At 35.6% G+C, this 144,179-nt stretch overlaps 2 protein-coding genes and 1 long non-coding RNA gene across 8 annotated transcripts in view; 1 reads left to right on the top strand and 2 right to left on the bottom strand.

The window, feature by feature from the left end:
• The window catches only part of Fbxo30 (F-box protein 30), a 17,183-nt gene extending 16,982 nt beyond the window's left edge, over window positions 1–201 (bottom strand). The window contains exon 1 of the mRNA XM_047559177.1: window positions 12–201. The gene's annotated coding sequence lies outside the window, so the exon portion shown is untranslated. The remainder of the gene's footprint in view (window positions 1–11) is intronic.
• A 53,972-nt stretch (window positions 202–54,173) lies between these two features.
• On the bottom strand, window positions 54,174–138,701 carry Shprh (SNF2 histone linker PHD RING helicase). 4 transcript variants are annotated; one of them, XM_047557719.1, is made up of 30 exons: window positions 138,524–138,701; window positions 128,245–128,915; window positions 126,948–127,077; window positions 124,718–124,936; window positions 122,236–122,314; window positions 121,281–121,431; window positions 120,514–120,622; window positions 119,677–119,933; window positions 117,736–118,395; window positions 116,048–116,299; window positions 115,206–115,284; window positions 110,400–110,563; window positions 110,030–110,286; window positions 108,536–108,657; window positions 101,775–101,863; window positions 99,946–100,038; window positions 96,704–96,811; window positions 95,606–95,748; window positions 92,436–92,609; window positions 92,068–92,130; window positions 90,862–91,087; window positions 89,081–89,224; window positions 87,487–87,588; window positions 82,751–82,822; window positions 79,769–79,957; window positions 63,955–64,047; window positions 63,168–63,254; window positions 62,226–62,404; window positions 57,149–57,229; window positions 54,174–56,057 (listed from the first exon to the last, which is right to left on the bottom strand). In XM_047557719.1, exons 2-30 carry the CDS (start codon window positions 128,881–128,883, stop codon window positions 55,961–55,963), a joined length of 5,058 nt encoding a protein of 1,685 aa, XP_047413675.1. In that variant the 5' UTR covers window positions 128,884–128,915; window positions 138,524–138,701; the 3' UTR covers window positions 54,174–55,960. The 4 variants fall into 4 exon arrangements, 3 of the variants coding, with proteins under 3 accessions (XP_047413675.1, XP_047413676.1, XP_047413677.1); XM_047557720.1 differs by lacking the exon at window positions 138,524–138,701 and adding an exon at window positions 138,174–138,454; XR_007109410.1 differs by lacking the exons at window positions 54,174–56,057; window positions 57,149–57,229 and having other exon boundaries at window positions 62,349–62,404; window positions 63,955–64,042.
• Window positions 138,702–138,918: 217 nt separating this feature from the next.
• On the top strand, window positions 138,919–143,907 carry LOC124988830 (uncharacterized). 3 transcript variants are annotated; one of them, XR_007109504.1, is made up of 3 exons: window positions 138,919–139,050; window positions 139,199–139,383; window positions 143,679–143,907. It is a non-coding gene; the product is annotated as an uncharacterized LOC124988830 (long non-coding RNA). The 3 variants fall into 3 exon arrangements; XR_007109503.1 differs by lacking the exon at window positions 143,679–143,907 and adding an exon at window positions 143,005–143,475; XR_007109502.1 differs by lacking the exon at window positions 143,679–143,907 and adding an exon at window positions 140,986–141,605.
• The last annotated feature ends 272 nt before the right edge of the window (window positions 143,908–144,179 follow it).

Raw genomic sequence — 144,179 nt, 5'->3', positions numbered from 1 at the left:
GCCACACTCACCGGCGCTCGCGGCCGAACCGCGGCCCAGGCCCAGGCTGCCGTGGCCGCCGTGCCCGGCTGCTCCGCGCTGTCCCGGAGCCGCCCGGCGCCCCACACCCCCGTCCGGTCCGCCTCCTCTGCGCGTCGCCCGGCTGCCGGGCCGCCGCCTTTTCTCTCCCCTCGGCCAGCTCCAGCGGCAGCCGCCCTCCTCGCGCGCCCCGCCCCGCCCCGCCTTGCCCCGCCCCCCGGCCCGGCCGACCGGCTCAGCTCGGCGGAGACGCGCACGCAGGGCCCAACGGGAGCGCGCACGCCGCCCTCTGACTCCACCGCGGCGACGTGGCGCCGAGTGGGAGAGTCTGCTGGAGGAGCGCGGGCCTGGAGCGTCTGGCCACAGGGTTCCCGGCGCGCCTGTGCAGGGCGGCGTAGTACTACCAAGTCCTGTTCAATTTTAGAATCTTACGTTCTTGAAGGAATCGAGGCCCCTAGTTTTACAGTTGAGAAAATAGGCCCAAGTACAATGACTCGTTCTACCTGATGAATGGAGGAGCTGCGGCTCACATCCCTTGGAGCCCCGCGCACTGCTCTTTCCGTCGGCTCAAATTTGCAGGAAATGGGTCGGCACTCGCTGAATCTTTGATTGCCGCCAGGGTCCTTCTCGCTGGCTTACTCATGCCCAAGCCTTATGATTTAGTGTCAGTACTGTGCTCTGACCCCTTTTCCCCTGTAGGGTTCTTGCTTCCAACTTCTAACGGGGAGCGCAGCCCTACATTCAGGCGGCAGAGTCATTCTGGAGCCCTGGCGGGGAATACACCAACGTCTGCTTCTGTGAGGGAGTGAGACATTCTCCTGCCAACTAATCTAACTGGGGAGGGCTTGAAAATGAGATAGGAATAAGGAATAAAAGTAGAGATACTGAGTCTCAAAGGAAGTATTTGAAAATAAGATAGGAATAGGGAATAAAGGTAGAGATACTGAATCTCAAAGGAAGTGCCCACGAACCACTGATATGCAGGAAACACCCACGAACCACTGAAATGTAGAAAGTTGCAACTCCGGAGGGACCTGCCCTACTCTGCAAAAGTAACTCAAGGGCAATGCACAAGCCCAGGGAAAACCGGAGTTGCAATTGGGTAGCTCCACCCTGGCTCCACCTCTAGACCACCCTCTAGCAACCTAAATATTAACACTCCGCACCAACCAGTAGCTGTCTCTCCCTCTGTAGCTAGCCCCCATTCTCCTTTGAGTGCGTTTTGCTTGCTCTACCCTAAAGCGTTTTGCTTTCTCCTGAGATTACCCCCATTCTCCTTGACTGTGTATCTACTTTACTAAATAAACCTCTGTCTATGCCTTTGGCTTGTGCTGAAAAATTTTCCACCAAGTATGCCAAGAACCCTGCTGATCCTGAGTCAAATCCGGTAGTGGTTCCCTCCCCCGCCACCACCACCATGGCCCCTCTCTCTGGGAACTCATAGAAGCCTTCTTTGGAGGCATCTCTTCTCCTGTGACAATACCACTTGTGAAAGATACTTTACAAGTGACTGAAGATTAATGAAATACCACGTCTGTATCAAAGAATGAATGTCCAAACCTCAATCTAAGACCAAGGGCCAGAGGAGACCGTGGTTCAGAGTGCGGGGAGTCCCTCAGCCAGCATCATCCTGTAGACTCCTGCCCACTCCTATCTCAAGAGAACCATAATGAAGAAATCATGGCTGTAATTTGGCAGTAGGAGTGGAGGCAGGAAGGTAAAACACCGCTTTGTCATCTTTTTTGTGGCTGCATTTTTTTTTTTTACCCCCAACTGATGTACCTTGGAAAAGACAGTGCACACCGGATGTAATTTGCCATCCTGCAGAGAAATGCCTCCCAGACTTTTGGATTTAAAAGGCCTGTAAATTTAAAACCAGTAACAACAAAAAGGACACCATCAGGGATCTCCGTGAAACATAGACCCCCTTAGAACTAAGGGATGAATACCTTTAAGGAAAGTAACACGACCAAGCCGACTCTCAGTCACATGGAATTAACAGTCATACTAGAAAATCCCGAGTTAAAAAGTGAACTAGTCTTCAAGGCTGTGGGAATAAGATAACCTCCAGGTGATGGAGGCTGGGGAAATCAGTTCAGTCTTCTGAGATTATGTGGTCACAGCCACACCACCTCTGCAAGTCATGTTAGAGAATTTTCCAGATGGTAAGGGCAACTCCAGGTGGTGAGGGCTCTTATAGTCACTGAAGTAATCCACAGTTACATTTGCCTTGTTAGCATAGTAAAACACACACCTGTAGGTGGAAGCTTAAGATGGAAACGAGACAAGAAGCATGATAAGGAAGAGGAAGGTATGACTGAAGTCCCACCTCTACATGTGAAGACACCAAGAGACCACATTCCTGCCTATCCCATAGATGCCATGAAATCTATTCCGTTCTGTTCTGTGTTTGAGTCTATCTGGGATCTCTGTCCCCATGTGCTCTCTGCCTTCTACCTCGGGCATAAATCCCCCACCCTTTTCTTTGCTAGAGCTATCCTGGGGTCTCTTTCCCCCAGGTGCTGTCTCCCCTTCTGACTCAAGCAGAAGTCTTTACTAAAGTCTTGCCTGTGTTTAAATTCTTTCTGAGTTCATTGTTCATTTCTATAACTCTGGATCCAAGAACCCAAAGTCAGTAACAAGTCGAGTTAGGAACTTAGACTAATCACAAACTCAGTTCTTTGAATTAATTTAGATTTTTAAAAATTCAATCTTGGGGGAGTGTTTTATTTTATTGTTTATTTATTTAGAGTCTGATATGTCTGCAGACAGGCCCCGGTCCTTAGTCCACTGTTTGAGAGCATTGTCCAGAGAGCTCGGTTGGAAGACTGATGAAGCAGGCAAGGGACTGGTGGGAGAAGACTGAGTCCTGCTATTTTTTGCTCAACTCTCTACCAATTGAACAACCCATCCTTCTTTCCCTTCACTTAACCTCCAATAAAATAAAGGGGCTAGAGTTAGTGTGTCTAAGTTCCTTTCCATTTCACTTAAAATCCCATAATTCTATGATCCTGTAATTGAAATTTGGAACTTTCCCCTTCACTAAGTCATCTGTCTGACATTACATCACCCTCTCCCACCTCAGGCTGAGTCATGCAGGCTGGAAACACCACAGTCTTCTTTGCCCTTCCGTTTCAATACTTTTCTATGTCCAGGAAATTTTTTTTAATCCCTCCTTTCTTCTTGCCTTTCACATTCATCCCTGGTTGCTATCCTAGGTAAAGTTGAATTTCTGTGTTGCCTATCCAGGCTTCCTCCTCTAGTGTTTCCTACCTCAAACCTGCTGTCAACGTAGTTCTTAAGACACCCATTTCATCTTGGTCTTTCTCCATTTAGATCTTTGTAGTCGCTATCTAGTGCCCATTGTTTAAAATTTCAAATCCTGTCCTCAACTGTTCAAAGTGAATCTTTCAGGCTGTCCTGATTAATGTCCTTTTTTCCTCCATCAAACACAATGCATAGGCCACCTGAACTCAAAATGAAAGACCTGAAGTTCCTCCCTCTTAACTAGTCAGCTCTCATCCCATGTCCTCCATGAAAGGCTTCTGTAGCATATGCTATTTTCAGCACTTCACAGGCGACAAAGGGTACTATTACCTCTTTCGAAAATCAGTGTCAGGGGCTGGGGAGATAGCTCAGTCGGTAGAGTTCTTGCCTTGCAAGCATGAGGCCCTGGGTTTGATCCCAGCACCGCAAAAAAAAAAAAAAAAAAAAAAAAAATAATCAGTGTCAGTACATACATGATCTCCTAACCCATGGAAGCAGATCTCCTTGCTACAGAACCCACGTCCATCTGCTCACCACTCAAAGCCAATATTCAGGAGACAAGAGTTAGTGGAGGGGCTGGGGCTGGGCCTCAGTGGTGGAGTGCTTGCCTAGCATGTGTGAGGCCCTGGGTTTGATTCTCAGCACCACTTATAAATAAATGAGTAAAATAAAGGTCTATCAACATCTAAAAAATTATGTAAACAAATTTTTTAAAAAAAGAGTTTGTGGAAAGAAAATCAGACTTATCTAAGAGTGGCACACTGAGAAGATGGCTGGAGCTACCGTCTCCCCAAGAACAGACCAACTTGGGGAACTCAGGTACACAAAAGGGCTTCGATGGGGACGCAAAGGAGGTGGAGTGGCACAACAGGCAGAAGGACTGTGTGCTGAGTGGGGTCTTCATCATACAGGCTGTGTATCCCTCCCCCACCCCTCTTTGAAACATCGCATTCAACCTTGACCTCCTAGCTCTAGTTCCTAAACTTCTTTAGACAAAAATATTACTTCCATGCAAGTTAAACCTCACAGTAATTTACATGCTCTGTGTTCACTGATGGACAGGCCTAGAATAAGGAGGGTGCTATACAGCTGATGTTATCTGAGCGTTGCCAGATGTCCTGAGTTTTGTACATCTAAAGAAAGATTATCAGTTATTATCTTAATCAGTTAGGTATGACTTCGTTTTAGAATTTAGAATGCTGGTGAAAGGACAACTTGCAAAGGGGCCACCACTCTTACATTGTGCTGCTTTTATATGTCACTTGAGTATCTAGTATACTACCATTACATCCTAGTTACTTAGTGTCTGTTTGTCATTAGAAATAAAAATGTTTACCTTCATCCTGTCCTGATTATTATGTTCTATGCTATGTCCCAACTCCTTAGAGAACCTTTTATTGGTGACTTTTCAATACAACTTATTTAAAAATTAAGTGGTGCCCAGAGAGACCTCCAGGAATCACAAGTTTATTCAAACATGCCTCCTATTAAATGCATGGATTTGGTCATGAGAAAAGCTATCACCTGTGTGGCTTAACCACCTAGAGAAGTGACAGGGGCTTCGGCAAGGTAAACAGGAAGGGAAAAAAAAAATAGGAAAGGTCAGTACTAGGTTTGACCTACTGACTCCCTTGAGGAGGGGGCTTTTCAGGCTTCTCAAACCACACCCTGCAGGTGGGCTCACAGGCTTCAGCAGGGAGTATCCTAGTGGCTTTTTCTAGAGTTCATTCTCAAGTTGGGGAAGGTATTAGAACCATAAAAAATATATATATATATAATAACACCACAAGTGGAAAGCCCAGACAGAAGACTAGACTGCAGAGCAATAGAGAAAATAAATTCACTTGATAAAGAAAGTGAATACAACCACCAGGTAAATTGCTCTTCCCTTTGTTCAATGTCAGGGCTAATTGCATCTATGTTCAAGTAGGTTTTCTTTCCAGATTAGACCAGGCTGTACTTAGGTACTCCAGAGGCCAAAGCAACAGATATGCCAGGCCTGACGTTTAAGTCATATGCTAATTAAGGAAAGCATCATTGGCCAGGGACAAGTGTGAGTGGCTGGGGACTGGTGTGCAGCTGTGAAATCATGGGACAATTGGAATGACCAGCTGGGGCTGTGGTAGGAAATACCAGTCCTCTTTTATGTCATGCTCCTACAGAATTACAAGAGAGAAAGAGTCAGTCTGAATCACCTAATGACCAGAATCTGGAATCCAATCGCTACAATTATATTTGCTACATAAGTTCATTGGAAGTATGAAGAATATGACAAATAACATATAATTACATAGTAATTGAGAAGCAGCTTCCCAATGATACCTTCAACCCCGAATCTATATTGCATTTTTATATACATAACAAAGGAATTTGAACCAAGGCAGCCAGGAATGTTGGAAAAGTAGAAGACCCAGGTTTTGTCCCTGTACACCACAGACTTGCTAAAGGATATTGTTGAAATTATCTATCATGTGCATTTTAGTGTTTCATGTGCCTTTGAGTTATTACAATTAGACTTATTAATAAAGTGCCCAGCATACAGAATAGATGTTCATTCAACAAAGGAACAACTGAATAATTATTTTCCCCCAAAGGCTGTGCCATTGGGGTGTGGCATTTACATTTCTGGTAGCTAGCACTAGTTGGTACTAGTTTGTGGATGAGCAGATAGGCAGGTAGACTTCTTTCAGGTGGGGATAATAAAACCTTCCTCTTAATCAGCTATCTACAACTATATACATAATTTTTTAAGCTAATAGAAATTTGGGGGTAGAGGAATGTTTAATTTCTCTGTGTAAATTCTCATTATGCAAAGAAATTTGACATATATTAAATATCTAGGTGGGACCACTTTTTATTTGACCCATGAATGGGTTCACTATTCAGTTCTCAGCCCTACTGGACTCTAATTTGTGGTGGCAGCAAAGTCAAATGCCTCCAGTGAATGCCATTCTGGTAACAAGAAGTGGGCTTCAAGAGAGCTGCCAGCCTCAGACAAGCACCTTGTTACTAAGCTGTTACTTCATTCTAGACACCAGCTGTTGCCACATGAAAAGAGAGGGAATAGTAGCACCGTATTTTTGATTATTTTTTCTTAAAGATCCTGGAAATCCAGATAATTACATGAAAGCCATATGTTGTTTTTAAAAATTCTAAAAACCCTGTGTGGGAAAAGAAATCAACCAACACACACACACACACACACACACACACACACACACACACACACACGCACCCTGAATCTTTGGCATCCCTCGTTTTAGTGACTCATCCAAAAGATGGTAAAATAGAAGTTCATACTTCTTTCTAGGGAGAGCTTGGTTTTCAAATCGTTTGAGTCTCACTTTCCTCTGGAGGTCAAGTTCCTGTGCTGAAATGCTGGCTCCGTGGTTGATTAGCTCACGATCCCTGGATATATAACCCTCTCTGTGTGGGGCAGAAGGTCTCTAAGATGGTCCCAATGACCCAAATCTCCTGGGATGAATGGACTCTCCTTGAATGTGGGAAAGAGCTGTAATTTGCTTCTAACCAATAGAAAATGTCCAAGGTGTTAACTCTCGCTCCCATGATATCAAAAGAGTGTGACTTCTGTCTTGCTAGCAATTCTCCCCCTTGCTAGCTGTTATGAACAAGCTGCCGGGTTGGGGAGACTTGTGTGGCATGGAACCAAGAGCATTTCCGAGGCATCAGCCAGTTGGGAATTGAAACCCTCAGTTCAGTGTCCCCAAGGAACCAAATGCTGCCAATAATCCTTTGTATAAACCTGGAAGCCCATTCCTTCCCAGATGAGCCTTCAGATAAGACCAGAGCCCTGGCTAACACCTTGAATGACAGCGTCAAAAAGAGATCTTAAAGCAGAGGTGTCCACTAAACTGTGCCCTGTTCCGCAGCAAACGTAACATGTAAGTGCTCACGTTTTAAGCCATACAATTTGTGGTCATTTATTGCATAGCAATAGATAACTGATACACCATGTCTTACCTTTCTCATCTCTAAATAGAAAAGAATAGCACTCTCCCTCAACCCTCCAGCTTGTGCTCTTTCGAGGTTAAACCAAGTTAATACCTGTAAGGTGCCTAGAACAGTACCTGGTACATTCAAGCACTCCATAGTGTGAGCACTCCATCCTGTCATTGTTTCTCAGTCAGATCTGTGAGGTGCAGTCAGACATCTTAGCAAGGAAGGATGGTAGACAGGCGCCAAGAAGGATATTCTGGTGCGGCGTCAAGACCAAGTGACAAACTGTGACGTCATTTTGGGGCAACTTTTGCTGCAGAAACTGATGGAGCTGCAGGGCACCTTCAGTAGCTGGGGAGCCCTGTCCTCAGCAGGAGTAACGCCTGGCCTCTTTGATGGACTGAAAGACGAGGAAGAAACCAGAGCACAAGATCATCAGTAGGCTTATTTTTGAACACATTCAACATAGTTTCTGGGGAAACCCAAAAACAAATGAGTCAGCTTGTACAGTGAACCTCTGAAGGGCAGTGAGTCCTCCTGTTCTGATTGGTAGTTGAAGCCCAGGTCGATCCCTGTGGTACAAGCCTGGTACCCTAACAGACTGAGAGACAGTGTCTGTTGTCTATCTACTTTGTTCCTGGATCCCAAGAACCTAGTATGACACAGTTGCTTTTAAGGAAATGTTGGCTAAATGATACCTGTGTTGTGCCAATAACTGTAAATTGTTTTTACTTCACACTTTGGGATGGCAATACCCTTTTGAAGATCTTTCTCTTCCCTAACTTTATACTTTCACAATAAGGAAAGAGGATCCATAGTGACATTGATCTAGAAACTCATCTGCCTACAGCTACTATGACACATTTCTGGGATCAGGGGCAAGCTTGTTCTCAGGATCAGTGGATTATTTTCCACACCACTGAAATATCAAAGGTGACAAGCTAATTTGCCTTTCTAAACCAGAATATTTCCTGAATAAATAAATTAACGAGCATTACAACCATTGCTTTTTAGTTATACAAATGATTCAGAATGTACTCAGAGTAGAGGTGATGGGCTGGACAAATGAAATGTGTGCAAGCAAAGCAATAATTGTGGGTTATATTAATGATCACTCATGATTGGCCAAGTCATTGCAGTAAAAAAGATAATCACAGAAGATTTAAAAATAAAAATGTAGACTTGGGGGAGTTTCCCATTAAAAAAATAAAATCGATGTCTTCCAGAGTGTGGAGGAATGATTGGTAAGACCTAGAAAGGAAGTGAGAGCCTTTGTAGTTTGCTCCTTCAGTATGCAAAAGGGAGAAGGTGAGAAAGGTTCCATTCTGATCAACTATAAGCTGAAGCTAACTTCTGGCGAATGGCGCCCTCATTCTTCTCTGGATTGACTTTCCCCTGAAAGTCAAAATAAAGAGAAAAACAAAGCCCTGGGACAGAGAGTCATCTCCTTATCCTCTTCCTGGAGGTTGGGAGGTCTGGAGTCTGCCCACTGGTATGAAAGTCAAGTCTTCTTGGTGGGGCACAAACTTATCAATTTGTTCCTTTGGTAGTTATGAGGACTTCTGAAATCACCCACTAAAAGACAGATGACCCTGGAAAGGGCAGTGTTGTAGAAGGATTTGGACAGTTGGTGGCAGAAAAGGATCTAAGGCAAGGAAATGGGAAGTTCCGGGGCCTCAGGATGGTGAAACTCAAAAAGGAAGATGGAGGTCCCCAAAATCTAGCTCTAAATGTTTAATTCCTCTTTTTGGTAAATACGGACTTTGCTGAGAATCTGTTCCCCACCCAACAATCCTAATCTGTTTTTTTTTTTAACCTGTACATTAAGATGTGATATAATCAAACCTACATCACCATCCTCAACTTACCTTTGAAGCCCAAATTAAAGACAGGCAGAGCTAGTGTAGATAGATGATTGGGTCGGATGGAGAAAATGGAGGCCAGTCTGGATCCAGGAAGTCAGAGCCTGCCCCTGGAAGACTGGAATGTCAGTGTCTCCAGAGCCCATGATCACCAAGATTACCTGCCTATACCTCTCCCAGATGTTTGCAGACAAGGAGTTGTTGATAAATGCCCCCTGGGCAGCTACCTGCCTGGCCCTTCCCCCTGCCCATCTGCTTCCCACCTTCTGGTCATCCCACCAGCATCTCCTGAGTCTAGTCACATGAAGGAGAGAGATAAGGGGGAGAGAGCAGGAGAACAAAGAAGGTCTGGAATATATAAAAGGGGCAGGGCGCTCTCAGTTCCTAGGATATCAGAATACCAGATATGGCCCCCTTCTCCCTCCTGGAAGAAGTCCGTGTACTACTTTTAAATAAAACCTGCTTTATGTGCTTGCCTTGGCGTGCTTCTGTAATGTTCAAACTTCAGCCTCTGAGGAAGCAGAACTCATCACTGATAACCAGCGGGATCACCTTCACCCCCTGGAGCAACTTCTTCTCTGTGTAGAAGTTTCATTGCGTTTCTGGGCACGAAAGGAGAACTGAAGCATTTGCCTTTAGTCTCCTTTCCTACAAGACTGGCTTCAGCTTCACTGGCATTTTGTGCTCCCCAAGGCATTATGGCTTTTCATATTACCTCATTTTGCAACTAGGAAAGGCAATAAAATTCATTTCTGAGGCAGGACCAGCGTTTAGAACCTCTTACTCCCCCATAATGTGATTTACTAACAAGATATTGAAAACAAACACACTTAGACCAAAACTAGATTAGCCCTAAACTGGGTTGCAGTTCTCTTATCAGACGTTTAATTTCATTTCCAACCAGAAATGGAAAGAGTTAAAGCAAGCCCACATGAGTCATTCATTAAAGCTTATTCACAACAAACGAAATGCCCTGTCATCTTCTCTGGGTGCTTAATCTGTCCCTGAGCTGCTCTTAGACATTCAGAGTTGAGCAAGGTGGACACACCCTAATTCTGCCCACCCACTTCTCAGTATATCTTATGAAGAGGAATATAAACAACATATGCTTCTAGTTCTTCCCTTCCTTAGTAAGGTCGCAATTATGCTCCTTGGAAAACAGAATGAACTGATGTCTCCATAGTAGGATAAATTCAGCTTCTTCCCACGGTTGGTTAAAAGCTTGTCATGTTTGTAAAAGAACATAAGCATTGGTGAAACAGGGCAGAGAAGACTTCCAAAAGAAACAAAAGACACATAAAACTTAGCAAGGCTGGCCGGAGTGCAAAGTACATTCAATTATTTCAAATTGTTTTTAGCATCAATTACTGTTTCTGATCTAATTGCTGTGGAAGCTTGTGGTTCAGAGAACCCTGATTTGGCATAAGCTGAGATGATCAAAGATGTCTGAAAAGGTATGAGTCTTTGGATCAGGGATGAGGTGGGCAATAAAGGAACCAGCTGGGGGGGATCTCCTCCAGAAAGTCCTCTTTATTGAAGTCTTGAGACCCTGAACCTTAAGCAAGGCTGGGAGTATCCACAACTTCCTGTCTCTGCTGCACATTTGTTGTTATTTTGTATTTAGTGGGAGCAGGTACCCTGAGACAGAAGGGCTGTAACTGGACCACATAGCAGATCAGGAACAATTTTCCTTCTTTCCACTTTCTGCTCTTGCTTCTGCCCTTGAGGTCCTGGCCTAGACATCATCTTTTGCTTGATTTGCCATTTTCTTGAATAGAGGCAAGTTTTTCCTCACCGCTCCTCCCAATGGCCACCACCAAAGTCATGTGAATACATCTTAATAAGTACAGACAAAGCAAGTTAATTTAAGGGCCCCTTCATTGGTATAATACATTTAAAATTATTTCATATTTTTTATAACCAATTACTGAAACTTCACTCTCATTCTCATGAGTTACTTCCTACTTAGTGTTTGGGGAAACAGAAACAAAGTGAGATACTCAAGGTCTCAGACAGAACTGCAAGTAGAACTAGAATCTCCTGATTCTACATTTGCCCTCTTTCGGGAAGACCTGAGTTCTAACAAAATAAGTGGGACCTTAGCGATTATTAACTCCATCATTCTATAAACACAGACCCCATGCCTCTCTGAGGCCATGGTGTTAATCACTGGCAGCAGCAGGACAGTTGGGACTGAGCAGACTGGTTGGCATCCTTTCCACTTTGATGCAGCAGGACCAGACATTAAAAAGGGCAAGGTGTGGTATGGCCGAGGCCCTCTTCTTCCAGGTTTCAACTGTTTTCCTTCTGGAGTTGTAAAGCTCATCATCCACAAACACATATGGCCTACTTCTGCGTTGTTATTACACTTAATGAGGAAGCTGTTAAATGACCAAGCTTCCCTGCATGTTAGGAAAATCAAGCCTTCTCAGGGTGGCAGTAAAGTCATTGACAACTGTCTCTGTGTGTGGCGAGGAGAGGAAAGTGCATAGACCATCAAAGAGGACTTTGGTGATGAAAAGATTAGGAAGCAGGTCCTGAACCCATCCTGTGGGCATCTGGGATGTGTGGACCAAGGACACGGAGTTCTGTGGAATGAGAGAGGCACCTGTCACGAGAGTGGGTACAAGGAGATCCGAGAAGAGGAAACAAACAAACAAGACCCTTTCTTCACATGTTTACCACAGTGCTCAGGGTGGTGGATTAGAAAGACAGGTTCTAATCGTGCGTTGAAAGTCATCTCCAAAGTCAGCTCTGTGCTGATAGTGCTTGGCTGTCTTCATGACTTAGGGAGCAAAGGCTTTTTTAATTTCATTTTATACACAAATTCTCTTAAATAACGAACCATGCTATACTAGGATTCTACTCAAAACCATGAGAAACATTACTTACTATTTCCTAACACAGGAAGAAAAGTTTTTGAGATTGTATTTGGAAAAAAGTCATTTAAGTTTTTAATTTTTTTTTTTTTTAACCTCTCCTACAGAAGTCAGTCTGTCCAAGTTGCTTACTGACATTGTTTTGGCAGTTTTCTCAGATCGATACTCGTTAATACTTGATTAATGTTAATGATCAACATTAGACTACAGAGTGTGATGCCAAAGAGACAAAAACTAAGGAATTTATGGTGATTCGGAAATGCTGGGGGATTTAAAACAAACGAGCAAACAAATAAACAACAACAACAAAAAACCACACAAGAAACAGTGCAGCTGGCTTCAGCCCCTGAAATACAACCACTTTAAGAATGTACCATCACAGGCGTCACAGGTGACAGCAGGCCAAGACTTCCTGTCCTGTGGACTCAAGAGGCCATGCTCTGCTTTGACCTCCCCCAGCCTGTTGCCCCTGGCTGTGTGACCCGTGCTCCTGTCCAGCTCTTTTTGGCTTGGCGCCTGCTCTGGCCTGAGCCAGCCTGGCCCTGGTCCACCGTGTCAGGCCTGACCCTCTGCCTCCCAGCACTGGCTCTGTGGCTCAGCTGCTCATCCTTCCTGTCTTGGGAACACAGCACAGAGACACACTAAAAGACTGGAGGTCAGATTCACTCAGAGAACGATTTTTTTTTTTTTTAATTCTTAAAAGTGACTATTATAAGAGAAAGTTGCAGTGTACAATTATTAAGTACTCTGTCATAAGATCTTACATTTGGACCTATTATCTTCCTCTCTGAATGTTTGTATTTTCAAGAATCTGAAGCAAGACTACATGAACTAAAACTCATGCAATTGCCATTGTCATACTCAACACAAAAGGGGAATATCTAAAACCCGAAGGCGGTGAACATTAATAACAGACAGCAGGAAATGGTAGAAATTTACAGAGAAGTACTCTTTGCACCAAATGTCAATGTTTCAGGCTAGCATAAGACTTTTTGGTGAAGATGTGTTGATAAGGGCTCAGGAATCCAGGACCCGATGCCATAATTCCAACCTGGGACCAGCATAGTAATGAGTAAGGGTCTGGGGTTATGAACTGATATCAGCCTGGTGAATTTCCAGCCAAGATGTCAGAGGTTGGGCCCTGAACCCTCCTGGAGCTAAAAAACAGCTTTTTTTTTTTATAGCTTTTTGCTATATGAAAAACATATAGCAAATATTTTAGTTTCCATATTTGCCTTGGTTTCTCTGACATAGATTATTAGTTTCTGTATACTTAGTTTTTCCTTTTTCGTAGTATTAAGGAGTTCCATGGTTATGAAATCGTTGCGCATTTTTTAAAAATGCTTCATTAAAGAAAATTTCAAATTGCACTTAAGAGTAGAGAGACTAGTGTGCTAACCCTTCCTGTACTCACCACACTGGTCTAGTTATTACAACCTTACAGGAAACCTCGTCTCATCGGTGATTAGCCACCTACATTATGTAGACCCCAGTTCCAGGCATGAGGTTATTTTCTTATGTACCGCTACATGTAAATAGACCCATAATATTATTATCACAATTCCTTAAAAATAATAACTCGCTATCACAAAACATCAGGCAGGTATCCATATACTCCCAATTGTCTTATAAATTTTTTTGAAATTTTTTTCTTAAAAACCAGAAACAAAATTAAATTGCAACATTATAATTGGTCCATGTGTCCCAGATTTCTGTTTTTGAAATGGAGCAATAATTGACAAAGAGCATGATCCATTCTTTTTTTTAATTTTTTTATTTTTGTTGCTGATGGACCTTTATTCTATTCATTTATTTATATGTGGTGCTGAGAATCAAACCCCATGCCTCACACATGCTAGGCAAGTGCTCTCCCACTGAGCCACAACCCCATTCTCTTGAGTTCTAGGTTTCAACCAGCCCAACACAGTCTTACAATCACCATCAGTCAAGATACAGAATATGTCTATGGTAAGCACCCAGTACTCTGCCATGGTGGACCCCTCTCCCCACCCTCAGGCTCTGGCAAACACTAAACTAGTTTTTGGGTCTTGTCCCTATAGATTTGTCTTTTTCCAAATGTCATGTGAGTGAAATCTACCCTATAGCCAGTTGAGTCTGGTTTCTTTCATTTAGCAAAATGCATGTGAGATTAATCCATGTTGATCTGTATATCAGCAACTTGTCCCTCCTCCTCTTCCTCCTCATCTTCCTCCTCCTCCTCCTCTTCTTCCTCCTTCTTCTCTTCTCTCTTTCTCTCTCTCTCTGTTACTGGCATTGAACCTGGGGTGCTTTACCACTGAGCTACATCTCCCCATTTTTACTTTTATTTTAAGATAGGATCTCACTAAACTGCCCAGGCTAAGCTTGATCTTGCAATTCTCTCACCTCAACCTCCCAAACTGCAGGGATTACAGGCATATGCCATGACACTCAGTAATTTCGCCATTTTTTTATTGCTGAGTAGTATTCCATTGTGTGGATATACCACAGTTTTTGCTTATCATCCAATTTTTGAAAGGCTTTTTGGATGGTTTTATATTTGTGTCAACCACGTTATAATTGCTTTTCTAAAACTTTATGTAAAGATTTTTGTATGCACATATGAATATGTGTTTTTTTTCTGGGGGGTGTACAGGAGATTGAACTCAGGGGCACTCAACCACTGAGCCACATCCCCAGTGTTTTATTTAGAGACACTAAGTTGCTTAGAATCTTGCTTTTGCTGAGGCTGGCTTTGAACTCACAATCCTCTTGCCTCAGCCTCCCAAGCCACTGGGATTATAGGTGTGCACCACTGTGCCCAGCACATATGTGTTTTTAATTAGGGACATGCTTGAGAATTTGATTTCTGGGTCATATAGGAGTGCATGTTTAGGTTCATAAGAAATAGCAACAGTGCCATTTTACAAAGTACCATATTATATTCTCACCAGCAATATACAAGAGTCGCACTGTTCTGCATCACCAGTATTTGATATTGTCAGGTTTCTTTCCCTTTAACTTTAATCATTCTAATGGATATGTAATAGATCTCACTGTGATTTAAATTCAAATTTCTCCACAGAGTATTCATGCCAACCATCCTTTCATGGGCTCATTTGCTGTTCCTGTCTCTTTGGTGAAGTATTTGCTCCATTTGCTTGTCCAGTTTTAAAAAGATCAGTTTGTTTTCTTAATATGGAGTTTCAAGAGGTTTTTGTGTATTCTTGATAAAAGTCCTTTATTAAATGTGCTTTGAAAATATTGATTTCCAGTCTGTGGCTGGTCTTTTCATTTTTCTTAAAAATGACTTTGGAGGAGTACAAGTTTTTACTTTTGGCAAAGGCTAGGTTCTCGCTTCCTTTTTATGATTCCTAAAAATGTGTTTGTTGAAGGAACCATGTTGGATGCCACACATTCCAGCTGGTTGATGTGGCTCCGAAGTCTCCATAAACCTCAGGTTCCTCCTCCTCCAACTCTCCATTTTTTTATTTCCTTTGAAGTCTGTTCATTAAAGAACCCAGGTCATTGGTCTAACATGCTTTCCCTTGAGTTCACTCATTCCCATCACACCCACGTTTCCTGCAACTTGGGAGTTAGAGCTAGAGGTTTGGTAAAAGTTCAGTTAAGTTCAGGCAGAGCTGAGCCAGGAGGTAACTAATGCCTCGTGATCTGGCATTGGGAGATCTTAGCAGTCATCGAGGTCCTGGCTATTCATTCTTCAAATCAAGCAGCAGAAGCTGTAGTCCAATAGTGTTCATTCTTGAGAATTTTATCTTTCATTTATTACAATTTAGAAAATTTGATATTTTCATAACACCTCAGAGTTGAGCGAACACTCTCAATATAGTATTTGAAAAACCTTTCCAATAACTTTCTTGATAGATTATTCTTATCTCATTCATCACATGAGGTCACTGGAGTTCTGAAACAGTAAGTGACTTGTCTCAAATCACATGCAGGCAGGAAGCGAGGGGGTTTTATGAGTCTGGATCCCTGGTCCTTCACATTAGGAAATAGTGCTTCCTTATCAATTATATGCATTCGTTGTATCATTTAAAAAATTTCATTGAGCACCTATTGTGTGTCAAACTGTTAAGACACTAAAAATTAGTAAAATTCATATTGTTCCTGTCTATACAGAGTTTTTAGGATAGTGGGAGAAATGAATATGAAGTAAATAATGACTTAAATACATAATCATCCCCTCTTACAATAAATGCTTTTATAGATTGTTTTATTACACTTTATGAAATATTCTTGAATCATTATTTAGTCTAATTCTCCATCTTACCACCACAATTTCAAGGGACTCAGACTATCACAAAAATGAATATATTCCTCATCCTTTGAAATAGGAGGGAAGTATTTTCCCCAACAAATATATAATCTCTACTCAACACAGAAAAAAGCAGAACTCATGAAATATTTATTTATTGTTTAATTAATTATTTAACTAGATACATTCATAATCTTGGCAGAATTTCAGAAATGGCCTAATCAGGAACACAACAAATATCTCAGAAACCAAGAAGATATTCAAAGAACAGTTAAAATATGGAATACTCAGAAACAAAACACGCATTCTTTTTTCATAGACGCTACCATCCAACCATTTAAAACCTAAGTTCTTTTGTTTTATGCATGGTACTTTTGAATGTTGCTTAATCTTAATCTACCATACTTGAGCCTACAAATCAAAATATGATAATAGGATTGGAATAAGCACATATAACAAAAGCAGGAAGAAATAATTGCCTGAGTGTCTAGAGGAAAAGGTAGGAAAATTTAAATAGAAAAACTAAAACAAACAAGTCAAAGCCCCACATCTATCTTGTGACTACACATTTCTTTCAGTACTGAGAGGAGTGATGTAAATAGATGTTTATAATAACATTCTTCAGGATGTGAAACAGTGTCATAATTAGTAAATTCTGTTTAAGAAAATATGAAGCACGTGCATTTATTAAAATTTTTATCTAAAATGGTTAAAATAAAACAAGAAATACAGTGAAACCAAATTCAAGCTAAAAAGAATAATCTTTATTTGCCTACATTACTAGATGTTTTAGAACATTTAATTTCCAGGTGTTTCTGAATAGTCAGGTTTTCACTAGAAATTTGTATTTGAATCATCCCTAACTGAACAAACAACACTTTGCAGAACTCTGAGTAATTGATTTTGGTTTCACATCCCTGGGGACTTTGAATGTGAAGTTAAAGTGACCTTTATGAGGTGGTGCACATCTGTACTCCCAGCGGCTTGGGAGGCTGAGGCAGGAGGATCATGAGTTCAAAGCCAACCTCAGCAACTTAGCAAGGCCCTAAGCAACTTAGCAAGATCTGTTTCAAACACACACACAAACACATATACACACACACACGGACTGGGGATGTTGTTCAGTGGTTAAGCACCCCTGAGCTCAATCCCTGGTACCAAAAAAAAAAAAAAAAAAATCACCTTTATGAACTCACTTTTTCTTCAGCAAGGACTCTAGTATGGTCTGTTTGTTCTGAAGAAAGCAACTCATTTTTCTGGAAACTTCTCCTCCATTCTTTACAACCCTGCCTTCCAGACAGCGGGGCGTGCTCTGGGGATGGGTGACCAATCCATGTTGCCCTGATCGGAGGTTTTCCTTGAGTAGTTTGTTGATTGGAGAAGGGTGTAGTGTATGTGAGGCAGTCTTGTCCTAGGATGGAATTGAGATGTGAAACTTGGGAACTGTCAGCGATCATATTTCTGCCCCACAGAGAAAGCCTGGCTCAGTGTGAGAAAAAGCTGGCACCAAGCAAAAAGCAAGCAGGGTGGGGGGGTGGGGGGGCGGGGGCAGCAAGTGAGAGAGAAAGACAGATTTGGCATCATCCGGGTTCTTGGTTCTATGGTCTCTTGAGACCCAACTGAATGTTTGCCTTTCACGTGGATTGTATGTTCGCCTGCTTAGATTTTAAAAGATAACAAATTCTTTTCCTTTTAGGTTCATTGAGTTTCTGTCACCTTCAAGCAAGAGTTCTAACTGAGGCATGTTGCTTTTAAGCCTTTCTGTGTAGAATCAGGAGCCTCATCTGCTTCCTTAGGAAGGTTTTGGACCCAGTCCTCATGGCCCCATCGTCTATCTCTGTGCAAAGGTAGGACTTACTTTTCATCTTTTAAAGTCTACATCTGACTCTAGTTTTTATTTAAAAGAAAATCAGCTTTGCCTTTTGTAGATCTGGCATATAAAACATTGGAATTTTCTTTTGTAAAATACCAGTATTGCATGCATTTGTTAGGAACCTCAAACTCAAATTGTTTGCTCTCCTATTTTGTGTCAAAAGTTGGGCTTGGACAACGGTAAGTGGCAATGTGGGACACGGGAACTGGCATTTCCCAGATTGCTCTACTCTGTCTCTCTATCAATCAAATCAACAGAAAGCCTCCTGTCAGGGTGGCTAGAGGTTGAAGAATGTGATTTCAGGCCAGACATCCCAGATTCCCCAGATTCACCTCGTTACCTTGACCAAGTTCTTCACTCTTTCATGGCTCCTCATAGGTAGCTTGAAGATGAACGATAATATATATCTACCTCGTAACGTTGTTGAAGAAGATATCTGTTAAGCTCCAAGACGATGTCAGCATATACAGATTTTATGTCTCACATCCCCAAATCCAAAATCTGAACTGCTCCCAGATCTGAAACTTTCTGAGAGCAGACACAATGCCACAAATAGAAAATTCTACATCTGACCTCACGTGATGGTCTGCAGCCAAAACGTAGGCATACTAAAAATAATGGCTATGTGCATAAGGTGTACACAAAACACAGTGGAAATTCATGGTTAAATTGGGCCCCATCTTATATGTGCAAATATTCCAAAATCTGGAAAAGATAATCATAAATCCAAACACTTGTGGACCCAAGCATTTCAGATGAGGGAGCTAATATCACTAAATGGCTCCACACAGAAAGATCTTTTCAAAGCTGTAACAATTTGCCTTCAACATTTATTTAGAATCTGTACCCCAAACACAACCCACCCCCCACAAGCTATATGTATGTATCTGTTTCCTTTGTACAACTATTCATTACTTAATCACCTTTGAAGAAATATTGTTACAATATATCCCTCTTTGGGCTTTGTCCTAGAGGAAGAATAAAGACACTTCTGAATTGCTGGTTTTCTTTTATATCTAACGATAAATTTATATGAACTTATCCTGATCACATCCTCCTTTATCTTCCCTCCCTCTCTCTCTCTTTCCTTTCCTTGTTCTTTGACTATCAATAGGAATAGAACTCAATTTAATGCTCAGGCTGGGGATGTAGCTCACTGGTAGGGTGCTCGCACTGGGTTCACTTCCCGGCACCACAAAAAACAAACAAATAAACAAAACCCACTAGGTTGAATGCTCAGTTGAATAAAACTAGGTTCAACTGTCTACTCACTACCTACTTATTATTTTATTCTTTCAAAGGTTAAAGGGTTATTTTATATGTATGACTTTTATTCATGTAAGCATTTCCAAATTTTTCCCGGAAGCGAGCAGTGTGTACGAATAATAAATGCAATAAAGGCATTTATTACTTTTTTCTCAGCTGCTGGAGAATAGTTGAGCCAGAAGCATGAGGACGGCACCTCCTGTGATTGACAGCTGTTGGACAATGTGCACCACTGCCTGAAGATCACCCTTTGGTGAGTCCATGTTGGTCACCTCCTGTTCTCACTTCTGATCAGACTTGTGAGAGGCTGCCTTCTTCCTCAGACCCCACAGTCATCGCAGTCCAAGAGGAATCATGAAGTCTAATTTTCTTCAACTTAATTCAGGGTATTTAGTGCTGAGGGCCAGATTTAGGGGAGGAACTATTCATTGATGGACACATAGGAGGATCTTTTCTATTGACTGCAACTGTCGTTAACCTCCTCTCTCTGAAGGAGTCTTGACCCTCTTTTGTGTCTTTGTCCCTTTATTTCCTTATCATCCACACTTCTGGTTTACCCACCAGTTTTAGTCCATTTGTGACGCTGGAGCAAAACCGCACACAGAGTGATTGATTCAAAACAGAAATTTGTCTTCTCAGTTCTGAAGGCCAGGAAGTTCAAGGTCAAAGCTCCGACAGCACTGGTGTGTGGCACGGGCTGCTTTTGCCTCCAAGATGGGGTCTTGCTGCTGCATCCTCTGGGTGGGATGAAGGTTGTATCTCTTCTCTGTGGAAGGGATGGAGGGGACAAATGTGAGTGAACTCCCTCCGTAAGACCTTTCAGAAGGGCAACTAATCTCATCGATGAAGACTCCGTCACCTCCTGAAGACCACGCCTCTGTAAAATGTGCACTGAAGATTAAATTTCAACACAAATTTCAGAGGGGAAACCATTGAGGGTATAGCCCTACATTTTTCCCCACGAGAACAAGCAGCCCTTGACGTTAGAAGCTGTGTCTTACCCCATGCAGAATCTCCAGCAGATCCAACAAACTAGTTTTAAAAATATGTTGAAGGAATAAAAGAATGACAGTAATCTTTATTGAGAACATTTTTTAAATTACAGTCTACTTCATAGTTCGCATCCATCCAAAAAAAAAAGAGGTAAAAAATATGGAAATAATTATTTGCCTCCAGAATAAAATATAAATAGAAATTATTCATCACAATGGTATTTTGTTTCTCATTTCCAGAAACCAGATTTATTTCTTTGGTAAAAAAACATGTTATCTCAGGGTGAAATTTTGCATGTAAAAGGGAGATCATGTGTACAGGAATCAGCTTTGTAAATTGTCCTGGTAAACCTGGAAGTACTGCTGGTAGAAATAAAGAAGCTGGGAAGTTTTTCCAGAACAGCAGGTTTCAAGTTGCTACTTAAAATATTCTGTGTCCTTGTCAGACTATATGCCAGACCAGGAGTTTCTATTTGGGGTTCAGCTATTCCAGCCCCTAGAGAACCCCTTCAGACAGTTGCTGTCTGGTTACCATCCCACTCCCAGACTGCCCTTCAGGTTGCATACAGTAATGCCATTGAGCATTGGTGAACTGTCCTTGTATAAAAATAGAAAGCACATTCTAGAGGTGAGACATATTTTCACATCTTTTCAAGTAAGGTTAAAAAAAAGTTTTACATGTCCAAATTCCAGAACTTTCCTGACAATTTTCCAAATAAATAAACCACAGACTCTCTTATTTAGGACAAAAACTGCAAGTTTGAATAAGTCAATAGAATCTTCACCTGTGTTTTTTTTTTTTTTTTTTATCTCATCATGATATATCTCAGTTGCAGGAAAAGAGGGCATGATTATTTCTGCTGAAGTGGTATCCTCCGAAACCTATGTCAAGGAACGGAAGGAAGTTAATTTCCTTAATTTTTCCCTACTATTTAATGAGAGAACTCTGCTCTGTTTTACTAATTTCAAATTTACATTCCTTCGGTGTGTTGTTTTGATTTATATTATAGAGTATATTCTCTTAATTTCAAATATTTCCTGGCTTATGATTATTGTTAACCGGGATTTGAAAGTGTAAACAAAACCAGAGGTCCAAACAAGACATTATACAAGGGAAGGTGACTGTGATGTTAATATTATGTCATTTTGGCTAAGTCATGCTATCCATGTATTTGGCCAAATGCTATTCTAGATGTCTCTGAGAAGGTTTTTTTTTTTTTTTCCAAATGAGATAAAGATTTAAATCAATAGACTTTGAGTAAAGCAGACTACCCTCCATAATTGGGTGGGCCTCATCCAGTCAGCTGAAGACCTTGAAGAAAAAAATGACTGACCTTCATAAAGAAGAGGGAATTCTGACAGTGGATGGGATTTAAGACTCAAACTGCAATGTCAACTCTTACTGGGTCTCTAGCTGTCAGTCTATTCTACAGATTGTATATTTATCAAGCCTCCATATCATCTAACCTAATTTCTTACAATAATTCTGTCTCTGTGTCTGTCATTACACACACACACACACACACACACACACACACACACACACACACGTAAGTCCCAAGGTGAAATTTTGGAGGAACACATACATTAAACCATAACTTCCAGGAATAATTTTCAGTTTCTTTATCCCAAAGATAAAGGTATCCTGGTTATGGAGCAGGCCATTGCCTATATGCCGGTCGGTGTACTTTTTAAAGTTTAACACGTGTTGATTAGTTTTGTGGATTTCTCCTCCCTGACTCTGGTTTGTGAAGTTTGTATGGTTCGGGTTGTGGCTATTAGCACCCCACTGCAATTTAGACGACAGAAGAGATCCGCCCGTGTAGCTGTTGTTCTAGCAGGAACCTTTTTCCTAAGAATCTCACCTACGTACTTGCATCTACTCCTGGAAGTGGAGAAATGGAGGGACAGCTGGTCTTGGATAATTGGTCTGATGATGGGCAGCTTCTACTCTCAGTTTGACAGACACAACCTGAGTGTTTTAAGTCTCCCCACCCCCACAACAGGAGGCAGCAAAACTGGCAGGACCAGAGTCAGGCAGCTATTGATTTTCTTCCTTACTTACTCTATGCTCAACATTTCTTAAATAATGTTCTAAAGCACGTCCTTTTCTTGCCAGGATCTGAGGTTCTCCCAGTTGGAATGACTGGTGCAAACCTTTCCTCTGGTTCCCAGCCTGGCCTGTCTTCCTCATGCACTGTATGCCCATTGTCATTGTAACAGATCTAGGGAAACAGTCTTGCAAGGAAAGTCAAATCAATTGAATAAGACCATGATCAGCAATCATTTAACACAGAAGTTCAGGCTTTTGGTTACTGCAATTCTACTCATCATTTCTTCTCAATGAGATTTTGTATATGTCATTACACAGCCATGTCCACATTCTTCAATGGTATCTGACCCAATATTTCATGGCCCATACCAGGACTCTTTGGAGAGAAAAAAGTTGCACTATCACTAGTTACTTCAAGTAAACTCGCATGTATGAACAACTAGTATTAGGCACTTACTTCTCCTTTCTCTAGTCCGTTACATTTCTTCTATGGGTAGTGGCTCTGTGGGTAGGAGGGTATTGTGGTCCTTGTACATTCAAGTACCCTATTCTCTTTCAGTAAAATCAAAGACAAAAATGTAATTATCAAAGCCTGTGACACATAACACCCTCCAGAGGAAGCAGTGGTGTGTACAGGCTGAGATTCTGATCAGAAACCAGACCTCAGACAGCTCAGGTGGAGGAAAATAACACTTCAAGGCAATTAGGACTGCGGAACTGGGGTGGGCGCTGGCAACTGTACAACATCCAGCCCAGCAACTCACTTTCTGTGAGGAGAGACCCACAGCGCAGCCCACTTAAGCCAAAAGGAGCACCAGTTGAGTAAGACACAGATGCTACGTTGCACTTCTAGAAGGGATGCCTGCGGGGGAGGGGCAGGAGGATGCCAGGAAGTCAGCTCTGGATGAGAGACATGCACACTCCAGCTTACTGCGAGATCCTGTCCTACCCAGAAGAGAAAGAAGAGATTGCTTCCTTTTTTAGTCTTTGCTCTCTTTCACAACCCTGACGACTAAGGGATTGTTTAACTTGTGAAATGCCTATTATACAATCTGCTCAGGAAGGCATTTTGTTTATGGTCTGATACTGCGCCAGCTTTCATGAATTCCTTTTCTTTGTTTTTTTTTTTTTTTTTTTTTTTTTTTTTTTTTTTTTTTTTTTTTTTTTTTTTTTAAGGCCTAACATGAAATACCGGCTGTTCCCTGTCTCCACAGCATCTCCCTCTCCACCACCCCTGCTCTCTCCCGACTTCTGCTCATAAAGTAGACCTCAAGAACAACAGAGTAGAGTAAGTGTCTACTTATTTAGTGGTCCTGTAATAAAGGTCTTTATCCCCGAAGTTGGGTATAAAGAAAAGTTCGTTGACCTTTTGTTAAAAGTATCTGATGTGCAGCAAGTTTTGAATCATACTTGGAATTTTCTGCAATAAACTTAAGAGTTTTGGGTCATGTAGCCTAAGTTTTGGAAACAAGGATTCGCCTTTTAATTAAGTTAGTTCCCTAAATGTCATTCTTTTCTTATTTGATTTATTGTCTTTGCCAGCTGTGCCAGCCAACTAACTTCCATTAAGGTACATCCTGAGAGGGCTGGGGCCGTAGTTCAATGGGAAAGCACTTGCCTAGCAGGTGTGAGGCATGGAGTTCAATCTTCAGCACCACATAAAAATAAATACATAAAAAAAGTATTGTGTCCATTTATAACTAAAATAAAAAAAATTTAAAAAGATACATTCTGAGAAAAATTTTATTGTTTCTACAGATAATAGTTTGACTCATAGTCATTTGAATTTAGAATGACTAAGTCCATTAAAATGTATTTTAATTCTTATGGTTATTGGAAAAGCATTTTGTGATTTTAAAACCATCTTTGTTGGTAAAGGGACAGCCCTTTCCCTTCTAATAGCTTTATGACATAGTCTTCAAGCGTGTTTAGTGAAAAATGGCTTTCGAAAGATGTTTATGTATTTTGGCCATCGACAGAGTGTTTGACTCCTAATTTGGTTTGCCTGTGGAGGAGACTGCTTCAACTGGTTCTTTCTTTCTTTCTTTATTTTTACTCATTTTGCAACTTTTCTTTCTGGAGAGCCACTCCATTTCCTGTTCCCAGGGTAACCAAGTTCGGGGCTGTGAGTGTGTACGTAGGGCAGGATAAAAATCTTAATTACATGACCATTAAATAAGTAGGCACTTACTCTAATCTGTTCTTCTTGAGGCCTACTTTACTCCCCTGTACAGAGTAATCAAGGATGAGCAGTAGCTGAAACCAGGATGTTGCGTATCATTCTAATGTCCAGGAAGAGTTCAATCTGCAGCCATAAGGAAAATGGAGCCTACAGTGCCCAGGCATTATCATTGCCAGGACTTAGCCTCAGAATAAAGAGTAAAAAAGGCAAGCAGATCCAGAGATGGTAACAGGAACCATGACCTTGCATGGTCTCCTCATTTATTCGCCTTGGCTCATGATGGGCCCTCCAGTTACTTGAGTTCCCCTGTTAATGCATTTTTCGTTAAAATGATTTAATATGAATTTCTAGCCTAACTTTGAGAAAGTTCTAATGTGCCCATTGTCTCAGATTAAGATGCACTGTCACAGTCGTATTTATTATAAGACAGAATATGACTCCACCTGTTTCTGCATCCCCAATTACAAACTTTTTCTGGATGGGAAGCTTACCAGTTTTCCAAGAGCAGAACTATCATATGGATCCATGCTATGGAGGGCAGATGATTACAGGAAATTTCAAAGTAGCTAAATACATAGTTTTTTCCTAGATTTTTTAAGCTTGTCATTTCCAATAGTGTTTATACTTTCCAACTCAAAGTCACCTAGAAAGAATTGAGAAGACCCAAAACCATTGATTTTATCTGATGAAAAATCAGGAATACTGCTATCATCACATGACTTTCAATTTCTTGGGTATTATTTCATCCAGCCGAAACAAAGAGCCTTGAACAAATGAGCAATAAATTCAAAGACCCAATCAGAGTCCAAGGGTTAATTCAATATTAATTAAAAGGCTCTTGTATACAAATCTAGCTTAGCATATGTTACACCCAGTCTCCAGTCACTCGTATGCAGAGGACAGCCAGGTCACCATCTTACACAACTGTTGTTCAGACTTTGCTCCTAACGGTGCCAAGTTTTTGTACAATTTATACCTCAGGGAAATTTTGGTTTGTCATTATTACTCAGTTAACTTACCCATGAAGTCTGTCAATAATAACTTGAATTCTCTGGATCTACTAACATTAAAAATAGAAGCAAGAATCCCAGGATCCTAATTCTGTCAAATGAGTCACTTTTTATTTCTGCCAATGACCCCCAAGCGAACCAGTGTAAAGCTTAAATCCTATAAGAGCCACAGATGAATTTCCTAATGGATGATGCAGAAGGGTGTGGAGACCTGTGACTTAGGAGCAGCTTGGGAGTTGCAGGACAAGAGGCAAGAGAACATCTGCCATTGGCTTTCGTTCCCCACCACCTAACACTACTTTAGTCCCACGGAGACAGCGTGAACAGAATAGAGAACACAATTATTATTAACAACTGCTAGCAAATCCCTTTACTCTAAGCCTTTGTTACCTTTTTACAAAAGTGACAACATGATCTCTAAGCGTGTTGGTTACGATAAAAATGAAGATCCAGTATACATGTAAAAGCATTTGGAAAATAAATCTCAGTGCATGTCTTTCCCTCATTATCTGGTCTCACTTGCCTCTCTAATCTTACCTTTCTCCATTGTCTTCTCCCATTCTCTCAAACTCTATACTTAACCCTAAATATTATCTGATCCCTCTTGTCTCTGGAACCTCTGCAAAGACAGTTCCTTCTAAACTTGTGTTCTCCTCTTGCTTCCAACTTCCACCAAAATCTGATTAATTTCCTCTTATTATACAGATTCCAGATCACATTCTGCTGTCTTATCGCCTTAAACGGAATGCAGGTATTACTTCTATTACAGACCTTCATTCATATATATATATCCCCCTCCCCCAATGGGGATATATTCATATATATATATATCCCCCATCCCCCACTTTTTGAAATTTTGAGATAGGATCTTGTGACGTCGTCCAGGCTAGCCTCAAATTTGTGATCCTCCTGCTGCAGCCTCCCGAATTGCTGGAATTATACATGTGCCACCTTGCCTGGCTGTATATTATGTTTTAACTGTCACTTTTCTTATTCTTTCTCTTTACTAGTATGGCTTTACACATGTTGTCAAACCTGGCATTACACAAATACTGCAGTATTTTTCAGGTTGGGTTATTCTAAGCCTAAAATTTGACTGAAATGGGCTGTTTTTCCTCAAATATAACATTCTATATCTTCAATAGTCCACACCTTCAACCCTTTCTTGTACGATGATCTGAACACAGATTTTACTTGAAAATGAGAACCAGAAATAGGAAGATGCCGTGTTGTCTACAATAATGAAGTTTCTTTCATGCCAAAGAGAGAACACTATTTTAACTGGCCTTAGAAATTGAAAAATTTTACCTTAGTTTTAAAAATCATGGTTCAGAAGATAAAAGTTCTGTTTAAGCTCAGTGCACTAAATTTATTTGACAAGCATGTGCATTGATACCCTTCTGGTGGAAGCCTGCAGCTGGTATGTTAAAAGGCAGATTGAAGATTGAGATGGGTCCTCAAGTCCCATTTTTTGTTCCCTCTCTTGCTTCTGCGAACTGAAGCATCTACCTATACTTGCTGGTTTTGCGTGTAGTAAAACCCCTTTTTCTTTGCAGTTGACTGTTAGTTTTCTCTACATCGACCTTCTGTGAGAAGATGGAGGGAAAAACTGGTTGGGTTTCTCTTTGTGTTCCAACTTTACACCCTGGAAATATTTACTGTTACCCCTGGCTTTTCCTGCACAAGGAAAGTAGCTTTGCTAATTCAGGAAAGAACTTTAGATGTCCTCCGGGCTTGTCCTGTCACTACAGAGGTGGAAAAACAGAGGCCCAGAGAGGTGAAGAACTCCTTCCAGATGCAGAGGCAGACTTAGCACCCAGGTGTCCTGGGAGCTTCCTCCAGACCCTTACTTTGGCTCTTGGTCTTTCACCACTTGATCTGGTCAGCTAGTGAAACGTTATGTCCTCTGTGTTTGTCTTTGAGTTACTTGAATCTAATTTGTCGTTAACAAGGCTTATAACCAGAGTATTTATTTATAGCCATTCAGGGGTAGTAAAGATAAGTGTGATCGATATGTGTTATCGAAAGGAATTTTACTTTAAAAAATACACAATTTGGAGTTAATTCATGTGCAGTATGAGTAAATCTCTTCACGTTTTTCCACTAAATACTAAGAAATAGGTTTAAAGTAGTGAGGTAGTTATTTTCAGTGGCTTAAAAACAATCTCTAAATGTCCTTTGAAAAGAGGAGTTCCAACAAGTTTAGACCAATTTCTTACTTATTTTAAAATATGAAGAGAATCCCACTAAGCTTTATAGATTTTGTAATATGTTCAAGGGATTATGGTTTAACACCAAATACAATCTAATCCAGGTTGGTTAGATTGAGTTGAGGTATAGTCATCCTACAGTCAGACATTGAATTTCAGAGTGTTCTAGTTGTGCCTACAATAAGTAAAAGAACTCAAAGAATACTGCATTAGAAGGTATATTTAGGAGTCTTCTTATAGTGGTCTAAATATAAACAATTCATATATCCTTCCACCACACGGCCTATTCCAGAATATATCCCCACATCTGAATCTGTGTTTGATGAAGTAGAGGCCCTAAGTAAATAAGTGAGACCCTGTCTCAAAATAAAAAAGGGTAGGGGAAGTAGATCAGTAGTAAAGCACCCCAGGGTTCAATCCCTAGCACTGGAAAAAGAACAAGAAAAACATTACGAGACACAGAACCAAAGAAACTGTTGAGGTGATGGAAAGATCATACACATTTATATGGACATCTATTTGTGGGCCTGCCTATTGGAGAAAACAATCTTCTCATTAGCATAGAACTAGGTAACCCTGCTTTTCCAGTTATAGTAACAAACCATAACCTGCCACTTCTTTTACTTTACAGATCTAGTGGGGAAAAAAGTTCTTGACGGTAACCGAATCGACCTGTTTTAGGAAAACAGTTCCATAGAAGACCAACTTTCCTAGCAAAAATTAGATGAAACATAGTAGACAAGACATATGCATGTTTCTTTTGCTATTTCAACCTAGTGGTATATGGAGAAGCCATGGAGATAAGTCCTGAGCTTACATGGCCTGATTCCTGTTTCTAAATTTGGGTATAATTCTCAATTCAGTTTCCCCAAGAAGAAGGCACCAAAATGGAGTTAGAAGGGCAAGAAATTTATCAGGAGTAATGTCAGTGAAAGGTAAAGGGGAATGGAAGAGCAGGAACAGAGAGGGAAGACTCACACTGTAATGCAGGTCTGACTCCTGTGGAAGGAAGGAGGACTCGGAAGGAGCAACCTCAGAGTTCTAAGTGACGCTGAGAAGATTTTGGCCAATGCAAAAGGGAGATTAGGCACAAATTGATAAAAGAGGGTCTTGATATAGGGAAAGATGGCCAGGCCCCATTAGGCCATGCCTGGGCATTAGCTGGGCGCTGTCCAGGCTCCTACAAGCACTAGGGCTGGAGGCAAGTCCTTTGTAGGTGAGTGGCTCACACTGGCTGTCCTATTAGAGGAGATAGCTCAAGTTTTATGTTTAAATTACTTCAGAAGTGTCCTTTGAGATTTCTTTTGTAGTCTGCATTATCTTTACAAACTACGGGAACACCCCAGGCATGCTGAATAGCATCAGAGTAAAGACTGCTGGACTCTTTGACTCAATTAAGACATGGAAGTCATATTGGAGCATCCTGTGTGTCATGGTTTTCTACTGAAGAGCTAAAAAACAGAAGTTTTATGCTTTACACAAGATGATAAAGTGCATTTATACTTTTTTTCTTTTTTTTGATACTGAAGATTGAACCCAGGGGTGCTTTACCATTGAGCCACACTCCCAGTCCTTTTTATTTTGGGTCTTGCTAAATTTCCCAGACAGGCCTCGAACTTGTGATACTCCTGCCTCATTTTCCTGAATAGTTGAGACTTCAGGAATGTGCCACTATGCCAGGCAAAAGAACATTTATTCTTCAGTCTGTCTGTCTGTCTGTCTCTCTCTTTTGGTGGTGGTACTGTGGATGGAACCCGGGGTCTCATGTGTGCTAGGCAAGAACTTTATCACCAAACGATACCCCCAGCCCACATTTATTCTTATTACTCAACTCAAGGAAGTATGTCAAAAACGATTATACGTACTAATCATCTTATGGATACCTAGGGAAAAACTGAGATTGCTATAAAAAAATGGTCCACGTACAATGAGGGACAGTCTTCCTCTTCGGCAGTTCTGCAAAATTGTTTTGGATTCTGGCCTTCTAGCCCCAGTTTCTTCTTCTGCTACTCCATCGGTCCACTCTCGGTGCACTACTTGATAAATAAACATCCAGAACACGAACACATACACACTCTCTCTTAAACACACATAAATAATTGTTTCAATAGAATGTGGTTATGGGGGCTGAGAAGTCCCGTGGTCTTTAAGCTAGAGATCCTGAAAAGTCAGTGGTCTCATTCTAGCTCCACTCCAGAGATCTGGAAGCTACTGAAGTCAGGGGCATAAATCTCAAGCCATGTGCAAGAGAAAACTAAGGTCCCAGCTCAAGAAAGTGGGCAGGAAGCAAAGGGACACATTCCTCCTTCCTCTGTTTTTTGGTTTTGTTAAAGGATTGGATGATGCTGACCTGTACTTGGGAGGGCCATCTAGTTTAATCCGGGCTGCCATGGCACAGTAGAGGGGAAGAAGGAAAAGGAAGATGACATTTTGAAAAGCAAGAACACCTTTGCAGGGAAAGATGGGAGGGACCTCTCATCAGCAAGCCCTGGGAAACATGGAGGTCCAAGGCTTATTAATGAAATAACCTCTGTCTAATGGGTAATTGTACATAGGAGCGTGTGTACACACGTGCACACGTGTCTTGTCTGTAGCATGAGAGGAAAGAAAGCAATCGGAATGGAAGCACAGAGAGTAGCTAGAAAAGCTTTACTGTGATTCGAATCAGTTCATTATATTTTTCAAAAGTTGATTCTTGCTGTCTCTTGTTATGACAAGTGGACGCTTCCTGATAGATGTGCTCTGCTCAACACTGCAGTCTTTAGCTATGGTAGCTATTTTATTTAGACTTAAGTGAACTAAAATTAAAGTAGCTCAAAATTTTTATTCCTCAGTCACTCTACCTGCATTTCAAAAGTTCAGTATCCACAGCACAGATACAAAACTTCTAGGTTGTCACAGATGATTCTGTTGGACAACACCGAATGGAACTCTGCAGTTTAGATTACTGCAGTACCACTTCTGCCCTAACAGAGCTAAAGAACCTTGGTAAAGGAACTTAATGAGAAAATATAGGACTATACCTGGACTGTATGAACACTGTTGTAAAAATAATTCAGAGATTTGCTTTGCATCTTCTGAATAAAATCGAACTCCTACATATAGTCCCTAGCTTTCATTCTGAAAACAAATTTAAAGATTAATTGAGACATGATTATAATAAGAAGGTGCTGGAATCACACTGCTGGACCCAAACTTGCTCCTGTCATTTACTAGGTAGGGAGACTTGAACCTCCTGATGCCTTAGTTATTCCACTGGTAAAATGAATGTAGTAATAGTAAAGCTCGTATATTGTAATATATGTAATAGGAAATAATGTCTACGAGATACAACAATACCTTTTAGTGAACATCATTACTCGTCAGTTCTTTTTGTCAACTAGGCACTACACAACTCTGACCTGAAAGGACAGACTAGACTGGACTGGCTTGATCCATCTAAACATACTCTCTTACATAATAAGCACTCAATGTCCATTGAATGACCATTATCATCTTTCAAATGGCAGTGACACTAGAAGGCAATTAGCAGTATTCTCACAGGCTGGGATGAGATGCATTTTCTTTCTTTCCTTTCTTTTTTATATAGGGACTGATAATATACTGGTGATTCTAACCCACCATTGCCTTATTTCTAATCCACCATTGCTTATTTCACAGTGCTGAACTGTATGGTATTCTTTGACTTTTTTTTTTTTCTGTTCTCATATGTTTTTGCACACAGATTTGAGAAGAAAGATCAACTGCATACCAGTAGACATCTTAAGGACAAGTTTGGACAGGCAGAGGTCATAAGTAGCTCTTCTCTGGTGTCTCCGGAAAGTGGATTGAATCTGCCTGATATCATACACCTTTTTGGTCACAGTCGAACACATGTTATGTACAAGAGTGTGTCTCAGTCTGTTTAGGCTGCTATAGCAAAACATTAACTGAGTGGCTCACACACATCATACATTCTCACAGTGTAGAGGCTGAGAAGTCCAGAAGCAGGCTGCCAACAGATTCGGTTTCTAGTAAGGGCCCACTCTATGTTTCATAGACCACTTTCTCACTGCGTCCTTACATGGCGGAATGGACAAATGAGCTCTCTAGTGTCTCAATTTTATAAAGGCACAAATTCTTTGTTTTAAATCATTTTAAACTTGTTCTACAATATAGTAGAATGTAGAATGTACTTTGACATATTATACATACATAGAGTATAATTCCCCATTCCTGTGGTTGTACATGATGTGGAGTTACACTGGTTGTGTGTTCATATGTGAACATAGGAAAGTTGATGTCCAATTCATTCTGTCTTTCCTATTCCCATCCTTCCTCCCCTCCCTTCATTCCTTTTTGTCTAATCCAGTGAATTTCTATCCCTCCCTCCACTTACTGTGAGTTATCATCTGCATCCACATATCAGAGAGAACATTTGGCCTTTGGTTTTTTGGGATTGGCTTATTTCATGTAGCATGTTAGTCACCAGTTCCATCCATTTACCAGCAAATGCCATGATTTCATTTTTCTTTATGATTGAGTGATATTCCAGTGTGTACATGTACCACATTTCTTTGTTCATTCATCTGTTGAAGAATACCTAGGTTGGTTCCTTAGCTTAGCTATTGTCAACTGAGCTGCTATGAACATTGATGTGACCACGTCACTATAATATACTGATTTTAAGTCCTTTGGGTACATGCCGAGGAGTGTGATAACTGGGTCAAATGGTGGTCAAGGGCACACATTCTTATCATGAGGGTTGGAGGTATAGCTCAATGGTAGGTTGCTTGACTAGCATGTGCGAGGCCCTGGACTTGATCCCCAAAACCTCTATAAATAAATAAATATGTGAATGTGTGTGTATATACATATATATATATATATTCTTTCCAATTTTTTGTATATATTCAACACATATCCAGTCAAAAGTCTTGGCAAACTTTTCTTCTTGTTGACATTGACATGTTGATTCTAAAATTCATATGGAAATTCAAAGGGTCTAGAATAGCCAAAACAACTTTAAAACAGAAGAACAAAAGTGGAGGACAAACACTTCCAGAAATGACAACTTACTCTAAATCTGCAGTCCTCAACATGGTGTGATGTTGGTAAAAAAGACTGATAAGTACATCAATGGAATACTCCAGAAATATGCATGCATACCCACCTGATTTATTGTTTTACAAAGATGGAAAAACAATGGCAAAAGACAGTCTTTTAACAAGTGCAGTTGGAAAACTAGATATTCATATGCAAAACGAAACATCGATCCATATCTGAACACCCATGAGGAGCAGATAGCCTCTTCAATAAAGGATGCTTGAAAAACTGAGTATCCATGTGCAAAAGAAAGAAGCTGGACTCTCAATCGTATGCAAAGTTCATCTCCAGATGCATTGAAGACTTAAGTAATGACCCTGACTGTAAATGTATAAGAAGAAAAGAAAGAGAAAAGCCTTCATGACATTGATCTAGAAAACAATGTCTTGGCTGTGACACCAAAAGCACAGGCCAAGACAAAAGGAATAAAGACAAAAGGGCAACAACAAAAACAACGGAGAGGCGGGATTATACACCATTTAAAACCTTCTTCATAGCAAAGGAAGCGATTAGAATGAAAAAGGAAACTATGAAAAGGGAAAAATATTTTAGATCATATGCCTGATAAGGAGCTAAATCCAAAATAAACAGGGAACACTTACAACTACACACACACACACACACACACACACACACACATCTAGTTAAAAAATGGGCAAAAAAACCTGAATAAACGTTTCTCCAAAGAAGATATAAAAATGGTGCTGAGACATATGAAAAGGTGCACACCATTCCTAGTCATTGGGGAAATACAAGTCAAAGTTACAGTGACGTATTGTCTCGTGTCTATTAGGGTGAATATTATAAAAATGCAGAGGACAACAAGTGCTGATGAGGATGTGGGGAAAGGGGAATCCTGTGCACTGTTGGTGGGAATATAAGTTGGCACAGCCACTATGTAAAACCCATGAAGTTTCCTAAGAAACAACAAAACAAAACAAAAAAAGAAAACCTAAAAAACAGAAACAGAATTACCATTTGGTCCAGCAATCTCACTTGTGGTCGCTACCCAAAGGCAATGAAATCAGTATCTTGAGATACCTGCATCCCCATGTTCACGGCAATATTATTCTCAACAACCAAGATGTGAATACGATCTATCAGTGGACGAATGGACAAAGTAAATGTGGTTTTTATGTGTATGTATGCAGTGTATGTATCCAATGGAATATTATTTAGCCATAAAAATGAAGGAAGCTGGAGGCCATTATGCTAAGTGAAACAAGCCAGATAGAAAGAAAACCCTACGTGATCTCACTGACGTTTAACATCTCTGACGGTCAGACTCAGAGAAGCAGAGAGTAGAATGGTGATGGCTACAGGCTGGAGGAAGGGAAACGGGGTGAGTTTGGCTAAAGACACAAAGTTTCAGTCAGGATGAAGAAGTTCTGGAGATCTATAAGCATAGGGCCTGTGATTAATAATACTGTATTGTATACTTGAAATTTTGCTAAGAGGGTAGAGATTAAGTGCTCTTACCATGAAAACAAAAACAAATAAAAGAAATAGGACAGGAAGAAACTTTTGGAGGTGATGGATAAGTTTATGACACTGCGATGACCATTTCATGGATGTATACTTTTCCTGGAGTACATCAAGTTTTTAAAAAATGTGTACTTAATGGCAGATATTGTGTCTTGTCTCTGTATTCACAGCATCTAGCACAGAGCTTGCCTGTCAAATTGTGGATCTTCTGCTATCCCACTCCTCGGTTTATACCCAAAGGACTTAAAATCAGCATACTACAGTGACACAGACACATCAATATTTATAGCAGCTCAATTCACAATAGCTAGATTGTGGAACCAACCTTGATGCCCTTCAATTGATGAATGGATAAAGAAACCGTGGTATATATACACAATGGAATATTACTCAGTCATAAAGAAGAATAAAAGTATGGCATTTGCAGGTAAATGGATGGAGTTGGAGAATATCAAGCTAAGTGAAATAAGCCAATCCCAAAAAACTAAAGGCGGAATGATTGATAAGTGGATGCTGATACATAACGGTGGAGGGGAAGGGTAGGGGAAGAATGGAGGAACATTGGATTGTGCAGAGGAGAATGGGGGGGGCAGGAGGAAGGAAAGATAGTGGAATGAGACAAACATCATTACCCTATATACATGTATGATTACATGAATGGTGTGAATCGTGTACAACCAGGGAAATGAAAAGTTGTACTCCATTTGTGTACAATGAATCCAAATTCATTCTACTGTCATGTATAGCTAAATAGGACAAACAGTAGGAAAAAAAGAAAACTAAAAAAAAAAAATTGTGGGTCTTGACATTTGCTAGTAAATAGATGGATCTGGAAACTACTATGCTAAGCAAAATAAGTCAATCCCCCAAAAAACAAAGGTCAAACATTCTCTCTGATATGTGGATGCTAACACACAAGGAGTACAGGAAGGATAGAGGATCAGTGGATTAAAAAGAGGAATGAAGGGAAGGGAGGGGGACAGGAATAGAAAAGACAGAATGAATCTGACTTAAGTCTCTTTTTTAAAAAATATTTTTTTATATACATTTAGTTGTTGATGGATCTTTATTTTATTCATTTATTTTTATGTGGTGCTGAGAATTAAACCCAGTGACTCACACATGCTAGGCAAGTTCTCTACCAGTGAGCCACAATCCCAAGCCTGACTTGTTTCTTATGTTCACATATGAATAAATCTTCACATCATAATCAACCATAAGATTGGGATCCTAATTCGAATAAAATGTATTCCATGTTTATATAAATATGTCAAAATATACTCTACTGTCATGTATAACTAAAAAGAACAAAAAATATTTGTGGGTCTTGAACCATTGCTTTTGTTTTCAATCATCAGATTCTACGTTCTGAAGGTATGATGTGCTTCATTCCTCTTTGAATGAGTATATTCGTGTGAAGTGACGTTGTCTATAGAAGACTAAGGAGAAGTATAAAATAATTTTACCTTTATTTTCCTAATCAAATCATTCCATGTGTGTCTTAGAAGACCCTCTGTCACCTACAATGAAGATATAAGTTTATCCAATTTCCCTAGATTTTAGCAGTAGGAAAGCATCATGTATTATTGGTCTCTGTATTCCAGATGTTGGGTTCATAGTAGGTGCTCAGATAATTTCAGTCAAATAAGTACAAACTCTGTGTAGTGTTTAGTTTCATTAAACTGAAGTTTGAATTTAAGGATATCAGATACTGAGCAAGTTTTGCATGAGACCCTTAGTGCAAGGACACAAAGAGGAATATAGGAATCTCCTTCCAGCCAGGAAGCAGATATGCAAACAGATTATTATAATATCACATTATAAGTGCTGTAACCAAAGAATGAACAAAGATCCATGGAAACACAGGTAAAGAAGACAAAGTGATACTTGTGTTGAAACTTAAAAATAAGAGCAATGGATTCTGACAGTTTGATGAAAGATTTCCTGCTTTATATGCACTTATTTATGAAGCACTTTATTCTTACATTTTGTTGGCAAATGAGATCTCCTCTTCTCTCCTAGTTGTGTGACTCTAATTTAAGACAAATCTTTTAAAGGGCTCTCATCTATAATCAAATCCCATTTCTTTCCTCTCTTCATTTGATTTAGACCTTCCTTTGGAGGTCTTTGTATTTATTCCTTGCAGATGTTTGTTGTTGAATACATTCTATTATCTTTATTTGTATGAAAATCTTTAAACTGAAAAGAATTCTGAAAAAGAGGCTGGGGAGATAGCTCAGTCGGTAGAGTGCTAACCTTGCAAGCACAAGGCCCTGGGTTCGATCCCCAGCACCGCAAAAAAAAAAAAAAAAAAAAAAAAAAAAAAAAGACAAAGCAAAGAATTCTGAAAAAGAAAAGGAGGATTTTCAAAAACAACAGCAAAAACAAACCTTTGTAAAGAGGCTGTATTTAGTCATGTGATACAAAGATGCAAGTGTTTTTTTTTTTTTTTAAAGTCACTAAGCTTATGAACAAAATATAGCTCATGAGCAAGATTTGAAAAGGTTTTAGAGAATAAAAGCAAGTTAAGGAAAAAAAAAAAAAAAAGAGTACATTCTTTCCAAGTGAAAAGCCCGAGGGGACCAAGGCTTGATGATGTCCTAGATTTCTCGGAAGTCTACACTGAAACAATTATTTGTTTCTTTTCAGTTGCCACATTTTTTAGGTCATTAATGGTAGGCAAACTTGTCAAGGCAGCTTTTTATTATTCATGTCCATTATTCATCCTAGTAAAATAAAATTTAAAACACACACATACATACAAGATGAGAGCACGGTGCCTTTCTAGTTCTAGTATGGAATATTCAGAACCAAAAGTTGTCACATTTTTGTAAACTGCTATAATCTTCTTCGGCCCTGTTTTCCTCTCCATAGTTGTGACCATCTCAGGTCCTTGGCTTAAACCTCCGTTGAAGTTCATATACTGGTACTGCTGTGGACTGAAGTGTGCACCTTCAAAACCCACACACGGAAGTATTTGGAGATGGGGTCTTTGGGGAGATGATTAGATTTAGATGAGCACAAGGATGGTGTTTTCCTAACCTTGATGGGATTAGTATCCTTATAAGAAGAGACCCCAGAGGATACAGCGAGGAGGAAAAAAGGTGGTGGTCTACACACCAGGGAAAGAGCTGTGACCAGGTCTGACCACGCAGGCACCCTGATCTTAGATTTCCAGCTTCCAGAACCGTGAGAAAATAAATTCTTGTGGCTGGAGCCCCTCAGTCTACAGTATGCTGTCGTGGCAGCCAGAGGTAGGACGGGTGCCTTTGACCTCATTTATGGGACTCCTGAAGGGACTTAGAAGTAGACGGTCACTTTTCAACGCAATTCACACTGCTACTGCAACTGCAGCGGGAAGCCGGATGTGTCTGAGCAAGATCTGAGGCCCGGCTCCCTTTCGGGAGCCGGGCCTCAGCACGTAGAGGCCTGGGCCTTGGTTCCAGAGTTGGGCTCAGCTGCGTCCTAGCTTACTGGTTGCCTCGGTGAGCATTTCAAGATGAGGCAGGACTTATTGTGAACAGCAGTTGGCTTTTTACGCCTTCGTTTTGTTTTTGGTAACTCTATGTGACTTAAGATGACAAAACACTGTTCCCAGAAATTGGGACATTGAATATGGTGTAGTGGGACAAACTCTGCATTTGATATCAGCCCCTATTTGGAAATCTGCGCATGGTCTATATACCCTCCTTCTGGTTACCTGATTCTCTGAGTGCTGTTGTACAGCTCCCCCTTGTACCTACCTGACTGCACGGGACACGTTTTGTCCCGTCTGGTGTAAGCTCTGTGGACTTCTCTCCTCCTTGTCCCTTCCCCCACATGGTGGTGTTTTGACTCCGTTTGTCATTAATTTCAACATTCCTTTACCTAGTCTAACTTGGTGCTTCTTGACCTCTTCTTTGAAGCAGTTATAACATCTGCCTGGGCCCCTCGTTGAATGAGTCAAACAATCTTCATCACGTTTTTTTTTTTTTTTTTTTTTTTTAAATCTGTATGAAAGTTACACTTTTACCTTTTTCTGAAAATTATCTTTTAACACAACTTCCTCATTTGAAATTGGGAATAATAACTCTCTTACATTTTTCCCTCTCTAAATTTTTGGGATTAAATGAGTTCTAATTAACTGGTTTAATCCTTAAGGGCTAAAAACATGTCTTATCTACTTTTACATTCCTAATATAGTGGAAGGAGAATCTGCATATCAAGGTGGTTTTCATTATATTAGATTAATAGGAGCTAATGTTATTACTATTAAACATTGCAGAACGGGAACCAGCAATCTCTGACCTCATTTTGAAAATGGCCAGAGGGTTCATGTTAGGTAGCATTTCAGGAGCCAAAAGGTGCAGAAGTCACTCACTAGGCAAATGGGGACACGGACACTTGACAGTGGTTTTCAATTCCATGGAGGAGGCCTTTTGTAGAAGAGAAAGGTTAAAGGAGACTCCGAAAGTTACCTCCTCCTTTCTTTTCCTTTAGCCACCAGGGATTCTGAGGTCAAAAGTGCTTTCTGCAAACAAACATTAACTCACAGTGACTCACACTTGTCCCGGCCTTTGTCTATGCTGACTAAGGTGGGAGGACTTTTGTCCAATGCTCTTTCTTATTAGGAAGCTTTGATAATGTCACAGTCAGGCTAAGATAAGGTTATTAGTATTAAGATAGTACTCATGAAGATAGTCAATGGAAATAAGAAGCCCTCCAGTATACAGGATGAAATTAAAGTAGAATACGTGTGTGAATTTCTGATATTTGTACTTCAGAATATAAAAAACCCCAAAGAATTGAAGGGAAATAGCCTAGCCCTCTCAGAAGCGTCTCACTCTGAAGTTTCTTGTTCAGTAAATTCAAGCTGATGCTGAAGAAGGAGGTCCTGCCTTGGCAGTCAAATGTGGCAACGCAGAAAAAGAAAAAAAAAACTAAAAGCGAACTTGCTCTAAAACAATCTTTTTTTTTTCTTTCTTTTCTTTTTTTTTTTTTTTTTTTTCGGTGGCGATAGTGTGTATACATGCTAGGCAAATGTTCTGCCCCTCAGACGGAACACCAGTCCAAAACAATGACTCTCACAGCTAACTTCTTGACATATCATTTTTGTGGGGACAAACATAAACAATAAGTTATTAGTTATTTTCAGAGGAAATTTAAAAATCTTGAATCATGATATTGTTTTATAATAATGAGTCTCATTTATTTCATGAGAGACTATCCTTTTTATTAATAAAAGACCTAAACAATTGCAGAAGTGAGCTTTATCATTTTTGTTATTATATATTAATAAACAAGAACCTGCATTACCCCTCAAAAAAAATTGGTCATGTTCTAAAATGTTTCTTTTTAAAAATTGTTTTTTTAGTTGTAGATGGACACAATACCTTTATTTTATTTTTTTATTTTTATGTGGTGCTGGGGATCAAACCCAGTGCCTCACATGTTCCAGGCAAGTGTTCTACCACTGAGCTACAGCCCCAGCCCCAAATGTTGCTTTTTTTAAAAAAAGTTTTTTTTAGTTGTTGATGGATCTTTATTTATTTATATGTGATGTTGAGAATCGAACCCAGTGCCTCACACATGCCATGTAAGTGTTCTACCACTGAGCCACAACCCCAGCCCTAAAATGTTGCTTATTAATAACAATTTCCAAATATAACATCATTCACTCAACACATATTTGTTAAAGACCTACTATCTGCCAAGTACTAGTCTAAATGTAGGGAGTAGAATACAAAACAAAACAAACAAAAAAACCCCCCACAACCAAAGACTACACAGAAAAATATTGTTTTAGTCAGTTTTTTCAATGATGTGACCAAAAGACGCAACAAGAACAAATTTAGAGGAGGAAAAGTTTATCTTGGGGCTCATGTTTTCAGGGATCTTAGTCCACAGATGGCTACTCCATTCCTTAGGGCTGAGGTGAGGCAGAACATTGGGGTGGAAGGATGTGCAGGAGGGAAGCAGCTGGGAACACATTCTGCTCATCAAAAATAAACCCCAAAGGCACGCCCCCAAACACCCCCCTCCTCCAGTCACACTCTACCTGTGTGCAGTCACCACCAGGTTGATCTCCACCAGGGGATCAATGCACTGATTCGACTAAGGCTTTCATAACCCAATCATTTCATCTCTAAACCTTCTTGCATTGTCTCACACATGAATTTTGGGATCACCTCATATCTAAACCATAACAAATACCTTATATGAAGACTACATTTTAGGGAGGTAAGACAAACAGTAAACAATTACGTGTCCAAAATTAAGTAGAGTTCAAACCAGTTTAGTTTTGTAGTTCCTGCACCTAGTTAGCAAAAGACCACAGCCTCATGAGAGTCACTACCAAGTTTTAGACCCACAAAAATCATGAGAGTTATAAATTAATGATTATTGCTTTTCAAAGTCACTAATATTTGGGGGTAATTTATTATTTGGCCTTAGGTAACTAATCTGTTGCTTATAACTCAATTCAAATATATTCTTTGTACCTCTTGCATAATAGACTTGTGCTTTCAATTGATGGCATGATTATTTTATGTTAAACATTGTGATGCAATTAGAACATAGAGATTGTCCTTAGGGAGTACTTTGAAAGTGATCATTGGTATAGAGAGTCATTCTTAGGAGTCAGATTCTGTATCTGAAGAGATACAGAGATTATGAAATGACCAGACTCTTTCAAAGGAATGTAACCTCCTATTCAGAGTTTTCTATGATACTTATTTGAAAAGTCTTCCTGGTAATAGTAACACCTAAAAGATTCTTATCATAACAGACACTAAAAAAGAGGATAATTCTCTTTGCCTTGCTTTCTTTATTTTCTATAGATTAACTTTTTTTTTTTTTTTGAAGACAGGATCTCACTAAATTGCTTGAGGCTGGCTTTGAATATAAATTATTAACTTTTAACCAATCAGACTAATGATCAATAGATTTATACAGCGACCATAAATGTGTCTGTTATCTGCTTCCAAAGCCATTAACTGATTTCAAGGTTTATTAAAAAAAACTGTAGTGTATATAATTGGCCGAACATGAACAGTTTTGAACCTTTCTGAGATTGCCATGGTGTCACCTGCCATCTCAGGGGAGAATGGGACATACTGCCCTTCTAGTGCAGAATGTCTACAAGGAAAAAATAAAAACCCCCTTCACTTATATCTTATAAATTATTGGCTTCCACTCACATCAGAAACTCTAGGGGCTAGGCCCAGCAATCTATTTTAACAAGGCCCTTGGGTGATGCTGTTGCAGGATGTGGGGCTATTGTTTGAAAACCAGAGACAGGGGACATTCCTATCCAGGGGTAAGACTCATCAGATGATTCCTTGCTAGGACTGATGCAAACATGGGTGGTGGTGGTGGGGAAGTAAGATGTTATTGGCATTTGTATTTTCTTTCTTCTTAGTTACTTTCTTTCTCTTTAGAGGTAGGATCTATGAAAAAAATTTATAGATTTTTCTATAAAAAACCATCATATGTTCTTCTTTTCCTATTCATATCCCTTTAATTTCTTTGGTTTGTCTAATTGCTCTGGCTAGAGTTTCAAGGACGATGTTGAATAGAAGTGGTGAAAGAAGGCATCCCTGCCTTGTTCCAGTTTTTAGGGGGAATGCTTTCAGTTTTTCACCATTTAGAATGATATTGGCCATGGGCTTAGCATAGATGGCCTTTACAATGTTAAGGAATGTTCCCACTATCCCAATTTTTTCTAGTGTTTTGAGCATGAAGGGATGCTGTATTTTATCGAATGCTTTTTCTGCATCTATCGAAATAATCATGTGATTCTTAACTTTAAGTCTGTTGATATGGTGAATTACATTTATTGATTTCCGGATGTTGAACCAACCTTGCATCCCTGGGATGAAACCCACTTGATCATGGTACACTATCTTTTTTCTTTCCTTGATGTGTCTCTGTCTGGTTTAGGTATCAGGGTGATATTGGCTTCATAGAATGAGTTTGGGAGGGTTCCTTCCTCTTCTATTTCATGGAATACTTTGAGGAGTATTGGAATGAGCTCTTCTTTAAAGGTTTTGTAGAACTCAGCTGAGAACCCATCTGGTCCCGGACTTTCCTTTGTTGGTAGGTTTTTGATGACCTCTTCTATTTCATTGCTTGAAATTGATTTATTTAAGTTGTGTATGTCCTCCTCGTTCAGTTTAGGTAATTTATATGTCTCTAGAAACTTGTTGATGTCTTCGAGGTTTTCTGTTTAGTTGGAATATAGATTTTCAAAATAGCTTCTAATTATGTTTTGTGTTTCACTTGTGTCTGTTGTGATATTTCCTTATTCATTCAGAATTTTAGTAATTTGAGTTTTCTCCCTCTTTCTCTTTGTTAGTGTGGCTAAGGGTTTATCAATTTTGTTTATTTTTTCAAAGAACCAACTATTTATTTTGTTAATTTTTTCAATTGTTTCTTTTGTTTCAATTTCGTTGACTATCCCTGTTTGCTGATGACATGATTATATATTTAGAGGAACCTGGAAATTCCACCAGGAAACTTTTAGAACTCATAAGTGAATTCAGTAAAGTAGCAGGTTACAAGATCAATGCTCATAAATCCAATGCATTTTTATACATAAGTGATGAATCTTCAGAAAGAGAAATTAGGAAAACTGCCCCATTCACAATAGCATCGAAAAAAATAAAATACTTGGGAATCAATCTCACAAAAGAGGTGAAAGACCTCTACAATGAGAACTACAGAACACTAAAGAAAGAAATTAAAGAAAACCTTAGAAGATGGAAAGATCTCCCATGTTCTTGGATAGGAAGAATTTATATTGTCAAAATGGCCATACTACCAAAAGTGCTATACAGATTCAATGCAATTCCGATTAAAATCCCAATGACGTACCTTACAGAAATAGAGCAAGCAATTATGAAATTCATCTGGAAGAATAAGAAACCCAGAATAGCTAAAGCAATCCTCAGTAGAAAGAGCGAAGCAGGGGGTATCACAATACCAGATCTTCAACTCTACTACAAAGCAATAGTAACAAAAACGGCATGGTATTGGTACCAAAATAGACAGGTAGATCAATGGTACAGAATAGAGGACACGGACACAAACCCAAATAAATACAATTTTCTCATACTAGACAAAGGTGCCAAAAATATGCAATGGAGAAAAGATAGCCTCTTCAACAAATGGTGCTGGGAAAACTGGAAAACCATATGCAACAGAATGAAATTAAACCCCTATCTCTCACCCTGCACAAAACTCAACTCAAAATGGATCAAGGACCTCGGAATCAGACCAGAGACCTTGCATCTTATAGAAGAAAAAGTAGGTCCAAATCTTCAACTTGTTGGCTTAGGATCAGACTTCCTTAACAGGACTCCCATAGCACAAGAAATAAAAGCAAGAATCAACAACTGGGATAGATTCAAACTAAAAAGCTTTCTCTCAGCAAAGGAAACTATCAGTAATGTGAAGAGAGAGCCTACAGAGTGGGGGAATATCTTTGCCACTCACACTTCAGATAGAGCGCTAATTTCCAGAATATATAAAGAACTCAAAAAACTCTGCACCAAGAATACAAATAACCCAATCAACAAATGGGCTAAGGGAATGAACAGACACTTCACAGAAGATGTACAAGCAATCAAAAGATATATGAAAAAATGTTCAACATCTCCAGTAATAAGAGAAATGCAAATCAAAACTACCCTAAGATTCCATCTCACCCCAATTAGAATGGCGATTATCAAGAATACAAGCAACAATAGGTGTTGGCAAGGATGTGGGGAAAAAGGTACACTCATACATTGCTGGTGGGGATGCAAATTAGTGCAACCACTCTGGAAAGCAGTATGGAGATTCCTCAGAAAGCTTGGAATGGACCCACCATTTGACCCAGCTATCCCACTCCTTGGCCTATACCCAAAGAACTTAAAATTAGCATACTACAGAGATACAGCCACATCAATGTTCATAACTGCTCAATTCACCATAGCCAGATTGTGGAACCAACCTAGATGTCCTTCAATTGATGAATGGATAAAGAAACTGTGGCATATATATACAATGGAATATTACTCAGCCATAAAGAATGATAAAATTATGGCATTTGCAGGCAAATGGATGAAATTGGAGAATATCATGCTAAGTTAGATAAGCCAATCTCAAAAAACTAAAGGACGAATGATCTCACTGATAAGCGGATGAGGACATATATGGGGGGTGGGAGGGGTTAGCATTAGGGTTAGGTTTAGGGTTAGGGATAAGGAGGGTGGTAAGAATGGAGGAAAGAAGGACTGTATAGAGGGAAAAGAGGGGTGGGGGGAAAGAAAAAAATAACAGAATGAATCAAACAACATTACCCTATGTAAATTTATGATTACACAAATGGTATGCCTTGACTCCATGTACAAACAGAAAAACAACATGTATCCCATTTGTTTACAATAAAAAAAAATAAAATGTCAAAACTGAGAAAAAAAAAAACTAGATTAGATAAGGTGATAGAAGTGTCTTAGAAAGGTGTATTAGGCCAGGCTGAATAATAAGAAAAATATCTTTTATAGAGGTCTGAATGAAGGCAGAGGGTACTATCAATACCAATACCAACACTCTCAATTCTTTGAGAGAATTTCATATGGACAGAACAATACAAATGTGCTGATAAAAAACATTCCTTATCTGCGTGTTGTGGCACATGTGTGCAATACCAGTAGTTGGGAGGCTGAGTCAGGAGCATTATAATTTAAAGACTCTAAGCAAATTGGAGAGACCTTGTCTCAAAATTTTATAAAGGTGGGATGGTTGGAATGTGTCTAAGTGTTTATGGATATGCTTCCTTGGATTTATTCCTGTTACCAGAAAAAATGAATATATAAATACAAACCACAGACACTCCTTAGTGTAGGACAGGGGAGAATCTCAGGGTAACTAGAAGCAAAGAGTAGTAACAGCAGTCAGAATATGTCTATGTCTTTCCTTTATCTCTTCGTCAGGATTTTGAAATATATATTATAATGTGACAGAAAGCAATGGAGTGATTCCGGGATGGGGTGCATGGCATAATATGATTTATTATTAAAGAGAGCACTGATTGCAGCATAGCAAATAGAACAGGGTGGGCATAGGCAGTAATGGAAGCAGGGAAAACAACTTCCAGGCAGGAGGTGGTGGTGACCTGGGTATGTATGGTAGCAATGGGAGAGAAAGTTTGGATTTCCTGAGAATGATGAAATAAAAAAAAAAAAAAAAGAAACCATCATATGTGCTTTTCAGATGAATGTAAATGACATGCTATTAGGTAACATAACCAGACTCCCAGTGATTCACAAATTGGAGTTTAATTACTAAGGATATAAGTATAGACATAAGACTCAAAATTCACAAACAGCCCTATATAAAATGTCAAAAGTAAAAAATCAAAGTACATGGAAAATACACTGGGGTAGCTATTAATTTTACCTGGGGTTGGGGGGAAGGAGTGGCTAATGGAGGGCTAGAAAGAATGAGAAGGCATTTGAACTTGGCTTTGAAGTATATGCAAATACATATATTTATAAATACCTTGTTTTAGAGCAGTTTTAAGCACACAGAACTGAATGGAAAGCTTAGTTCCTGTGCACCCCCTGCTTCTGCCCTGTAGACATCCCATGCCAGCATGCCACATTTGTGGCAACCGACAAACTTGCACTGACATGTCATTATCACCTGAAGTTCATAGTTCATGTTAAGATTCACCCTTGGTATTATATTTTATATGGGTTTGGATAAATTTTTTTTTTGTAGATGGACATACTACTTTATTTTTATGTGGTGCTGCTGAGAACCCAACCCAGTGCTTTACATGTGCTTGGCCAGTGCTCTGCCACCGAGCTAAGCCCAGCTCCCTGCATTTGGATAAATTTATAACAACATATATCCATAATTACAGTATCAGAAAGTCGCTTCACTGCCCTAAAAATCTGTGATTTGTGTATTCACGCCACCTGCCACAATCCCTAGAAATCGCTGAGTGCTCAATTCCGTTCTGTTGTTTTATTTTTTCACAGAATCTTGATTATTATTTCACAGACTGCCTTGATTATTCTAGTTTTATAGTAAGTTTGAAGACATTCAGTATTAGTTTTTCAACATTTTTCTTTTCCTCAATATTGTGTTGGCCATTTTGTCTTTTGCCTCTGCATAATATGAACTTGAGAGTTGGTTTGTTGAAGTTTACAACTTCATTTGCTGGGATTGCACTGAGTCCGTAGATCAAGCTGGGAAGAACTGATACCGTGATGATAGCAAGGCTTCCAACCGTGAACATGGGCTATCTCTCCCTTCAAATTGGTTCTTCCTTGATTTCTTTCACCAAGTTTGGAAGCTTTTCTCATAAAGATCTTATACATTTTTTATTTTTATGCCTAAATATTCCATTTTTGTCTGAATGTAAATGGTATTGCATTTATTTCAAATTGTTTGTTCATTGTTGGCATACAGGAAATAAATTGAATTTGATATATTAAGTCTTGCATTCTACAACCTTGCTATACTTAACTTTTTAGTTCAGGAGTTTTTTGTTGTTATTTTGGATTTTTCTGGAGTTTTTACATACATGATGTTCACATGCAAATAATGACACAAATAATGACTTTATTTTGTTCTTCTTGCCTTATTCTATTTTCTGTTGCTTTAACAAAATACCTGAGACCAGGTAATTCATGCCAGGAAGAACAGAAATTTGGTTCCTGAGGGCAAGCAGGATGAAGAATTTGAAGATTTTGGAGCACAGAAATCATGGAATTTTAGTCAGAATGGTTAGAGATAATCTAATCTACTGGGGTGAGCTCACCTCTCCCCACTTGTGACAAATGTTTGCACTCACATGTAGCTTTGGACTGTCCAGAGTATGGAAAATAAAGGCTTTGGTTGGGCCATCCCACACATTCTCCCAAGTAAAATATGGTGAGTTTGTTGAGGGCTGCTGATCTAACCAATTCTTTATTTCACATGTGAGAAGGCTGAAGGAATATGTCACCTATTCAAGGAGACCCAGCTCATTAATGAGAAGAGCAGATCCAAGTAAGAGCTCAGATGAACTTACTTCAAACTTAGGTGCTGGTGGACATATTCAAAAGAGTGTTAGAAAGAGGGCCCAACTTTGGGACCAGAAAGATTAAGGAGCAGAAATGAAAATTAAAAGGTCATTTATAAAAGTTACAGCTGAAGCTAATATCATGAGTATACATCAAAGCATTAATTAGAAGCAACTAGCTCCAATAACTAAATTTCACAGGTATCTAAAAAGTATCCCACAATCTACTTTACAGGAAAATATAAGCTTTCAATGTTAAGGATTTTTGAGCAACAACAATTTCTACAGGAAATTAGAACAGTACCAATTTTCAGTCCATTTATAATAGAGTCCTTTCAATATGTATCTAGTGAGCTCCTCCTTTGTACCAGGTGCTGGGTTAGAGCAGTAAAATAAAATTCTAGCTCTCAAGGAATTTTTTTCTTATTGGGGATGATTGGGAAAATTCATAAATTGAATAAGTCTGATGGTATTAGGAGCTTGGAGAAAAATAAATCAGTAAGGAAGATAGAATGACAGTGAGAGGAGCAAAGGGCTCAATCTTGTGTAGGGTGTCTTGAGGGCCTTACTGATAAGTTAATGTTGGAGCAGAGGCCCAAAGGAAACTAGGCGGCAGATTGAGCATAAATCTGGGGGAAGAAAGTTACAGGGAGAGGGAAGTCATTTCAAAGGTCCTGAGGGGTGCGCTGGACATGTTCTAGGCAACAGGCACCTTATGGGGGATGTGGGAGAACATGATTACAGCAGGTTACGGAGGTCTGGATCGCATAGGGCCTTCTAGCCTTGAGGTTTCTCTCTAGTGAGGTGAATGATCATGGGAGGATTGTGCACAGAGTTGGAGCATGATCTGCCATCTAAAAGCAATCACTCTGTGGCTGTACTGGAAGACTACTGGCTGTCACAATAACCAGTTAACAGTGATGATGTCAGGGACACGTGGTAGGCGTGAAGATGAGGAAAACTGATTACAGATGTATTTTGATAAGTGAACTTGACTTGCTGATGGACAGATGGGTGGATAAGAGAAGGTGGTAGTGGGATCATTCCAGAGTTTTGGCTCGAGCAAGGGAAGGATGTCATGACATTGACTGAGCTATAGAAAATAATCAGTAGATTTATTCTCTTATACAATTAACAAAACTCAAACTAATAAGTTTATTTTATTTTTCAAAAAATTCTGAGAGAAGATAGCTTTACTGCTTATGATTTACGTTCTTTTAATGGGTCTCTGGCAGCCAATATCACAGACTTGAACTCTGGGGAGGCTTCCTGGTAAAAGCTCCCATTCCTGCTACGAGGAAAGACTAGCATGTCCACACTTTCCTGTAGCAGTTACAGGTGGGTAGGGATGTCAGTTTTAGAGTCTCAATAATAATTGATAAAGAAGGGAGGAAGGTAGGAAAGAACAGAAGAAAGGAGGGAAGGAGGAGAAAGAAAAGTTAGAAACAATTCAACCCCAGCTTCTAGAAGGCAGAGCATGAGGACTACTTACGGTATTCTTGATAGGTGAAGACTTCACATGTCACAAAATTAATATAATAAAGTGGTATTGTATTAATGTTATAACAGATCAAAATGTGGGCAGATGTCATCTATGCCACAGTTTCATACTACAATAAATTCACAATTAAAACTTTTGATGCGCAGTGTACCAAAACTTTACTCCATCCTTTATGCTGAGGTGATTTAGTTGATCGATTGGAAGGACAATGTGAGTTCTATCGTGTTGACTGATGTCCTTAATGTAAAGGCATTGAGTGTATTTAAAAACTATTAGCCAGGGATGGTGGCACCTGTAATCTAAGCTACATGGGAGGCTGAGGTGCATTTTCACTTAAAAATGCAATGAACTGCTTGAGCTCAGGAATTCATAAATTGCCTGGGCAGAACAGTGAGACCCCATCTCAAAACAAACAAACAAACAAACAACAACAACAACAAAACAAAACAAAAAAACAAAGCCAACAAGCAAAGAAAAAGCAAGCAAGCTGTCAATAAATAGCAATCTTTTCCCTCCCAAACTTTATTGAGGTACAACTGATAGTATTTATTTTACTCAGCCATAAAGAAGAATGACTTTATGGCATTTGCCAGTGAATGGATGGATCTGGGGACTATGATGCTAAGTGAAATAAACCAGTCCCCAAAAGTCAAAAGTCAAATATTTTTGCTGATATGTGGAAGCTAACCCACAATAGCAGGAGAGAGGGGATGAACAGAAATTCAATCGGTTAGAAAAGGGAATGAAGAGAAGGGAGTGGGGACAGGAACAGGAAAGACAGTGGAATGAATCTCAACTTTCCTATGTACTTATATGAATATACCACAGTGAATTCCACTATTGTGTACATTATAACAATGGGGTCCTAATTAGAGTAAGATATATTGCAAGCTCGTACAATTATTTCAAAATGAATTCTACTGCCATGTATAACTAAAAAGAACCAATAAAACAGTATATATTTAAGATGTATAATGTTGTTTTGATGTATGTATATATCCTAAAATAATCACAATCAAGCTCACTAACATCAGTTTACAATTACAATTTCAGCAAATCTTTCACTAGGTGGCAAAACTTATCATAAAATTACATTTTTATTCCTTTATTTCACTTAAAAATGCAATGAACTGTTCAAGGGCAGTATATATATATAAAACAACTGACTCCTGTGGCTCCAAGTTGGAATTTCAACATTGTGTTCAAACTTTAGAGCAAATTACGAAAATCTTCCAAATAAACTTGTCAAAGAATATGGTCACCTAAACTTATTATATGATAAATTGTTTTTTTACATGACATTCTGAATACCTCAAGTGAACAGAATTGGTGTAAGTGAAGCAGTCATATGGATTTTTCCTTGTTGTATATGGTCTATTACCATGAAAAAATTGTTCATTTTCCTTAAATTGGTGATTCTCAAATTGCCCCCAAGGAGATAATTTGAGAATACTCTTCTTTGTCATAACTTGGATGTGACATGCTACTGGCATCTAATGGGAAGAGGCCATGGATACTGCTCAACATTTCATAATAAACAAGTTTCTACAAGAAAAAAATTATCTGGCCCAAACTGTTAACATGCTGTGGTTTAGAATTCTTGACTGTCATAGCCTATAGCTCATTTCACAGCTCAAACCACAACTGCATTCTTTTAATGGAAATTTTATGTGCAACTAACGCAATAAGGAAGACAGGCCCTATAGGGTTATATTTCTGGGATGGGGAGAATATTCTACTTTGAGGTTACATGTTTTAAAGTCAACCATTACTTGAGTTGGAAGGTCTTTTGATTCTTTTACTACAAACTGACAAATGTGCCAGATGAGGGCTTTGTCTAAGAATATAAGAGGGTTAATGAGAGAGTTTAAGCCTAAAAGCTTTGTTTCATGTCTAAGAACTTCACCTATGCACTGGTCCTTTCAGTTGTACAGCAAGCTCTTAAGTTGAGTGTCAATTACAGCTGGCAATTACAGATGCTACATTTTAACCCTGGTTGCCAGAAATCAATAAGATTCACAGACCCTGAGGACAATATAGTCTGCAACCCGTGCCTCATATTTTGAAGACCATCTGTCTTAGTTTTGTCTATGACAGGTTCTGCCAAAGCATTTGCATGCCAAATGACTTTTTAAATGAAAGTTGCTATATTAAAAAAATTTGAAAACTATCTTTATTGATATAATCTACACAACATAAAATGCAGCCACTTAGAGTGTACATGTCAATTGTTTTTAGTATACTCACAGGGTTGTGTAACTATCACTACAATTTAAAGTTGGAAAAACTTTCATCATCCCATAAGAAGCCCCATATCCATTAGTAGTCACCCCAGTTCCTCTCTTAGATTATAATCAACCACCAACATACTTTCTATTGCCAAAGATTTTCTTATCCCAGTCATTTCATAAAAATGGAAACATAAGAGTATTTTGTGACTGATGTCTTTTGCTAGTATGTTTTCAAGGTTCATCTGTGTTGTAACATGTATCCAGGCTTCATTTCATGTTCAAATAAATTGCACTGGAAGTATGTATCACATTTAGTCATCTCTTTATCATCTGATGAATATTTGGGTGTTTTCACTTACATACTATTAACATTGCTACTATGAATATTTATGTACAAGTTCTTATGTGGCTAGATGTTTTCATTTCTCTCAATTATCATTATGGGCTGAACTGTGCCCCCAGGCCCCCGATTCATGTACTGAAATTCCAATCCCTATTATCTCAGATATACTTATGTTTAGAAAGAAGTCTCCTTAAAAAAGTGATTAAGTTAAATGAAGTTGCTAGCCTGGGGCCATAATCCAGTATGACTGGTGTCCTTATAAAGGAGACTACTGGGGTACGTATGCACTGCAAGATCACGTGAGAACACAGGGAAGACATCATCTACCTAACTGCTATTAGGTAATTAGTTACTGATATCAAAATAAAAGAATGAGAATCAAATAGCTCTTCTTACACCTACTTCGTCTGACATATAGTAGGAATAAAATAAGCAGAAAAATAATGGAAAGCATGAGACTGAATATAGACATTTGTTGAAAATATTAATTTTATCAATGTTTCTGAAAACAATACTTATTGTTGATTTTTTCCTCATGTTTCTAGATTTCTTGAAACATATCAGAAATTCCATGAGAATAAACCATGTATTAGTAAGCATAAAATCAATGCTCCAAGTATTTTTTGACTGAAAAGAATTAGAATAAATGTATTATGTACATGTATATGTACATATGTATTATGTAAATGTACTATGTACATGGAATAAATTTATTATTTAATATAATTTACATCTACATCTTTCTTTTTTAACTTTTGACCCATGACTGCAAATTATAAAATTAATTAAAAATAAAAAACATTTCAGGAAGTATAATACTATATAGAGCAAAGCCTGGTCAGTGATATAATCAAAATAGAAAGTATCATTTTATGGTTAAAAAACAAAACAAAATGTTAACAAATTTCTCTGAATGATTTCTAAACTGGTCTTAAAATTTCAAGAGTCCAAACAAACAGGTTTGCAGAGGAAGACTATTAAGAAAAGGTGATAGGGATGCATCATTTGATAGGGGGAGAGAGTTACTGATTTTATTAACAGTGGTTTCCTGTATGAAGGATACGATACAGGTAATGGAGATTACTTAAATTCCACTTATATTTTGCAAGAAAAGAAACATAAATTGCAATAAGAAGGATTTTGTTTCAGTATGACAAAGTACATTTCAACATACAAAATCAGTTGAGTCAAGGGCAGTAAACAATGAAATCAGACGCAAGTTATGTTGTGGGATCACTGCCTTCAGAGTTACATGTGCTCCCGAAAGGCTGACTGGAAGGCAGAGTGAGACTGGAGATGGCAACTTTGGTTCCTGCTAAGTTCTTGTGCTGTGTTCTGTATGTGATACTATTTGTTCTGTAACTCAGAGGCAACACCACATTCCTATTGTGAGACCTGAATTCCCTTTAGGGTTATCAATTACTCACATTGCCTTCCTCTAATGGAAAGCTTGCAAGTGGTCACATTCAACCCTTACGTGTGATAAGCATTTACATGGCCTTCACAATTTAACAGAGATCCAGACAAATTCTTATAAACAGAACATTTTATAAAAGTTACCTGATCTCACTTTGAAAAAAACATTCTTGATTGGATTTCCTTTATCAGAGTAGGCAAGCTCAAAATTCCTTTACCTGTACTGTACTGTTGTAATGACATTTCATTTTTATATTGTTATGCCAGTTGAAAATTATGAAATGGCATGTTATTGTGAGATTTTGTTTAGCTAAATTCTAGAAAAATGAAAGATGCCTTTTACTCATTTTAAATAAGACTGGTCATTTAGCACAAGTGAATTCTGCATTTATGGAAGATTATCCTGTAGTTTAATACAGAGAACTCAAGCACACTAAATTATGAGAGGGTTAGTGAACGTGTAAAAGACATAATTTCTTCTTTTGCCCTCTTGAAAAGGTAGCTTGAGTTAATGCTTAATCCTGTGTGGCTAAATTCAATTCCTAAATATTTTGACAACAGTTGATTTTATAACCTATTACTATTATTTGTAAAATATTAGTAGCTACATGTTCAATTATTATATGGATATTTAGTTTGTTGTATTAATGAGATGAAAGGGACCATTATCTAAAACTCAATGCATGACTTGTTATACTAAGGGTTATATACAAAGAGAAAAGTTGAAGCTGCTATAAACATAGTAAAGTTATCTGCATTTGAAGAAAAAGGCTATGGAACTAGGTCTACATAGTTTATACTGTGTATCAATAGATCTTTTCAGTCCTAGTAAACTCATCTGGAGTCATTTAATGAAGATCATACAAACACATTTAAGGATTGGGGCTATTCTAAGGTTTGGGGTATGAAATTTTTTTTTTCCGTGGTTCCTTAGTACAGCAGTGATATTTCAGAGAATATAAAATGATGGAGGAAGGCAACTTAAAAATTCTTTCCACAGCCAAGATGAGGGAATGTGTATTCGTTTTGAATAACTGGAAGAACTGTCACAACCGTTTTGGAAAATAAAAGAAATACATATAAAACACAGGATTCTGCAGTATTAGTAATTTTAACATCTTTTGTTGAGAGACAAAAACAAAGATAATCCATATGTTCTATGATTTAGAAATTAAATAATTCTAGTTTCCATTTCCACTAAAATATTTATTTAATTAAAGGTATTTTACAGAAATAAATAAGAGTAGTATTCTCTAATACAGGTAAGTGTATATATATGTGTATTTTTCTTTTTTTTTTTTTTTTACAAAATTGAAGCATATCAAATTGTTTTCCCTAAAACAGCACATAAAGGAATACTAGGAAATGAACAAAAAGAAATACTGAAATAGTCTCATTAAATTATAGCCATGGGTCTTCTGAACCTCAGTACAACAAATGATTTTGTGGAAGAACATTAGATTTGGAGTCAGGGTGCCTGGCCTCCACTATTAATATGCTATGTGTCATAGGCAAGTTTCTCAATTTCTGAATCTTAGTTCTTTATCTTTAAAACAGGAATGATATTAATTACATTCATTTCACAGGACTACTAGGAAAACTGAACACACAAATGTACAGGAAAGCTCTTTATTAGGTATAAAGAGCTACAAAGTAATAATTGTTTAATTTCATACAAAAGAACCAATGAATATCTCTCCTCAACTGAAGAATAAGCACCAAAAATGTGTGTTTTCTTCAGCTGCATTATGTCACCCTATAAACCTGGAGTAAGAAAAATGCACCTTAGCTAAGCACCAAAGCCTCCTGGATGAATAAGATCCTGGGGTTATTTCTATTACAGTTTTCTGGGCAGGTAAGTAGGAGCTAATGAGTCCTGAGGGTCATTTAAAACTTGGAAGGCTTGAAGAAAACAAAACAAGAATATTTATATTATGTCTAATGGCTACGACATGCTACTCCTTAATTTAGTGATTTCAAAGTCCATTAATTCTTCTTAAAAGAAGAAACACTAAGTTTTTATCACTTGCAATTATTTGTTAATATGAAAACAGATTCTCTTATTCAAAAGATCAAATATTAGTCCTTAAGGAAGAATGACTGAAATGAAATAGCAAAATCACAAATTTAGACATTAGTGGCTAAAGTGTCTAGTTACATGAGAACATGGGAAAGGAAAACAAATTTATGACATCAGTGTAACAATGATTAAAAATCAAACCCTGCCATATTTCTATGTAAAGAACAAAAATCATAAAAAAGTGCAATATTTACAGATATATCAATCTTAAGACATATAAAAACTTAATAAAAATTAAGAGTAGAGAAAACAGATAATTAGAAAGTAAATGTTAGTACACTTAAAAATGTTAAAGTTAGCCACTTAACACTGATATCACTTAACACAGAATAGAAAAATGAAAAGTTTACAGAGTTTTGATTTTAGTAGCAAGATGCAGCAAAAACAAATAATTGCCTAAGATTACCTTATTGTTAGGGGTTGGATTACTGTAAAGTTACTGCTCATGGTGTTATAGTTTAAACTTATTCACATAACTACGTGTTCTTACAGTTAAGCATTTACTTAAAATATTACTGACAAGATATTGGTGAATCATGTGGTTAAGCTACTAAAGGACTTTCCAAAAATGAGACCTATCTTGGTTGAATATATCAGGTCATATAAAACTAGACTAGTTTACTTTCTTTCTTATTCCAACTCTTTTTACAATTGATCGTATCAAAAAGCACCCATTATCTCTCAATTCCCATGCCTCATCAGATATATTTTCTTTGGAACAAAAATAAATGTTTTATCAGGAGTGTAAAATTAGGAATATTTATAGATCACTTGAAAACAGTATATTGAAAAGGGCTCAATAAGTACTCAGCCAGTGTAAAACCAAAAAAGGAAACAAATTCATTCAAATAGGAACAGTGTTTACTGACATCTACTGGACTGTTTAAACTTATAACTTTGCTGTACAGCTATGAAAGTTTATTAATACATTAGTCTGGGAATGAATCAGATGTAGTTCATTCGAGTTCTTCAGTTTCTTTGGTAAACAGGTCTGCCAGATCAGCCACAGTCAAGACGGAGGCCTCGGAATGCTTCCCTGATGAGTTCGTGTGACTGGTTTTCCAAGTGGACACAACCAGAAAGAAACCCCGAGGAATCAGAGATTACATTTATAATAATACAAGACCAAACATATATTTGTTCTTAAGTTGTTACAATTTGGTCATAAGAAACTTCCAGCAAGCAAGTAGGAGATGAGATTTATTATTATAACATTTCAAAAATAAATAAAGACTTCTATATATTATTTTCAGGCTTTGTCATGAAATATTTTTTTCCCTGAACAATTAATAAGAGAGAAAGACTCCTGTGAGCAGCTGTTGAAGTTCTAACCTTACAAATTACATTCTTACTATGTAAAGCTAATTTGTTTAAAGAAAATTTCAATAGCTCTTCTAACTACTATTCTATTTAGGCAGCTTAAATAAAAATCACTGACTTCTATTATACATGGAAAGTACAAAAAGCCTTTGTGTTTTAGATGTAAAGCTCTCAGGGTAGCTAGTCCTCCCTTTTCATACACCACTGGTGGAAGAAATTTTCTGTTTCAAGCAGTTTCTTTGCTATACAAAGTAACTCTGGGGAAACAATCCCTTCTAAAAGGCAACACCTTTTCCTTGGGTGTCTTTCAATCCTACCTACTTCACAGGAGCTAAGAAGGTATTGGTTTGTTTCAAAATGACTTAAGAGAAAAATTATAGCATAAATATTAGGAAGTTTCATGCTTTGAAAACATTACCACTAGCCAAGTTTTTTAATTCAGATATTCCTATCTGTATGTGAACAAGCATGAGGCAGTATTTTACAAGTATCTGTGTAAAACAAGTATCTGTGTAAAACTGAATTTGTTTTTACACAGATTTAGTTTTACACAGATCAGATTAAGTCTTGCTTAGATAGGGCATAAAGATTATTTCATTTAAAAAGTAATCAAATGTGGCCAACAAAAGTCACATGGTTTAATATTTTTAAGTCAAATACAAAATGTCCAAAGAATTGGGGAATACTGAATGCAAAATGTCCTTTCTTGCTCTATAAAATAATCTGTTTATATCTTTTATTGTCATTTAAGTGAAGACATTCTAAACACATACTCAACAAACAGGAGAACTTCCCCCATCTACTTATAGTAAATTGTTACCTACCTCCTCTCAGCAGTTTTCAGCATTGCCTGCATTCTTTCTTCTATTGTTGCTTTAATTAAGAATCTGTGTACAATAGTAGGTCTAGAAGGTACATAACAATTATTAAGTTTAAAAACATCTTAAAAATACTCAGTAGAAACTGACTTCACATATTATATGCTATATTCACTGGTCAGTCAGTTGGTGTCCGCTTGTGTGTGTCAATGTGCTAGGTGTGTGTGTGGGGAGCAGTTCAGCAATGAATACAACAACAATCTGATCTCCACGACCTAATATTCTAATGAAGGAAGAGAGACAAACACTTGAAGAAATCAGACAGCTCCATGTACAGATAATGCCAAGAAAAAAATATGAGAGATGGGAACAAGGTCAGTAAACAAAGAAGGAGAAGGAAGAGAATCCAAATAGAAGAAATGACATAAACCAGCATAGACCTAGGGAAGAGAATATGTTTGGAAGAATCTTAAAATGTTCAAGGGGACAACAGAAGCCTAGCATGGCAGAAATACATTATAAATGAGTGGCAGAGGTGAAAATGAGGATGAAGAGGCAGGTAGAGGCCAGAGCATGCTGGGTCTTACCAGACATGAACAGGAACTAGATTTCATTGTGGTTATGATGGGAAGTGCTCAGGAGTTTTAATGTATGTTTTAATTTACATTAGACTGTGCTTTACAAATCCTTTTGGCTGCTATGGAGGCAGAGAAGTCAGCTAAGAAGTTCTTCAGTCATCCAAGTAAGATGCATGGTAAGGGGGTGGTTGGACTATGGTTTTCAATCAGTGGAGTTAGTAAGTAGTCAACAGACCTGGAATATCCTTTGAAGGCAGAGTTGATAAGACTTAAATAATAATTTGGATGTGAGATCTAGATTTTTTTGTCTAAATAACTATGGATTATAGTACTGCATTAGAAGAAGAGGAAGGCTAGTGGATGGGAGTGCAGTAAGAATGCAATTTGTTTTGCCCATGTTAATCTTGAAACCCCCATTAGACAGGGATCCCAGGGGAGATGCAGAGTACATAGAATACTGAGATAGAATTGGATAAATAAAGTTGAACCAGGAGTTAAAGGGGCATTTCTGGGTTAAAGGATATAAGTTTAAGAGTCATTCACCTATAAATAAATGCTACTTAAAGCCCTAGGGGCTGGAAGAATTTATCTAGGGAGTATAGGCAGAGCAAGAAGTAGATTGTCAATAATGTTATGAGGCTCATTGCAGTGATATTAGGGACAAAAAATTAAATAGGGCAAAAGAAAAAGATTAAGGAGGTGGTGGTAGAGGTGGAATGTAAAGGAGAGTCAGTTTTTTATTTTTAAAGATGAATAATATTAAGACGTATTTAGGTGGTGATACATTATAAGAAAAAAAGCCTTAAGAATATGGCAAGGGATGGGATCCAGAACAAGTGCCTGACTTTTGAAAGAAAAGGGAAACTTCTTCCCCTATAATTAAATAACAGGTATACCCTGCACCTTCCTGCCTATTGTTAGAGATGACCTATCCATGCTTCTATATAAAACCCTTGCCCACCCTTCAGTGTTTGCTCCTGTTATCCTCTTGGCTACTTATAGACATTGTTCCAACATTCTCTCCTATCTCTTGCTTCCCTAGTTTTTCTGTCCCTAATAAAATAATACCCGAGTATTTCTCTCATTTAAAAGGAAAGAAAAACATCCTCCCTTGTTTTATTCTCTTCCTTTTCTCTGCTCTTCCCAGTAGCAAAACTCTTCAAAATCATAGTCCCACAAGTTACACAGAAGCAGCAATTAGCTGTGGTTAAAGCATGATCTGTGCAGGCAGAAGTGCTGTGACTACATCTGCCACCATTTTTCCCAAGCTATATGACCAAGGGCAAGTTTTATAAGTACTTGTCCAATTAAAATGAGACACAAAAATCCTATTCTTCCTTATAGGCAGTCACCTCTACTACTCCACTGAAACTTTTGATCTCTATGTTGCTAAAACTAATGATTAAATCCCAATGACATTCTTATCTTACTTGACATTTTGGCAACCCAGGAGAACTGATCCTGTTCCCTTTCTTGGTTTGATCTTTATCTGTTGCCTTTGCTGGTCCCTTTCTTTCTCCCAGAGCCTTTTAACTTTGGTTTTCCTGGAGTTTAGTTTGGTCTTCTTATATATACTCTCTCCCTAGGTATTCCTAATCAGTCTCATGACTTAAAAATACGACTGTTGATTTCCAAATGTATCTCTCTAGTCCAAACTTTTCTTCCAAATTCTGGACTTGTATATCCGGGAACAGAACAGAAATCTTCACTTGGATGTTTAATAAACATCTCAAACTTAAATCTAAAGTAAACTTCTATTCGTCCCCCACCCAACAAACCTGCTTTACTGGATAGTCTTCCCCAAGTTAGCAAAAGGCATTTCATCCTTCTGGTTGTCTAGGCCAAAGACCATGGTGTTATACTTGACTTTTCACACCCCATCTACAGCATGTCCACGAATACCATCAGTTCTAATTTCAAAATATAACCAGAACCTGACCACTTTTGCCACGTATATTACTGCCACCATAGTCAGGTCACGTTTGACTATCACCAGGATTACTGCAATGATCTCCACTGCTTGCCCCGCTTCTCCCCAGTTCAAAACACAGCACTCAGAATGATTCTTTCAAATCTTAAGTTTGTTCATGTCATTCTTCTGTTCAAAGCCATTCAATGGCTCTCTATCTTGCAAAGGGTAAAAATGAGGCCCTTGTAGTGGCCTCCTGGGCCCAATAATTCTCCTCCCCACAAGCCCTGTGACTTCATCTCCTACTTCTCTCAGCCTGGGTCACTCTACTTTAGAACTCCAGCTCTTTGCTATTTCCCAAGCATACCAGGCACACTCCTGATATCTTCATGTTGAGTGTGCTTTCTGCCTAAACATTCTTCCTAAAAGAATCTGCATGATGAACTTTCCCATCTCTTTCAAGTCTTTACTCAGATGTCACCTTCTAATGAGGCATCTTCCTTACTCTGCCCTACTGTTTTGCACCTAATACAGTATATCTAATAATTATTATGCTTAATGCTTACCAGCAACCCCTTTACAACTAGAATATAAGTTTCATTAGGGCATCTCAAGTGTTAGAACAGTGCTTGGCAAACAGAAAGTGCTCAATAAAAATTTACTGAATGGTTGGGTGGTGGTGGTACATGCCTGTAATCCCAGAGACTTGGGAGGCTGTACCTAAATAGCACAGTGCCCTGGATTCAATTCCCACTACCAAAAAAAAAAAAGTCTACGGGATGAAGTATGTGGGGACTGATGCAGAGAGGCCATTTGAGTTGATGATGGAAAGACGAGGAACTTCTAATCTGACTCAATCTGTTTCTTCCACATGAGGTAAGATCATCATCAGCATGGAGGAGGAAGTTTTAGAAGACTGAAGACAGACTCCTTAAGAAGTGGGAAATCTGTTTACTATAGTAGCATGGTAAGATTGTTGGGCAGTGTAAATGAACTTAACAGACTTGTGTTTTCAAATCTGAAATCAGTCCAGTCTATGATTTAGAAAAACACGGGTAACACATGTAGTCAATGTTTCAAAACATAGCACAAAATCAATAAAATACAAATAAAGACATAACTGCATTTTAAATGACAGCTGGTGGTACTGTAGAATAAGGTACATTACTTTGTCATACTTGTTAAGAGTTTGTTTGATGAGCCTCTTTTCCACTTAAAATTCTATTTGTTCACCCAACTTCTGTGTACTAAGCATTCCATATTTCCAAGTTTGACAAGGACAACTAGTCTCCTGCCACTCCTCTTCTCATACTTCATACTTCAGCAATTCCAAACTCCTTACAGTTCCTAGAAATATGCTATTTATCACCTCTGTTTTTGCATATGCGACTCTTTGGCTAGGTGAATATTCTTTTCTAGTTCAATTTTGAAGCAATAATTCCTTTCAGATTCAACCTAATCAATCTTCCTTTACTTTCCAGGGCACAAAGGATCATGGCCTTCTTTTTGTTCATCTGATTTTAAACCGTCTGTTTCCTATACTACAGAGTGACCTTCTGTATGTTCCCATATGGGGAACAGATTGTCTTATTCAATTTGGATCCTCAGCATCTAGCACAATGACTGATTATACATAAGTTGTTCAGTAGATACTTACTTAAATGAGTGCTTAGTAAGGATGTATATTTTTTTAAACATTCAAGATATGTAATATCCAGAAGTTTATATAAGAGGCCTTATCAAACATAACAATTCATTCTGATATTTGAAAAAAGGAATACATACTAACCTCATGACATTTCCTATTAGATTTGTTTTGGGTCTGAAATTAAATCTAATTATCTCTTAGAGCAGAACCAGAGTGATGTCTTTTCTTACGGTAAGAATTTAAAAAGAAGCCATCTGTTTTTAGTCATGCCTGAGTTGTGTCTTAAACACAAGCTTATTTAGACACTCAAAGATCAATTTTTCTCAAAGTCAAAATGGATGCCTTCAACACTGCAGTTGCCTTATGTATTCCTAACAAGGTTTTTAGAAGAAATGACCAGGTTTTTGTCAGAGGGAAGAGAGAAATCTAGGAGAATTTAGGGGTTTCTGCTTGAAGGAGGGATGGTTGAAAATTTCATATTCTTTGGTCATATAGTAATGCTTAATAATTTAATAAGGAAATACAGGTCAAGCATTCCAAACCTGAAAATCCAAAACTTTACACAGACATGATGCTTCAAGTGGAAATTTCCATACCTGAACTCAGTGATGGGTTGTAGTTAAAACCCAGGCATACTAAATGTTGCATATAAAATTACCTTTATGCTACATGTATAAGGTGAAATATAAATGAATTTCATGCTTAGACTTAGGTTCCAACCCCTAGAAATCTCATTATGTACACACAAATATGACTGAATCTTTAAAAAAAAAAAAAGAAAAAAAATCTGAAATCTGAAATACCTGTGGTTCCAAACAATTCAGATAATGGATACTCAACCTGTGATTAAAAATGATTAGGCTATGATGAACATAAATAAAAAATTTAAATGCTGCTTTGGTATCTGAAACCTGAGGCAAAGTGACTGATACTAATTTTAGTCCTTACTTTGTCTGTCCAATTCGGTGCACCCTCCCTATGGCCTGAAGTTCATGGGCAGGGTTCAATATGGGCTCCACCAAAAGAACATGAGTTGCTTCAATGATAGTTAATCCATTAGAACCTGTGTGCAGGGGCAGCAGCAAAATATTGATTTGGGGATCATGTTTAAATGCTGAAAGGTTCTCCTAAAAAAAAAAAGGTACATTTTAATTTTAGCTGGATCAGGTAAAATAAGAGCAGTTATGTTATAGCTGAAGTTAAAGATGCTAATGATATACACATTAGGTCACTGTGACATTTAACAACTAAGAAATTTAAATGTAAAATCACCAATTTTAGAAAATGGAAACTTACTGCTTATCTGTAATTTTAAGGAATAGTATCATGTAACCTTTCTTGTTCTTTACAAAATACAGTGGAATCACAAGATAAACCATGCAATGTATAGAAACTGTATGACTTTGGAGGAAAAAGAGAAGGAAAGAAAAAAATGTGATAGAGCGAATGTGAAAGAGGTGTGAATCCGATAAATTTTCATTTGATTTTTTTGTGTGTGTGTTTGTCTTGGGTTATGTCACTGTGCTAAGTGTGACAATTTGAACCATATGTATGTACTTTTCCTGACATAAAATCTACAAAACTTAATCCCAGGGCATAAGGCCCCATTCAAAATGTTTATCATAAGCAATCTTTTTCCATATTAAAGAAAAGGATCTCAAATTAGAAGACCTGTACAAAGATCTTTTGAGGAGTATAACTGAATAGACAGTGAATAGACAGAAAATACCTCTAGTTTCTCTGCTTTAAAATTCTAATTTCGTAACTAATCAAAACCTCAAACCTGCTTATGGGACTTATATGACAAAAGACAATAAATGTTAGTAGTTTCATAGCAGTTTCAGTTTGCAATTAAATGTACTAAAAAGCAGGAGTAACATTTCGACATACCTGAAATGTCTTAACGCGACTGATTTGTGCAAATTCCATGTTGTTGTCAGTGAGAGCTTTTGAAATAATATCTAATACATCTTGCCACTGGAACACATAAAACATAGGAAATTGATATTTACACAGAACTTTCACCTAAAGAGTATTTGAGAGGGGATTAAAGCACAGTGAGTTTTATACCTCAAAGTAATCAAAAACAGAATCTTCAAGTGTACTACCATTAACATTATTTAGTTCTATCGTGAAATTATATTATTTATCTATATATACATATACACACACACATATGTACAAACATTTTATCTATCAAATGCTGGCTGAAGGGGTAAAAAACACAAGTGTCTTTAAAAATTAATTAAGATAAATAACAGAAAAAAATGTAATGTTTAAAGGTTGTAATTATTTATTTTCCAAAAATAAAAACTAGCATTTTTATTCAAATACTTTATAGTTCATAGATTTATTTTCTTTTTCTTAACTAAACTGATTTGTGAAATAAGATTTTCAAGGTTACAGGTTCTAATTTTTTAAATGTTAAAATAAGAAAATCTCCAAATGAAATTAATATAAAATCATAAAATGTCGTTATAGGAATTGCACTGTGAAGAAGTATCAGGTTTCTCTAGAAACAATTCTATCTTAAGGATATGGAAAAAAAAAAGTCTAACAGTAAATCTAAATCTTAACTAAATGATATTATACATTACAAATTAGTTCTCACATATTAACTGATCAGAGAGAGAAAACCAGTATGAATTAATATTGAGGGTGAAAGTGTTGATTATACCGTGGAGAAAACAAGCACTTTAGCCCCTGGGTCTCTAAGCTGTATTTTCATCAGAGTCCTGACCACAGCTTCCACTTTTGTAGAATGGCTGCCCTTTGAATAAAAAGAAGAGAACACACCACTATCAAATAAAATCTATTTAAGAAAAGAAAGGAAAAGCATATAAAATACTGTTTATTTTTAAAACTCTGTATATATCAAAACCAAAATAGGTACATGTATGTCTACTATTTTTTCTTTTGTGTTTGCTGGAAATTTTCTTTAGTTTCAAATTATAGAAGTCATGGAATTTACATCAGAGAGAATATAAAGGCACACCATAAAGTCATGCAGTGATATGATACTATAGATTTTTTACTAAGATTTTTCAGTTAAGCAACTTGGTTTTAGAGTTATAAAATTTTGTCACTTTAGGTAAATAATTTATACTCAAAAACATTCTTCACTGAAGTCTTTTATTAGGGGATTAGAAACATGAATACGATAAATCAAAATTTTAATGCAAGCAAACAGGGAAGGAGACAACAAAGAATACTTTTTTGCAGTGGTACAAACAAGCATAAAAAGAGAGGTACAGATGTTTACTTAGACTGAAGCAAATTCATACAAAGTTAACCACCTAAAAGTGCTTTTTTGCATCTTTCATAACTATTCCATCATAAAAAAATGAAAATGAGAAAAAATGATTAAAAGTAGACAAATAAGAAAAGGATGGAACTCTAGCAAGTGTTTCTACAGTCCTGAGAAAGTTTCCTCCTGGATTATGACAAAGATTAAAGGCGTGGGGTTTTAAATGAGGCAAATCTGTTTCAATTCACTAGTTAAATAGGTTCTAACCTTCCTAAACCTTCTTTTTCTTATCTATCAAACACAGATGATATTTTTTCTCTATTTCCAAAAGTGATTGTGACAATTTCATGAAAACGTACATAGTGTTTAGCCTAAGAAGAGTAAACACAATAATCTTTATCAGAGATCATAACATGAGGATTATGACCTAGATTATACCATAGGGGGGCAGATCTAACCAAAAACAAGCAAACATACTTCCAAACCAACATTAGCCCTCTCCTCAATCCCCTCAATGTTTTATTTTTTTTCTCCTTCTTTTTGGTGGGCGGGGCGGGGGTACTGGGGATTGAACTCAGGGGCACTCAACTGTTGAGCCACATCCCCAGCCCTATTTAGAGACAGGGTCTCATTGAGTTGCTTAGCCCTTCTCTATTGCTGAGGCTGGCTTTGAATTCGAAATCCTCCTGCCTCAGTCTCCTGAGCCACTGGGATTACTGGCATGTGCCACTGTGCTTGGTCCCAATGTTTTCACATGAATATTCAAAGTAAAAAAAAAAAATTATTTATATATATATATATATATATATATACATATATATATATATATATATATATATAAAAAGGTTGAAAGTTAAACTAATTTGAAGTTGGCAAGACAGAATCATGGAAAAAGTTTTAAAATCCTCATGCTAAATCACAATTCTACATTTATTTCTCTGATATATAGACTTGCAATTATATTTGCAAGGTTAAAAATATAAAGGTCTTATTTCAGTCTAACAGTTATCTCAAGATTCCCTCCCCCCCCAAAAAAAGAAAATTAACATAAAAGTGATCATTCAGGAGTTTAGGCAGAACCATTCCTAGCAATGTCTCATTTAAAAAATACTTCAAGAGATTATACCAGGATAACTATGAACCTTTCCATCTTATTAAAAGTTAAAAAAAAACAAAATTATCTTTTATAAACAACATTCCAAATTGGTGTGTTAAATCCATGTAGGAAAAGACTAATACATTCTCTTTTTATCATCATTACTGGGTTCAGTGGTGGCTCTCATTAATCCCTTCCAAGGGCAATAGTTCTGAGGCATTTGGTCCCATGCTAGTTATTTCCTACTATGAAAGAACAATAAGGAAGCTTAGAAATCAAAAGTTCTGCTTGGCAGAGAGCTACGCAAGGAGTGAAATGAATTTACACCCTCTTCTTCCAAATGGACAAAAAGTGGTCATTGAGAGTGAGAACAATGAAGAAAGAAGTGGGTGGCCCATATGTACCTGTGGCTTTTGGTCTGATTATGCACGTCCTGCACAACTTCTGAAATCAAAGCCAGCAAAATGCATAATCTTTCTGCTAGGTTAATCAGTTCAGGTAACTCCTCTCAATATGAAAGATTTCATATTTTAGACTACGTGACATTTAAATTATAAATTATCATAAAAATGTTGGTTCAAGTTGTTACATTAAAAAATCACTGCCTGAGATTTTTTTTAAAATATGAACTCATAATTTGCTGTTAAATGAAAAGAAAATGCTGTTGACAAAAAAGGATTACTGATGCCAAAACACAACATGGAAAGGCAGCACATAGACCATAGTAACAAAACTGAACAGAAGATAAAAATCTGTTTTTGCTAGATATATCACAAATACTTTTTTGAACATTTTTTAAGTTACAAAAAAGCAATATGTATTTATTGAGCAAATAAGCAAACAGAAATTTCCAGGATAAAATAGTTTCAATGACTAACTTCCTCTAAACTCTACTAAAAATCTGATAATTATCTTTCTAGATTTTATACATTTTAGAAACTTACATTAAAATGCACTTATGCTCTACAAATATTTTGAAATATATTTTGCAACATGGCCCTTTTAGTTAACATTATATCTAGCAACTGTGTCATATGGGATCCATGTATTTGCCTTAGTTTGACAGCTGCATAATATTCCAGTGTATAAAATTTATTAAATATTTGCTTATTGACATACACTTACATTGGTTATATTCTACTTTGCTATCACAAACAACACTTGAATGATTATGCTGTTCCTTATAGCTTTAGGTGCATATATAAAAATTCTTGTTGGAAAACAGAATTGCTAGTCAACAGTTAAAGAACTTTTAATATATTTGGATTTTGAGATTTCCCATTAAACAACCATCTGAAATTAGAACAACTTTTTTTTTTTTTTTTTTCCCTTAAATTGGTACCAGGAACTGAACCCAGGGGCACTCAACCACTAAGTCACATCCCCAGCCCTTTATATTTTTTATTTTGAGACAGGGTCTCACTAAGTTGCTTATGGCCTTGCTAAGCTGCTGAGGCAGGCTTTGAACTTCCAATCCTCTTGCCTCAGCCTCCTGAGCTGCTGGGATTACAGGTGTGCACTACCACACGTGGTTGAAAATGATACAATTTTTAAGTATTAATAGTTAAATATGCTTGCATCTTCCAACACTTGATAAAGTGTAAGTTTTTGCCAATCTAATGGGTGAAATGAGGAATCAAATTTTTATTTAGTCTACATTTCCCTGAGAGTGAGTTTGAATATCATGTGTTAGGCAGTTAGAATTACTCCTCTATAAATTATATATTCATGTTCTTTACCTAATTAAAAAAAATTGCATTATCTTTTGTTACTGATATTTAGCTCTTCATATAACGTAGATGTTAAACTTAAGATTATACATGTTTTCCTACCACCCATGCATCCATAGTTCACATTTATTTGTGTTAAATGCAATAATATACGTAAAAGTGCTAAACTGATATATTATTCTAGCTACAGTACCTCAAAAATGCTTGATGAATGACATCTGAATTTAACACTAAGTATTCTTTGACTTAAATATTTTATTATATTTTTTTGGGCTTGACTTCTAAATTATTCCCTTTTTTTTTTGGACCAGGGATTTAACCCAGGGGTGTTTAACCACTGAGTTACATCCTTAGCCCTTTCTATTATTTTTTAAAATTTTGAGACAGGGTCTCACTAAGTTGCTTTTGGACTTGCTAAGTTACTGAGGCTGGCTCTGAACTTGTGATTCTCCTGCCTCAGCCTCCTGAGCCACTGGGATTACAGGCATGAGTCATTGCACCTGGCTAAATTATTCTTTCATAAGGGAAAGGTGAGGGATTTTATTTGGAAAAGAAAAGCATTTTCCTTGCCATGGTTCTACATAATATAAAATTTCATTTATTATTCATACCTCAAAGTATGAAAAAAAGAATCAAATTTACTTTTATATCACTGCACAACTGCAGTGAGACTACTGCACAACTTTGTTCATTTAATGCAAAAAATCAGTTTATTTAATGCAAAAAATCCTAATATTTACATTTAGACTTTTCAATTGCAAATATGTTAAGTAAAACAAATTTAAAAACAAAAGGGGATCAGAATACAATTTAAAACTTCTAACATATTTTTCATTTTTTTAAACAATTCACAGATCAAATCTTGTAACTAGTCTCATCTCTATCTTTCCCATTTATAAAAGCTATAGAGACTGAGAAGAGTGGCCATGAAAGAAAAGCATTTGACCTAACACACAGCAGGCTCTATGGTAGATTTTATTAGATATTTTTAATGAAATCACTGGAACTGGTATTTAAAGAGGCCAACAATTGGAGGGTGGTAACCATCTCACCCAGGTTTATCAATGTTGACTTTTTTTTTACCTATCAGCAGCTATAGGAGAGGTTAACCCAGTAAACTTGTGGGTTTTTGTTTCTATCTTTAGAATCATAAATCCCTATCTATAGCCAATACTGAAAAGACAATGTTTGGTCTAAATGCAGAGTATATTAAAGTGGAAAATAGGGCAAACTTTTTTCCACATTCAATCCATTCTCCTATCACACAAGTCCCTCCTTCAAAATTTCAAGTAAGTATGTTTAAATATTCAAATAGTTAATTCATTCAATAAAAATCTTAAAGGGATAATTCACTATGATCAGGTAGGATTTATCCCTGGAATTCAATGATGGTTCAACACAACACAAATTAATAAATAAGATACACCATATTAACAGAGTAAAGAATTAAAAGCACACAATCACCTTAAGAGATACAGAAAGCATGTGACAAAACTTAATGCCCTTTTATGACAAAAACTCTCAACAAATTAGGTAGACAACAGACTGTACTTCAACACTATACAGACCACATAAGACAAACCCACAGCTTATACCATATTCAATGGTGAAAAATTGAAAGCTTTTTCTTTAAGATCAAGAATAAGACAAAGATGCTCTTTCTTATAATTTCTTTCAACATAATACTAGAAGTCCTAGGGAGGGCAATTGGGTTAGAGTTATGGTTTATATATGAGGTGTTCCCCAAACTCATGTGTTAGACAATGAAAGAAAATTTAAAGGTAAAATGATTGCACTATGAGAGCTTTAACCTAATCAGTGCACTAATATGTTGATAGGGATTAACGGGGTAGTAACTGTAGGCAGGTAAGGTGTGGCTGGAGAGGAGGTGGGTCATTGGGGGTGTGCTTCTGGGGTATGTATTATGTTCCTGGTGAGTGAAGCCCTCTCTGCTTCCTAATCAACATGTCCTGAGCTGTTTTCCTCCACCTTGTCCTTCTGCCCTGATGCTCTGCTTCATCTTGGGCACAGCACAACAGTCAGTAGCTGACTGTCTATGGACTGAAACCTCTGAAACTGTGAGCACCAAATAAAAATTTCCTCATCTAAAATTGTTCTTGTTAGGTCTTTTGGTCACAACGGTGAAAAATCTGACTAAAACAATGACAGTGAGATAAGAGAAAGAAATAAATGACATCTTAATAGGAAAGAATGAAGTGAAACTGTGTTAACAAAACAATTTTATATATAGAAAACCCTAAAAACTCTACTATAAAAACTGGAAGAACTGACAAATGAATTCAGTAATGTTGCAGGATACAAAAGCAACACAAAAATCAGTAGTGTTTCTAAATGTTAACAATAAACTACCTGAAGAAAATCTCATTTATAATATCACAAAAAATAAACTATTTAGGAATAGTTTTTATCAAGGAGGTGAAAGACTATGCACTGAAAACTGAAACAATGATGAAACCACAAAAGACCTGAATAGCCAGCACAATCATGGGGTAAAGAGAACAAAGCCAGAAGTATCACGTGCCCTAATTTTAAAACACATTACAAAGCTACAGTAATCAAAACAGTAAGGTACTGACATTAAAAATAGCCACAATGACCAATGGAATAGGAAAGCCCAGAAATAAACCAATACACACAGTCAATTGATCTTTAACAAAAGTAACATGAACATATAAAGGAAAAGGATAATATGTTCACTTATGGTACTGGGAAAACTCCTCATCTACATGCAAAAGCATGGGTCTTTATCTCACCCCAAACTTGAGAATCAACTCAGAGTGGATTAAACAACTTAAATGTAAGATCTGAAACTGTAAAGGTTTAGAAAAAAAAAATGCGGGAAAAAGCTTTTTAACACTAATCATAGCAAAGTTGTTTTGGATATGATCCAAAAGGCACAGGCAACAAAACCAAAAATAGATAAATGGAATTTTATTAAATGAAAAAGATTCTGTACCATTAAGAAAATAAATAAACAGGGTAATAAGACAATCTATGAAATGGGAGAAAATGTTTGCTAACCATACACCTGATAAGGGGTTAACATCCAAAATACATAAGATACACAAATGGGTAGCAGGTATATGAAAAGGGCTCACCAACACTAACAATCAGGGAAATGCAAGTTAAAATCATAATCACAAAGTTAATATCACCTCATTGATGGCTATTATCAGTAAAATAAGAGACAATTAGTGTGGGTGGAAAAGTAGAGAAAAGAAGATCTTTGTACAATACTGGTGAGAATGTAAATTAATACAGACATAACAGAAAATGGGATGAATGTCCCTAAAAAAATTGAAAACAGAACTACTGTGTGATCCAGCAATTCCACTTCTGGGTATATAGCTAAAGGAAATGAAATCAGTATGTCAAACAGATATTGCACTCCCATGTTCACTACAGCCAAGAAATGGAATCAACTTAAATATTCATCAACTGATGAATGGATAAGAAAAATGTGATATCTATACAGAGTGGAATACTATTTAGCCTTAATAAAGAAGGAAATCCTGTCATTTGCATGAACACGGATGAACTTGGGAGAGGGGAATCATTGCGAAAATGTTGGGTAAAGGACATAAGATTTAAAGAATCTGTTCTGGAGATAATATTGCACAACATGGTGACTAAAGTAACAATGTATTCTTGAAAACTGCTAAGAGGGTAGATTTAAGTGTTCTCACTACAAAAGAATGAGAGGTGATAGATAATAAGCTTAACTCAATCATTCCAAAACATACATATATCAAAACATCATTGTATACCACAAATACACATTTTCATTTGCTAATTAAAACAACAAAAAAAACTAAATCAGGCACTCAGTATACAATGATGAAACTTCCTTATCTGCAAGTGCATAGTCTACTACTTGTTGCAGACATGAGGAAAACCCAAAAAGGACAATTATACAGCTGCTTTGACCTGAAAGCAATTTAAATGGATGCTTTATTACCATGTCTTAATGAACAGAATACACATTCTACTATTCTTTTTAATACTTCCATCTCAAATATGTAAATGAATTTGGACTCAAATCTAATTCCAGAGATCATTAAATGTGGTCACTGCTACAGATTGTTTTGTTAAAAAATGTTAAAGTAGAAAAAGTGAATGGGTTATATATAGATAAGCTGGATGGAAAAAGAGAGATAAGGATAAAGAAATACTCAAAGTGCTAACAAAGCTTGAATATTATCAAGACAGGTAAACTAGTAGCCTCAGTCCAACTGAGCTTATTTTCAGTAACAGTAGTAAACATACAGGTGCAAAGTTAATCTGGAATGACATTTATTAGGGAGTAGTGAGCATGGGAATAAAAACTCCATGAAACTGCTAGATCAGTTTTTAACATATTAGGCTGAAAACACTGAATTTAATTATAAGTACCTCTGTCCTCTTCTGAAGCTCTTGTTCCTTCTGAGCCTTTCTCATTAGTCTTCAGTTTTCCCAGGTATATACCCAACAACCCTAACTTTGTTTAACTCTACGTTCTTTTTCATGTTTCTGAGAGATCAATGGTAAAGACCCAGCTCTGGAAAGAAGAGCCTTTAGTTGACTGTGTGTCATTCTTCTCTTTGGTGTAACTAAGGTCAACTATAAAACTTTATGACAAAGTATGACCACTCAGTTCAAGGCTGTTGTCTCTTCTGTTTTCCCTTTCAAGAGATAAAGTCCGCACCCAAAACATTAAAATATTCAACAATGAAGAAGTGAACTGAAGTCTTTAACTCTCTGGAAAATAAGTACAACATTAAAAACTCTAGACTTTGGGGTAGTAAGTTAAAGCACTTAAAACATGGGAGACACCATTACCACTATAGGCCAATAAAGAATATTTCTTATGAAGTTTGGCTTAGAATTCAGATAGTAGCATAGATCAAAGTCCAGAAATGCCATGTCGCTTTCTAGCTACTTGACTAGGTGAAACTAACTTACTTTCATCACACAGTGAAATCTAATTGGAACAGTGTGCTGGATGTGTAGTTGCAGGATCCTGCTATAAAATTCTGAGAACCTCTACTTTGAGTTTTAAAAGTTAAATATGTTATAAGAAATGGAAAGAAAATTCAGTTTTATTTCTTTGTTTTATATTTAGATGAAATAATTCTAGTAATAAAGCAATCAAAAACAGCATGTGATTTAGAATTTGATCATTTTCTCCCCTTCAAGATAAGACTATTTACCAACACAATATTAGAGTAAGGTGCTGCATTTCATTCCCTGAAGTCTTACTACTGGAGAAAAGGGAGGGAACAATATTATTAAAAATATTTCAGTATGTGTAGAAAGATACACTATCTTGGCTTCACTCTATTTCTTTTACATCCATGTCCTAACTGCTGAGATCCCTTACTTCAGGGAAGAAAGGAAAGACGATAGACAGATGTCCCTGCTATAGCGTAAATCACTATGTGCATTTGACTCTATGATAGGAAGACTTTGTATTTTTCTTTAATGACTTTTACAATAAAAGTGAATATCAGGGCACAATTTGAAGCAAGCTATGCCAATCCATAACCCTGACTATATATGCCTTTGTCTGTCACCAGTCCTTCTTCCTATGTCACTTTCTATTTTTTTCTCATACCTAATCTGTTCATATCTTTCTGTCACTCCTTTTTCTGTGCAGTGTCTATGGATTCCCATGGTCTTGCTAAGTTCTATTTGTAGAATTAAGGGCTAAAGTGGCTGCTGAATTCTGAAGAATATTAAGAAAAGTCAACATAATGGAGATGATGAATGTACTTGGTCTTATTTTTTTATCAAACAGAAGAACATTAATGCTTAGAGACTATGTTAATAGTCAAGCCATATCTTTAGAGATTTTATATGTATCAAGTATCAACAGATATATATTTCTTATATAAAATAAACACACTATATACATGAAACCCTTCTAGTGAAGTATTTCTTATAGTAGGGGGACTGTCAGTCACTTAGCACTGTAAAGAGAAAGCAGAATGAATTCATTTTCAGAAGTTTTAAGAACTTTAAAATTTGTCATTCATGTAATCACTATGGTAAAATTTCTTGACACAGTATAGCACAGTGAAAAAGGGAATCAGAAAATTTCATGGGTAAGGGTGACAAAGTTGACAAGAGAAATGAAGGAAGCTAATTAGAAAAATAATTAGAAGTTACAATGAGATTCTTCTTTGAAAGGCAAAGTTTAACATAAGATTTGGATTACATTTTTTTCTGCATGACTTCTATCATTTTACTTGGTCTATGGTAAATAGTATTTAGATAGTAATATTGTATACAATGTTTACCAATTTTTTTCCATATGGAAAACATGTCTAAAGTGTGACTATATATACACATTATAATATAAAAGTGATACTATAAAAATTAGGATGTAGTGGAGATATAGATTGGAGAAGAAAGAGACATACTAATTTCTTCATATTTAATGTGAAGATTCCACAGATTACGTCTAAAGCTAGTACTTTAAGAAAAAATTTACATAAATCACTAAAAGAGATATAAATGATCCCTAGAACTAAAAACTGAAAGTGTTCACAGTGGTAAGGTAAAAAAGGGAGACTGGTGAGCTTTATTTTCCATGGAATGACATTCTGAATTAATTTTTTCTTTTTGGTGAAATTACTTCTATTAAAAAATAACTATCAGCCTTTTCCTCTATTTTTACTTCTTATAGTTAAAGATTTTAGGGAGATGTGAGGGAGGACTGTTAATTCTGAGACTTTTAACTTAAACTTCAAGGATACCATCAGGCTTTTATCACAAGTGAAGTAGTCCTGCAAAGCATGTCGTCACCCAGTGGTGCATGCTATTGTACCTGCAATGCCTCTTACTGCCCTAGGGTCAAGTGCATGCCTAATCTGTACAACCTGCCACAGATGAGGAGTTTCAGTTTTGTCAGAGGTGGGGCAATCACATCTGAAATGGAGCACAGATAATAATCTTCCAGTTATTAGTTGGAATAATTTTTGCAATCTTTTAAACATACTACAAGAATCAAAAGTCTTGAGACTAGAGACTTTGAAGATTTCATGATACTGAGAAACATCACTTTAATGAAGATAAATCCACACAACTTCGCTTTTTACTCCTCCGCAATAAAGAGAATTATGTTCTTCATTTGGCAATATGAGCACCACAGAATTGAATTTTATGATGAGTAATAGTTTTTTTCTTTTGTTTTCCTTAGTGGTTTTTAATTTGCAAATAACTTGGATGTTACTATTATTATTCAGAATAGAGAGTTCCTATTTCGATATTTTCTGAATTTCACTCTGGACTTTTCTTTTTGAAAGTTAACTTCTTTTAAAGTACCTGAATATTCCACAGTAGTTTTAGCTAAGTAAGACTAGTCGATATTGTTTTATTTCTATTTTCATCTGTTCATGCTAAACACTCATGCTGTAGTAACATATATAATTTTGGGCAGTTATGAGGTTTGTCTGACTGGTTCCACAAAATAGGAATACTTTTCAAGCACATGTCTAGGGCAATTGCTGGGTTCTTTATCCATTACCCATTCATAAGTTACTTGAATGAAACAAAATGGAACCACCACCTAGGCTGTGGGAAATCTTACAAGTGCACTAGGCCACAAAAATAGTATTGTTTTAAATATTTTGCAAAAATTATTTTTCAGAGATGAGTTAGCAAAGAAGTTAAATTTTATTTGGATTCGAATGCTCTTAGGAATTTATATGTAAATACTGTTGAACTGTTTATCCATTCAGCATCTATCCAAATACTGAGTGCCTGTTATATGCCAGGTATTGTTCTAGATACTTAGGATATAGTAGTGAATAAAACAAAGTCCCCAGGGCTTCCACATTATAAGGAAGTTTACACTAGACAAATTAAGTTTTTCATAAAGAAAACTTATAATTTATGTCTTGAAAAGTTCTACTGTGGTGTTTAAATTACTTTAAGTTATGGCTAACGTCACCATGAGACTTACTAACAATTAGCCATTTCAAGTGGTAAGTGGGCCAGTGAATAGAAATTGTTTTCTTGTAAACATATTTAGTCATGATGATCTCTAACAGAAACACAGAATTGTATTCTAAATTTACCAGAGTTGTGTTCATGTATGCTATATCTTATAAAAGAATATTTAGATATAGATTTAAATACAATTACTTATGGATTACATTTACTGAATTATTTTATGTCTAAACTCAACAAGATTTCATAATTGTTTTTCTACCCAGATGTTTAATTGTATTTCAAGAAGGATGAGATACAGATGTCATAAGTCAACTGAAAAAGCACTCAAAAAAAAAAAAAAAAAAAAAAAAAGGAATAGGATTGTACACATAGTGGAATACTATACACAGTATTGCTAAGGTTCTCTGGGAGTTTGAATGTAGATACACTATGTTCTCTATAAAAAGACTATAAAATATCTCTATTTTCAACAGATTTCTTATTAAAATCAGATTGCTACATGTAATGAGTCAAAATTTATGAAAGTGGGAACTGAAAAAACTTTTTATTTTTAAAAGCAAGCTGGTTATCATACTCTAAAGTTTAAGAAGGTAAAGTAAGGGTGTATGTGTGTAATGGAGGGGTGTGTGTGTGGGGGCGTGGAAAGGGTGCTATTTTGCTGTGACTGTGTCTATTTTCTCCTGGATGAAACTTCTTATGCCGTAAGAATCTTATCCATTATGGAGTCAGGTTTTTCATTGGTGAAATGGTTTGTATAAAACCTAGCCAAACACAGGACACAGGGAACATGCCACGTGGGGCCTGTGTTCTGCCAAGAGACCTACTTCACCATCCAAAATGCCTGGCAGTTGTCAGAACTTGCAAGGGGAATTTTGTTTACTTTGTGAAATGCCCAGTAGGTTCCAAAGGTCACTTAGGAATACTGTCATACTGTTGATTAGGAAAGATAGGTTTTTTAAGTATATCCACCAAAGGAATATTTGTGATCTCAATATTCATTTTATTTCTGGGCCAATCAATAAAATTCCTTACATTGTGAAACCTCTAATTTCCAAAAATACCACCAGAAAAAAATGTGGAATACTACTTAATACTCTTTTTATGTTCTCCAAATATCTTTCACCCGACGTCGACTATATTATTAAGCACTACTTGTGCTATCATATCGTTTGTTATGATCAACAGTCTTGACAGGAGTACTTACAGTGAAATGAACATTTCAAATAAAACAACTTCAATGAAATAAGAAATTACTTTTTAGTATTGTTTATTGAATATCAGGAATTTGATAATCAATAATAGTAAAAAGGAAAAAGACCTTTAGGTTTAGGAAGAGTTTGAACCAATAGTTCTAAAATGTGAAAATAATACCTTAATTATTTATATAGATTCGTATTTATTTTATATATGATCATTTCTTCAAATTAAGTGCTGTGACCATTTAATGAAGAAGTTTCAGACAGTGAGGCAAAGTCTGAAAATACAATAAGCAGATGCTTCAAGGAGAAAGTGACAGACAGTAGGGTAGAAATGTGACAGAAGTCAGAAGAGGTGACAGCAGATGGCAGAAGTGGTAGACAAGAATGGTGACAGAACAGGCAACAAGAAGCAAACACCAACATGGCGAGAAGCAATGTGAGAAAGTGGAGGAGGGATAAAACTTGTTTGCATAATAGGTTCCACATTCAGTGATGCATTAATAGAAAAGGAAATGCAAGTATGTATCCATCCACAATGAGGGAAATTATTAACTTTAGTAAACTACAAATTGACTAATTTTTTTAGAAAGATGCTTCAATTAATTCATGTGTTCATCAATACCCACAGAAGACAGGAAGAAGTTAGAGCATGAGAAGTAATATTTCAACACTCGTATCCCTGTCCCAACAGGACAGCAAATGTAACTGTCCTGATCTCTTTTGGGCATCTAGGAAACCTGCCATAAGTGAACAGGTGTTTGGGTTTGACAGGCTCAGTGACTCAGTTCAGAGGCTGTGCTGTTTACTGGTAGATAGAGCAATCACTTCCTCAACTTCACTGAGTGAAGCCTGACACAGCAGTTCTGCCTCATGCCAGTTCCTTGAACTGTGATAAAAAGCTTTCACCATCTAAAGGTGAACTGCTACTTCTTAGCCATAAAAGCCATCTGAGGCCCCTGGGATACCTGCAGTCAGATGAAGAGACAGAAAAGAAAGAGCTAAGACAGACCAACTTTAGGGGAAGGAAAGAAAAGAGAAACTATAGGAGAGGGAAGAAAAGTGGTAGAGGGAACTGGACAGAAGAGTAGTTCTACGTGTGAGGAGTGGGACAAAGAGGAACTACCAAGGCCTCAGAGTTAGTGTGTGGATTGCCCGAGAGGCCATCTACATTTTCACTTTGAAACTCTTTGTCATTTGCCTTAAAAATCCATTTATCTAGGGGACTCACAGAGAATAGGACGATAGATGATCCTCAGGTCATAATCCTCTCATTTAAACATAAAACTTGCCCATTCTGTAATTCCCTTACTGTTCTCCACACCCCATCCCCTGCTTATTCACCCTCTTTTATACCCTTTTTTAAAAGTTATTGACTACAGGACTTGAGCTAACCTCTATTTCTTTTATCATACCACGTTATTCCTTCCCAAGGCTTTAAAGATCATTTATGTCAGTGACTCTAAATTTAGTATCTTCAGTTCCAATATTAAAAACCTTAAATACAATGTGTCCAAATACTTTATCAGCAACTATAACATAAGTCACCCAATTCTTCACATGAGCAACAAGGGGATCATTTATGAAATTTCCATCTTTACCAATGCCTACAACATTCTATTTTTACTAATTAACTTTAAATATCTTTTGAATATACTTGTTTTTCTCCATGTCCACTGCCATCAACCCAGTCAAATCACCAATATGACTACTGTGACCTTCTAAACTAGTGTCCCCAATTTTTTCTGTTCTATTCTTTGCTATCCCTGATAGTCTATTTTTCATATACTCTGTGTGTGTGTGCACGCGCGCGCGTGCACTTTTTGTTTGATTTCCTATTTGGGAGCCTCCTCCCTATAAGATCACTCCCAATTCTCTTCCAATGTTAGCTAATCCATTTATCCTTCAGAAACTGTATCTGCTCAACAGTTATTCCCTCAGAAAAGCCAGGTTTGCTTTTCTTTTTTAGTGCTTATCATAATTGTAATATATCAGTAATCTGTTTAATGTCACTGCTTCCTGCCCCAACTCAAACCTTCCCCACTACTGCCAAACTGTCAAATCCATGAGAGCAGCAACCTCATCTGTTTTATTCATGTGTGTAATACTCCATCTGTGAGGTCCAGCACACTGCTTGGCATGCAGTATGTGTCTAATAAACACATGTGCATTGAATAAATGAATAAATGAGTAGAAGTTTATTCCAACTCTGGGATTCTGTTTATTCCAACACAGTAAAGGGCAATGCTAATGACATTTTCAGGTTTTACACAAATAGTAGTAGGGAAAAAAATAACAAAACCCTGCCATTAAAAATTGTTTAATTCAACTGTAGTTTTCTTAGGAGGGAGTACTTTAAGAACTGGTTAACTTCTGGCAGTAAAGTTCAAATTGTAGTTAACTATGTTCACAAGACATATCCTTAAAGATATGTGAGAAGCAAGTATCAAGAACTCAGAAGAAGAAGGAATTAATGAAGAAGATTCAACTTCTTGCTAAAGAGTTATTAGTTCCACCATTCTCTAAACTAATCCTTGAGGCTCATAATCCTGGCTCATATTCATATTATTTACAAACTGATTTGCCCTTTGTCCAAGTTTAGTTAGAAAAAAGTTGAAAAAGTGTACTTTAGAAAAACAAGGAACAAAAGAGTCTTGTAAAAATTTTTCATTAAAACGTACTCTACTCAGAAATTTCAATTACAGATCCTGTTTATATCTCAAATTAGTAATTTATAAAAAATTTTCTGAATGCAGACTGAGAAAAAATTAGGAAAATAAAGTCAAATTTTAGTTGTGTTCTGAAATATCCATTCATGGTATTTTAAAACATACTGTATCTTTCCCATAGCAATAACTAACATCAATAACATATCTATTTTTTCCTTCAATGTGGTTGGGCATGCTTTTTTTCTGGTATCCACAATTGAGTAAAAGGAGGAAGAAAAAGCCTTCTTTGAATAAATCTCAAATTTAACTAGAGTTCTATCTTATACGTAGTGAATGGAAATAGGGCAGATGATAGGGAACTGGTATTCTTGTCTGCCATAGTGGGTGTGACTACTGCTAACTATGTTTGAATAAGTATTGTTTTCCTTCCACAACAAAAACGTAAGTGATAAAGCTGAAGTTTTCGGGCATTATATTTATGGACAACAGTAGTGTCTACTATTTGCCATGCTCTGATTTTAATGCTCGCCTTGGTGAGATACTGATTCCTATTCTATTGCTCTAACTATGCTTCCATGTGCTCTTGACCTACTTTACCTTCACAGGGATATCCTCTTCTTGGCTTGCTTGCTCAGAGGTAAAGACATAGGAGATTTCTTTGTGAGATGTGGTCTGGCGGCAGATGGCACATTTAATGGAGCTTCTGTGAGACCCCACGCTGTATTGTTCAATAATAATAGAAATGCATTCATTACAGAAACAGTGTCCACAAGTTAGTACTGCCCACTAAAAAAAGAAAACACACAGAACAAGCCTTGGTGAGATACTGTTAAAGATGTTTCCAGTATATAAATATAACTAAAGAAGTGACTCATGATTTTACTTCCTAAATATTTCACAATATTAACATTCTATAAGTCATAAAAGTCAGGTTGTGTTTTTAAATTAATTATTTTTTAGTCAAAATGGCGTAAGTTTTTATAGTGTTTACTTCTACTGACCCTAGTCAATCATCATTATTTTGTAATAAACTGGTGCTCTCATTTCAGATTTAGAAAAAGTGCAAATTACTCTTATCAGTCTAACACCAGACACAATAGGAGAAGCGAGAACAACATTAGGAGAAATGTACCTAATATATCCTATTCAATTTATTAATCAGATTTATAGTTTTGTGTATTAAAGAATTTATATAGAAAATGAGATTAGCATCTCAGATTAATTTTAAAGTGGTTCTGGATACATTAAACAAAGATCTAAACAATAAGATATTTTTTCAGAAACTGCTTGTCCTAATAAAAGAAAAGAAAAATAACGATCTCTAAATCTCTGGAAAATATCATAAAGCATATGTGCCTCTTTGGCAATAGTGGTATAGAAGAGGATTAGATTTAATCTAGGTGTCAACTTTAAAAGCTATGATATTTAATGCAAATTATTTAATTATTTTTCACCAGGTAAAAACAATAACAATGAAAACTGAGAGTGTGTCAGTGCAAGGCACCTCAGTTCTTAGTTGTTTTTTGCTAGGATACAGATACATATGAACTTGTATAGAAAGAAAATACGTGGCTTGTATAGAAAGAAAAAAATTGAGGGAGATAAACCTGGTTTTTAAAACAAATATGGAAAAGGAGAGGGGTTATTTCTTGTTTGGTTGGCTGATACTGTTCCCTTTGCTCTTTAGCTGCACCTCTGCTCTCAAGTGGTTATGTCAGAGTTCTCAGGAGGCTGGAACAAAATTAAGAAGCTATCTCACTACCACTTCTGCTTGACACAAAGCAGGGTTATCCAGTACCCTATGTACCTGAAGTGCCACTGGCAAGGAAGGATATTTTCTATTTGAGAGAAATTTTGTGACTCTGGAGAGCTCAGAATAAACAATCAACAGAGCAAGACAGGCACACCTACATTCACATTAGAGAAGAAATCAAAGAGAAAACCCACATTAGAAGCAATGAGACACTAACTGAAGTGGTTGAAACACAAGAACAGATAAATGGTAATACCTTCTGAATCAGCAGGTACAGATGAGCTATCTCTGATAGATTCTAATTGAATAGACGTAAATTACACAGGGAGGAGGAAAACTGGGAAACTAAGAGAAAAGGTTAGAGTTCCTACAGATTGTGGGCATGAACAGAGTTTGAAACATACAGTTTTATTACTACTACTACTGCAATTCAGTATGTTCTTCTAGATGTAGGAGGCCTGGCTTACATAGGAAGTGAATGAAATAATGTACATGAAAGAATTTTAAAAACTGAAAATGCTAAAGATGAAAATGAAATAAATTTTTGGAGATAATGCAATTACACGAATATCATCAAAAACTAAAACCGAAAAAAGACTGCTTTGTCATGCTGCCCCATTCCCTGTTTCTTGGTGTTGGGGATTGAACCCAGGGCCCTATACATGCTAGGCACATGCTCTATCACTACTCTGTGCCCCATTCCTATATTCCCCCAACCCTTTGTTTGGTACTAGGGATTAAACTGAGGGTACTTTACCACTGAGCTACATTCCCAGCCCTTTTTATTATTTATTTTGAGACAAGGTGCCGCTAAGTTGCTGAAGCTAGATTTGAATTTGCAATCCTACTGCCTCTGCCTCCAGAGTTCCTGGGATTATAGGAATGCATCACTGTGCTCAGCCTCTTTTCACTTTTAATCATAGTATTTTTATTACTGATTTTTGTCAGAAGTCATCAATATCTGTATAGTATTCTTTTGTTGCTGTTTCTAATATTATAGCTATACTATTAAGATTTATAATAAGATTCCTTTGAGAATTCACCTTCTGCATAAATTTTGAAAACTAAAAGGTCCTTTCTTCCTGATTTTTCCTGCTTAGAACAAGGAATTTATATATTTTATTTTAGTTCCACAGGTGGGAAAAAAACAGTGGAGGATACTTTCACTGGTTAATGGTAACAGGCTTATCTTTCAAATGTTAAAAGCAATGAACCTTCTAATATTGAACACAGAGATTATCCTACTGAGTAGGATAAAAACATGAACCTCTTAGAGAAGAATTAATAGGGTGCCATCATGTCCATAGATATTTGTATGTAATAGTTACAAAGTAGTATATTTAATTATTATTGCAGTTTTCTAAAATGCACATCTAAATTCCCCTAGAAGAGATGTTATTTGTAGTTTAAAGCCTGTGGATTTTAAGATATTAATAATACAAAGTAAGAGCTATGTTACTAAACCTTTGTACTACCTTCATAAGTAAATCTATTTGTGATGTATTATATTTCTGTACAATTACCAAATAACTATGGTAATCCAGAAAAAATAAGTTACTTGGAAACAATTTCGTATTTGGAAATATCTTCAAAACCACAAAAATTTAATGAAAAAGATGGGGTCATTCTAGAAATATTTTCACCTATCACTGAGGAAAGATTGTTCAAAGATAGGTAGTCTTAAATAAGTCACCCCAACTTTGAGATGGGAGGTAATACTTGTCTTTCACACAGTCATCATGAAAGAGAGAAAGGCTGACTGATTGATTGCCTTCGAAAATCCTAAGGTATTTTATAAATGCATGTGACATTTATTATAATTTCACCTGTTTTCCCAGCTGTCGAGCACAGATTGGACAAGGTTCTGGATTAACACCTCCTGATGTTTTGTCTTGAGACTATGCAAAAAAGAATCCAAAAATATATTAGTCACATTTTTATACTTAAAACCTATCTGATAGATGCTTTTCAATTCATCTCTAGAAGTAAATGCTGGCAACTGCAAATTAAATAACCCAATGATTGAGATTACCTAATAGTTTGTATGTTACCTAACACGATCATTCCTGGGATTTACCAAAAACATTTATTTAAGGTATGAACAAAAAAGAAACAATTTTTATTACAGTTTAAGATCTGTTACTAAATTTGTGATTGTAGAACATAAAAGCAAAATATGATGTAACTAAATTTTGAAAAATTTAGTTTTAGATTTTGTTATAAAGAATACAGATTATTTAAAAATATGTAATTTAGAATTGCAAAATAAATGCTTTTTTTTTCTTTTTATTTATTTATTTATTTTTTATTGTGAACAAATGGGATACATGTTCTTTCTCTGTTTGTACATAGAGTAAAGGCATACCATTTGTGTAATCATACGTTTACATAGGGTGATGTTGGTTGATTCATTCTGTTATTTTTTCCCCTTCCCCCTACCCCTCCCATCCCTCTTTTCCCTCTATACAGTCCTTCCTTCCCCCATTCTTGCCCCCTTTTTAAAAATTTTGAAGAAAATGTGCACTTGTAATGTGTATCTACTTGGCATAGGATCAGAGACATGGGAAGACGCAGCACATGGTTATATAACATAACCCCTTTTACTAATACTACATGCTTCTTGGCATCCTTTTTTTAATTGCCTTAGCCCATTATGTCCTGGCATCCCATACATAGGACACTTATATGTTCTGAAAAACAGAAATAATAATGATTGAGATCTCTATGTTCTCTATAATAGCTTTTTAAAAATTTCTTAAAATTATAAAAATTGAAAGTTTTTTTTAAAAACTTATAAAATAGACAGATATGAAATTGAGAAAATCATAAAGGGAAAGTAAGGTACAGAGATCACCAGTTTTCATTTGTGGTTTCACAAACTACATAAACATTTATAATAATTATCCTTTGGCTTACAAGTAGTGAAGCAGTAACAATAACAAAAAGCTTAATTTTACAGATTCAGTACCCTAAGGATTCAAAATAACTCCACTAACTAAAATGAAAGTATGCAGGCATTTAAAAGAGTTGAACAGCTGAATTATTTCCTCTGTTAATTATTGATCTCTGTATCAGGTAACATGTAACAAATCACCTGAGAATGCAGAGACTTAAAATAAACATGTAATTCTTATGACTCCATAGGTTACCTGGGTACTTTGGGGATGAGGTGGCTTGGTGCTGGATGGCAGTAGATGGCCTAACCCCCATTTCTGGTAGATGGCAGATTAGTTATCTGGGGGAAATGCAGAACTGTGGGCTCAGTTCCTCAAGGAAGTTAATCTGGGCTTCTTCACGTAGTATCAGTGTTCCAAAGAGCAAGATGACTAGGGGAACCCCGACGTGTATGGAATTTTTAGGTCTCTGCTTGTGTCACAAGGTCAAAAGTAAGATGACTAAATCCAGAGCCAGTATGGGAAGGGACTGCTTAAGGGCATATATATGTAGAAGAATATTATAGCAGCAATTTATGAACAATCTACCATATCACTTCTTTTCTAATTTATTTGAAGAAAGAGTTGACTTTTTTTGTGTAAGGGGCCAGACTGTAAATATTTTTGGCTTTGTAGGTCATATGCTCTATGTTGCAATTGCTCAACACTGCTACTATATAGATGATGGGTGAAACAAATGACTGGCTGTGTTCCAATAAAATTTTACTTACAAAACAATGTACTGGTTTGGATTAGTCTTATGTGTGGTACTTTACAGATCTCTGATTTAAAGTTGTAAGTTTCTCTTTTATTTATCAATTAAAATAAAGAAATAATTAGATATTTCCTCTAAGAATACCTTAGCTGCATATTGTCACTTTCAATTAGTTCAGAATAATTTCTAATTTCCACTGAACTTCTTCAAGTCTTGAGTTATTTAGAATTGTGTTGTTAATTTCCAATTTGGGGTGTATCTAGTCACCTTTCCCTTATTAATTTCTAGTTGAATTTCTCCTTAGTTAGAAAATATATCCTTGTATACTTTATTCTTTGAAAAATTTAAGAGCTGTTTTGTATCAACATTAAGTCAACTTTAGTAAAATATTTCATGCACACCTAATAAAAGGTATATTTTGTAGTTGTTAGGTTCGGCATTCGGTCAAGTAGCCACATTTGATATTCTTCTGGATTTTTTTGCCATTTCTTTAAAGTATAGAATTTTACGATAGTTTACCTCTTCTTACCTCCTTCCTTTGTGCTATCATTGTACATTTTAGTTCTATATGCTATATATCCCACACAATAGTCCTGTTGCTTTAGTTAATATTCCTTTATGTTTACCTACATATTTAAGCTTTCCTTTGCTTTTCATTCCTCCATCCTTCAGATTAGATAATCTGTCTTTAACCCAAAGAATTTCCTTAATGTTTGTTGTAATGTGAGTCTACTGGTAATAAATTATTTTAGTTTTTATTTATTTGAAAATACCTTTACTTCAATATTTTTTTTATAGGATATTTTCTCTAAACTATAGAATTTAATGTTGGCAGGTTCTTCTTTCAGTACTGTCATGTCACTGTTATAGTACTGAAAGAAAAATATCTCTATTTGGTCACCAGTTCTGATAGATGCTTTGTCAACTGAAAACTATAAATTCTTGAATTAAATGGAATTATAGGAGTCCTGTTAAGGAAGTTGATCCTAAGCCAACAAGTTGAAGATTTGGACCTACTTTTTCTTCTATAAGATGCAGGGTCTCTGGTCTGATTTCAAGGTCCTTGATCCATTGTGAGTTGAGTTTTGTGCAGGGTGAGATAGGGGTTTAGTTTCATTCTGTTGCATATGGATTTCCAGTTTTCCCACCACCATTTGTTGAAGAGCTATCTTTTCTCCATTGCATGTTTTTGGCCCCTTTGTCTAGTATGAGAAAATTGTATTTATTTGGGTTTGTGTCCATGTCCTCTATTCTCTACCATTGATCTACCTGTCTATTTTGGTGCCAATATGCCGTTTTTGTTACTATTGCTTTGTAGTACAGTTGAAGTTCTGGTATTGCGATACCTCGTTTCATTCTTCCTGCTAAGGATTGCTTTAGCTATTCTGGGTTTCTTATTCTTCCAGATGAATTTCATGATTGCTTGTTCTATTTCTGTAAGGTACATCATTGGGATTTTAATTGGAATTGCATTGAATCTGTATAGCACTTTTGGTAGTATGGCCATTTTGACAATATTAGTTCTGCCTATACAAGAACATGGGAGATCTTTCCATCTTCTAAGGTTTTAATTCCTTTCTTTAGTGTTCTGTAGTTCTCATTGTAGAGGTCTTTCACCTCTTTTGTGAGACTGATTCCCAAGTATTTTATTTTTTTCGAAGCTATTGTGAATGGGGTAGTTTTCCTAACTTCTCTTTCTGAAGATTCATCACTTATGTATAAAAACGCATTGGATTTAAGAGCATTAATGTTATATCCTGCTACTTTACTGAATTCACTTATGAGTTCTAAAAGTTTTCTGGTGGAATTTTCTGGTTCCTCTAAATATATAATCATATCATCAGCAAATAGGGATAGTTTGAGTTCTTCTTTTCCTATTCGTATTCCTTTCATTTCTTTGGTCTGTCTAATTGCTCTGGCTAGAGTTTCGAGGACAATGGTGAATAGAAGTGGTAAAAGAGGGCATCCCTGCCTTGTTCCAGTTTTTAGGGGGAATGCTTTCAGTTTTTCACCATTTAGAATGATATTAGCCATGGGTTTAGCGTAGATGGCCTTTACAATGTTAAGGAATGTTCCCACTATCCCTATTTTTTCCAGTATTTTGAGCATGAAGGGATGCTGTATTTTATCAAATTCTTTTTCTGCATCTATTGAAATAATCATGTGATTCTTGACTTTAAGTCTATTAATATGGTGAATTACATTTATTGATTTCCAGATGTTAAACTAACCTTGCATCCTGGGATAAAACCCACTTGATCGTGGTACACTATCTTTTTAATGTATTTTTGTATGCGATTTGCTAAGATTTTGTTGAGAATTTTTGCATCAATGTTCATTAAGGATATTGGTCTGAAATTTTCTTTCTCGATGTGTCTCTGGTGTATTTATCAATGACCTATCAAGTCACCAATGTTTGATATAGTACTTAGATCACAATTCAGAAAATGCTATGAAATAAACTAAAAATTGAACTCTACCTTTATTATCATGTCTTATGAATTGTGAGTTTTTTAAAACTCATTTCACAGTTTCAAATAAACTAAAATATACATTATTATAAATGAATGGATGTGTATATGTTATATAATACAATTTTTGAGAGTTTATGTTATAATACTTCTACTAAAGGCTTTGAACCATAGTCTGTATACATTGCTTTTTATCATGTGGTACATTTCAAATCATCTATGTTAATTGTAATTCCCATAGACATAAACTTTTTTGGTGCTCTGTGTAGGTACTGTCAACATAGTTAGTGTTTTAACTCCTAGAAATAACACAAACAAAAGATCAATTTTTAAAAAGCTGTACTATTAACTTACAGGGTTAATATCTGAAATGGAAGGAGTCATTTAAAGTAATTTATAATAATACAGTATGAGAAAAAAACAGCATCTTTTAAAAATAATACCTTCTCCAAATTAGTTAGGTAAAGAAGCTGACCAAGTTTTTTCTGAAGCTGTGATGTAGCAACGGCTTTATCATTTAGTAGTTTTATGCGATTTTGTTCTACCTGAAAACAAATAACAAGAAAGTTTCTTCATTCTCTCTCATAAAGATAATTAACCTATATCAAACATCATGCATAAATCTTCTCAATAATGTAAACATGTCCTGTTTTAGAAAACTCATTTATGTATTTAAACTCAAATATACAAAATGTATACTATGATAATATATTTTGAAAGAACTTCTTTTTGCTTCATAGAAGACAAAATTACTGACGTAACACTGAAGTTGGATGATGAACACCAATCTAAATTTGGTTTAGGTACATTTGTAAAGTAATACATTCATGGAATGAGGAAAAATTTAATTATACACTGCTTTATGTGGAGTGATTTTATCATATACAGGGAATATCCTACCTCTGCCTCCAAATAAAATATAGCAGACAAAAAGGAGAATTCAAATAAGAGGAATCTGCTTCTAAAGAAAATCTTACTGAGAATTCATATTTAAAGGAGAGATTATATAATTATTATTTTAAAGGTTTTTCTAACTTACAATCTCCAAGTTTTATAAAAAGAAAGATTTAAACCATTAAACACATACAAGGATAAAAATAAAGTATTCAGAAAAGAATATTTTTAATGGGAAATAGAAAAGACTGGTGAAATTAGGAGAATCCTAATATAAGGTTTATTAGAGGATAAGTTGTAAATATCCATCTATTATTAGTAACAGAAAGCAATGCAAAAGAAAGTTTTAAGTTATCCTTGAGTTCTATGGTTTGGATATGAGGTATTCCACCAAAGCTCCTGTATTAAGACAAGAATATTCAGAGGTGAAATGATTAGGTTCTGGGAACTATAACCTAATTAGTCCATCCTAGTCTGAATGTGCTAACTAGGTGGTAATGTAACTGAAGGCAGGTGAGGAGTGGTTGGGGGTGGTGGGTCACTGGGGGCATACACTGAAAGGGTTCACCTTTCCTGCAGCCCCTTCTTCTCTCTGCTCCTGGGCCACCATGAAAAGAGAGTATGCTTTTCCACAACACACTGTCATAATGTTCTGCCTCCCTTGAGCCCAGAGCAATGGAGTCAGCCCACCATGGGTTAAACCTCTGAAAAAGTGAGCGAAAATAAACTTTTTTTCATGCTGTTCTTGTCAGGTATTTTGGTCACAGTGAAGTCAAAGCTAATTGAAATACTGAGGAAGATTATTTTAGTTCTAATAAAGCTGAGGTAATATAAAACGCGTAAAAAGTGACCAAGAAGACCCACAGGATGTGGAACAGAGAAAGTGCTCAAAAACAGATGAATGTGCAACTTTGAGAGAAACAAAATGCACCACAATAGTGACTATTAAGCATGTATCAAATATGAAATTGCTAATCTTTAATGATTTTGACCTACAAAACAACTTCATATGGTTTCAACTGAGAACAGATTAAATATACACTGACAGAAGAGATCACTGCCTGACTCTACCTTTCCTGTGGGTCTTAGATTATTATGACATCAATTTGCTGTACCCTTTTCTGTGATTTACTCATACTTTACCTCATGTGGTTCGATGATATGATGAACAGGTGGGTTTGGTTTTGGCTCCCTAGGATCTCGCACTCTCAGTCTTTCTGTAGCCATTGCAAGTTCATCAACAGCAGATACGCGATTCCTTAGAGTCATCCAATATTCATGAAGCAACTGAAGGAACAGAAAAGACTAAGACAGTGGTAAAATATATAATAAAACTGGTTAAAAATATCAAGATGTGACTTGAGCAGAAGTCCTCAATGAGGTCTTAAGACATATCGTTTCATCAAGTCTTTTAAGTCATCTAGGATAAGGAATGGTGACTGAATAATCTCCACATGACACTATCTCTTCAAATTCTTAGGAACAAAATACTCAGATTTCTTGATAAGACCAAAGATCTTTATAGATAAAATTAGACTAATGATATCTACTTTATTAAAAATTTTTTATTATAACATTCACATATTCAAAATAATACCTATATATGGTAATGAGAAAGATAAAATACACAACTGAGTACCTACCATTCAATTTAAGAGAATAATGCAAATTCCTTGGAAAGTTTTAAATGTATCACCTTTTCCTTATATATTCCTCCTTCAATACCAAACAATGGAATAATCACCATTCTAATTTATTATTCCTGACTTTCCACTAGAATAGTACTATAAATATGCATTCCTAAAATCCAGTTATATATATTTCTCAAATTTATAAAAATGACATCAATTAATATAAATTTTTTGACATGCTTTCTATACTAACATATTTTGAGGTAAGATCCTCTTTGATGTGTATAACAGTAGCTCATTCATTTACTTTTCTGTGAAAAGGTTTGTTCTGCAAAATTATGAAGGAAATATGCACAAAGATCTGGAAGATATTCATGATAAGCAGTCCTCTGGACATACAGCATGAAGCCAAACTGGGCACAAAGGAAGAGTATAACAGGTAGTTGGACACTATATATGTATATAATAAAATCTTCTTCCATGGCTTACTGTAATTAACTGTTAGTGTGCTTTGCATTTATAATAGTAATGTGTGAGGAAAAATTATTAAACTGGTAATTTTGCGTTAAAAAATAGTATTTCCCAACCTTTCAAACGTATGTACAGATATTTCAAACAACACATCTTCTCTTTCTGTACAAAAATTTTCATTCTGCTTTAAAAAACAAGAACTTTAGATAAAAAAACAGATAACATGTAAATATGACATTATAAATAAATTAAACACTTTTCCTTTCCCTACTGATATCACCTGCAAAGTAAGATGATGGGTAACAAATTCAATGTAAAGGATAATTCTAAAATAATGAACTCTAGAATCTCAAGCATAAAGTTATAATGCAATGAATTAAAATATGTACACAAAAGGCCAATTTATGCTCTATTCATTAGAATGGTTTCCAACCTTGTAGCTTGAGAAATATCTACTTTGTTTCCCAATCTTCAAGGTTGTTGCTGCTGTTGGTTATTCAGAGCTAAAGCAAAAACAAAACAAAAGAAAAAAAAATTTCCCCCAAGTCCCACTACTCCAGTTTCATGGAATAGAAGAATAGAATGAAATATTTTTAGTAAAAAGAATTTAAGAATTATTTGCTATTCTTTATTACAATAATTATATTTTAGGGAAAGAGAAATTATGATTTACCTCAAGTTTCTAAAGTAAACTCAGAAAAACTGAGAAGAAAGAAAAGAAAAGTAGCAAGTACCATTAGTTTAGAGAAGAATTTTTTAATTCTGAAAGGAAGTTTTAAAGTCCAGTTTTAAAGTTATAAGGTATAGTTTTAAATACTGTACCTTATATTCCTTCTTCCATGCTTCAAAGAGATCCATTGAAGTACTTCCTTCATCAATGAATTCAACATCAAATCTATGTGATTTTGCAAATGACAGTATTGCTTTCATAGATCGCTCTGTCTCACTTATTGCCCATAGACCTCTGGTGGTGGTAGGTACTCGATCATCCACCAGTCCTTCTTCATCTTCTATCATCTCCTCAAATATTGCAGTCTGGCCTTTGACTCTGAAAATATATCGGAACAAAACAATAGTAACTATTGTCAGTGGGGCTGTAAGCATTGTTAATGAGTAAAACTGGCAGAATGAATAGCAAGGTCAGTAATTTTCTATAACTCTCAATATCATATCTATAAGATTGTGCTTCAATGTCTGGAAAAATAACAGCAACTCTAAAAACCCTGGAAGAATCATAAGTTTGTGCAGTGTTTCTTGACAATAACCTGGAATAATAAAAAAATGTCTCTAAATTCCAGGTTGTAAGTATCACTTTGAGAATTAAAACATAAACTGATACTACCACTAATAACGCAAAAAAAAAACACAAAACAAAACAGAAGGATCTGAAAATACAGTGTCAATCATTTTTTTGGAGGCAATTAGAACTTACCTTTCCTCAAATTCCCTGTTTAAAAGGGATAAATGGGTAAATTTGCTAATGACATGGCTACATGTACTTAGGAACTTAATCCCCAATACCAGGAAGAAAGGATATTAATATGAGAGTTAACATCTTAATAAGATACTATCCTATAATAGTACTAAGCACTATGTACTAAGCACTTTGCTAAACAGTTATGTTAATTTTATTTACCACTCATAAAATGCAATGAAGTAAGAGTTGTGGGATCTTCTTTTCATGAATGAGGATACTGAGGCTTAGAGAAATAATTTGCTCACAAAAATAGGCAGGAATTTGAGTTCTAATTAGTCAGACTCCAGAGTCTGGAATCTTTTACCACTCTCCTCAATTGCTCCTCCATTAATTACACATTAATATGTGACATAAATATTAACAAGCAACATCTACATAGACAAAACTGAGCATCAGCATGCTCAAAGGATTAAATGCTAAAGGTTTACTATATTGATTTAATAAAAAAAAAATATGGAAAGGTCATAGTGGAAATATAGTCTTATAACCAAACACTAAATCTCATAAAATGTTTCACTTTTTTCATGGGTAATAATCAAATGAAAACTTACGTGTTAGAAAATAGCTTCGATTCATACTCTGTGAACAATTCATCAGCTTTACAAAAGACACAGCTGAAAAACAGATTATCAGAGAAATATTCAAAAACCTAACAGGCAATCATATAATTTCTAAAAGAAGCTTAGTATTTGTACTTCATTTTTTCTTTATAATCACTTTATGCTATTTTAGAAAAAAAAAATGCATAGTCCTTGTTTTTTTTTTTTTAATAATACATCTCCTTGTACTTTGTTAGAATTAAAATGAACAATCTTTATTTTATGAGCCACTACTGTCTCAGACTTATGAGACAATATCTGAGACTTATCTAGCTTCATGGAATGATGTCATTTACTGTGTAATTTCTTCAATTACTTACCAGTTGAGAGGAAGTCTGGTTGGTCTGAGGTGGCAGATTGTTGCAGACTCAATGACATTACGAGATGGAGGTTTCTCCAGATTTTTTACAGCTTCTCTTACTAGTTTCTGGAATTTATTCAGCTCTTCCATTTGGGTTGTAAGTAAGAACTGAAGACCTCTGCAGTCATGAAATCTGATTTCCATCACCAGCACCACATACAACACAAAAAAGGAATAATAGGTCAATTTTCTTAAATTTAGAAAAATGGCTAGCAAAGTATTAACAAAACTGCGTGTAACATTCACCCAATCACATTTGGTTGAGGTTTCCTTAGGAATGTACTCAGTGTTATCTACTAGTAGTCAAGATATAAGGATGTTAGGCCTGTCTATACAAAAGACATCAGAAAGGTTTGATAGTTCTATGCTCAGGAATTGAAAAGTACCCAAAATCTATGTCTCTGTCTCAGATATCTTTGAAAGATCAGGACTGCTACATTCTTCCTTTTTAAGGTCAAATGATTATCAATATCCCCTTCCCACTGACATTCTTGCTTTATATAGAGAGGTAACTGCAGGATAAAATATAAAGAGGGAAAATGTAGAAGAAAGATGGCCAAGAGTCATATTCTTCATTATGAAGAAAAAAATTAATTAATTGAAAAATTTAATAAGGCATTTACTATATGGCAGTCACTTTGGCAAGAATTTCTCCTGTATAATTTCAATAGCTACTATTATGCTCATGTTACAAATAAAGTACAACAAAGTAAGGTGCCTAAGGTTTCTAAGTTATCAATAAAAGTTATTACATGGAGAAGTTAGAAGTTAAAACCAAATACAGTACTTCTTATAAAATGCTTTTTGTGGGGGATGGATTGAAACCAGGGCTTTGCATATGCTAAGCACCACTGAGTTATACCCCAAAATCCCAGAAAATGCTATTCGTCATTTTAATAAATTGTAGATGGGAAGAACTGAGGAAAAAAGTTATGCATGTGTTTATATGGATTTATGAATGAAAACGAAAGCTTAGAATAATAAGAATTACAAATTGGAAAATACAGATGATTTGTCTGTTTTTAAAGTTAAAAGTACATACATCTTCTTCCTGAAATGCTATAAGATTTTCCTTAAAAAATTATTCACAGAGCCTGCTCTTCCTCCTGAAGATCTCATCAATGTTCCCTAACGCTATCCTGTGGAAAATATTCACTTTAGTACTTCTGTACATTTGATTTTCATTATTTATATTTCTGAAATTATTCATGGCTCTTGTCTTTTCTATAAGCTAACTTTTTTGTATCATTTTCTTAAAAACATGTAACAGCATGGGAGAGCTGCTCATTAATTTCTAAAAAGCTATGTAAAATTTGGTAAGGTACTGATATTATTCACAAAAAGAAAAAGTTTTCATTTCTAACTTATTGGAAATTTAGTCTTCAAAAGGGAAGAAATAGCTTTGGAAAATTTTTTCCCACTCACTCAAATCTGAGCCATGTGCATGAGGCTGAAAAATATTATCACAGATCAGCATTTAATCAGTTTTGGCAATGTTCTCTCTTCCAAGTCCTTTAAATGAAAGAGAAGAAAAATAATTATGGCAGGTAACTTTTATATATCATACTACATGGTGCACACTATTTTAAGTGGGTGCTTTACAAATATCCACTTATTTCTTATAGCAATGCCATGTGATTTTACAGATGGAGAAAGTAAAACAGAATTTAAATAACTTTTCCAGGGACACAGAGCTCAGAGGTGGCTGAGTTAGGATATGAATTCAGCAGTCTGATTAAAAAAAATACATCTCTGCTCTTAGTCACTAAGCTACACAGGCTTTCCCAAAAATCAATAAAAGACAAACATGAATAAGTTGGTTTCTAAGATACCAACTTCATATAAAAACAAACAACAGTGTTAAAAATAACTTTTGAATATATAGTAAGGTAACAAAATTGACTTACCTTTAATTGTTTTATATGTTCACCTTTACATATTTGGAAAGATGCTTTGTAATTTCCTATCTATGTAATGTTTTTAGAAACCATGCTTGTATAATAAATGCTATTAGACCTTTCACAGCCTGGAACTTCAACAAGGAATGTTCTAATATGAGAACTTACATCTTTTAAGCAGTTTCTGTGTTATTTTAACTTCAAAATAATTTTAATATTTTCTTGGCCAACTCCACAATGAAGAACACCTTAGAATATATCTTTAAAACTGGATAAAATAAATTACAACTAAAATGGCAATCTTATCTTATTCTTCGGCTTGATAGTGAAAAAGGATATATACACAAGAGGACTTTATATACTGGATAGATTTCAGAAAACAAGAACCCCATAAGGTTCGTTAAAAAAAAAAAAAAAAAAAAAAAAGATCACTATAATAAAATACAGGGAAAAATATGGCATATCTCTTTAAGCAGACATTCAGAAGAACTTTTGGAAGAGTATATGAGACCATATACACCCAGATATTCTTATGCTAAACTTCATACTGAAAACTAACTTCAATCTCAAGGCTGAGAGGTAATAAGAAATAATGTGTTTTGTCCCCCAACCTAGTACTAACATATTTCTGCCATAACACTTAAATTTCCCACAGCAGACACAGACATTTCTTTGTATTAAAACCACTCAGGGTACTTTTGATAAAGAGCAACTTTGTTCTTTGGAAAGAATTATTCACCATTTATACATCAAGATCAATAGGCCAACTTATCTCTGAAGAACCTAAAGAATAGTGTTGACAGGAAGAAAAGGAGAAGCAAATCATTCCACAATAAAAAACCTGGGCCCTACTGGTAGCACCTGGTGCTCAATAACTCTTAAGACAATGAATCACACAGGGAAATCATGACATCATGGATGAAATTTTCCAAAACAAAATCCTATTTCAGAATTTTGCTTGGCTTTGGGTATATCCAAAGAAAATATTTTAAGCAGATTTTTAAAAGACTCTAAAAAGAGAACATACAAAATGACTAAGATATGGAAAAAAAGGTCTTTATTTTAGACTTGTATCTAATTTTTGTTTAAAATGCACTCCTTACAAAATGTAAAACCAGATGCTCATAACCACAATATATTCTGATATTTAAATACTCCTCCTAACACCAAATGATCTGAACAGCTGGGGTGATTACTCACATAATTATTCTATTTTATACTATTTTCTTACTTTTCTGACATAGAAAGCTTGCCAGTTTGTTGTTTGTAGTTGCTGTTTATTTCATTTCGCACTCGCTGAGCAAGTTCCTCGTCAATAGAAAATTCTATTGCTCTGTGGATTACATTCAGCCACCAAGGAGAATTAGAATGAATCTATAAAAATCATAATATTGATCAATTAATTTTTAAAAAATATTCATTATGTTTCCATCCCATTTTTGATGTGAAACATTCAAAGAAAGCAATAATACATGTTATTCTCAAAGGGATTACAAAATGGGAGACAAATATGCATCATCTATACACATTGGGTGAATACCTCTTTTGCATATAGAAAAAGAACAACTGTTTCTTGACTATCCTGGGAGAATGAGAATTTATACAGAATACTTGTAAAACAAAGCTGTATTAAAAAATACTTCACCAAAATAAAAATATGTTATGTATTCTATATAGATGAAAAGGTCATAGGTCTCTTTCTTAGCATAAGAAAGAAAGCCTTCATTCTACTCTTTGACCAATTTTGAACTAGATTCTGCTGAATGAAAAATCTACAATGACTGTAGCTAACAAAATTATATGCCTAAATATCACATAATTAATAGGAAAAATAAAATGTGGAATAACTGATTAAAGAATTATAAGTAAAAATATATTTGTGTAGTCTTCTCTTTTGACTTTGGTATTGATTTCATAATAAACTTTAGAAAGGAGAAATGGCACATAGTGTATAAGAAAAATATCTGTGGTTCTAATATTCTAACATCTTAAAAGATTTTGGAAATATACATCTAAGATCAAAATGGGGTCACAAAATTCCTAACTTTCCCTAAAGGATAACTTCTTAGATACCCAAGATAAGAAGACACCCACTAGAGATGAAAAGAAACAAAATAAAACCTCAAAATGGTTGATTTATCTATGTATCAGTTCATTCAAAAAAGACATACTAACTGTAAATAAGGTAAGATATGAGGCAGTCATTGTACCAAGTGCTAAGAGTTCCAAGGTGAACAATAAAGTCCAAGCTTTGCTTAAACAAAACATAAACCCAAATGATATCCGGAGACAAACATAAGCAAGAAACACTGCATTTTTTTAAGTGTACCTTTCTTTGGAGTTCTCGTATGGTCTGCTGCACAGGTTGTAAAGCTTGTTGGGCTTCGGCAACTTCTGTATTACACTTGCTCATATAATGCTCTCGCAGTTGTTTGGCCTGTGTTGAAACAGAAAATAGAAAAAAACTTTTACTCCAGGTCTCAAAAAAATAACAACATACTATGATGAATTTAAGAAACCCCGAAGACATTTCCCCAAAATTTGTTTTTTTAATTAGAGAGAAAAAAAAAAGGAGGGGGCATTAATATTTTGAAGTATAAGGCAAAGGATACCTTTTGGAATTATTTATTTGATTTAATGAGTATAGTTTCTTAGCTATAGAAGTTTAAAAATAAAACTTGAGACTATACAGTAGCAAATGTGAACTGAACTGTGTTCCCCCAAATTTGAATGTTGAAGGCCTAACTCCCAATGTGGTTGTATTTGGAGCAGGGCATTTAAGGAGGTAATGAAGGTTAAATAAAGCCATAGGGATAGGGCCCTAATTCAACATGACTAGTGGTGTTCCTATGACAAAAGAGAGAGATATGAGGTATTTATAAGCATTAAGAAAAGGCCATGTAAGGGTGGAGTGAGAAGGTAGCCTCCTGAAAGGCAAAAACAGGAACCTCAGGAAAAAAAAACAAATTTGTCAATATCTTGTTCTTGAACTTCCATTCTCTAGAACTAAGACAAAATTATACTGTTCAAGTTTTTCAGTATGTGGTATTCGGTGATAGAAGTTCCAGCAGACTAACACAATAAGGAATTAAAATTCTTACCTTTTCAAGAGAATAATTCATAAGTAATCAACCTATTTTATTCTTATAAATAGAAAAGTTCTATTTTTATAAACTCAACATGAGGAAACTTGTGAAAATTTTTCATTTTCTTCCACTCAATTGAAATACTCAATTGGCTTTAGAAGCAATTATATGAATTAAGAGAGGATAGCAAAGGATAGTATAAAGCATAGTATGAGGAAAACTGGAAAGACAACTAAATTGTCTTAATGCTTCGCTCAGTGAAGGGTTGAGCCACATGAAATTGCCAATACCTGACCATATTTAAATCACAAAAATAGCAGTTTCATGTAGTTCAACTGAACATGTTTTTGAACTAGCCATTTTATTTCTCTAGTCAAGTTACTTCATTTGCACAAGAGGTGACTAATGTTGATGAATTCTAAAATCTTGTTCAGGTTGACAATACTATGGTTTCATATTCAATAAGAGTAAGACAAAGTAATAATGTAGCCTCCTTGGAATTATGGTATAAAGTAAGAAGGCTCCTTATGCTGCATTTTTCCTTTCCCTGTGAAAACCTTTCAATTAATTTTTATTAAAATACTTTGGCTATAATTATTTGGCTATTAGAGCTGCCTACTAACAGAATGTTCTGTCTCTCATTGATAGCTTCCTGTCACTGAAGGCTTTTAGATAAAGAGTGACTGATTACATTCAAGGATTAGATGCCTGTGCTGGAAATGATATTTCACTTGAAAACTTTCAACACTTAGATTGCCATCAAGCATTAAAAAAGAATATTCAAAAATATACCAAAGGAAACAATGTGAAAATACACTCTACAGATTGGGAGAAAATATGTGCGAAATGTACAACTGATAAGGGGTTAATATCCAAAACAAAGGAGGAAGGCAAACAACTCAATAGCAAGAAAAGAAAAATTAAAAAATAGCTAAGAACCTTCTCAAAAGACAAATGACCAAATGGTATATGAAAAAATGTTCAATATTAGTAATTACCTAGGAAATACAAATTAAAACCATTATGAGATACTATCTCATTTTTATTAGAATGGCTATTAACAACAAGTTAAGAGAACAAGTGTTACGATATGGAGAAAAGGGAACCCTTGCATGCTGTTGGGGGGAATAAAAATTAGTATAGCCATAATAGAAAACAGGATAAAGGTTCCTAAAAAATTAGAAACAGAACTACCATGTGACCTAGAAATTCTACTTCTGGGTATATACATTTAAAGGAGAAGAAATGAGTATGTCAAAGAGACACGTGCACTTGCATGTTCACAGTAAGCATTATTCACAATATTGAAAGACATGAAATCAATTTAAGTGTTTATTAACCAATGAATGGAAGAAGAAAATATGATGCATATATGCACAATGGAATATTATTTAGACTTCATAAAGAAGGAATTCTTTTAATTTACAACACAGATGAGCCTGGAGGACATTACTAAATGAAATAAGCCAGACACAGAAAGATAAGTGCCATGATATTACATGTGGAATCTAAAATTTCAAATTCACAAAATAGAGAATGGGATGGTGTTTACTGGGTCTAGAACCTGAGAAGATGTTGATCTAATTACAGTTAGAAAGGGGAAATAAAATCGGGAAAATCTGTTATGCAACATAATGACTACAGTTATGCAATGTAGTGCAATGTAGTAGCAATGTAGTGCGTACTTGAATCTTCTTCAGAGTATTTTAAAGGTTCTCACTATAAAAATTATGTATGTGAGGTAATGAGAATAGAGTAACTCAATTTGGACATTCCACATGTCTCCATATATCAAAATATTGTGTTGTACACCATAAAATATATAACTTTGTCAAATACTTTATTAAAATACTAACAGTGCAGTCAAAAGGTTGTGCATACTTATACAATCTCATTTTGTATCTTGACTCAAATAAAGCCTCCAGTTACAGGTTCAATACATTTCAACCATACCTACTCTTATGATTTTAGCTTTTTTCTTCCTCTATGATCTTTAAAAAAGTAAAAATATCTCTGGAAGAATTTCCATAACAAGGTATTAATGATTTACCATGGAATAATCTATAATATCACTCCTCTCAATGAGAGGCAATATTATTGTAGAGGGAAGTTCTTTGAGAGAAATACCATTGAAAATTTGAGTTTATTTACTACCTTAATACACAAAATAGAGAAAATACAAAACTTTTTATATATACTATAAACTATTGTAGATGTCATGAGATTGTCTTCTTTATTTTTTGTGAATGCAACTATGACAAGCTTGTAAGAAAGTTACTTTGTAACATATCTGCAAGCAGATAAAGTAGAGAAGCAAAATAATATGAAGTATTGCCATTCTCTGCCACCTGTAATCACTGTCACAAGATTTGGAACACAAACAAAGGAAAATGATTACATTCATTTAAATGTTGCATGCATGCCCTAGGAATATCAACTAGACAGAGCATGAAGTTTGAAGAAAAAAATTCAGAATAGTAATTACCTCTTCCTCAAGCCTTCCATCTCGCAAGGTAGGAGGTATTCCTGGGTGCTTAGCTACCAACAATTCCATCAAGTTATGGGTAGCATGAAGTCTCTATAAACACACAAAAGACAGTAGCAGGTAATGCAGTGGACCTACTATTTATGTGGCAAACAAAGTACTAATCACATTAAGATCACATCATCCAATTACTTTCCTTCTAAAAACAATCTGAGTACAATTTTTTTTTTCAGAGAAAAATTGTATCAATTTTACAGTAAAGATCTTAAATCATAATGACATGAGTTTTATTTAATTAAAAAAGTCTTAGGAATTATGGCTATGCATTTAGTAGGACATGTAGTATACTTTTTTTTATATTATACATGCAATTGTCTACAGAGGGAAGTGTAAAACTTTTAGTAGAATAGAAAGGTCAACGGCACTAACGTGGTTCCTTTCCTCCTGAAAAATCAGTCTGAATGACTGATATTCAGGTATCAGTGATATTATGATAAAAATAAGAATAAAGAAATACATAATAAAACAGGGTTGTGAACTGGATACATTGAGCTTATGGGCTACAAAGGAGAGAAGCTGGAAGTGAAGATGTTATAAGGAAAATAAAGAAAACTGTATTTATATCTCTATTGTATGTAATCCACTTCCCACTATGATATGGAGTGTATGGCTAGTTAAACAAAGGCTATGAGAAGAAATAAAGTGAAGGCAGCTTCTAGCTGCTAAGTTCACATTTCACTTGGGAAGAGAGCTAAAGGATGACTGGTAAAGAGTACTTTTGTTAAGATCTGATCCGGTGCTAGTAAATGGAGACTCTAAAGAGGTTTATTCTGTCTGGCCACAGAGTATAGGTGATGGTACAAATTTTTGTAACTCTAGCTCACTCTTCTACTTTTGTTTTCTTTATTGAAGAGCAGAATATCTTTATATTTTCTCTTTTTCTCAGGAGGTAAACACAAGTGCTTAAGGTCAAGCACTTCTGCTTTCTGTAATCCTTATCCATGTGGAATACAAGTTGACTTTAATTTTTTCTTTTCCCCCTACCCTCCACACATTTCTCCAAATGCATCTCACTTTATTGCATATAAACCTGTCCCAAGGTCTTCATTCTGAATGACAAACAAGTCAATTAGTCTAGGACTCAAGCCCAAACTTGCCAAGATTAATAAAAGAGGTCTTTTTTCCCATTCAGCTAGAGAAACTTGTCTGGGATTCACTGCATAGAACCAATAAGGGAAAGACAAATAAATGTAATAACTGAACTATCCAAATCCCCCCTAAAAGACCTCTAAAAATTAGGGGCTGAGGTTGTAGCTCAGTGGTAACAGTGCTTGCCTAGCATGTGTGATGCACTGGGTTTGATCCTCAGCACCACATAAAAATAAAAAAAAGGTATTAAAAAAAAAAAGACCTCTAAAAACTAAAAATTACTGAATAAGTTTTTATTATTGTCAGTTCCACTCATGAGTGTAACTCCTTTTCTCCTTGAAGACCCTGTGACTAAATATGCTGATGTTGATATGTAAAAATAATAAATCTGACCTACTCTTTAAAGAACAAATAATTTGAGCTATTTTTCTGGTGTAGATTATAGGTTTTTCTTAATAGATTTCAGTCAAAATTGGTCCAAGCAGATGAAAGAGTGGTGATTATCAAACTTTCATATAAACAGAAATCATGCTAGTGCTTATTAAAAGGAGTAATACTGAGCTACATCACTAACAATTATGAGTCTATTTACTACCCTCTGCTCTCTCTAAAACATTCAGAAATTTACTTTGTATATAAAATAAGTAGAATACATGTTTGAAAACTTTAATTTTACTCACTTGAAGTGAATCTGTTTTGAGTTTTCCTTTGTGCTCCTCTGACGAACGCAACACTTCTCTATATAGTTCTGCTGCCAAGGCATACTCACCTAAAGAATTAAAATGTATTTGAAACAACCAAGTCACATATTTAATTCCCAAAATTACCTGGTTATCTATCATCTAAAAACATCTACTTTAAAATATACAGCTTAATAATTATAACTTTTTAGTGGGGAGTGCTGGGGATTGAACCCAGGACCTTGAGCATGGCTAGGGAAGTGCTTTCCCACTAAGTCACATACCAATCCCATAACACATTATTTTTTTTTTTTAATAAAGGAAATTAGCATCAGTGATGGTCCCAATGTTAAAAAAGAAAGAAAGGAAAAAAAAGCTGATTACACTTCCCTTTTGTAATTCCATAGGATAATTTGACTATACTTCTAATGTTCTCAAAATTATAGTCACATATATTTGCAAACAAATGTATTTATAATGTTTTTAAAAATTGTACTGAAAAACAAACTCTGGATTAACATTTAATTTAGACATATTCCTCTTCTCGAAGTTAAAGGATGCCAATTAGAAGTCAATATGATTTGAAATTAAGGACAAATTTGTAGTAATAATAGGTCTTTATAAACAAATATTTAAAATACTATGATCAATCCACACATAATTTTAAGAAAAAATCTATACTCTTTTCAATAGATATTATTGTTCTCAGTATTAGGCCAAAATAATTTTTCTTTAAAAATTACATTTTGAAAACTTAAAAATCTTGCCATTTCTGGTCACAAAAGTCTGAAGTATGCCAGTTTTCTTTTGTTTATAATCAGCAGATCATTCAAATAATGGAATTCAAAAAGTATATACTAAAGGATAGGTTGGCAAAATACAGCCCATGGGTCATATATCTGACCGTCTGCATTTTTATAGGGTCTATCAGGTAAGACTAGTTTTTACACTTTAATTTTTAAAAAAAATTTTATGGTGAAGGGTCATAAAAAAAAACTCAGGGCTTTGTGCATGGTAGGCAGTTATTCTACCACTTATGACCCCAGTCTGGTCTTCACATTTTTAAACAGTTAAAAAAAAAATTCAAAAGGTTAATATTTTGTGAAATATGAAAATTAAATGCAATTAAATTTTAGGATCCATGAATAAAGTTTTATTGGAACCCAACTATGTTCACTCATGTACTGTTCATTGCTGCTTTTGCACTACAATAGGAAAGCTGAGTTCTCAAAGCCTACAATATTCATAATCTGGCTCTTTGTAGAAAAACTCTGTTGACACTGCAAAGAAAATTGAAACACTGAAAAATGAAACATTTCTGATGGCCTGAATAAAAAAAATCTACCTTGTTTGCTGCTTGGGGGAAAAATTAGAACTGATAAATTAAATACAATTAAAATTGATATCTAATAGTGGCAAAATCATAAAATAGGAAAAAAAAAAGGTGCAGTCTCTACACCTATTCCAATTATTTGTCAAGAATGTTTTTTCCCAGATTATGAAATATACTTGCTTTTTTGGTTTAAAACTTTGAACTAGTTTTATGCATATCATTTATTTAGGATTGTGCACATACCCACAAGCTTTCTTCTTTTTTTTTTTCTGATTTGAGCTTTTTAAAAATATTTTTGTATTTGTTCTTTTTAGTTATAGAAGACAGTAGAATGTACTTTGACATATTACACATATATGGAGTATAAATTCCCATTCTTGTGGTTGTAAATGATGTGGAACTACACTGGTCATGTATTCATACATGAACATAGGATAATCACAAGTTTTCTATAGTGATATATACACTTTCTTTTTTTAGTTTTTTTTTTGTTAAAGCTGATATATATATTTTTAATTAGGATAAAATATACATAATATAAAGTTTCTCATTTTAACCAGTTTTAAGTGAACAGTTCAATGGATTATGTACATACACATTGCTAAGCTAAACTGTTGTTTTATATCTAGTTCTAGCAGTTACCTAATATAAAGTTTTCCAAAACGTTATTTTCACAGGACTGCAGAGGCAACCAATTTCTATTCTCTTCAATGAGCAAGACTATTTTAACAAAAATAAAGTCATATTACACAGTGTAGGAGTTCTTTTCATTCTTTTCAGTGACTTTTTCTTTTGTTTTTAGTTTTCAAGAGTCTTGATTAATGTTATTCACTGGACATATGGATTTGATTACTATTGACAATATCATTTATGGTAGTCTTTCTTCATAATTTTCTTTGTAATTACTAAACCTTTTAAAGAAGTTATAGTAACTAAATTAAAATGTAATCAGCTGAATTTGAACTATTCACTATAATACTTTTATGTTTATTAAAATAAGACATGCTTTATGAGGAAGATACAAAAGATGTTATACTCAATAAATTATACACATTTAAGCCAATTTTGGAAAAACCCATTTAAAGCCACATGATGGCACAAACACTTCTTAGTAAACAAACTAGTAGATTTCATACTGGTCAAATTCATTTTCTCCAAAGAATATTTGTTTTAGAAACCACATTATTCAAACTTGAAATGATACCTGGTGTTTAATACCACAGTCAATTAAGACCTAAGAAAATGCATTATATATAATATATGACTGCATTTAATACAAGCAAATCTTTCTAGAATTGGAAATTAATTTCATATTTTTTTTCACATTTAGATTTTCACAGATTTCTATATTACAAAAGTTTAAATTATGTAAGTTAAATATGTAATGCTACTTTTTTAAAAAAGGGTACTGTTTAACATTCTATTAAGTAATACTACTAAGTAACAGCATACTATTAAGCAATAGAAACGAAAAGCAGCAAATCTATTACAATCCAGTTTATACTTATAATAAATCCCGTGTATATATCCTATGTTAATGAACTTTCACATTGGGATTCCTCTTAATAATTAGCACCAGTAGCTATAATTTCATACAAACAAAGACAAGACAAGGGACTACAGAGGGAATGGAGTAAAAACTGAAGAGTGTATTGGTGTCATTTCTGTCCAGCAACAGTATTATACTTTGCAGAGTAGAAACAACTACATACTGATCTTGCAAAATTGTGACTATTTGAAATGATCAGATGAAGAAACTTGTTTTTGTTTTTGTTTTTTTCCCTGAGCCCTAAGTTCACAGCAGGGAAAGGCAACAATAAAATCTGAGAGGGAGACAAGTAAAAAGGCCAAGAGAGGAAATTCAGTCATTAAGTTTTTGAATTATAATAACATAGAATGAGGAAAGTAATTTTAAAATAAAGATGAGAAAGCTGAAATTTATTTTTACTATTGTGACAACCTATAAGTACTATATCACTGCATTTAAAAAAATTTTGGCTGTGAGTTTCAATATTGAGATTTATAAATATTTATTTGATAAGGAAGGCAAGATGCAGCATAATAATAAATCAATGCTTGATTTGAAATAAAAGGTCCAGGGCACATTCTGTGACTGATTATAATCTTGAGAAAGCAACTAAGGTTATCTGAACATGTTTTGTTAAGTAAAATGAAGATAATACTCCAATCATTGAGCAATTATGAGAATTAAAGAGCATATATATGTGTATGTGTATTAATTAAATAGCATATATAATGTATAATATAAAATTCATGTAGAAAAATAATCATTTCTCAGATGTGATATCAGATTTTGATGATCTGAAAATATTTTATATAGTACATTGATTATTCACATATTTTCAAAAACAAGTACACATTACTCCTCATCTATGATAGTTATGAAATTTGAAGGTTTTAATTATTATTCAGTTAACTTGGCCCTGGGAAAAGCCAGTATTAGATACAACACATATTTTCCTACTCTTGACTAATTATTTCCAAGTTGATGTAAAGGAAAGTTTAATGTTTTTCAAAACAATTCTTTTTAAATAATGAATTGCCTTGTTTACTCTTTCCCCATAAATTTTAAGGCACAGACGATTTTAGATTGATGGCTGGAATACCAAATAGCCACAAAACAAACTCAGCAATTGAGATGGCATTAATGATGATGGTAATGATCAGGAATTACTAGAGAAAATACAAACTTGAAAAAAACACTTAGATAAATTTGAGATTTTCCAGGCAATATCCAAGAGGGAAGATTTGCTACAAAGTTGTATTTGTCATTATTTGAAAGATTTGTCAGGAATATATATGTCCTTTTCTTCTGTTATTAGTTACTGAGAGTAAAATCTGTATTGGTAGCAAGATATAAGTGGCAAGAATCTGAGATCACTTCATATTATCATAATCAATAGCATCTTCATTTTATCTGTGTTTCTAAAAAGTTTTCAAGGTACTTCTACTTCACATTAATCCATTAGGTCCAAAGTTTTCAATTCTGCAAATATCTCAATGAAATTAACATAAGTGCATTAAACTAGATTAGAAGTCGTAATGTAGAGCTTATATATTCTTTATAATATACTCCACACACATACATATTGAAGTGCTCTAATCATTCACCTAATACTTTTCTCAAAAGGATATATAACTCTAAAAACATTTATTTCGAAAGTTACCACAGTGGTATATTTGTTGCTCAATTTAGTTTTTATCTGGACAATGGAATTTAATGGGTTAAGAACAATACTTCATGAGGGAGGTGATGCAGGTCATATTATCTATATTTTACTGAGTAAACTAAGGTTCAGAAATTTTGAAAAATATACCCAAGTTCACAGATTAAAACTGCAGCAGATAAGAAAAAACTGTATCTTTTTCAGTTCTTGTCTAGAGCTGTTTCTATTCAGCTTTGGAGAGTCCTTCCAATTCTACCCAAGAATGCAAGATAACAGGGATACTTAGCCATGTGTGGGTGGCACATGAGGCTGAGGCAGGAGGATCACAAGTTGGAGGTCAGCCTCAGTAATTTAGTGAGGCTCTAAGCAACTTAGGGAGACCCTAAACAAAAAAACAAAACAAAAGGGCTGGAGATGTAGTTCAGTGATAAAGCAACCCGGGTTAAATACCCAGGATCCCCACACAAAAAAAGATAATAAGAGAAACTTTCACAGCTCTGTTTCTGTTATGCTGAAGAACTAATAACTAAAGACAGGCTAATCAAAGAGTGTTAGAACATTACCTTATACTCTACAGAAAGCACAAATTTCTCTTCATGATTTATTTATAACCGGGTAAATGAGAATAGTGGTAAATTCTCTCCACGACTGTGTACTCAAAACACTAGGGTATTAGTAACCCTCATGGTATCTAACACACAAGGTTACTTGTGGAAGGTTGAATGAACTAACATTGACCATGAAATAGCTTTTTCTTTTAGCTCTAACACTATGCTGAAGTTGTCCTCCTCTCATCAGTGGGGAATAAGTCCAAGACCTGCCTCCTTATCCCCAGTGCATGATGAAAATGGTATATAGCACTGAGTCCTATGAACACTATGCATATATACATATACATATATATGCATATATATATGTATATGCAAGTATATACCTATGGTGTACATATATGTATGTGTACATGTATGTATGTATGTTATACATTTATCATACATATATACCTGTGGCGAAGTTTAATTTATAAATTAGAAAACATAAGAGATTAATAACTAATAAAAATAGAACTATAACATATACAAGAATAAAATTTTCTAATATGTTTAGTGCTACAAATATCCATTTAATTACTTCTTTGTTACATCTCACACACCTTAATATTTCATTTTCATTCACTTCAAAATACATCCTAGTCTAGCTTATTTATCTTTACCCCAAGGTTTATTTAGAAGTTATTATTTAAACAACAAAGTATGTAAAGATGTTCTAGTTATTTTCTGCTTATTGACTTCAAATTTTTTTTTAAATATATTTTAGTTGTCAATGAGTATTTATTTATTTATTTATTTATATGTGGTGCTGAGAATCAAACCCAGTGATTGACACATGCTAGGCAAGCACTTTACCACTGATCTACGCCCCAGCCTTTGATATCAAATTTAATTCCACTGTTCTCACAGAATATGCACTGGAAGATTTGAATCCTTTCTTTGGATTATTTACTTGTTTTACAGCCCAGAATATGCCCAATCTTGGTAAGCATTCTATGTGTACCTGAAAAGAATACGCACTCCTCTTTGGTCGGGTAAAGTGTTAAAGAGTGTTCATTACATCAACTGAATGACAGTTTTTGTCTATGAATTTATTTTCTATCTATACTTTGGTATTGATAGACTAAGATGCTGAAATACCTAAGTACAATTATGGATTTGTTTATTTCTCATTCCAGTTCTATTATATACATTGTGTGTGTGTGTGTGTGATGTATGCACGCACGCACGCGTATTGGTCACCTTCTGAAAGAATTTAAGGTCCAAAAGATCTGACACTATTCTGCACCACCATTTTTAGATCATTCGTGGCAGGGATATATTTATGGGACAAATGAATTTATAAATAAATTTGTCAAAATTTAACCATTCTTCTATTTGTGGACATTTTGATTGTTTTCAGTTGTTCACTATAAAAGACTAAGATTATCACCTTATAACCAAATCCCTGTCACATCTTAATTTCCCTACAACAACAAAATACTTCCAAAAGTGGAAATGTTCAGACAAAGCACATGTAAACCTTGAAAGTTGAACCATTCTGCATAACTGCTCTCTATTAAATGGAAACATTTAAATTACAATCAGTAGTATGTATTTTTTTTTGGAGGTGGGGAATGTTGGTTTCCACTATAATTAACTCCCTCAGAAGGGATTTGAAAAATCAGAAATAGCAAAGCAATCACCTTCTACCTTTAATAATATGGATGCCCGCTAAGCCATTGAGAGCACAAACTAGTTGCCGGTGTGCTTCTTCACACTCAGTTCCACACTTCTTCTGCAAAGATGTCAATAGCTCTTCCATTGTCATGGTGCTGAAAGAAAAGACAGATTGTTAAAAGTTAGAAAGGAAATCCTAACTGTTAATTCAATGGGAGAGTTACATCATGCAAGATGAAGACCACAGGACTCTTACAAAGAGTCTATAAGACATCGTCTGCCTTGTTCTCTAGTTCCCTTTTACCATTATAGCTTGTTAACTTAATTATTTTGTACTCTTAAAGCACACATTCTATCTGATCCCATCATTCTTTACATTTTTCCCTATTTGTCCAGGGAGAAAGGAACTAGAAAAAAATCTTCCTTAAATGCAAAGTACAATATGATATATCTGAACACCAGGCCTGGTGGCACATGCATATAATCCCAGTGGCTCAGAAGGCTGAGGTGGAAGGATCCTAAGTTCAAAGCCAGCCTCAGCAACTTAGCATGGCACTAAGAAACTCAGTGAGACCCTGCATCTAAATAAAGTATAAAAAAGAACTTGGGATATGGCTCAGTGGTTAAGTGCTGGGTTCAATCCCTGATACCAAAAAAGAAAGAAGGAAAAAAGAAAAAAGTACAATATATTTGAAAGAGTACGGGTATCAGAATGTAAGACTGAGTCTGAATTTCAGCACTGCAATGTAATTAATTAACCTCCTTGAGCCTGATATGTTTTTTGGTCTGTAATTAAAAACAAAAATCCTTCAAAGGTAAGGTCAAATGTCACTTCTGCCAGAAAGTCATTTAACTTTAACCATGCAATAAAATTGTTTGCACAGCAATTTGTATGTGTCTTTTATGATATTTATCATATATGCCTTATATTACAGAATCTCATCTTTGATAGTTTCCCTATTTGTCTATAACTTACTTAAAAAAAGAACAAAATCTAATCCTCTTTATATCTCTTAGGACACCTAAATAAGTTTCTTTTAATACCAGGTGCTAAAAATAGGTCAGTTTCTGAGGTAATAGTCTGATTTGCAAAAATATTTCTGGGGTGACAGGGTATTATAGACACAAATTTCTTAATCATTTTGGAAGGAAAAAAGAATTGAAGAGATACAGTTAGCACAATTGGCAATCTAATTCCCTGATGTGGGGAATCAAGAAATATAATTAGAACAAAATTCTTTTAGATCTGGAGTAAAGCTAAAAAAACTTCAATTAAAAAAAAAAAACTAAAAGAACCCCAACAATAGTGCTAATTTTAAAAGAAATTTTCAAAACCATAAAGTCATTTTGATTAGATTCTTGTTCACAAATAAGACTTCATACAGAGAAAAACCAACACATGACTAAAAATAACTGACAACTCAATTTTAAATCTCTAAAATACTGTGGGCCAAAGAGGTAACTGCTTAAATACTGTCTATTATCACAATCTCATAAACCACAAGATGAGGAAATTGATAATAAAACCTTTTTTGGAGTGGCAAGAACTCTCCACGAACAGCCTGTGGGTGGCAGCAGGCCTGTCTGAGCCTCAGCAACGGATACAGGATGGAGGTGACAGTCCTTCTGTCCAGGCTGCTGAGTTTCAGAGCCCAGTCAGAGATCTTCCTGAGTTTTACCACTGCATCCTGGCAGCACACTTCATGCTGACGGTGGTAGAAATGTCTTTCCACTGGAGAAAAGTGGAGCCAGTGTATTTCTTCAGTCTGAGGTGGTATCTGGATCTGTAATGAGGAGTTTAAAATAAAAATAATTCACCTGAAAGATTCAACTTTTCATCCCAACTCCATTTTTTTCTTTTTAAACTAATATCCTTAACTGATGAAAACATACTGACTTGGTCAATCACATCTTTCTTTGCAGACCTCCACAGTATCTTGGCAATAAAGCTGTAGAGGAGCTGAGGATTCTTCTTGCAGTAGGGGCGATACAGGAGTCGAATCCACCAGTGTTTGACACAGTAAGGTTCAATACCAAGAAAGACCACTAAACCAAAAAGATCTGAAAAGAAAAAAGTCAAAAGCACACTGAGGTTAACTTTTTCATACTTCTTCGTTACTATTTTGAATAAGCACTTCCACAGACATTACAAAGCTCATAGCACTTTCTATAAATTTAAAATGCACAGGTGATACAGAGAATAAATACTCTCTTATCTAAAATTCCTTATAACCTTGATCTAGTAATTTCATTTCTAGGAAAAAACCCAAGACAATAATAAAAAATATAGATAAGACTTACTCAGTGATTCATAGCAACATCTACAGAATAAAAATGAGTAAAATAAAGAAAAATAAGTAAACTATAGTACTCTCATGAAACAACAATTCTTCTTTTCTAATCTAGCAGGCCTTCCATTCATTAGCTTTAGTACATGGTCCTTCTTATATATATCTTTTGGTTGGGCACATTCAATATTGTATTTTACTTTTCCCCTACTTAACATATCCTAATAGGCATTTTCCATTTTTTTATTTGTGATGAAGATTTTAATGTATAAAAACTGCTTAGAATAAAATATTAGGTGAGGGGGAAAAGCAAACATAAAATTATGCATGCAATGAGTAAAAATATAAAAATATGTATACAGAAAATACTAGATGTGGTTTTGTCTTCAAAAGAAGGTTATGGGTAAGTATAATTTGCTTTATGGTTTTCTGCTCTTCTGCTCTGTTTTATATATATTCATACACACATAGACACCACACATATATATTTTTAACAAGGAGCATGTATTCTCTTCAAAAGGCACAAAAATCATCTAACTCTCCCTATAATATCTATTTGAATATAAACAACAAATATTTAAGTTGAATCAAGTTACTTTCATGGTTTCTGGGAATTAGAAACATCTGAAAGAACCAATACATCAGTGCCTACATGCAGAAATCCAGATTTATATGTTAGCTTAAATCAATCCTACTGCCCATGTGCTACTCCTTCTTCATGGTCTCAAAAGTGTCTCGGATTCTACCTGCCAAAATCAAATTCATAATCTATTACCCAAATATGCTTTCCTTCTAGTGTTATTCACAAGTGAATAATACCTCCACCATGGATTTACACGTCAGAAATCTCAGCATCTCCTGATCTATCATTAATTGCTCGTTTCCTTATCCACTGTTTATTATTTCTCCAGGACAACCCTAGTCTAAATCTAAAGAGCTAGCGTAACTTGCCTAGATTACTTATTATGTCCAATCATCTGACATCCTAATATTCACTCTTGTCAATCTTCTACACCACATCTCTACACCACTGTAACTAGAGTACTTTTGAAATACAAATCTAACCACAAATGACCCCAAGCCACTGTATTGGATTCTTTCAATAGTTCCTCTTTTTCTTAAGAAAAATAAACAAAATTCTTTATTACAGCCTATAAGGTTTTCCACCATTGCATCTATACCCACCTATTCAACGTCTTAGTTCCTAATGCTTCCCCTGCTCTTTGTACTCTAGCCACATTGATCATCTTTTGGTCTCCTGCTACCATATGATCTTGATATTTTCTGCTCCTCTGCAATGGAGAATTCTTCCCTTACCTCTATACCTAGCTCATGTTTTGGATCTCAGCTCATCTGTCACTTCTTTCTGTATCCTTAGTATGTGATGTCTTCTTTAAAAAACTTCAGTCAGAATTTTGTTAATTTTCTCATTGTGAAAGTTATCTTGATTACAGTTTAATATCTAAGTATGTAATAAATGTGTCTTCCCATTAAAGCTGTAAGCTCAATAACGTAGGGGACTTTACCTGTTTTTGCTCACCATGATATTCTACAAAAACTAAATGAAATGATAAATGCACTACAAAGAACTTATTTTAAAGTCAACAGTTTCAAAGAAACTAAAATAAATAAATGACTAAACAAATGAAAATTAAAAACAAAAGCAAAAGTGGAAGTAGCTATCATTCACTAAATATTTAACAGGTACTGTGTACTAAATGCTTCATGTATTTTATTAAAATTCATATTTAAAACACATTATTTTACAAATGAGGAAAATACATATTTGAATGTTTAAGCAATTTGCTTATGAACATAAATCAGTAAGTCAAGATGTGAACCCAGGTTTAGATATTCCCAAAGTGTAGTCAGTTTTCTTGTGTACTTGACTTTGAAAGTAGATTGACAGTATTTCAGCCTGAAATCAGCAACACACTAAAGGCCTGGAAAATCATGGAATGAAAATATTCCACCCTCATTTCCTTGCTCAATATGTGGCCAATTTGAGATTTGTTAAGATTTTTTTGGTTATTGCTAATTAATAGATCATCAAATATATAATTTATCTCTGAGTTTAGTATAGAGGTTCTCAACTGAGGTAGAAGTAGAAGGGTGCAATTTTGCTCCCCAAGGGATTCACAGCAACATCTGAAGACATCTCTTATGGTTTAGATATAAGGTGTCCCCCAAAAGCTCATATGTGAGTCAATGCAAAAGGATTTAAAAGTGAAATGACTGGGTTATGAGAGCCCTAACCCGATCAGTATGCAAATTCAACTCTAAGCAGGTAGGGGGTGGCTGGCGGAGGTGGGTCCCTGGGGCATCTTTGGGGTTTATGTTTTGTTGAGTTGAGTTTCCCGCTTCCTTTCTCTTTCTCTCTCTCTCTCTCTCTCTTTCTCTCTCTGATACAAGATAGTAAGTCATGGGCAAGCTAATATTCTCAAAGTAACAACTAGAAAAAATACAATTTTAAGAATACATCAAGTTAAAGATGCTAGAGAGTATGGAAGCAAAGAGGAAAGAGAAGCAAAATTCCAGAAAGTTTGAAAAAGCTGCTTTTTTAGGTGACTTGGGGCACGCAGAAACTTTTGGGCATGATTATTTTATTGTGGATAGAGTCATGGGTATTTACTTATGCAAAAACTTTCCAAATTTCACATTTTAAATAGTTTTATTATGTCATTTATACCTCAATAAAATTCAAACAACTCAAAAAACCTTCTTTTTTAAAAGAAATTACTCAAGAATTTTGTTAAATGTTAAGTGCTCAAAACACAAAGCAATATCATATACATTTTTAAAATAACCTACCCAAGGAAGTAAGGAACTGTTCTTCATATTCTTTCAACTTTAAATGAGAAAAAGTAACTCTGATAGTTACTCCAATCCTCTCTGTACTGTAGTGCCACTGATGCACTCTGATAGTTACTTTTTTCTGTATCCTTTCAGCTAACTTTTGCCATGAATAATACCTTAATAATACCTAAATATCTATATTTTTTGTAGTTTTCAAATGTGAAAGCAGACACCTAGTTAGGCTGTTTAGTAAGTCTGATAGGTATCTTAATGCAACATTCAAATTATATGAATATTTAAATATACGCTTATAATCTTTCTAGCAATCATGTTACTTTCTAAAATTAACATCAAAAATTTATCGTTTTTCAGGTCACAGTAATATATGTTGAAGTGTTTTTTATTAACACAATAAAAAGTCACACTGTTGAAAACAAATATAATACATAAAAACCTGAATTTTCAGAAAAGTAAATTTTGCCTTAGTCAGCTTTTTCACTACTGTGACTAAAAGCCCTGACAAGAACAACTTTAGAGGAGGAAAGGTTTATTTGAGGGCTCACGGTTACAAAGGTCTCAATCCAGACACCCGGCTTGGGGCTCAAGGTGAGACTGAACATCATGTGGAAGAGTGTGGCAGAGGGAAGCAACCACATGATGATTAGAAAGCAGAGACAAACACTACGCCAGATACAAAATATATACACCCAAAGGCCCGCCCCAAATGACCCACCTCCTCCAGCCACATCCTACTTGCCTTCAGTAAACCACTGAACCACTGAACCACTCAACCACTCAGTTAATTCCATCAGGAGATTAATTCACTGATTAGGCTAAGGGTCTCATAACCCAATCATTCTCCTCAAAACCATCTTGCATTGTCTCAGACATGAGCTTTGGGGGGACATGTAATATCTAAACCATCACAAAGATGAATAAATATTATTGGACTATGTACATTTGAATTTTATAATTTCACTATATTTTAATAATAGCTTTTCAGGAAATTTATCATATAAAGTAACATTTATTTAAACTTTCAAATTTAAGTATTGAAACTTGAATAAAGGCTTTAACCATGTGATGTTTTTCTATGGACAAACAGTATGAGTAAGATTAATGTAGAAACATAATCTGTGTATGGAAGAGAAGAAGGGCCTAGACAAAAAGAATGATTGAAGGGATAACAGTATATGGTTACAGTGTGGCATTATAAAGCTATTAATAATTTGTAACTTTTACAATTACTAAAACTATGATCTCACTATTTATGGATTCAGACAATGAACATTATGGTCCCTATTTTAATAAGACAGCCAAATGCTATTATCCTTTTTGTTTTCTACCTACCACTCTGGAACTCTAATTAAAGTTCAATTCAGACCAGTACCTATAAATTTTTAGGTAAATATGATAACTGCTATAAGGTAATTTCTTTAAAACCAAAAAAGTTACCCAAGTTCCATTTAAAGAGATATACACTTGAAGCTATTAGGAGTGAACTCTAAATACATGTTCACTTAAAATACGGATTTCAACAAAAGTTAAGTGTGATAGTACTGTTCCCCTCAAAAACTGTTTACAAATACATGTAAACCGTGTGGAAAACCATACACTACCCTCCAATCCTCTCTGTACTGGAGTGCCACTGATGCACCACCGATTAATTCCACTCAAACGCTGGGCCATTTCTGCAGCCTGGTGAGACAGAAATATGAAAGAAAAAGAAAGAAAAAAGTCACAGGAAGAATGCAGAAGTCAGGGATACATTTACCCATGAAAACAGCCCATAAATAACTATACTTAGGTAGGACACACTGGCTTTTAACAATTATCATGCTCAATGTCGAATCTCATTAATGGGCCATCTTCCAATATAGTCCTTCCCTTGAATGAGAGGCTGCCTTGTGCTACTCTAAACTGTAGGGATAGTTTAAGCATGCAGAGAATAAAAAAATTCTTGAATGACTAGTATATCCCCTATACTGCTCTATACTTCAGATGTAAACCTCTGTGGTAGGGGATATGATACATAAATCAGCTCAGGTTAAAGACTGGTCAAAGGAGACAGATAGAAAAAAGATAAATGATAAAGGTGAAATTAAAATTCTGACCTCTAAAGTAGCATTTTTTTTTATAAACATATGATCTCTTAACAAGTAAGACCAAACTGCCAAAGTCAGCAGAAATTCTTTTTAAAAGCTCTTAAACAGTTTAGTTTGATTCGTATCATCCATAAATTGACATCTTATCCAAATATTCAGGAATATTTCCATACAGAGTATGGATTCAGAGAGAATCAAAATAATTCCAAAGGGCTGTGGTATACAGAATGTTTAACAGCAAACTCTCAACTAATATCAATACTGTGGGTTAACTATCCATTAGCTATTTAATTTTAGTACCCCTAATTCACTTTCCCTTTCTTCCCCAATCCTCAAATGATTTTGCAGACTCTTACTTTTACTGCAGGACACTCAACCATCTGGGCTTCATCAAGGCATATCCTCCACCACTCCACAGCTACTAGGGGGCTGGGAATGGCCATATAGCGTTTCTGGTTCCGCAGGCGACGCCCATCCTCACTATTGCTATGTGGGATATCAACATAGTTCAGTTCTGAACGAAGAACATCATAGGTAATGATAACTATATCCTGCTCTGCCAAAAAATGAGGCTGTAAAAAGCCATGTTTCTTCACTCCTTGATATACCTAAGGAAAAAATCAGCACCAATACAGTTATTGCAGAAAAACTTGTAGACAAATGAAGTATTCATTTATTCATACCCTTACCAAGCCCTTTCTATTTGCCAAAGATCATATGTGCTGAGACAACTCGCATACCTGTCTACAGAAGGACACATTTCAGTGTGGTGAAAGACAAATAACATGAGCAATGTAAAAGGACCTATAACAAAAGTAAATGTGTTAGCATTGCAGTGGAAAGAACTATTCTGTGGCTGAGAAGGTGAAGACAGAGAAACTAAAATTTAAGGTAGACTTTGAAGAACATTTAGGAGTTCTTGCAGATGGAAAAAAAGGAAAAGGATGATAGGTAGGTAGATGGAAACAACAGCTGTGTGAGAACATAATGGTATGAAAAAGTAAGAGCTATTATTTACAAAATGCCTTTAATATTTCAGATACTGTGCTAAGCATTATCTTCAAACTTCAACAACAATCCCATTAGTTGTTGTTCTTATTCCTGTCCTGCACATAGAAACATCAAGTGGTTTGCTCAAAACAGAAAGAGGTAAGACTCAAATCAAAGTTTTGCCTATCCATACAGAATAGACCTTTTCAATGGCAAAAACTGTGCTTTACTTATTACTGTATTTTCTTCTACGCCTAGATAGTGGCTGAAATATAGAAAACCTACAATAGTTGCATGGAAAGAAAGAAGAACAAAGGTAGAGAAGAGTACTAATATTAGTAAACAATAACACTGAATAACTATTTACTATTTGCCAGCACTTTATCATATCACTTAATCTTCATAACAGGTCTAGGACAGGATACTATTTTCAGAACTTAGCACAGTTCCTGGAATATAGTAGGTGCTCAATAAATATTTGCTGAGTGAGTAAATTTTTATTTTACCAATGAGGTAAACAAAAGTTTCAGAGAATGATTCTGGAGCCAAAAGATCAGAGATCAGACAGACAGCTGCAATTACATAATGCTGCCTTTGGGTTCTATTTCTCTCTGAAAGTATAGATGCTTACAACCAACTTTTTTGGTTATATGATCAAAACATTTTTAAAAAACTTTCACATCTTTATACTCAAAGTGCTTTTTTTTTTTTTAAAGTTTTTTTGTAGTTGTAGATGGACAGCATGCCTTTATTTTATTTGTTTCATTTTTATGTGGTGCTAAGGATCGAACACAGGGCCTCACACATGCTAGGCAAGTCCTCTGCCTCTGAGCTACAGCCCCAGCCCCTCAAAGTGCTTTTAACTCCTGAGATTCTCAAGTCAGAATAGTCCCCTGTTCTATATTTTATTTTCAATTTCCTTTTAAAGCTCTGATTTAATATCACCATTATACCAGTAAGTTAATTTGGGGGATAAACAATGAAACAACAAAGATTATAAAAAGTGAACAAAAGTTTACATCTTTCTATCCCTCTTTAGCCCACACTGCCTCACCAAGACTCGAAGAGATGAAGACCTCACATGGCGGTTGATCTCATCCACCCACTGGTGACAGATGGAACTTGGAGAAATGATCAGAGTTGCCCTTGTTGAGACTGGATCCATTGCAACAAGGCAGTGGGGGCAGTAAAAAGGTTTAATCTTTACATTCTTCTCTTCATAATTCACACATTTTGCATGTTGCCACAGGTGGCATTTCAGGCACTGAACCCGAGGCTTCCAGTCTACCTGGTCAAGTTCACCACAAATGCACTCAAAGCGATAATCAGAGGTATTATAGGGACTCACAATATCAGAACGTGGCATCTCATTACCAGCAAGGTTCAGAGATTCAGCATGGTCCTCTGTTTCTTGTTCTTGCTTAACTTCAGAGACACATGCACTTTCAGACATGGTAATATCAGTAATTTCAGACTCACTAGTAGCTGGACAGTGACTTTGTGAATCAGGATTGATGTTAAGCTGACTTTTTTCTTTTTTTGTGGATGGAACAGGCTTTTTCCTCAATTTACTACGATTTCTCCTGGTCTTATAATAATAATAGTAAGGATCATCATCATCATCAGAGGTGTTAGATGGCAAGTATTCGGAATCTGTATCCTTGTTCCCTGATTTTCTGGGTTCTTTCTGAAGTTTCCTTGGACTTCCTACTGTCTGTGAATAAAATATAATTTAATCAATTTATTTCAACACAGCTATATTCTTGAAATTAAATCCCCAACTTCATGTACATGCTTTTACAAAAAATTCAGTAGCTAGTCTTTATTATCATTTTTTCCTGAGGAGAATCATTTCTGATAAATGGCTTCTAATCTACTTTTCGGTAGTCTGCAGGGGAACAAGAAGGAGGCTCTACTCTTGTACAGTAAGTACCATATGCAAAGAATAAAGATCAGAAAAATAAAGGGAGTTACTGACATTCTGATATTGATATCTTATAATATGCTGCATATGTAAATCATAAATATCCAAACTCAGCCAATTACAAAAGAATAAAGTACTTAAAAAAGCAAGTTAATCTACCAGGCATTACAATTAACACATAAATTCCTTCTAACTTTCCCTTTGATGCCTGTGTCGTTTTGCAATTACTTGGTCCCTGGTCTCAACAGGTCCCAGGACAGTAAAAGTAAAGCAATATTGCAGCAATGACTGGTAAGGGTATATAATACATGGGGGGTATGACAAGCAGGTAGGTGACAGGACAGCTTTCTCCAAGTGTTGTCAGAAATGAGATCAAACAGGATACTTAACACAGAACCAATGGTATCAACTGGAGGATTTTTTTTTTTTTCCCCTGGTGGCAGCAATACTAATAAAAGCACCGTAAACTGCAGTCTTCTACACTGCCTGGGATAACACTAGAAACTACCTACTGCAGGAAATTTTTTTCTACTTTTTTTTTTTTACAGTAACCAAGCTGGTGGCTTCTTATTTTGACTGGTTATCATCAGTCTTTTATTGATTTGTTTGTGAATATTGTATATATTTTCTTAAAATCAAATTGAAATTGTTGGACCAATGAAATCAACTTTATAAACAAATGCAAAAATTTTATAAGATGGTAATGTGGAAATGAGAATTTTATATAAATGATTTGAAATGTATACAATGTGATACACTAACTTTAAGTATTGTAAGTACTTTACAAGTGTACACAAACATTTTAAATAATGCCAGCAGTATGATGAGACAGAGAAGTGATCCTAAACTCTGTATTATGTTTAACCAACAATTTTATAATTCACACCTACTTGAGTACTTATGTGCTAAGCATTCTTCTCTGGATTTAATGGTAACCAAAATCAAGTTTCTACTTTTTCTTAACTAGAAAAAGATTTTTTTTTTTAAGTCTTCACACTAGAACTTCAGTGTCATTGTCAAGGTGAGATTTGTCAACTTATTCTGTAAGGCATTACACAGATATATAGGTACCTGCTTTTTTGTTTTATCACATATATCCTCTTCCTTGTAATTCTTTCCCAATGTAAAAGTTCCAGAAAAACCATGGCCTTTTATCTGTTTCACAAGACCTTCAAAAATTAAACATTTCAGCATCCGTTTCAGAAGACTTCTGTTTCGCTGAACATCGTATCTAAATATAGAACTGACATACTTGTAGATGGAAAGGATGGAAACTCCTTTTTTCCCATTCATTTCTTTCACAGCTGTCAGGATCATTACCCGTGTAGCTAAATGCAAAAGAATATCCTAACTCAGTCAAAATAAATAAAAATGAAATGGGAAATAAAACTCAGTTCAGTTTAATCTGCATTGGGGACTGTGTTGAGAAAAAAAGAAATCAAAGATTTACTACTGTAAAATAACCCTTTGAAGAATATGTAATAAAATTTTATCTCCATATACTAAGAAATAAATCTGCAACAAAAATAATCTAAGGAAGAACTATTAAGGTTAATTTGTTAGTCTTAAAGAACAACAATCAATTCAAATTTATAAAAGAAAATTCTCACAATTACTTGGTATATGACATCATTTTAGGGAAACACTCATTTGCTAACAAGAACCTAAAGTAGCGATACTTGTGAATAAACAAAGCTGGGTTCAAATTGTATTCTAAAGAACTACCTGGATCAGGTCAAATGAAATAATATTTCTTAAATTTTTCTTAAGATATTATGACTCATTTATACAATATATAAACAACTATAGAAATAATTATTTATAATAATTACAAGATTATCTCTAAGAACTTTAGGAACTACAATGAAAATCACTTTAAGAAGACAATTTAAGAAATATCATACTTACGGGGGCACTGAACTTTTTCTTTTGGTTCAAATTCCATATTCTGGGTTTCCATGGCTTTTACTTTTCCTCCAAAACAATGTGATGGGATGAAATAATTCACCACTTTTCCCTGATACAAACAACATTCAGTAGTCACATATTTGCTTCCAGTATTCTGAAGTGTTTATTAAAATTAATACTCCTTCCATTAAGAAAATGCAAACAGCTGAAAATAATTATGAAAGAAAGGGCTAAATACACTATTCATACATACAAACCTGTTTTTTATTTCAGAACCTAAAATTAGCTATTTTTAAAATATGCACATATTTCAGGACAAGGACTTCATAAGTTTATTTCATATAACAATCTACTTACCAAGCTACCTATATCTTTTAACAAAGTTCTAATATTAGATTCTAAAATTTACATACCTGGGATTTGAGTAATTTTTAAATATAGCAGTGTTTTAAAATATTTAATGTTAATGTGGATCTGTGTAGTAGTAACAAAATATTTGAGGAGTCAATAGTACTTCTGCAAAGGAGTTTCCTTGCCAATTACTTGGAAGCTTGGTAAGTGATCACATATCCTCTTCCTAGTTGGCCAACATCACTTGGGGAAACCCTGCCAGGTCACAAACATCCCATTCTCTGTGCCCACTTGAAGTTAACTAACCACTAATATCAATCATTAGCTATGGAACAGAAAGTGTTGACTTGAATGCCAAGCAAATGGTCAACAAATGATGCCTTTTGAGAACTAATGTCTCCCACTTTTCCTCCTACCTCAGGAAGAGATAGAGCATCTTGTTTGACATCTTGTCTAGTATGTGTTAGAATCAGAGCCAAAACCTCCACTGTCTTTCCAAGACCCATCTCATCCGCTAAAATTCCACCAAGCAACTGTGGCCCAGAATGTGGGTACTCACGGATGATGCTAAAGGAAAAAAAAAAAAAAAAAAAAAAATCAAGCAAAATACATCATAGTAATGTATAAAAATTATACTTTCCTAATTAGTGTTCCTAATGAGAACTCAGAAGAAACGCAAAGTTATATTTGAGCATGTAACAATTCAAATTCCTAGATCATAAATGAAGAAAAATAAAGTAATAAAAACAATAGTAATAAAAACTGCATGGGCTAACAAATAAATTTACAGAAACAAAAGTGGTATTGATAAATACTCATCATTTTTTCTCTTTTATATTTAAAAGGAAAATATATCTGCTTTCTTTCTGTGACCTTATGAATCTGTGAATAAAAATAAATATGAAGAGTGATAACTACTGACTCATTATGTTTAATTATTCCTAAAACTCTTATAATACAAATTGATAGATTTCACGACAAATCTAAAAACTGGGCCATAGTAAACAAAGTAACTTTTACTTAAAATAAAAATTTCTCTTTAAATCTTGATAACTAAGCACCTTATGTCTATTATGTTGTATTCCTTACTAAAAATGGCAAGTACTATTAATTCTGCATCTATTTTATCTATAAAAATATCTAATAAGACTTCAACTTAGTATTCCTTTTGGGGGCTGGGGAGATAGCTCAGTTGGTAGAGTGCTTGCCTTGTAAGCACAAGGCCCTGAGTTCGATCCCCAGCACCCAAAAAAAAAAAAAAAAAAAAAAGTATTCCTTTTGGGTACTGCCAAAACTGAGGACATGTGTTACAATTTCATACAGTTTTACATTTATTTTTAAATGAAGTACATAAGTAAAATTCTGCCTTACCAGCCAGTGTAGGGATTATAAAAGAGTTTCAAACCATCAGATGTAATAATCTCTCGCCATAAGTGGTGCAGGGAACTTTCTAAAATAAATAAATAAATAACCACAAGAGTAAATTTGTTTCCCTTTCTGTTAAATAATCACATCAAGATAAAAATAAATAAACAGTATGGATACCCTGGGATACTAATTTTGAAGACACATGTTGAGAAGTCTCATTCAGGAAAGACCACATAATTACCACACAAATAAAAGTCTAAAGATTCCTCCAAGTCTTTTCTTCTAATATTATTCTTTAGTTTCTTTGCTTTGAGCACAAATCCATATAAGCAAGTAATAAAATGGAAAAGTTAACTGTAGCAAATTGCACAAGGTTAACAGGAAAAGAAAGCTAATGTATATACCCAACTCCTACCTGATAGCTACCTTATCTTATATAAATCATTCAAGAAGTTCCATAAAGTTTTAAAATAACTCAGCAGACATATGCTAGTAGACTTGTACATTTATCTGAATCCTACCTGATGTCTTATGTGGGCTAGAGTCAGGAAAGAATTACTTGAGGAAAATATATCTAAAAGTACAATTCTTAAAAGTACTGAGTTTGTTCCCATCAGAATCTTCCACCATCTTTCTTCTTAATATTTTAACTTGTTAAAACCAACTTCCAAAGAGGGAGTGTGTCTCTACCCATCAGTAAAACCCAAGTAATTTTTTGTTGCATTCCTAAGGGATTAAAAGATGAAGTAGGAACACAGATGAGCAGTGTTTATGAAATGAAAAGATCGAAAGATGAAAAGTTTTAATGAGACAGAAGAACTACTACATGCCACATGGGGATTTAATCAACAAAATGTGCTTTATGGACAAAAAGAAAGAAGTACTGACACACAGGATGGATATATCTTAACATTATGCTGAAAGAAGCAAATTTCCCCTGAAGTGTATGTTTATTATGATTTCATTAATTGTTTCAAAAACAAGCAGAACTATGGTCACAATGGTTGCCTCCTGATGGGGTTGAGATAGGAAAAATGACTGGGCCATGAGGAAACTTTCCAGGACAAAGGCAATAGTTTACATCATGACTCTCTGATAGAGGTATAAAGGGAACTGCATATGTAATTCTTAATTTGTAATTATATTAACAAACAAAAAGAAGAAACGGGTGGAATTAATTTTAACAGTGTATTTTATTTACCCCAATATAATTAAAATAAAGATATTTTACATTCTTTCTATTTGGAATCTGGTATGAATTTAAACTCAGTACATCTCAATTTGGACAATCATATTTCAACTCTCAAGAGCTATTTGTGGCTTGTGGCTACTTTGGGGACAGTTTAGTTCTTTATCTTAATTGCACTGCTGGCTACATAGATGTATAGATTTATTTAATTCATCAAACTGCCCTTAAGATCAGTACATTTTACTGTATGAAAGTCACACCTTAATAAATTAATTAAAGAAAAATATTTTGTTTTAGAGAAAAAGTAATATGGTTTATGGAAAAATTTATAGAACTGTCCTTTCTTCAACAAATAATTAAAAAAAAAAAACAGTGAAAGGAGACAAAACCCACAGATTATGAATCTTAACAGAAACCAATTCTGATGACAGATGTTATTTTTGTTTCAGATTTGAATTGTATGTGTGTGGATGTGAGAGAGAGAAGAGGGGAGGGGAGAGGAGGGGAGGAGGGAAGGGATGGGAGGAGGGAGGGATGGGAGGAAGGAGGGGGAGAGAGACAGAATGGGATCAGGAGGAGTGGGAATGAATTGCTATTTACTGTTCAAAATGAAAAGTTTAAAAATATGAAATTTGTTAGATAAAAAGTATAAACTTAAACAAATGGGAGAAATAACAGCTGTTTGTCATTAAGTAAAATAAATCTACATAGGAGGAATGACAAATAGTTAATATCTCACTTCCTATAATCAAGTAAAAAAAGTCTCATCTTGAGGTACTGATAAAGTGCTACCCATCAATCTATTACTTTCATGAAAATATTTACTAGGTGAAATTTTATTTCTTTATTTTGTGGGACAAATAAAAAAATGCAAATGTAAGAAAAATTAGTCAAGCATAAGTTTCTCACTTCTATAAATTTGTTTTTTGTCCTAATATTCACCATCAAATTATGATAAGTTTCTTGTAGCGGAAAAGCAAAATTCTCATCTAATCAGATTCTAGAAGAAATTATTAGCTGGTAAGTCATGTAAATAAATTTCTTGGGTTTTAAAAAATTCTAATCATGGCTGTGTTCATTTTGGCAGGAAAAAACATCCCAAACTTTTCTGAATGAGGAAAGTAAAAAATTAACTTTTGTAGATTTCAATTTTGAAGTATTTCTTAGAATATGATTTTGTTCATAATAATACCCATTCTATCCTATCTTTTTAATATTTGTTGCTTAATAATTATGCCCCTCACCCCCCATAATCCCTCTAATCAAGGTGCTTTTTGTTAAGCATCTTATACTTGCCACCAGTAGGAGTACTTCTGAAATGCTCTTGTTGTAGCATCCAGTTGACAGCCTCTCTCTGGTAGGGTCTCAACACAGGGGTCAATGCAGGATGTTGGACATCCACTTGTACAGACAGTGTTTCTTGCTGATGTGCTTGCTTCACAAAGTGATAGAGCTCATCGATGTCCTGTCCCTCTGGTTCACTCTCTGAATCTTCCTCATCTTCTTCCAATACATCTATATATTCAAAAACAATGTAGTCACAACTTGATTTACCTTTTATAACCACAAGCTGTTCTTATGCTAAAACTACACCATGAACACCTAATTCAAGTCTTGTGCAGTGTGTATTACAACTGGAAATCCCTATTAATTCTACATTGATCAAAAATTCACCCACTTTTCCCACTTTTTTTGTTTTCTCTGGCTAGAATTAAAGTTCTCTGTGCTCATACAATACTTTGGATATAATAATACATTGTTATCTAGTATTGCAATCATTTACACATATCTGTCCCTTACCCACTGAGGAAAAAATGTGGTCTTGTTTTTAATACCTCTTCAGAGAAGCTAAGATACCTGGCCCATTTTGAGTATGTAATAACCATCTCAGGAACTGACTGTGAGTATCTTCTGAAGTTTACAAAGTGATAACTTATTTCACTTTTACATCGAAACATAAAATATCTACATGCAGGCTGGGCATGGGGGCTGAGACAGGACGTCACAAGTTTGAGGCCAGTCGAAGCAAATGAGCAAGACTGTGTCTCAAAATAAAAACTAAATCAAAGAGATGGGGATGTAGCTCAGTGGTAAAGAATGCTGGGTTCAATTTCCAGTATTGTTTATAAAAAAAAAAAATATATATATATATATATCCATACGCATCTATTATTTTTCTATGTCTATTACGTTAAGACAAGAGTTCCCATTCTTATGCTAAAAAAGGCAAGGCCTTTAGTAGCAGCAGTTGCTAATTAGGAAACACGTGCTTAACCTATAAATGTCAATTTGGAAGAACATCTGATTCACTTGGTTGGCACAATTGTCCTGTTCAAGAAGACTTGTGCTTACTCTAACATGAAAAAATAAATTAAAACTATACTGGGAAATTTATAACATCTTTTAGCTGATTCCTTATCAAAAACATCATTCTCTCAAGGTGAAGAAGTGAACCACTTATTTATGACTTGGTTTCAAAGAGGTCTATATAGTTTCATAGGACATACCGAATATGCTCTAGAACTAAAAGATTACACCAAAAATACACAGCTCACTTGCTTTTCAGTAAAATAAATAAATAAATAAATAAAATGCTGTACAGGATTTTCAATTACTATACAATCAGGCTAGTTCTGTAACCTACTACTAATATCTAAATTTGAAGTGCTCCTTAGAAACCAGGTTTCTAAAAATTCAAAATCTATTTATTTTTAAGAGAGAATTATAGAATTTTTATCATAACTTTAAAGAATTCTACATGTATTTGAAAGCATTCCTGTTAATTCTGAAACCAGGGATTTTTTTCCCCCACTAAGACTCTAACTTGCAAAATAATTTACTAGTATTAGTATTATGAAAGAATGTGCAATAAAATCTACACATTGACTAAGATTAGAAACTGATTTCTAAAATAATTCAGTATGAAAATGTTCTAAAATTTGCACCTGAAATAATGTTGACCCACTAATTCTCCAAACAGAAGTTTGAGCTGTTTTGGCAGTAGTGCTGTTGGTACCACCAAGTCATTCACACTCTCCCCTGGCCACCAAAGGCACACAATTCTGAAACTACATACAATTCTGACCAAGGATACAATGTCCTGCCAAGAAACAGAGTGAAGTCATCTGGTCTTTATAGGAACCAGGCTCTTGACAACTGCAAAGGAGAGGTGGAACAAAGGCCAGCCAAGAATCTCTGGCTGTGATAAAATTTTGCACAATAATACAAAAATCCACCCAGCTCAGATCCGTTTAGACTACCTTTCAACTTGCATATTACCTTGGCAAACATTTCTTGACTGCTTACTATAAAGCTAAGCACAGAGCTAAGCAAATACAGTAAAATAAACTGTAATAGTGAGGGCTTTTTGGATAAGCAAAATTTTGCCACACAATATTTTATGTAAGTCATATAAATTTTTAAATCATTTTTATTACCTGTTTTTCTGGTTGTAATGTATAGGAGTTGAAGGATAAATCCACAATGCAAAAGCAATAGAAATTTTAATATTTACTTTAAAAATTACCTGGAATAATAAAATTGTATAACTTTTCCATCACTCTCTTCATGAGTTGATTAAACTTTTTCATTCTTGAATTTGCATCACTGAAAAAGTCTAGTTTTGCTAGGCCAGCTTCCAGAATATAAATTCCAACCTACAAAGAATTGTTAACAAAAAAACAGTTTTACTTGGAATATACCATTCTTTGTGAGGACATAAGAAAAACAGACTTTTTTTTGTTTTGTCATTTTTAAAGGTAGTCACAGTATTTGTTCCACACAAGTACTAGTTATATACCTACCAGATCTCTTCCAGATGTTTTCACTTTCAATAATTAAAATGTCTATTATGTTACATACACCAGTCTAGCAAGAAAACAACACTTCTCTAACTGAAACCAAACCTGGGACAATGTGATGAGAACAGCCAATTCTATCTACAAAGTCAATAATTCCTAAACTTGATGAGCATCAGAATAATCACCGAAGTTTGTTAAAAATGCAGACTTCCTTAGAAGATTCTAACACACATGCTAGGATTCTTAAGAAGTTAGGTTTAGAAACCCTTATTACTGGATCAAACACTAAAATTTGTCTAGTACGGGGAAGAGGGGTGGTGAACCAAAACGTAAATGTACTACAAGTGGCCAAAGCAAAAATCAAAATAGAAATTAGATTCTGGGAGGGGGTTTTTCTTAAAACCCACTCATGGATTAAATAAACTCTGAAGAGAATATTAAAGAATGACCAAGAGTTACTAGGGAAAGGGAAGGAAACCATCTAGGTAGAGGGAATTGTGAGAGTAAATGGAAAGATTCAGAAAGATAGCAGTGTTTGCAGGAAACAAATCAATTTGGAGTTTCTGAGACAAAATAAAAGGCAGAGTGAAAGAGTATGAGGCTCAAAAACCTATCAAAGGAGGGACTAGTATAGCAGATTAGAAAGATTATACTTAGTTCTTCAGGCAGGAAAGAATTGCATGCATGGTGTACAATTCCAGAAACTAGATAAAGGATCTAAAAAGGTGAGACAGGAAATAGAAATGGTTAAATGATTGTTATAGTAAGGAAGGGATGAGGGGTACCAAAAGAAATCATTGATAGGAAAGATGGAAAGGAAGATCAGGAGGATCTCTTTGAAAAAGTGGTCTAGAAATGATTAGTAATCATCTTTTATAGTTTTCTATAGTTAGCCCAAAATACAGTGTATTTGAAATTTGATAAGGAGAGGCTTATTGCTGGTTTTTCAGACCTTCCAAGTTAACATTAAAATGAACTGCTAATGTAGAAGAACTTTAAAAAGATACCATAGAAATTGAATACCTTAATTATGTGATTTCCTTCTGGTCTTTGGTAAAGTTTTATTCTTCTCTTTTTTTGCAGCCATCCCAAATCTTCTAACAGTTCACCAGTGAAGGATGATTCTACTCGAATACCTTTGTCACAAATGTTGACTGATTCTTTGAATCCTTTTTCTTGTTTCTTTACCTCCTCACATTCTGAATGAACATAGATCAGGAACTCACTGCTTGACTCTGAACTCATCAATGTAAAACTCCTTTCAGAAAAATTTTCAATTAAATTCTGTTCAGGTAGAAGCTTAAGAGTTACTTCTCCCAGAAATGCTTTCCAAGAATTATCAAAGTGATAGGGAGAAATTATAATACTCAACTTTACAGAAGAAGAGGAAAAACTATCAATAGTTTCTTCTTTTTCAGTCAATTTTAAGACACTCCCAGACTGTGAACACCTCTTCTTGTCTCTGTGAACCACTTCTCCCTGTGGGTTGTCATCCAGAACAATGCAATGAACAGGAGAGGATTCTGCACCTGGGCAGGGCTGCTCGTCATCAGTCAAGGTGAGTGGTTCATTCCTTCTGTCCTCATGCATGTTCCAACGAAGCTGCTGCTGCTTTTCTTCATCTACCTTTACTGGAAGGGCGCGTTTCCGTCGGTTGCTCATTTTTCCCTTCTCTTGGTTGATAAATGTGAACTCTAGAAGATAAATGAAACAGGAGGCATACCACTAGAAGATTGTAGTATGTAAGTATTCCCTGATGAGAAATTCAGCATAAACTCAAAGTCCATATATTCAATGTGAAATCTTCAGAGAGAAACAAAAAACTGGGTAATTTTTTTTATTAAGTTGAATACAGCTAAGGAACATATTAACCATAATCTCATGTATCAAATAAATTCTAATTTTTTTCCGGTCTTTAATGAATATATTTAGCAAAGACAATTTATTGTGTAAAATGTGAAACACATTTGATAAGCAGTATGTGAGGGTAAATCTTTCTCATAGCCTGGCAATGTTTATTTGAAATATATTATTAATATTTAAACTCACATCATTGCTACAGAATTTCAATTTTGTTTTAAAATTCCAAATCATTAACAAAATATCACCTGAACTTTACATGGCTTAAAAACCCTTAAAAATTTATCTTCTTTTTCAAAGGGGAAAAATGAAAATACAGATCTCTATTTCTTTTTATGTATTAGTAGAAAAATAGGATTAGAAGGATAACTGGGAAAGGAATAAGGTGGTAATGGAAACCGGGGGAAATGAGAAAGAGGCAAAAAAAAAAAAAAAAAAAAAAAGAGGAAAAACGGGTGGAGGGAGAGAAACATGCATGCTGGTCATATCAAAAGAGAAACAGGGGCTGAAAGTAGATTATATGAAGTATGCCCCAAATTTACACTTTCCTTAGACAAAAGTCAATTCCTATGCCAAATGTAAAACCACTAAGAGAGCCAGGTGGTGGCAAACACCTGTAATCCCAGCAGTTCAGGAGGCAGAGGATCACCAGTTAAAAGCCAGTCTCAGCAACAGGGGATGTGGCTCAGTGGTTGAGTGCTCCCGTACCAAAAAAAAAAAAAAAAAAGTCATAAGAATAGTTGGTGCCTATTCCAGCCTAGTAGTTGGGGTGGGGATAGGGAAGATGCATTAAAAAAAAAAAAAATACTAACTAAAATTTTGCTTCAAGTGCAATTTAAGAAATATTCCCAATAACTTTATTTTTGAACTGTCCTGTTATATGCATGGACAAATAAGTCAAAAGGAAATCTATTATTCTGTATAATTAATATGCACCAATTAAAAAGTTAAATAAAATATCCTATTTTGCTGAGTCTCCACTAAATATTTAGTACTCTGCTGTATTTCAGGGGAGAATATAAAATAAGCACAATTCAAATTATGGACTAATTCAGAACAGAAAAGAAACTTTTGATTTCTTGATAAACCAAGCACATAGAGCAGCCTGCAGTCCTCTACTCCTTCTAACTCCCCACTGCTATATGCTCCAAATCCAGAAGAATGAGAAATGTATTTTAAAAAAACAATTCAAGAACACAGAGCTTTGTTTAAAATAAGACAAAAGATATTCACTAGGGAAATCTTAGCTGACCAGAAACTTTAAGAAATTCCTAAAAAATAATACAGAAGGAATAAAACTGAAAAGCTAAGTGATATCAGGAATGCATTAGTGGAAAAGATGGGAGCATCATCCAGAGAATTTCCAGGCTCAATGGTGGTGGATCTGTTAGTGGAACCCAAGTGAATACAGGGTCACAGACACAGATAATCATGGAGTATCAACCCTCTCTTTCCTAAAAGCAATATAGCTGTAATGGGGACACCTATTTTCAGTGAGAGTAGTGCCTGAACTGAAGATATGTCCTTTTGTTACTGATTATGGAAAAAAAAAAAGTAAATGACAATGGACTCTATCCATGGAGGGACCTTATCAATCCTCACTCCCATTGAACACATAAGAAAATAAGTTGAAGCAGCTACATCTGATCCTCCCCTAAAGCAAGCTGCACAAGCAATGAAAGGTGAAGCAGGGAATGTAAAGTGCAAAGACAAGCTCACAAAGAACAATCAAACATTTAGAGATCACCAACAGGAGAAAAAAAAAAATCAACAAAGACAAATTTTTACCTAAGAAATAGATGGAACAATCTGAATCACTTTACAGTATAGACAGTCAATAACATCACATTCTTAGGGAAAAAACATACTGTTTTCATGAAACAGAAGCAGTAAGTAATAACACCGAAAAAGATATGGCTATAAAAAAAGGTGTTAAGCAATTTTGGAAAAGCAAACTAAACTGCTAAAATCTAAGAGGGGGAAAAAAAAAAAAGGAAAAAGATTAGGCCAATTATTCAATAAGAGCAGAATGAATATAATTACAGAACAAATGTTAAAATGATTCCTGAAACCAGTAAATTCTCTTATAGTCCCTAACTGACTCTTCCTGGTTTACCTGGAACTTTTGCCATTCAATCACTGAAAGTACTTAATCCCAGGAAACCCTTCTATCCCAGGCCAACTAAGATTGCTGGTGGCCCTTATCCCAGCTTATTCCAAGGAGATAGTTTCCAGCAACAACAAAGGAAGGTAGGAAATCATAGTGGCATGGTCTCTTTTGAACTAAGGAAACATTTTAGAATTTGTAAGACAAAATACCAAATAGAAAGGAGGTGCACACACAGAGAGCTCTTGAAGATATGCAGAGGAGCCATTCACATATGTGAGGATAATGACTTATATATTTGTGGATGAGGGAAATAGTCAAAACTGGAGAAAGGACCACCAGAAATAGGTAGAACAATCCCGAAGCTCATACACAGCTGGGAATAGTTCACAGAAATACCCTCTTAATACAGGAGGTAACGCAGAATTCTCATAATTGCTTTATTAGTGGGCCCAAGTTAGCTTTAGTCTAATGGCTAGAAACAAAAGAAAAAAATGACTTCCTTCTGAATCTATTCTAACAAACCTTAAAATAAGAAGCACAAAATTGAACAAAATGTCAAAAAAAAAAAAAAAAAAAATCACCAGGCATAAAACAAACAGTAAAGAACCATTCAAGGAAAAAAAAAAAGCTCTAGAAATGACACAAATGATACAATTACCAGATACAAACATTCAGTTAGTCTAAATATTCTGTATATGTTCAAGAAAGTAGAGAAAAACATGAAGATAATGAAGAAAAATGGAAGACACACAAGAAACTCAAATGGAATTAAATGTAGATGGGAAAATAACATCTGAAATGAAATGCTAAAGTATGAAGTTAACAGCAGAAAAACATGGGAAAAAAAGCAGACTGGTTCAAACACAGTAACAACAGCAACTAGTGAAAATGAATTAAGGGATAAACAAAAACTAAAACAACAGAGCATCCAGACCTACTGGAAAATGTCAAACAGTCTAACACACATGGAATTAGAACCTAACAGGAAAGGGGATAAAGGTAAACATTATTTGAAAAAAATCATGCATGAAAAATTTCCAAATCTGATAAGAACACTACCAACCCAGAAAACCAAAAAGCTCAATGAAAACCAATAAGGGCAAATACAAGGACAATTACAGCAGGGTACATCATAATTAAATTGCTTAAAAGCAACAACTCTCCAGATTAGTCTTATCTCTTTGATTCTGATTATTTCTCCCAGTCTAGAATTCTAAACCCAGCAATATACCTTACAAAAATTAAGATGAAAAAAGACAAAACCAAAAGGATTAATTACCTATAGACCTATACTATAAGAAATGTCACAAGAAGTTTTCAGGCAGAAGGAAAATAATATTAGACAGAAATCTGGGTCTACACAATGAAATAAAAAGCATAAATAAAAAGTGTATGTATATATAATAAATATAATTTTTCTTGTTTTAAATTTAAGAGATAATTAACCTTTTCATCAAAAATTTTGTTCTAAAAACTTTTTAGCAAACATAAAAATAGAGAAAAGAGTAAAGTAATGTGATTACTGTATAACATTATGTTCATGGACTGGAAGACTCAGAGTATCAAGATAATAATTCCTTAATACTGATCTATTGAATCAGATTAATACCATTCAGAATGCCAACAAGTTTCTTTGGAAAAAAATGACAAACTGGTTCTAAAAATTATATTGAAATGCCCAGGATCTAGAAGAACCAAAAAATTTTGGAAAAGAAGAATAAAGTTGAATTAATTACACTTATTCCAAAACTTATATCAATAGTAATCAAAACAGGGTGGTAATAGTGTAAAGACAGACATAATATTCATTTACCAGATAAAATGGTAACTGACCCACACAAGTCTGGTCCATTGATTTTTGAGAGAAGTTCAAAGGCAGTCAACAGGGAAGGTATATCCCTTTCAATAAATGGATATCCATGAGAAAAAAAATGAGCCATGAGCTTTACTTCATAACATATCTAACAGTTAAATCAAAGTAGATCATAAACCAAAATAGCTAAAACTAGAAAACTTCTAGTTAGAAAATAAGTGACACTGAGTTAGGTTAAAAAAAAAAAAAAAAGGCAGACAGAAAATTTTAAACAGGACACACAAAAAGAATTTGAGACTATTAAGAAAATGATAACTTAAGCTTTATTACTATTAAATATTTTGGCTTTTCTGTTATGGAAATAAGACAAACCATAGATGGGGCATAATATTAGCAAAACAAATATCTGATAAAGGATTTATTTACTGAAAACATAAGGAACTCTTGCAAATGAACAATAAGACACATGACTTTATTTTAAAAGTGGACAAAAATTTTGAACAGACACTTCACCAAAGATAATCTAAAAGTAGCAAATAAGCACATGAAAATATCTTCACCATCTTCAGTCATTATGACAAAATCAATACACAAATCACAATGAGATGCCACTATACATACACTAGAATGGTTAAAAGTTAAAAGACCAAAGGTGTGCAGAACTGAACTCTCAAGCATTTTAATATAGCACAGTCATTTTGGAAAAGTTTGTCAAACTCTAATAAAGTTAAATGAGCTAAAAAGTGGAAATGACCCAAATATCCATCAACTAAAGAAATAAACTGTGGCATATTCATACAATGGAAAGCTATTCTATGATAAAAAGAAACAAATTGGGCTGGGATAAAGCTAGTGGTAGAGCCCTTGTTAAGTATGCCCAAGACTCTAGGTTCAATCTTAAGTACTCTCAAAAGAAATGGTACTAGAGATTGAACCCAAACTATTGATGCATAGAACAGTATGGATAAAATTTCAAAGCATTATGGAAAGTAAAGGAAGCAAGTTGTGAAAGACTACATATTGTACGATTCCATTTACACGCAAGTCTAGAAAACGTAAAATGTAGTGATATAAAGCAGATTAATTATTACAAAGAGCCAGAAATTGGGAAGAGGTAACTGACAGCAAAGGAGCAGGAGGGAAAGATTTGGGATACCAGAAATGTTCTATGAATGGTGGTTTTGTGACTATATACCATATATTTATCAAAACTCATCAAACTGTACACTTAAAATAAAATTTTATAATATGTAAATTATACCTTAATAAAGTTGATTTAAAAAGCAAACAAATAGATGCAGGAATTAAAAATTATAAGAGAATATTAAGAGCAGTTTTTTTTTCTAATAAACTTGAAAAATCTAGATAAAACATAATTTCTAACAATCTATAATGAACAAATCAGCCCAAGACATAGAAAATCTGAATAGACCAATAACCATAAAAGAATCAGAAGTAATACTGTTTACCTACTTAAGACCTATGCCCCGCTTCTTTGCTGACAGAACATTTATTTAGGAACATGGTGGCCATATGACTCAAAGAAGGATGGAATCGTCAGCAGCCCTGAGGAAGTACTTCTACTACTGGCCAAACCAAGTCCAACCAAGTAGCACAAGATATGTGTAGATATTCAATTAAAAATAAATAAAATATAAAAGTACTAGTAAAAACTCAGCTCCTTAGTCTTACTAGTTGCACTTCAAGTACTCGGTATCCATATATTAATACCAGCATAAAACATTCAAATAGCAAAAAGTCTACCAGAGATGTTCTAAGTCAATCATGAAAATTTCATTCACGTTAGCTAATGCTTAGTTTATGAACACACATGTGACAGATATAATCAGTCTCTGGTAATGGTTAATGACTTTTTAGCCATCTTCTTTTATCTTCTAGAAGTAATACATAGAAAGCCCTAATTTCCTAAGTGTTAATTTTTGTCATGTTCTCCACAGAACATGTTGGAAATCTGGAATTGGGTCACTCTACTGGAACCCTAATAAGTTAGGTTATACCAGTTTATCAGTTAATTATTGCCACCACACACATGCAATATAACACAAAACCTCAAAGTTCAATGCCTTGAAACAGCAATCTTTTTTTTTTTTCCCCACAGATCTGCAGGTTACCTGAGGGTGGCTGATGTAGACTAGGTTTCTAGGAGTAGTGTGGCTATGCTTACTGTAGTTCTTAATTTCTTCCTGAGATACAAAAAGTTACCTCAGGAATGATCATATGGCAATGGCTGAAGTGTTGGAATACAAACCCAGTCACACAAGTACTTTTCAAAGTGCTTCATATATCAAAACCACTAAGGTTCCATGACCTAAAACAAATCACATTGACAGATACTAAATCAAGATGTAAAGAAATCTACTACACTTCTTTACTGAGTGGAATTGTATATGGCAAAGAACATGGATATGGGTTGGAGGAAACTGGGCCCAAAATGTATCACAAACACTTAACAGTTAGTCAACTTTATTAAGATATGATTTTCATATTATAAAATTTTAAGTGTACAGTTTGATGAGTTTTGATAAATGTATGGTATATGGTTATGTAACCACCTTTCATAGAACATATCACACACTATGAAAGCTCAAAAAACAACTGTCCAGTCACATCTGCAAAGCAGTGTGCTCACAGAACAAAATGTGAGTTTTGAAGTTTTAGATTCTAATTCCAGCTTTGTTATTTACCAACTATGTGTCACTGAAATAAACTAACCTTTTTATGACAGCTTTCTCATCTCTAAAATGGGGATGATGACAAGTTAGAAATAATTGAAGTAGAATAGTATAGTACCAGAAGTTTAGCATGTATTCACAATGTGGTAGACGTTATCATTATCATTCTCAGAGTTCTCTAAACTACACTTTTCACTTTAGATGGGTGCTTCTTATATTTAACTGCACATTTAGAACTTCTAAAAATCCTAGGTTGCAACCCAGTCAATTAAATCAGAATGTCTGAGGATGAGACACAGTCACTATCCTCATTACTGTTTTAGGGTTCCTAAAATATTCCACTGAGTTGCCAAATTGGAGAAAACTTATTATGTATAACTAGTTGCCTGCTGAAATCCATTTCTTTCCTTCCAAAGTATAGATTAGCTGGGATATGGCTGCCCAGCTTAATAAGGTCCTATGACTAGTTCCAGCCAACGGAATGAGTAGAAGCACTATGTGCCATATTTTTTTAATTTTAATTTTTTGTGTGCCCATATTTCTTAAAATAAATTTGTTAACCAAGATACTATTATATCAGAACACATTACTTCAACTACTAATTCATTCTCTGTTAAGACCCATGCAGCGTCTTTTAAATCATGTATGCCAATGTAATCTGTACATTCCTTTAGAGGTTTGCTTTCAGCCTGATTCTTCTAACATCAGAGATTCAAGTTATTTATCAATAATAATAATTAAATAGGAGAAAAGTAAATACTAAGCATTCTTGCAAGGTTCTCCCTTTGTTCAGTTCTTAGTGGAGCAAAACTCATAGTTAAAAAAAGAAAAAAACTGGTTGATTCCTTAAGGAATCTCTATCCACAGACAATGTCTTAAACCAAAGATATTATCTAGTCAAAGATAATTTGGGATAAAAACAATAATAAGCAGTTAATAAGTACTGGTGAAATTCTATACATTTGTAATCATTTCCCATTTCCTTCTCCATGTGTCTTCATACCTTCTGAATCACACCCTTACTGGTTCTACTTCTTCCTCAAATATCAGTGTTTGGGTAAAATGTGATTATGTGAAGTTTTCTGTATAGGTCACACTTTACTGTCTTGCATTTAAAAGCAAAAAACCTTTTGATGTAAACACACTCTCACACTTTTCTGCTGGTTGCTGTCCCAATATTCCCTGGAAAGCCTTCCTGCCATGTTATGACTGAGGAAGTTGATTTAAGATCTCTCATGCTTGATCCCAACTGCTCCAGTGTTCACTATGAACTACTTGAAAGTTGAGCAGAAATAGTATCCTATTCAGTATTTTACCTCCAAAGCCAGGTCAGTGCCAAGATGTACATGATAAACAAAATAATGTGAAACAAAGATCGCTAACTTCCTATCTTCCTCCATTTTAAGGATCTGCAGTACTTTACTCATGTTTCTTTTTTGAGAAGTCTCTTTAATTCACATTCTATCAGAATACAGATAATAGAAAACTATTCTTTACTATCTCTGGCCTAGAATGAGGTAGAACAAATTATATCTTTAAAGAAAACAAACATGGACTTCTAGAAAAGTTAAAAAAAAAACTGTTATTAAGAGAACACAACAAATGAGTATCAAACTTAAAATCCTTCCAAATGATTTATTTCTTCATTAAATGATACACAAATCCTGAATTACAACAAATCCATGATGGACCATGACTCAGGCTATCAAGAACAACTAGAAGTACATTTGACATTTTGCTGTCCAAGGTGTTGGTTTAGGCAAACAAAGTCCAATGGTTACAAAGGACTTGTAATCTTTTAATGATCCACTATTACCACAATTTGACAGTATAGATATTATGGATCACATCTACTCAAGGGAATTTCATCATTCCCGCTATTGTCAACTGGAAAAATTAAAAATAGCAGTAACGACTTCAAAGTCTTTATGTTATTTTTTTTTGGGGGGGGTGCTGGGGAGCGAACCCAGGGCCTTGTGCTTACAAGGCAAGCACTCTACCGACTGAACTATCTCCCCAGCCCCCCTTTATGTTATTTTGTTCGGTCAAAGTCTCAATTTAAGCACAAGCAGGAAAACATCAAACATCTAGGGTTTCTACTTCATGCAAATGTCGAGCTGCTCGGAAAAAGCACAAGTTTATTTGCCATATTTTAATAATAATGTATACTTGACAGCAATCATCAGGTACAACCACATCTTCCTTCATGAACCCAGCTACTATGGTGTGAAAAAACACAGAGCGCAAGAGTGGTTTTGAATGCAATGTAATTAACTCCAAAGGTAGAACTTTCAGTCAGACTAACCTGAAGTCCCTGCCTCCCCTTTTAACTCTATAGGATCGCGCGCAGCAAGAAGCTGGGCGGCTGCCCAGTGCCAGCCTCCAGGGGGCACATGAAAGGTACACGACGACACCCAGTTATCTTCCCAAAAGACCCAAAAGAGGTTACAGGCGGGGCTGCGAGCCGCCGACCCACCGGGCAAACGAGCCACCTCGAGACCGACGACCGCGACGACCGCTCCCCGGGCAGAGAGGCGTGGACCCGACCACACACGGCACAGCGCAGGCCCCAATCCACCCGGAGCAGCACAGCCTCCTTTCCCACCGCCCCGGCCTGCGCCCGAGCTGGAGGCGCAGCGGCGGCCCAGAGGCCCGCACGTCTGGGACGGGGAAGGGGTCCGGGAGGCTCGCGCTGCGGTTCCCCCTCAGTCCTGAGCTTCCCGGGCTCCGGGACAACCTGAATCCTCTCTCCGTGGCCCCGGGAGGCCAGGGACGTCTTCCTTCCGCAACCTCTGACCCCTGACCCTCTATCATCCAAGCGCCTACCTAGGCTGGTTCTCCAAGTCTCTCGAGTCTCTGTGCACTAGTCCTGGGTCCCTCTAATGCCCTTGCAGACCCCCGGCAGGCATTCGCTGCCCACCGAACATCCGCCTGAGGTGGGCACGCGCGCGGTATGCTGGGTAGTGTCGGCTTTCGAGGGGGCCCAGAAACCACAGCGCCCAGCTGCCGGGTGCGCGCTGGAGCGTGGGGTCAAAGTGAACGCGCACGTCGGGGCGCCCCGCCCCCTGTCTCCCGCTCTGGCTTCATGCGTCTCTTCTGCGCAAGTCCAATCAGTTAAAGCCCATCTAAGGCTGCCGCGGGAGTCTCGCGATAGCTCTGCTCAACAACATTATAAAATATATGATTGGCTGGTACCCCGAAGGAGGAGGCGGGGCAATCAGCAGATGTAGGCGGGGCGCGGGTGTACCCCTGCAGCCCGGGTTGGGTGTAATTTATGTCTTTAATTAAAAAGCAGAAAATAATTCTTTAAAAGCATCTATTTTAATTGCTTTTGGAAAACAATTAGTGATGAGGTATGAATAGAGCTAATCTTCCCCCTCCCAGAAATGTTAAGAGTTTTAAAGAAAATGAAAGTAAATATTTGAAGGTCAGAAATACACTACATGTTAATTTTGCTGAAACTGGTCTCATATCTTAACCTATTTTCTCTTTTTCTCATAGAGTTAAGCTTACACTTTGGAATGACTCAGAGGCTCCAGGGCCAGGAGCCTGTGTAACAACCTCCAGGAAACACTGGACCCTCAGTGATTAGTGAGCACCTAATGAGGACTCAGAATTTATGCTGTGGAGAGTGGTCAGCATTGCAGAAGCACTGAAGTACCTTCTTGCATAGAACACCCATTGTGGTGAGAGATTCCAAAGTAGTCCACGTGCTACTTGGTATAGAGCATATCACAGATCTCTTAACTAGCCTGAAAGAAGTCATTTACATAAACTACACCCTGTTAATTTAGATGGAAGTTAGTTGTCTTATCCAAGACTTCTTGAGGCAAGTTGGGGCGGGGGAAGCGCTGAGCTGAAATAGCCTACAAGTAGAGTCTTTTCTCTTTGGTGAAAGGAGCATTTTTGTCAAATACAAGACAGTTCTTGCTGGAAGTGTAATTTGAAACTCAGTATTTAGGAGTATATTTTGCAATAGAATGTTGTCTTTGAAAGTTTTACGTCAGTTCTCACAATTGGAGCAGAAAACAGTTCATTGTTTGGGTGAGTACCGTTGGTACCAGGCAGAAATATTTAACAGTAAAGTTCCGTGTCATTTCAGCTTCGTTTACCTTGATTGGGGTAATTAATAGACATAATTATGGTAATCTTGTACAATATATTAAACTAGAGATCCAATTGTAAATCGTGTGGAGATGTAATTTTAAATTTAAAGGTGGAATTCTATATACTACCATTCAATTAAACAAAATTCTTCCTTTCAAATTTTTCAATGGTATTTTTAAGCCTGTCTTTGCTAAGCACCCTGTATATCCTTTGAGAAAATTGTCTCTATGGACTAATGTTTTTCAATATTAGAATCACCAGAGCTCATTCCAGAAAAAAATGGCTCATTTTTGTTCCTTGTCTTTCTGGGTAACCCCCAGCTGTAAGACATCTGTTCATCCCTGACAACATTGAGTTCTTCCATTCTATTAGATGCTAGCAATATAATGACATTACAGGAATTAGAATCAACTGGTTGGACATAGAAGATCTTAATAGTGAACGCTTAGATGTTCATATAGTTCATCTGCTTCTTCTTGAAGCTGTATAGGCATATCTCATGTCTATTGCAGGTTCAGCTCCAGACTGCAATAAAGTTAATATTGCAAAAAAGAGAGTCACATAAATTTTTTGGTTTCTCGATGCATACAAAATTTATATTTACACTATAGTCTTTTTAGTGCACAATAACAGTATGTCTACAAAGCAATGTAAATACCTTAATTTAAAAATATTTTACTGTTAAAATTGCTAATATCATCTGAACTTTCAGTGCAGCATAATCTTTCTCCTGGTGGAGGGTTTGCCTCCATGTTGATGTCTGCAGACTGATCAGAGGGGTAGTTGCTGAAGGTTGGAGTAACTATAGCAATTTCTTAAAATAGGACAACGCTGAAGTGTGCTGCATCAATTGACTCTTTCATGGAAGAGTTCTCTGTAGTATGCAATGCTGTTGGATAGCATTTTATCCACAGTAGAACTTTTTTTCAAAATTGGAGTCAATCCTCTCAAACCCTGCAGCTGCTTAATCAACTAAATTTAGGTTATTTTATGAATCTTTTGTTGTCATTTCAACAATGTTCACAGCATCTTCTCCAGGAGTAAATTCTATCTAAAGAAGCCATTTTCTTCATTTATGCATAAGAAACAACTACTCATCCTTGGACATTTTATCATGAGATTACAGCATTTAGTCACATCTTCAGGCACTGCTTCTAATTCTAATCTTCTTGCTATTCCAGCACATCTGCAGTTACTTCCTCCACTGAAGTCTTGAACTCTTCAAAGTCATCCATGAGAGTTGGAATCAACTTCTTTCAAACTCTTGTTAATGTTGATATTTTAACACCCTGCTCTCATAAATCATAAATAGTCTTAATGGAATCTGGAATGGAGAATCCTTTCCTGAGGTTTTCAATTTGTTTTGACCAGATTCATCAGAGAAATCACTCTCTAGGGCAAATTCAGCCATTCTGAGTGAATTTTAAAAAACAAACAAAAGAAGAGTCAAAAGTCAAAATGATTCCTTGTTCCCTAGACTGAAGAATGGATGTTGTGTTAGCAGGCATGAAGACATTAATCTTATTTTCATCTTTATCAGTACTCTTAGAGGATCAGTTGTTTTGTCAAAGAGCAGTAATATTTTGAAAGGAATCTTTTTTTCTGAGCAGTAAATCTCAGTAGCAAACAAACCCTGTTGTTAGTAGATATTCTGTCATCTGGACATTTTTGTTCCATTTAAAGAAAAGGTAGAATATTCAAACAAACCCTAGAATATTTGGAGGGACAAATATGCTTTCAGCTTCAACTTAAAGTCACTAGCTATATTAGTCCCTAACAAGATAGTAATTTGTTTTTAAAAAAGTGCATGATATAAATACTATATCACACTATATATACACTATATATACACTATAAATAAATTGAACAAAGATTGGTAGAATAGAGGAAAGGGAACAAGGGGTAGGAAGAAGAAAGGAAAAGGAGAATACCTGCCTATTGAATTGGATCAAATTAAATTCCAGCTTGTAAAATTATGTTAAAGTGAACCCCCAACATTATATATAACTAAAATACACTAACAAAACATTTTTAAAAAAATGAGGTATGCCTATAAATGTAAGGGCTGTCAGACCACTTGTTTTCTTGTATGATCTCATTAGCCAACATGATTCCAGATCCACTTCTTTTTAATAGTAGTTTTATTCTTGCCATACCCCAACCTAAGACATCTATTTTACAAATGAATAACATTAATTGTTCTCAGGGAGGGCTGGTTGAGAGGAAGTAGATAAATTAGTGTAGTGCAAATTTAACTTCCTTTGGGGACAGAAATAGGATAAATGATGATTTATTGATGTAGAGCTTTATATTTTGGAAAGTCCTTACATGTTGATTTTGCTATTTGATTCCTAACAATTGAAAGTGTTTTTTTTTCATTTTCATTTTACAGAAAGGTGATCTGACACCCAGAGAAATTTAGTAACTTGACAGTTTAGCTCTAAGACAACAAATGGATCTAGAACTCCCCTTGACTTCTTTGTCAAGGATATTGCCTCTTATTTTTGAGTCATGTTGTCTCTCAAATAATAAACAATTTCATCATCAAACTTCCTTGGTTAGTTAGCATGGGCAAATTGAAGGTAAGAGACATGTAATTATCTGACAATAGATAACTGTGTATAACAACAAAGATCTATTTTCTTTTCAACATAAAGATCATTCAAAAATGACTAAAAAAGTTTACTCCATATTTTCCTTCCTTTGCCTGCTCTCTGGAAATGAAATTCATTGCCCCCAGTATGATTGAGAATTAACAAAGATGACTCCTTCCTGTCCATTTCTCTACCTTAGACCTTTCTTGGAATTTCTTCCCGGTTTCCTGACAAAATGAAAATATTAGGTTCAAAGTCACTATTCTAGAATTAACTACAAATCATAAAGAAAAAATAAAATTCAAAATTAATAATTAAACCTTTTGGGGCTAGCTTGAGGAAAAGCTGCATCATTATTTGAACATGAAGATTTGTGTTCAGTCATATTCCTCCTGCCCTATAATAGATCCTGCTCATATCCTGCATAGCATGTCTGACCCCTGATACCATTCTTTTTTATTTGTTTGACCTGAAACCACTCCTTTCAGAATAGCTGGTAACTCCTGCTAGCACCAATTTTCTAAGACCGTATTTCTTTATCACCTTCTCTGGTAGCACTGCATGCATTTTAGCAGTGGACTCAGACATTGTAATTCTTGTTTCAAGGAAATGGTGCTCATATCTAATTTTGCCTTTGACCGCAAGAGCAGACCTGAATGCACTAATGCTGAAGTCTGCGTATGGCACTGCCCTTTACTGGATGGAAGTTTTGAAAAGGTTCTTCATTCCCTGGCAAGTGTCATTTTAGTCCAATACTAATATAACTAAGCTTCCTGAAGGTTTTAGATTCTGAAAATGTCATGTCACTGTTATTGTACTTAAAATTGTTTGATAGTGACCCTTAAAGTATTCAAATAATATTTTACTTATAGGTCTCAAAATTGCATAATAAATATTGCTCAGTTACAAGCACCAAAAGATTGATCTATGGTTTTCTTATTCCTTAATGCCTTGAGGCCATACTGACAAAAAGTAGTTGTTAAAACATGCCCCAGAGGAAAAAAATTTAATGGTTGGGTATCATTAAGAAAAAATACAGTGTCTGAGTCCACTGCTGAAATGTGTATAGTGTTAAAAGACAGCATGATGAAGAAGTATGACCATAGAAAATTGGTGCTAGCAGGGGTTATCTGTGAAAGGCGTGGTATCAGGTCAAACAAATAAAAAATAATGGCATCAGGGGTCAGATATGCTATGCAGGATTATTTAGCAGGATCTATTTAATCCCTAATAGGTTTAATTATCAAATTTCAATTTCATTTTTTCATGGTGATTTGCAGATCAGGTTTATTCCAAAGTATGAAGTTTTGTTCTACCTCCCCTGCTGCAAGCTCAACCTGCACACTGAAAACTCAAGCTGTGTCCCTTCTGCCTCTCATGGTTGGCGAAGCAAAGTTTGTAATCTACACAAAATGCTACACTGGAAATGAATTTATGGCATATGCAGAAGGAAATTTGTTCTTTTTAAGTGTTTGTGATGTGAATAAAGCAAAGATTTAAATTAGATAAAACCAATGACAAGTTTTTTTCAATTTTTAAATTTTATTCGTTCTAATTAGTTGTACATGACAGTAGAGTGCATTTATACATTTTGATAGATCATACATAGAGTGTAATCTCTCAATTTTCTGGTTATGCATATTGCAGGATCAGTTTAAGGTGAGTTTTTGTGTAAGGAAAGCTGAGAGATTATGTTCAGTGCTTAGAAATAAAGATAACATGAGGTGGATCACTGTCCCTCTCCCATCACATTCCCTCTCCTCTTCCATATGCATGTTTTT

Source organism: Sciurus carolinensis, chromosome 7 (genome assembly GCF_902686445.1).
Source record: "Sciurus carolinensis chromosome 7, mSciCar1.2, whole genome shotgun sequence".
In the NCBI taxonomy this organism is placed as follows: Eukaryota; Metazoa; Chordata; class Mammalia; order Rodentia; family Sciuridae; genus Sciurus; species Sciurus carolinensis.
This window is presented reverse-complemented; position numbering and strand designations above follow the sequence as displayed.

Coding starts and splice junctions, on each gene's coding strand:
- Shprh (XM_047557719.1), bottom strand. CDS start 128,883: ATGAGCAACCGACGGAAACGCGCCCTTCCAGTAAAGGTAGATGAAGAA. Junction 118,396..119,676: donor GTGATAAAACAAAAAAGCAG/GTACCTATATAT, acceptor TTTTATTCACAG/ACAGTAGGAAGTCCAAGGAA. Junction 100,039..101,774: donor TCAAAACAGATTCACTTCAA/GTGAGTAAAATT, acceptor GTGTGTTTATAG/AGACTTCATGCTACCCATAA.